Source organism: Sus scrofa, chromosome 13, assembly GCF_000003025.6.
Source record: "Sus scrofa isolate TJ Tabasco breed Duroc chromosome 13, Sscrofa11.1, whole genome shotgun sequence".
Taxonomy (NCBI): domain Eukaryota; kingdom Metazoa; phylum Chordata; class Mammalia; order Artiodactyla; family Suidae; genus Sus; species Sus scrofa.
In genome coordinates this window covers 205,386,199-205,528,180 of record NC_010455.5, presented here as the reverse complement: position 1 = coordinate 205,528,180, position 141,982 = coordinate 205,386,199, and the positions used below count along the sequence as shown (strand labels likewise).

General features: G+C 54.8%; 1 protein-coding gene and 1 long non-coding RNA gene across 2 annotated transcripts; one reads left to right on the top strand and one right to left on the bottom strand.

Annotated features, from left to right (window-relative positions):
• UMODL1 (uromodulin like 1) lies at positions 33,689–102,843 on the bottom strand. The gene is made up of 22 exons (XM_005670375.3): positions 102,652–102,843; positions 98,218–98,460; positions 92,553–92,714; positions 91,922–92,043; positions 88,796–88,982; positions 86,042–86,182; positions 72,402–72,656; positions 70,050–70,162; positions 68,867–69,086; positions 63,918–64,055; positions 62,337–62,909; positions 60,853–61,110; positions 58,355–58,467; positions 54,371–54,584; positions 51,370–51,507; positions 49,608–49,927; positions 42,070–42,215; positions 41,337–41,573; positions 40,917–41,076; positions 38,993–39,077; positions 36,552–36,749; positions 33,689–34,726 (listed from the first exon to the last, which is right to left on the bottom strand). The coding sequence occupies exons 1-21, from the start codon at positions 102,725–102,727 to the stop codon at positions 36,568–36,570; spliced, it is 4,083 nt and encodes a 1,360-aa protein (XP_005670432.2). The 5' UTR covers positions 102,728–102,843; the 3' UTR covers positions 33,689–34,726; positions 36,552–36,567.
• LOC110256493 lies at positions 97,495–104,939 on the top strand. Its single transcript, XR_002338085.1, has 2 exons — positions 97,495–98,299; positions 104,654–104,939. It is a non-coding gene; the product is annotated as an uncharacterized LOC110256493 (long non-coding RNA).

The following is a 141,982-nucleotide window of genomic DNA, read 5'->3' as shown; positions in this document are numbered from 1 at the left end:
ATGAACCCTGAGGTCCAAGTCCACAGTCAGCTCAGGGCAGAGCCACACTCTGTCCATCACCGCCACCTGCCTCCAAATAAGATGATTCATCTTATGTGATGGACAGTCTCTGATGGCACTTGGACGTTTTAATAAAATAAGCTTTTTTCTTTTTCCTCCACTCTAAGGATATCTCTTTAAAAGGAAAAAAAAAAAAGGCTTCCAAGTGTTTAATGCAAATAGAAGATCTAACCATCACATGCCACCTCCTCCAGTGTGTCGATATAAAGGATGTCAAAAATTGCAAGTGGGGGAAAAAAAACAGTGGGTGTATTTTTAGCTTTAATGCTAACACAGAGCAACCCGTGCAATCATGTGAAAATGTTTCCAAGAACATGGTAACCACTTAAAAATGGCCTGTTTTCTAAAAGGAAACCCAGGCTATTTTGCCAGAGGAAACCCATGTTTCTAAGAAGCCAAATTGGATTTTGGGTGAATGGCGTCACCTCAGGGACTGCTTTTAGGAATGATTCCTCTCTAGTCTGTACCCAGAGACTGTGCTTTTTTTTAGAATTTAACTTTTTTGACCACGTGTGCAGTGGCTTGATGTGGGATCTCAGGTCCCAGATCAGGGGTTGAGTCTGGGCCGCCATGGTGAAACACCAAATCCTAACCATTAGACCACCAGGGAACTCCCACAGACTGTGCTCTTGGGAGTCAGGCTTTTCAGCTGAAAGAAACTGGGGGAGCCTCTCGGAGGGGGTCTCTGTTCTACAGATGAAAACTGTCATGTGGCATTTCTCCTGCTTCCCTGTGAGTTCTTGGGGACACTTTGAAGCATCTCACCAGCTACATGGTCATCTTTCTCTACCTTGGAGGAATGTGTTGTCCTTGGGAGGAAAGGTACCAGTAGCCACGAGCTTTTCCAGAGATGCACTGATACCCCAGCATTGTACGGTTTTGTTCATTCAAACACTGAACCTTAAAGTAGGTGCCACTTCAAGTTTCCAGAAAGAAGCATGAAAGCAGGTCCCTCAGCTCCCTGTCTATAATTGTGTGGCTCTGGGGGCTGAGAGAGCGCGAGAGCAGACTGATGGGTGGGGGACTTCGAGCTGTGATCTGCTAAGGTGATGTGCAGAGCTGGGGGAAAGGGGGCAGCAAGGAAAAGACGCTAGAGCGTTTTGAAACAATGAGTTCATTTAAAAGCATTTACAGAGCACCAGCTCCAATGTCATTGTCATTCGAGGTGGACACTGTGGGGCTCCAGAGCTGGGGGTACTTGGTTCCCAGCCTGGAATTTTCTGCAAGCTCACTGATGGCTGAGTCCTACAAAGGCATACGGCAGACATGAATGAACACACACGTACCTTTGCGCACGCGCATCCAAACATAAACTTTTAACCAGCCTTCAAGCAAGCACCACTGCTTTGTAGAAGCCCAAAGAAAATACTTCCCATGAGATGGAGCAGCATGCTTCCAGAGAGAAATGGCAGTGTGTCTGGTGTGTTTCTGGAGTTAAATTCACAGGAGTCAGACACCCATCGTGTACCAGGAAGCAGGCACTGGGCAGAATCATCAAATAACCAAGGCTATAGGTCCCTGGCTTTGAGGATCTAGCCTAACTTAGCACTGCTTTACGAAGCCAACTCCAAATCTGCAATTGAGGTCATTTCTTATAAAAACACATCAGATTAAAATATCTAAATGGCAGCTAAGAGAAGACACGAGGAGCCAAGAAGCTCTGAGGAGCTGTGAGGGGGGCAGGGGGTGATCACCCCGTCTTTGCAGCAGGCAGATGGACCAGGATGAACGTGTGCAAACAAGAAGTGGAGGGCCTTGAGGAAAACAGAAGCTTTTTCTTTTGGCTCCACCTGCGGCTTGCGGAAGTTCCGGGTGATGGATCGAACCTGTGCCACGGCAGTCAAAACGCTGGGTCTTTAACTCTTAGGCCAGCAGGGAACTCCTAAAACATAGATTTTTTTAAGAACATTGCCAGTGATGAAATACAGTTTATATTTTAAAGCAAGACAATAAAAATTAACCATGAAACTCTGTGCATTTCCTTCGACCCCCTCCCTCCCTCGGACATGTGCAGCGGACCTCTGCATGGCACACTGACCACACCTCCTCAAAGATGGAAGTGTGTGCTCAACCAGCACAGATCAATTTTTTCCCCTCCCTTCCACACTTGCAATGTAACTTCTTAAAAGAACAGCATTCTTGCCTCCACAGGGGGTCACCGTGACCAGCTGTTGGCTTTGTAGGTGCCTGTATCCTTGGGGAACTGTACGTAAAATGTCAGTATGTCACTTTGATGTATGACCCTTTGTCTTGAAAATGTACAACCCCTGTGCCTTTGACTTCAAACCAGCAGCACGGTTCTCAGAGCTTTCTGAGAATGTTCTTCCTGGGTTATAACCCTCAGTTTGGCCTGAATAAAATTTCCCTTTTTTTCTTCTAACTTGATAGTTAATTGAATTTTCATCAACACCAGGAAGAGCAGGAATATCCACGGAGTTTCCTTCCTGGCAGGTGGATGGTTGGTGTGCCAGGGAATTCAGGAAGCCAAGGACGACAGGTGGAAAAAGATAAGCTGCCAAGATTCCAGGTCTAAAGCCCCTTCCTAGGAGGTGTCGCTAGAACCCTCTGAATTCTCAAATCCAGGTTGAACTGTGTTGCCAGAACAAGCGCATTCTCCATGAACAGATGCAACCTGACTGAAGCTGAACAGAATTAAAGCACTGCAACAAAAGCAGCAGCCAACAAAGTTTTTACATGAAACACAATGTATACTTATACATGTGTGTATCTGTACCCAGACTTGTTCCAGGAACAGACCGTGCAATCTGTGAGTCTGTTAAGGTAACTTAAGAGACAAATCAAGAGGCTGAAACACTGGCTCTAATTCATCCAGCGCCCATTCCGCCCTCCTTCAGTCTGTTAACCCGTGTCCTGGGAGAAGACCCTCCACTCGGCCCAGGTAGGGCTGATTTCTTGCAAGCAAGTGGTCCAGAGCTAAGCTATCAGAGCCTGAGCCTCTCCTACACGGTGATTGGCTTGGGCGTGCTCATGTGACTCAGCCCGGCCAATCAGAGTCCTTCCTCGGCCTCTGCCAGGGGACCTGCGGGAAAGTTGTCTGTGTTGCCCTGCTCAAGAGCCTGGGCTCTGCCAGCCTTCACCCCAGCCTGGCCTTGGCAGATGACATCGTCAGAGCCTTTCCCGGGCCCCTGTGTGCACCTGACTTCCCCCTTCTGTGAGCAGCAAACGCCCTGTTTTGCTTCTGCTCGTTTGAGATGGTTGCAGCTCAGAGAGTGTCCTGAATACGACAGCTTTGTGAGGACAGCTCTGAAGATGGCCTTTGAAGGAAAACACAGCCAACCATTGCCCGACATAGACATGGAACTGGCGGTGAATTCAGGCCATTGCGAGCGGGATGTTCTACGTTTTGGAGGCATAAATGAACCTCTCTGTTATACCTTATTGTCCCTGCCCTCTCCTTCTGCGTCTCCCTCTCTCCCTCTGGCTCTCTCTTTCCCTCTCCCCCCTCCCCCACACAGAGACGGTTATGAGATGAAATCAATTCCCCAGGTACTAGATGTCATTAATACCAGAGAGTAGTTACTGACTGAATGGTACCTCGTCACTTTGGAAGAGGTAGTGGAATTTCTAGAGTAACACCTGGCTCTCTTTCTTGGAGCAGTTTTTGAATTGGCTGAATAGTTCCGGAAAACTCGAAGCTCTGGCAGTAGACTGCCACTTTAAATGCAAAGGAGACAGTGGCACTAGCTCATGTGGTGGAGCCGCTCCGGGTCTTGGATGACAATCTGGAAAGTTCTTCGGGAACAAATGTACCATCTTGTTCCTGGTGATCCATACAGGGTGTTTCCAGAGGGAAAAGCCCCACCGCTGTCCCTGTTGGGGATCTGGACTCACTGACCCCTCTGCTGTCTCTAGGGTAGAGGTCCTGTGCCCCTGCCAGCCAAGCCTGCAGCTGTCCTTGCTGGCTGGGGCCCACACAGCCCCAGAATGGGCTTGATGGTTGGCTCCTGGCCCAGCCTCCCGACTCAGAGGGGCTGCACTACTAAGGCACCCTGGACAGGGAGTCCTGACCACTGACTCAGCCAGTCACTACCACCGCCACAGCTGGCCAGGCCACTGTCCACATGCCCAGAGGTGTGGTCACTTACCTCCCAAGCAGGGTCTTGTCTCCTTGCACACACCCCTGGCCACCAGAGAGGGACCAAGCTCGCAAAATGAGAAAGCCCTGGCTCAGGAGTCACAAGAAAGACCCCATCTCAAGACCAGCCCCACTGGGGGGAGGGGCTTGGACAGGTCACTGAGCCCCTGTGGGCCACACTGTCCCCATGAGAAAGTGACTCCATCAGTGCTTTTCAAACGGTCGCTGCCCAAGACTCAGGCAGGTGGTGGGGATGGAGGGGACGGTGCAGGGCCTCAGTCTCCTTCCCTTTTTCTGCAGCTGGGCAGTTCTCTCCCACCAGAATCACTGGACAGTAGGCTCCTCAGCTGAAAGCAGTTTGAACCCGCCCCGTGCTCCCAGCGCATGATCCTCCAAGGCCTCTCCCAGTCTGCGATGCAGTGAGTCAGGGAAACCTGTACGTGCCTGGGAGGGCAGAATCGATCCACAGGGAACCGCTGGTCAGCTGGGGGGGCACTGGCCCAGGACTGTCTTTGGGCTTGAAACACCCACTGCCTGATTCCATGGTTATGTCACCTTCCTTACCCCATCAACGAGTGCTCAGAACATGTGTGCTAAATGAAATATGAAACAGGAAGCTTGGTTTGGGGGTTTCAGTAGTTCTGGTTGTTTTTAGGAAGTTTGTTGAACCTAATTTTAATTTCACATTTGAAAAAAACTTCAAATGTGAATTTGAATTTAAAAAAAAAAATTTTTTTTTAATTTGTGAGAGTTCCTGTTGCAGCTCAGTGGTAACCAACCCAGCTAGCAGCAATGAGGACTTGGGTTCAATCCCTGGTCTTGCTCAGTGGGTTAAAGATCCAGCGTTGCCACAAGCTGTGATGTAGGTCACAGATGCGGCTCAGATCTGGCATTGCTGTGGCTGTGGCTTAGGCCAGCAGCTGTGACTCCAATTGGACCCCTAGTCTGGAAACTTTGATATGTCCCAGGTGTGGCCCTAAAAAGACCAAAAAAAAAGTGTGTGAATTAAAAATCTCTCTTGGAAATAAGTTCTTTCCTATACGGTTAAAACTACCTGGAAGGAGGAAATATCATTGTTATTATTATTATTACTTAATGTAGACTTTTTTTTTTACTTTTTTATGTAGACATTTCTTTAAAAGTACGCTGTCAACATTTTTGTCGTTCTCCCAACATTTCAAGAATTTGAAAATTAGAGGAATCTCAGCAGAGCAGGGTAAAATGCATAAGCTCTGACTGTTCTGAATTCAAAACACTCAAAGAGAAAGAGTCACCCCTCGCCCCCCATTTTCAGGACCACCTGTGAGCCAGCTTTGCCTGTTGCAGTCACTCAGCCACACAGCATCACTCAGGACCCAACTTCACGGCACAGCCCCGACAATCACACCGTGTGCGCTTTAAGCAGCCTGTGCCCCAGGTCACCTGCAGAGAACTCTTTGTATTCGGTGAAGCGGCTCTGAGCCTCAGTTTCCCCAATGAACCCAGGAGCACTCATGCCCACAGAGGCTCTGCACGTTGCAAGCACCGACCTCCAGGCCACTTTTCAGGCCAGCCAGACCACATCCCCGCAGTGACCCGCTCTCCTCTCCCAAACCCACCCACAGTCTCGCTTGTTGCCAACGCAAGCCACCTGTGAGGCCTCCAGACACAATGACACATTCAACGGCCCCTCCTGGCCGTTCCTGGAAGACAGCCAAAGTCAGAGTCCACCGTGAGTCCTGACCTGTGACCGTTGAAGGTCATGTCTCTCAGAAGTCGGCTTTGGAAATCCGTGTTTTCCTCCCTCCTCCTGAGTTTTAAGAGGGAGGTTGATGGCGAGAGTGAAGACCGACAGAGGGAGAAGGTTCTATATAGAAAGGGAGCGATGAGGCGCCAAGTGCACCTGCCCGCCTGCGGGAACACCTTTCGGCTCATGTTCAAGCGTGTATCTCACCCTGTCATCCCTTCATCCGAGTCAGTTGGGAAATCAGGGAGTGGGGAACTCTTGCTGAACTCCCACAAGCTGCAGGCACTGTGCGAAGGCTGCCAGATGAATAGATATTGTTTCGGCTCTCAAGGACTTTATTGTCTAAGGCAGGAGAAGGACAAGCAAATAATAACAGCATAAAAATGCTGCATCCAGCACAGACAGTACACGCTGGAGGCAAGAGAAAGAAGCAACGCACTTGTGTTCTTTTGACATTTGGGGTGAATGATGTTTTTATTTGAAATGTATTTTGTTGTGGTGGTTGTCGAAACTGATGTTAAAAGACCTGCCTTAAAAAACGATGACCTCTTGCCGTGGGAGCCCTAATATGTACACAAATGAAAGGTAGCAAGACCCTATTATAAAGGAAAGCACAGAGTTACAGGCGCAAGGGTCTTGCGCTCTAGGTGATGTGGTGTAACGTTATCTGAAGGCTAGACGGGAAAAGGCAGGGGTACAAGAGGGTGTAACAAAGATAACAGCACGACTGTAACCGAGCAGGACCTGGGAGGTCTCCCCAGAGGGGACCCCCCCCAACTCACATCCTCCTGCCTTTTTATCTGTAGAAAAACTTTACTCAAAGAACTGATTTCATCAGGGAAGTGAAAAAAAAGCAGAGAAAAAGAAAACGGGAATAATATTTCATTCATTCTACAAAGTCAAAGACCTTCAGTTCTTCAAAGACTTAGACAATATTCTGAGCCGTGACCTTGGAGCTGTTTGGCAGGTGCTGAAGCCCCGCCAGGTGGAAGAAGTTAACTGTGTGCTGCCCACAAGTACAGAGACCCAGAGCAGGTGGAACCAGAAGGCCGATGACGCTGACTCCCAGTGACCTCTCCACCCACCAGTCAGGAGAGTGTCCAGGAGCTGACCACGCCCTGCTCCTCAAACGCTATCAGACTTCTCACTACTCCTTCTAAGGGGGGGTGGGCACAGTCCCTGGGGCACTAGCCTGCTCTGTTTCCCTCTTTGCCTGGCCATTAAAGCTACTTTTTCTGTTTCTGCCAGCTCTGTCTCCGCGTTTCTATTTGGCATCGGTGTACAGAGGCAGCCGAGATTTCCGCAACGTGACCATGGAGTCACAAGACAGAAAGCACAACTAATAAGCTGAGGGTAGAGAGCAAATGGAATACTAAACAGCACTCAGTTTAAAATGCCTGTTACAGGCAGTTCCCATCCTGGCTCAGCGGAAACGAATCCTACGAGTATCCATGAGGATGCAGGTTCGACTCCTGGCCTCACTCAGTGGGTTAAGGATCCAGCGTTGCCGTGAGCTGTGGTGTAGGTCTGACGTTGCGGCTCAGATCTGATGTTGCTGTGGTTGTGGTGTAGGCTGGCAGCTACAGCTCTGATTCGACCCCTGTGCTGCTGGTGTAGCCCTAAAAAGGAAAAAAAAAATGTTACACAGAGTTTACCATAATTTTTAAAAAAGGCTCAATGCTCATTTGATCAAAATGGGGGGGGGACCAAAATCATAGGTTTAAACCCAACCCAACCCCAAATTATCTCCGATGTAAGGGGGACAAACATTCCAATTAGAAGGCAGCTATTGCCAAAGCAGAACCTGAATGTCTGCTGTCTATAAGAAAATCCATTTTAAATACAACGACACAGGTGGATTAAGGGGAAGGACTGGGACGGGATGTGCAGAAACGAGGCGTGAGATCAGCTGGATCAGCTGTGTTAACACGAACTAGACCTCAGGACAAGGACGCTCGCCAGACATGAAGAATAAGTTGCAGAATGGTAATGGAGTAAGAGCCTCATGAGAGCATAAATGTGCACACACCTCTTTACAGAGCTTGAAAAACACATCAAGGAAGAGCTGGTAGACTAGATAGAAAACTAGCAAAGATATCACCTTCACTCAAGAACATAGTATCAACCCGCTTGCCTAGTTTACGAATCGAGACACTCCGCCCAGCACTTGCCATAAGCATCCTTTTCAAGTACACGTGGAACATGCACCCCAAGGACCACAGGCAGACCTTGAAGCAAGTCATAATAAGCATAAAGTGGTTCAAATGATGTAATACCTGTTCTTTCACCGTAAGAAAATTAAACTAGAAATCAGTAACAGAAAATTACGTAGAAAATCTCCTAAATATTTGGAAATGAAATACATTTCTGAACAGTCCATGGGCAAAAAAAAAAAAAAAAACCAAAAAACTCACAAAAATTAGAAAGTATTTTAAATGGAATGAAAATGAAATCATACCATATCACTTTGTAGGATGCAGCTAAACTGGTGCCTAAAAGGAAATGTATAGTTTTCAATGCTTATATAAGAAAAAATAAAATAAAGCCCTCAAATAATTGATCTAAGTTTGTAAGTCAAGACAGTTGAAAGACAACAGTGAATTAAACCCAAATTAAGAAGGAAAGTAAGAATAGGTGGAAATCAATGGAACACAAATAGAAAAAGAATAGAAAATTCAGTGAATACAAAACTAAGTTCTTTGACGCGATCGATATAATTGATAATTATCTAGCGAGAAAAATTAGAGATAAAAGGAGAGAAAAGACGTAGTCACCAACATGAGGAATTATAAAGAGGACCTCACAGCAGCCATTACACACATTAAAAGGATAATAAAGGAATGTTATGCACAATTTATGCCAATACACCTGACAATTTACTTGAACAAATTCCTTTTATTATTACTATTTTAGTCTTAATTGTAAACAATTGTTATTTCCCCAATACGTTTTTTTCCTACTGTACAGCATAGTGACCCAGTCACACATATATGTATACATTCTTTCTTCTCCTATTATCACGCTCCATCATAAGTGACTAGACATAGTTCCCAGGGCTACACAGCAGGATCTCATTGCTGATCCATTCCAAAGGCTATAGTTTGCATGGTTTCACAGGTGAATTCTACCAAACCTACAAATTCCTTTTTAAAAAAAATTTATTGGAGTAGAGTCGACTTACAATGTTGTATTACTTACAGGTGTACAGCAAAGTGACTCTGCTCTATGTATACATATATCCACTCTTTTTCCCCACACAGGGTACTACAGATATATTGCGTAGATTTCCCTGTGCTATACAGTAGGTCCTTGTTAGTTATCTATTTTATAAACAGTTGTGTGTATGTGTTAATTCCATCCTTCTAGTTTATCCCTGCCCTCCCATGGTTTCCCCTTTGATAACCATAAAGTGGTTTTCCACATCAGTGAATCTATTTTTGTTTTGTAAATAAGTTTATTTGTATCATTATCTTAAGAGTGGAAATCCAAGTGATATCATAGGTATTCGTCTTTGATTTAATTCACTTGGGATGATCATCTCTAGGTCCATCCATGTTTCTGCCAATGGCATTATTTCGTTCTTTTTTATGGCAGGGTAATAGTCCATTGTATATGTGCACCACATCTTCTTTCTCCGTCCCCTATGGATGGATACTCCCATGTCTTGGCTACTGTAACTAGTGCTGCTATAAACAGTGGGGTGCATGTATCTTTTTGAAAAATGATTTTCTCCAGATAGATGCCCTGGAGGGGAATTGCTGGGTCCTATGGTCGTCTTAAATTCAAATGCTGGAAGGGAAATATTCCCACACTCTTCATACTGTTTTCGAAGGAATCTCCATATTGTTTTCCATAGTGGCTGCACCAACTCCCACTCCCACCACCAATGTAGGAGGGTTTCCTTTTCTCCACACCCTTTCCAGCTTTTAGAGCTTTTGAAGATGCCGTTCTGACTGGTGTGAAGTGATCCCTCATTGCAGTTTCGATTTGCATTTCTGTAATAATGAATGATGTTAAGCATCTTTTCATGTGCCTGTTGGCCATCTGTAGCTCTTGTTTAGCGAAATGCCTATGAACAAATTTCTTGAAAAATACAAATTATCAAAAGAATTAAATAACCTGACTATTCCCGTATCTATTAAAAAACTTGAATTTATAGTTTAAAAACTTTCCTCAAAGAAAACTCTAATCCCAGATGAACTTTACTAAACATTTTAGGAAGAAATAATAATAATTCTGTATAAAATCTCTCAAAAATTCTTAGCATTGTTTTAGAAATTGACAAGCTGATTATAAAAGGTCATACGGAAATGCAAACACCTAGAACAGTCGAACTTTTTTTTTAATGAATGAAATCAGACTTAAATTATTAATTATCAAAGTTCACCAGAAAGTCATTGTGACCAAGGCCTTGCAGTTGTATTGATGTGAAGACAAACCCATGGGGCAGAGTCCATAACATATCGTCACATACACAGTCAATTAATTTTCAACAAAGATGACAAGGAAATTCAATAGGGGAAGGGAGAGTCTTTCCAGAAAGCGATGCTGGGTCAACAGGATGTCCAGATGAGGGGGGGAAATGAACCTCGAACTTTACCTTGAGTCATGTTTATTGGGTGTGCCATTGGCTATGTCAATTATATCTCAATAAAGTGAATTTTTTAGGTCTACGCAGACGCCATATGGAAGTTCCCAGGTTAGGGGTCCCATTGGAGCTACACCTGCCAGCCTGCACCACAGCCACAGCAACACCAGATCCAAGCCACATCTGCCAACTACGTCACAGCTTGCAGCAGTGCCAGACCCTTAACCCACTGAGGGAGGCCAGGGATTGAATCTGCATCCTCATAGATACTAGTTGGGTTCTTAACCTGCTGACCCACAACAGGAACTCCCTCGAGTTAAATTTTTAAAGAGCTGTTTATTTTTAACTGATTGTGTCAGGAGGAAAAAATATCCGCTGAACTGAATCCTTAGTCTTATGGTCTAGCAAAGAAATACACAAACGCCTGCGAAAAATCCACCTAATTTTCACATGTGATAAAGGAAGATATATGAGGGTCTAAACAGCATAGGAAAAAATGTTCCACATGATTCATAATTGGTAAACCCAAATAAATCACAAGATATCACTGCGCTCCCACCAGAATGGCTAAATTTTAAAAGAATGGCCACACCCGTGGTTGGCGACGATGTGGGGCAATGAGAACTCATAGTCTGGGAGACGCAATAGTACAACCATTTCGCAAAGATGCCTGACAGTCTTCTAAAATTAAACGTACACCAGCCCATGAACCAAATTCCATGGTTAGATGGCTACACAAGAGAAGTAAAAGCACCAGAAGGGTCACCAAGAAACAGTAGCATTACCCGTACTAGCCAAATGCTGAAATCGGCTTGAGGCCCCATCATCAGACAAATGCATAAACCACTGGTGGTTTCTTCCTACACTGGAATGATATCCTTCAGAAGAAGGGTTTGCCCGCCAGCGCGGGCAGCAGTGCAACTCGCAGAAATTTATGAGAGTGAAAGAACTGTTACACGCAAGAGGTCCTACCGTGCAGCTCTGTGTCCATGAAGGTCTAGAACTTGCAAAACTATCTATAGTGGAAAAAAAGTCAGAACTGGGCTGCGTCTGTGTGGGGATAGGACCTGGGAAAGGCTATGAGGGAACTTCCTCTATTTAACAGGCGCTTGGATTAGACTTCAATGTTATATGTTTTGCTGTTTATAATTTTATCTTTAAAATCCCTATAAACGAATAATGAACTCTAATGGCATGCATGCTGAAGCATTTCAAAGATGACATGTACTGGGGAGTTCCCGTCGTGGCGCAGTGGTTAAGGAATCCGACTAGGAACCATAAGGTTGCGGGTTCGATCCCTGCCCTTGCTCAGTGGGTTAAGGATCCGGTGTTGCCGTGAGCTGTGGTGTAGGTTGCAGACGCGGCTCGGATCCCACGTTGCTGTGGCTCTGGCGTAGGCTGGCAGCTACAGCTCCGATTCAACCCCTAGCCTGGGAACCTCCATATGCCGAGGAAGCAGCCCAAGAAATGGCAAAAAGACAAAAAACAAAAACAAAAAAAAAAAAAAAACAAAAAACACCAAAGCTGACATGTACTGATATTTACAACTTTAAAATGATCTCAGAATAGCCTGGATGGATATCAGAATAGATGGATGCAGAGATGGACGGATGCTGTGATAAGCAAATACAGAAAAAAAATTGTTAATTTCAGAACCTAGGGCAGGGGTAGGTACACTTTTTCTGTAAAGGCCAGATAGTAAATATTTTAGGCTTTATGGGCCACACAGTATATGACTGGTCCACTCAACTTGTCCGTTGGTGCAAGAAATCAGCCACAAACTATGTAAATGAATCTATGAGCTTGTGTTTAAATACAACTTTACTTAGGGATGCTAAATCCGAATTTCACATAATTTTCGCATGTCACAAGATAGTTTTCCTCTTTAGGTGGCTTTTCAACCATGTAAAAACATAAAACCCTCTGGGTTTAGGAGAACCTCCTGGATAAGGCACAGCATTGGGTTCTTAATTGGTAAGTTTATCCCATTCGTATTTAACGACCTGACACGTGTCTGATCCCAGTTCTCCGGCATCTGTGCAGCTATACTTTCCCTTTTTATAACAAGTAGACAGGACGCACGCACACACCTTCCTCTTTGTGTGGATCCCGGGTAATTCTCGACTCAGCGTCACAAGCCTACTTCTCAGCACCAAAGCGGGTTTGGAGAAACTCGCTTGTGCGCCTGCGCGTGAACCTCCCCGGCCCAACGCGGCCACGGGGCTCCGGGACCTTTTCTAAGACTTGAGCAGGAGCCTCGCTCCTGTTTCTCAGGCTCCGCTGCTTTCACCACCTCTCCCACCTGTCGTGACCTGAGGCATCGTGTGCAGCCTGCTCTCACCAGAGATCTGCCTCCTTTTCTCCTGTTCTTTGTGGGTCGTCCCCCGGAAAGGGGGCTGCCGATTCGGACCACGGTTTTTATGTATTTATTTTTATTTTCGGCCGCCTCTCTGCATTTGGAGTTCCCAGGCCAGGGATTCAGTGCAAGCCACAGGTGTGACCTAAGGCACAGCGGCAGCAGCTGTCTGATCCTTAACCCACTGTGCCCAGCTGGGGATCAAACCTGGGACCTGGGCTGCGGAGAGGCTGCGGATCCTGTTGCCACAGCGAGAAGTCCGGGATCGCGATTTTTAATTGACCAGAGGTCTGGCGGCGCGTTTTGAAAATGCATTAGCTCTCATCGCCATTCGAATTTTCACTGCCTTTTTTTTTTTTTTTTTTTTTTTTTTTTTAAGCTAAGAAGTCGGTGTTTTCCTTATTTAGGGAAAAATCTAAAGCCACTTTTCCATATTGCTGCTCAGGTGATGAAAACACAGTAGTGTGTAGGTGAAATATAAGGTTGGTGAGTAAGACCCGTTCTCTATAATGAAGAAAATATGAGTAAATACAGAGTCTCAGCACGAATAAGTAAAACAAACAGCGTAGTCTCTGGGTTAAGGGTGAGATAAAGAAACCATCATAGGTTAAACAGAGTCTCACAGGGAAGCTGCTTGGCCCTCGTGACTCAGTTTTACGGCGGCAAGACGCCAGCTAAATGTAGTTAGTTTTCAGTGTGGTCCCAAGGAGCCAGAGTCCTTTGTTCCGGTTTGTCCACATGGCACACAGGGTCCATCCCAGGACATTCTCGAAAACACGTGCATCCGCCCACCTCTTCCGATAAAGTCCTCACTCCGGTGTTGTGACGAGTGGCCTCTGGTTTCACCTGCGATCCCACCCAACACTCACCGAGGTCTGGGGAGTCCCGTCACCCAGTGTTCCCCTTCCTCCCGTCATAGCTCCTTGACTTTGGAGGGATGCCCTTGACCACCGACTGCTGTGTGCAGGCTTGAAGCGCTGCCCATCAAAGAGCTCTGGCCCCTGGCCGAGGCTGGGGCTCAGGCACAGGCCGGGCCAGTGGAACTCTCAAGCCTGGGACCCTGACCAGGGTGGCGGAGGAGTGGGCGCCTGGGCTGCCTGGAAACTGCCCTTTCTGAACTTAGTTCTGACCTTTGTGCCAGGTCTGTGAGTGCCCATATCCTGACCGCCTGGCGGGTCACTGGCTCCGTCCGGGGACCCAGAGGCCGGGTACTCAGGGCTAGCCATGAGGGGCCCTCTCAGGGGAGTCTGCAGATGGGAGCCAGGTTTTCTAAACGGTAGATGGCTTAGCAGGTGGGGCAAGGCCACCAGGAGGAGAAGCAGGGCGGAGGGGCTGGCAGAGAGCACCAGCTGCTGGCTTTGGGGGCACGGGGCGCATGTATGAGACCTCGCTGAATTATTTCTCCTACCTGCAAGTGCGCCTACAATTATCTCAAAATAAAAAGCGTTTTTAAATGACAGGCGGCATGGCCCTCCTTCTCCAACTGCCCGCTCCCTGCCCTGGTGAGGCGGACGGAGCACTGCGGCAAGCCAGCTTCCACCGCTCCACCTGGCCTGCACCCCAGACCCCCCCCCCACTTTTTGCTCCCCTCCTTTGCCCTCCCCACCGCTTCATCTCGGCTCAGAGGTTGGCAATGCCCCCCCTGCGCCCCTCCCCTCCTCCCCCCTTCCCTCCCGCAAACCAGCTCCTCCCCCCACAGGCCGAAAGAAAGCCTTCCTGTAAACCAAGAGCATCTCAGCAGCTGGTTCTCCCTTTGCCTTTCCCGGCCCGACACCCCGAGACGCAATCCCCCTGCCTCACAGCCCCCTCGGCCAGCCGGGCCAGCTGAACGCCCTCCTCTGCTCCAGGCCGCTATAGGGCATGGGGCGGGCGGAATCCCAGCGGCTGCGCTGCTGCACCTGAGCTGCAGCCTCCCTGCCCCTCCCCTCCCCTCCCCCCTTCCTTCCCCTCCCTCCCCCCTCCCTCCCCCTCTTCCCCTCCCTCTTCCTCTCCTCACAGGGATCTCCTGAGTCTTTCTTTTTTCATCTGAAAAACAAGAGGGAATCACAGAGACCTTCCTTCAGGGACTGTTGGAGTGAGGATTTTATGACCGCAACTATTTTGGAAACTCAAAGGGGTCATGTTTGGACGTGTTTGTGCAAACAGAGTGGCCTTGCCAGGAGGGTGGCAGTTGAACCCACAGGTCATGGCCGCTGCGCGTGATGTGTGCCCCTATGTGTCTGTGTATGTGTTTGTGTGTCTATGTGCATGCGTGTGTGTATGTGTCTATGTGCCTGTGTGTGTGTTTGTGTCCCTGTGTGTGTCTATGTGCCTGTGTGTGTGTCTGTGTGCTAGTTTATGTCTTTGTGTGTCTATGTACCTGTATGTGCTTATGTGTCCATGTGCCTGTGTGTGTGTGTGTTTGTGTGTGTGGAGCTGCTGGGTGGAGTGAACACACAGCCAGGGAGGCTTTGCTACCTCAAGCCCGGGGCATCTCTGATGGGAGGCGATTCGAATTGTTTGCCGTCATTGACAGACCTGGCGCGTTCCCAGCCAGAGCTGCTCCGAGAACACGCCTGGGCCCCACTTATTGCCCTGAATTTCTTCAGACTATAAGAGAAGGTAGCTTCTGGGGTCCCAGGAACCCTGCCGCATCTGGAGACGTGTGAGGGCTTCTGGGAGAATCCTGCAGCCATGCAGAGCGCAGGTGCTGAGGCTGCTGGGCTGCGACGGGCAGGCCCGTCCCTCTGCCGTCTCCCCGTCCGCCTTTCCCCCAGCTCTCCTCCCCGTCGACCCTGGCTAGGTCAGCTCTCCTGGCCTAGGGAAACTGCTTCCCACGCCCTGAAAGGAGGCGGTGAGCCCTTTCTATGTTCTATGTCAGGCAGGTCACTTAGTACCTGTCTCGCCAAGGGTGTGTCCCCATGAGAGGACAGAGGGCAGCGTCAGGGAGGCCCACAGCTGGGAGGCCCTCAGGGACCCAGCAGCCCCACTCCCTGCCCTGCCCTTCCCAGGTGGGGGCTTCTACCTGGGCGGGGTGGGGGGCTGCAGGGACAGGGGCAGGGCCCCCAGAGATCGGTAAGGACAGAGGGGCCTTTGCAGCCGGTAACTTGCAGACCAAGGGTTTGAAGCTCAGAGTTGGGAAGTGTTTTGTGGTGTCTCAGAGCCTGGGTCTCCGAGACCATCCGGGTGCGGCCGTTCACCAGGGCAAACCTCCCTCCATCTGTAAAATGAGGGATCCTGAGTCACCCACGTGGGCTTGTGCATAAGAAAAGGGCCGGGCTGGGCACCTGGCACGGCAGAGTCGCCACCTGACTTGGCGTCTCTCCTGGGATCCCATCTGTCTCCCTGCCGCCTCCACCCATCACCACCCACTGGGACTACACGACATCACCAAGCAGGTGCGGCCTTGCTGCCTCCAGCTCCTCCCTCGTGGGCCAGGGCAGGGGCTGCCCCCACACCACCTCTGCATCGGTGCCGGGCCCCCCAGGACTTCTCTCCACTGACTGCCTCTCTTGGCTCCTGCTGGCCCTCCCAACACACCTGGCTTCTGGGAGCCCTGGGGAGCCCCAATCTGCCCTAAGCCCCAGGACCCCCATCCCCCGTGGATTCGCATAAAGAAGCCCTTTGTCTGGGACACATGGGAGCAGAAGGTGGGGGCTCCCTCCAGACCAAGGGGCTGGGGTGGGGGCTGTGTTCTCTCTTTCCTCCCAGTGCACCCAGAAGACCCCATCGGGGATTCCCTGGGGTTCAATGGGTTAAAGATCCAGCATTGTCTCTGCCGTGGCTCAGGTTCGATCCCTGGCTGGGGACCTTCCATCTGCCATGGGCGGCAGCAATAAAAACACCCTACTGGCTGCGAACCGGCTCCCTCCACAACTGTGTCTACATCAGGCCTTTCTTTCCCGCTTCTGCTTCCTGCTGTGTCCTGAGAGAGACACGAAGGCCTCACTGTGTCAGGAACAACGCCTGTTCTCCTGTCATGGCTCAGCGGGTTACGAACCCGACTAGTGTCCATGAAGATGAGAGTTCAATCCCTGGGCTCACTCAGTAGGCTAAGGACCCGGCGTTGCCATGAGCTGTGGTGTAGGCCGGCAGCTGTAGTTCCAATTGGCCCCCTAGCCTGGGGCTGAAGATGCGGCCCTAAAAAGAAAAAAAGGGAAAAAACAGCAGCCCCAGCTCCTCACGTGAATGTCCTGCCCAGTACGTGGGGTGGGTGTTTGTCAAACACCTACTATGTGTGCGGGGGGGGGGGGGTGCCTAGGCTCTGCAGTCAGGCCAGAGGCAGCAACAGAGAAGCGAGCTTGGCTTCAGGTGGGGATGGGGTGACGCGAGCTCAGGTGGAGAAGTGGGGGCGGTGAGCACCCCATCCGACCCAGGGCCAGGACAGCCTCCCGGGGAAGGTGGCTCCGGCCCGGCGCCTGAAGGGCCAGCAGGACCAGCGGGGCAGTGGGACAGGGCTGGACTTGGGAGGGGTCCTGCCGCACCGTGCAAACAGCACGTGACAGCAGGGAGGGTTCTGGGAAATGTGAGCACTTGATGCACAGGGGCTGGGAGGTGAGGCTGGGGGGGGGCAGGGAGGGGCTGATGTGCTGGTGAGTGACTCACAAGCCGCTCTCTGCAAAAAGCGTGAGCATATGCAATATGTCAGTTTATTCTCCATTTTGTTGCTGTAAAAGAAAATATAAGAATATATAAGAATATTAAAGAACATATAAGAATATAGTGTGAAGTTTACAAATAATAACAGAAGAGTCAGTGCCTTTGATTGTAAATTCCCCGCAGACAATGGACTCACACAGAAAGCTTTGGGTGATTTTTGCCACCCTGGAACTCTTGTCTTTGTAGCCAACCTATAGGTGCAGTTCAATCACGACTGGGCAATTCTCTGTATGCGCTATTCACAACGTAACAGTTACAGACACAAGAGACTGGCAATTCTTTGTGTGTGCCATTCGCAATGTAACAGTGACAAATGGGACACCACACGCTTTCAGGTCTGCACCACTAAGGCGTCCCCACCACTTTCCAAAGACTAAACCATCAGCCGAAAATGCATCCAGCCCCGATTTGAAGCATTTGCTGAATTCCGTGATGCAAATATTCCCCACGTGGCTGATTGCAAGCTCCCACTGTGGCCCTGACGTCGCTGAAACGCCGGGTTGGGAAGAGATGGGCGATGCGGGTGTGAGCCGGGATTTCCGAGGCTCAGATCCAATTGAGCCAAATCACCGAAAGAGCAGAGGTACGAACACGCAGTAAAATAATTAGGACGTGATGTGTTTTCAGCATTTTTACCTTTGTTTTAATAGAATTGACTTCGCTGCACGTTTGTATGTTATTAATAGCAGCTGTTTAACACGCAGCTCTGGGAGCCAGTAGAAGCCAGCCCAGCACCCCCTGCAGTCAGGGACCGGACCTGCCGGCCCCTGGAGGGACAGTGCGTGCAAGCTCGGGAGTGGAAGGTGGCCGTGGAGGATGCCCACCTGAATGTGTCACCCTGCAGCGGAAGCTCTCTCCAGGCCCTGATCCTGGAACCCGTGAACGTATTATTTCCCGTGGCAAAAGGGATTAAAGGTAGCAGATGGAATTGCTGTTTATCAGCTGGCCTTAAAATAGGGAGATTATTCTGGTTTATCCGGCGGCCGCAGAGAAATCCCCAGGATCCTTAAACGTGGCAGCGGGAGGCTGCTTCAGGGCAGCAGAGCTCTGTGACGTGAGCAAGACGTGACCCCCCATTCTGCCCTTGCTGCCGGGGGAAGGGCCACGAGCCAAGAGCTGGGGGCACCCTGGGGGCCGGAAAAGGCAAGACCCTCGGTCTCCCCAGAGCCACCAGGAGGGACCAGCTCACACTTTGATTTGAGCCCAGTGACACTTGCGCCAGAGTTTTAACACCCAGACGTGTAAGATGATGAGTGTGGGTCGTTGTAAACCACTGGGTTTGTGCGGATTTGTCACAATCTCCGGAAACTAGTGCCCGACCCTCTGAGTTTCTAGCTCCTGTACTTTGAGCGGCCCAGTGGGGTAACAGGTGGGGTCTTGGGCAGGACTTAGCTTCGGGAAGACAACTAAGGACAGCATCTTGATCTGGTTGGGTTGTCGCCAGGATTAAAGATCACGAACAAAGGGCTTAGAGCCCGTGAAGCTCTGAGCGCCGTGGGGCACAACTGGCTTTGGGGCTGCAGAAACCGGAGGGGTGGGTGCATCCGTCGTGAGCCAGCTGCCCTGGGAAGGCTGGGTTCTCTTTTCCAGAAGCAGCGGTGGTTGAAAGCGAGTCCTCCAGACAAGGCCTGCTGTGCATTTTGCTTCCCAGATGAGGCTGCAGAATCTGCCTAATTCCTGACCGCAGCACATTGCCCCGGGCCAGCAAGCCCGGTGGTGTGTTTGTTTGCCTTTGTTAAGTGACTTGGGGAAAAGCCATCTTTGGGTGACATGTCCTTCAAACAGATCAGCAGAGCAGAAAATGCCCCTTTTCTGGGCCATGGCTGGAGGGGGGTGGGGTATCCATTTCCCCCACCCCTACCCCAGCCTCCTGAGTCCACATCGTGGGTGCCCGGCTGAATGCTCACGGGGAGTGACTGCCGCAGCCCTGTGCCTGGTCTCCCCGAGAGCAGGTGGGGAGGCAGGGCAGGCGTGAGTGCTGCTAGAGGCTGGGACGTGGACAGGTAGATTGCGCTGTCTCAAAAGCACCTGCAGAGAGAACGAGAGATAGGATCAGAAACCAAGCTGGCTGCTTTGTGTTTCCGAGGCTCCCCCAAACTTTGCCCCAAGAGACCATCTAGTCCCTGCCAAGCCGGAGTCCTCCAGGTTTGAAGGGACCAGCCTCAGAGTCCGGAAAAAAACACAGAATGGACTTGCTGCCACCTTTGGGGGCCAGGCTCCCCTTTCTGCCTGAGCCTCCCAGCCTCCTCCTCCCACCCCAGTCTGGGCTCTCTGCAGCCCCTCCCCTTCCAGTCCAAGCAGCATCAAAGCAGATCTGGGGGGAGGATGTGGGACAAGAGCCTGGACCCCCACCGTGAGGAGCTGGGGCTGGGCTGCCTCTCCCATCCCAGGTGCCGGAGTGACCTCCCCAGAGGATTCTGCGCCTCCGGGAGCAGATGAGGCTCTGCTCAGACCCTGGCGACCGAGAGCTGGGTAGAGCTTCTGGACTGTCTGATGTTTGGACAGGGTCCGAGGTGTGTTCAGGGACCCCAGGCCCAGTGTCTGTGTCACCCAGAGCCAGGGGAACCCCCTTGGCCTCCCCTTTCTTCACTGTCACAAAAGAAGGGGGCGCAGAAGCTGGCTGCCAGGAGGAGGGGGACCTGTCCCCATCTCTCAGCCACAGGGAAGGCGGCTGCAGCCACGGAGCCGAACCACAGGTCGGCCTGGGGGTGGGGGCTGGTACATGTGGGGCTCCAAGGAGAGAGATGTCCAGAGGCTGCAGGACCTTGGTCAGACCTGGGCAGGTGGATGGCCAGGCAGAGGGGCCCGGCAGGTGGGACTCAGGGACATCGACTCCCACTGGCTGAGGGGACTATCTCTAGGGCACGGGCAAGAGGCCGCCCCCAGCCCACAGGGGTGCCCACCCTCTGCCCCCAGCCCTGCCTGGTGGCTGTCCCCTTCAGACCCGACGGCTGGCTCCTAATCAGTGAGATGTCCTCGGGGCAGGCCTGGGTCTTTGTTCTCTTTCTCTCCCCAAATGTCTGCCTTTGCTCTGCACATAGTAGGTGCTCAGCCCGGACTGAGCTCATCAGCGGCTCCACAACTGACTCAGCAGTGCCCTGTAGTTTCCAGTCTGAGGACCAGGGCCTCGGGCAGGACCGATCTCAGCCCTGGGCACCATCTATGCCCGCCCCACCCCACCCTGTGACCCCCCCGCCTCCGGCGGCAAGGAGGGCCCACCTCACCTTCGGAAATCTCCAGATTCCAGCAGCACTTTGCAGGGACGCACTGAAGCTTGTAGGAAACCAGGCTACAGATGAGGCCGCCTCCTGTTTACTGAGCCGGAAACCCTGCAAGTGGTAGCCAAGAACCTGCAACAGGACCACCGCCCCCCAGTGGTTCCCGTGCTTGTGAAAGTTTGGGAAGACCCTTCCCAGCCCAGGCCCTTCTCAGAGCTCTCGCATCCCAGCCCATACCAGGGAGCTGGCTGGACCCTTCCCCAGGGAGCCCGGCTCAGGTGCCCCCACCCCAGACCCACCCCCAGGACAGGCTCCCTCCCACTTACCCGCCTGTCCTGCTGCCAGTACAGCCAGGCTCTCTGCCCTGTGGTTCACGTGCATACCCTCCCCAAGCTTGTAAAAGGGCTTCACAGAAGAAGGGGCAGCCAGCTCCTCCCTCCGGCCCCAGAGACCACCGGGGGTCACTGCTGGTGAGCAGCAGGCAGGCTGGCCCTCTCTCAGTCTCTCAGCCACCCAGCAACCTTGCCACCCAACCTCTGGCTTCTCCCTCATCCACTCTTTTGAAGCCACAGAACTTTCTGGGCTGCACTGGATGGGGAGAGCAAAGCTGTGGGGTCTTGGGGTCTGGATTTTCCAGATTCCCTGAGATGGTTTTCACAAAAGATTTCTTCTAATGCTGCCAACCCCAGCTGAGCTCACGCCAGTGATGCATGCATGTCCCGACCTGAAGTCTTGGACCCGACCTAGCTGGCTGTGCCCTGGCGCCTCTGTCCTCCCAGGATCGTGGTCTCCCAGTATCCGGGGGCTGGGACCTCCCAGGCCTCTACGTCCTGTGGCTTCCCTGTCCCAGTGGATTAAGGTGCCCCCCATGGGAGTTCCCACTGTGGCTCAGCAGAAATGAATCTGACTAGCATCCATGAGGATGCAGTTTCGATCCCTGCCCTTGCTCAGTGGGTTAAGGATCTGGCATTTCCATGAGCTGTGATGTACGTATGTCACAGACATGGCTTGGATCCTGCGTTGCTGTGGCTGTGGCATAGACCGGTGGCTTCAGCTCCTATTGGACCCCTAGCCCAGGAACCTCCCTATGCCAGGAGTGCAGGGCTTAAAAAAATAAACAGGGTGCGCCCCATCCATCTCCTGACATGGGGGTAGAGGACTCAACATCGCATCTTAATGTAGATGTGGTACCCAAACGGGGTCCCCCTGCAGGCTTGTCCTTGCTCCCAGCTCACCGGCATGGAAATGCCGTGAGAGCCAGTCATAATTTTGACAGCTGTTTGTAACCGCAGCCCCAGCCTTTACGGAGATGCCTGTTGTCCATGGTGGGGGAGGCGGGTGGTAATTTTCCATTGAAAATTCTGTGGGCTAATTATATTTTCTGTCCCTCTTAGTGCCTTGGGGTTTTGTTGTTTTTCTTTCTCTCTCTCTCTCTGTTTTTTTTTTCTTGAATCACAAAATCCGCAGAGAGAAGCCTGGAGTTAGCTGGTCAGCTTTGCAACACTTGAGCTCCCTGGCAACAACTTTGTGAAAAAGAAGCCCCAACAGATCATCAGTTTGGGCCACGGGGAAGGAAGCCTGGCTGTGCGGCTGCAGGACTCCAGCCCCAGGTGGGCAAAGCTGGCGCCCAGAGAGCTGGGCGTGGCCTCCAGGGACCGGCCTGGGGCTTCAGAGGTTGAGAATAGGGACAGGCACCCCCGCAGGAAGATGAGAAACACCGTGAAGGTTTTCGAGCTGATATTCTGCCTGGACTCAAACCCTGGAATAAACGTGTCGAACGCCGGGTCTGCCTGCAGGTGTGTTGCCCTGCGCCGAAGCCCTCGGGTCCCCATGGTTACCGGCACGTTTATTTGCTGAGCTGATGGCAATTTCTGTTATGGTCAAAAGAGTGTTTATAAACACTGGGCAAGGTGTAAAATCCAATGCAGCCAAAAGCGTCGTGGGGAGCATCTTGCTTTCGGAACTCTCTTGCCGCACCCCCCCTGCCGGTCGGCACTGGTATTACATGCAGCAGGGGTCAGGGGCCTCTGAGCCCAGGCCTGATCCCCTTAGCCCAGCTCTGCCTGGGGTCCTGGGCCGATGTCCCTGCTCTGTAAGGAAATCAGAGCTGGAAGCAAGGAGGGCCAGTCTCCCGGCAGCCCCGGCATCTCCTTAGGAGGACATGGCACTCTGAGGGGGGGGGGGGCTTGGACATCTGCTCCCTCTGTCCCCCCAGTTCCTATGCAGCAGAGGCTTAACTCAGCAGAATTAAGGTGTTAAATCCTGAACCTGGAGTTCCCGTTGTGGCTCAGTGGGTTAAGAACCCAACTAGTATCCATGAGGATACAGGTTCCATCCCTGGCCTTGCTCAGTGGGTTAAGGATTCAGCATTGCTGCAAGCTGTGGGTAGGTTGCAGATGGGGCTCGGATCTGGTGTTGCTGTGGCTGTGGTGTAGGCCGGTGGCTGCAGCTCCAGTTCGACCCCTACCCTAGGAGCTTCTATATGCTGCAGATGCAGCCATAAAAAGAAAAAATAAATAACTAAAACCTTACAAAAAATACCCCTTCTTGAGTCAGGGAGTGTCCAAGCCGATAACAGTGTCTCTGTGCCCCCGGGCCTGGGGTCCTGACTGCTTTTCATGCTGAGGGTGTGATTTTTGGGGGTGGGGGTGGCCATGGGCCATGCATCAGTTTGAACTGGGGTGGAGGCTGGGGTCTGAGCAGTTCAGCTCAGCCAGGCGGTGCTCCATGCCTTTGGGACTGAGCCACAGGACAAGCTTGGACGCCAAGTCTCATGAGCATCTCTGGTTGGCAATGCCCCCCACATGCTGTCACATGCTGTTGCCAGAGAATTAGTAGCGTCCCCATGACTCCCTTGGGAGAGGACAGTGGAGTCAAGCTCATTCTGGCCTCTCCTGGACTCCTCCCGGGCACCCCCCCCCCCGCCGTGGGTTTTCATTTGCATCTTTTCACTGTAATAAACTGTAACCTCTGTGTCCCATGAGTCTTTCTAGAAGATCTTCAAACCTAAGGGTGGTTTTGGGGACCCCGGCAGATCCTTCTCCCCAAAAATGTCCCTGGTTGGCACCTCCATCAGAAAGGGATGAAGACGACGCCTGCCCTTTCTGGGAGAAAAGGACCTGCTACTTTTTTTTTTTTTTTTTCTTTTTTGGCCGCACCTGTGGCATATGGAAGTTCCCAGGCCAGGGACTAAGTCTGAGCCACTGCTAAGTCCCCCATCACAGCTGTGGCAACGTCAGATACTTAACTCACTGCACGGGGCCAGAGGGTGAACCCACACCTCTGCAGCGACCTGAGCTGCTGCATTCGGGTCTGTAACCTAGTGTACCACAGCAGGAACTATTTTATTTTATTTTATTTTATTTTATTTTATTTATTTTATTTTTTGTCTTTTTAGAGCTGCACCTGCAGCACATAGAAGTTCCCAGGCTAGGGGTCGAGTTGGAGCTGCAGCCACCAGCCTACACCATAGCCACAGCAACAACGCAGGATCCAAGCCGCATCTGGGACCTACCCCACAGCTCACCGCTGGATCCTTAATCCCCTGAGCGGGGCCAGGGACTGAACCCTCATCCTCATGGATACTAGTCAGGTTCTTAGCCCTCTGAGCCACAGTGAGAACTCTGAAAGGGCCCTAACATTCTCATAACAGAAGGATGGGCCCGTGGCAGTGAAGGGAGGAAACAGCCTCACCCTTCTTCCCTGCGTCGAGACCGGGGCCCCAGCAGATCCGGCCCAGCCCTGGTCCCCAGGGGGAAGCCCTCCTGCCCCAGGTTCTAGGACAGTCCAGAGCAGTGTGGTGTGGTCCTGAGAAGAGCCGGGGCTTTCTCCCAAGCCCTCCTATGCTGTAGCCGGCCATGGTGGCCGACCCCACGGGCACGGGAACAGGGTTGGAAGCTGGCCCGCCACCACCTGTTTCCTTCCTCTCCTGGGCTCAGTTTCTCCAGAAGAATGAGCATCAGGGTTCCTGCCTCGAAAGGTAGATGAAACGGTAGAATCCATGTGAAGTGCGTGTCAGCGCCCAGCAAGTGTTAGCCCTGGAGATGGTGCCTACGCCAGGTCAGGGACTGTCTCGGTCCTGGACCCCCACCAGCCAGCCTGGCAGCTGTCACAACCCTCCCAGGTCACGCACCCCTGGCAGCGTCTCTGCTATCTGTGTGATGGCGACAGTGACCGTTCCTGCACAGCAGGGGGCATGATGGAGAGGCCACAGCACGTCACCACTAAAAGCCAGCTGTTGTTTCCAAGTTCCCGGGCCACTAGTCACAGGACCTTGGTCAGCCTCCCTAAGGTGTCTCAGCATCCACTTCCTCGCCTAGGGAACTCGGACCAAGCCCACTGCCCACTGGGTCCTTGTGGGGACCACAGGACGGAGCACACGGAGCAGCCTGCGATCCCACACACCCCACTTAGGCTCACGCCGAATGGATGCTGTTTCCTGTGGAACAGGCTGAAGCTCTTTCCAGAAGCAGGGACAGGCCCCGGATAACAAGGGGAGAGCCCAGGACAGGTGCAAAGTCAGGAGAGGACCAGGCAGGCTCGTTCATCTGCCATCTGCAGCGGAACCACTGAGCCGGGCAGAGACCCGGGACTCACAGCCAGACCAGGAGGTGTGGTACCTCCAGACAGGAGACCTTGACACAGTCTTTTTTTTCCCTTTGAGGGCCACACCTGCAGCATATGGAAGCTCCCAGGCTAGGGGTCAAATGGGAGCTGCAGCAGCCGGCCTACACCCGCAGCCACAGCAACACCAGATCTGAGCTGCATCTGTGACCGGCACCACAGCTCACAGCAATGCCAGATCCTGAGCCCACTGAGCGAGGCCAGGGGTCGAACCCACATCCTCATGGACACCATGTCGGGTTCTTAGCTCGCTGAGCCACAGCGGGAACTCCCCTAGGAACTAACTCAGAATCCAGTCAGGGAGGATGCAGAGGGTGGAGTCTGGTCCCCGATGGAACCGCGGGAGAGCCGCAGAGGTAACCAGAGGCCAGGACAGGAGATGACCTGGGAGAGAGCTGCAGGGCACGGCCTGGAACGTGTGAGGGTCGCCCTCCCCCCAGGTCTCATCAGAGGCATGACAGAACCATCTGGAATGTCGCAATCCTCCGTCTCAAATCCAGACCCCAATCTCTCCCCCTTTGAGAGGGTAACCCTGTCCCCGCTCGGGGTGCTGAAACGGTGTCTGAAGTAGAGAAGCCCCTTTGAACTCCAGGGATGTTTAGAATCCCAGGCAGAAGAGAAAATAGATCCAACCCATTGTATTAATCCTTTCCTGTTACGTTCAGGAAGAGTCTGCGTGTTTGTTTTAAAGTCTGCGATGTCGAAGAGAAGGAAGCGTCCTGGGGCTCCCACGACAGAGCCTTCTTCTAGTTTATCCCGGAGAATAGCAGACTCTCGTTCAACATGTGGCCTCTTCTTAGGGGCTGGTGCATCCAAGTTCAAAGGTCTAGGAGAAACGGACCAACTGTGTAAACAGAACTAGAACATTCCTTAGACCCGAGACCCATCAAATTCTAGGCTTGGTTATCAACAGCCTCGCTGGAGTTTGAAAAGCACATGGGGGGAGTTCCTGTTGTGGCTCAACGGGTTATGAACCCAACGAGTATCCATGAGGTTACACGTTCAATTCCTGGCCTCGCTCAGTGGGTTAAGGATCCGGCATTTGCTGTCGCAGATGCGGTTCCGATTTGACTCCTAGCCTGGGAATTTCCATGTGCAGCAGGTGCAGCCATTAAAAATAAATAAATAAATAAATAAATAAAAGCACACAGGCCATGCAGTTGAAGCTCCTTGGAAGGAAGACCGGAGAAATTAAATTAGTAAATGCAGTTGTCAGTGCCCAAGGGAATTTAATTAAATGGATTGGTTACAAGGATTTTTGTCACTTGAATACTTCAAACTCTGAGTCCCCTTGAAAGTGATTGTTACAAGTCCCCAGAAGTATGCAAAAGAAATTTAAAAGATTCATAAGGTCAGAGTTCCCTTTGTGGCTCAGTGGTTAACAAACCCGACTAGGAACCACGAGGACGCAGGTTCGGTCCCTGGCCTCACTCACTGGGTTAAGGATCCGGCATGGCCATGAGCTGTGGTGTAGGTCGAAGATGCGGCTTGGATCTGGTGTTTCTGTGGCTGTGGTGTAGGCTGGCCGCTGTAGCTCTGATTTGACCCCTAGCCTGGGAACCTCCATATGCCACGGGTTCTTAAAAAAAAAAAAGATTCATAAGGTGAATTTAGTTAAGGAAAATAAATCGCCTTCAAAATGTAACCTCAAGACGTAATCTCTTACCTTTTCACTAGGCAGGAAGGTGTTTTCTGTGCACGGCAGCCTCCGGAGACGTCAGAGCCCCCCCGGGCTTTGGTCCGTGTGGGTGGGGGCAGGGGCGCAGGGCCGGGGCAGGGGCACCCAGGACTGAAGGCTGGAAGCCCAGGAGCGGGCCTGGCAGGGGTGGCCCTGCAGGCTCAGAGGCACTTCCACACCCAGCTCCTGGTCCCTTCGGGGCGTGGGGTGGGAAGTGGGTGAGAGGTCTGTGCCCACCTGAAAAGCATGTCACCTGGGCACCAGGCCGCCCATACAGAGTCCCTGCCCACCCCTGGCTCCTGGAGGAAATAAGGCAGCACTTCCCTAAATGAGCAGAGACGGGGGTCCTATCTCCACCCCCCCACCCCCGCACCTGCCAGATCTGTGAAAGTAAATTCCACAAGCCCTCCTGAGGAAGGGGGGTGGGTCCTGGGGAGTAGGGAGGTGACAGGTGGCCCCTGAGAAGGGCAGCTCTGGTTAGAAACTGGATTCAGACACAGCCTGGGCTGCTGGGGTGACATGGGCTGGCCCCAGTGCCGTGAAAAGGGAGAGAAGCCTGAGAGAGGCCTGCCCTTGGCCAAGGGCTGAGCGGTCCCTTCAGACCCAGGCAGGCCCTGGGGTCGGGCCAGCCAAGCCCTCCCTGCTCAGGATGCCTACAGGGGGGGCTGTCCCCATCTCCAGCCAGGCTCCACCCTGGGCAGTCCGCCTTGGCCGCCAGCCTTCCCACTGCGACTGCGTGACAGGAGTCCCCAACGAAATTCCAGCAAGGAGGGCTTCCCACGGCTGCTCAGAGTGAGACCCAGAATGTCGTGGAATGTTGCCAGGGGTTCCCACGCCACGGTCCCAGCCCCCCTAGGGTCCTGCCAGGTGGGTGAGCACCCACCCCACCCCACCCAGCCCACCTGGGGGCCAGGCCTTGTGCTCAGCCCTGGGCCCTGGGTTTCATCATCTCCACTGCTGATCTGAGTCATGGAAACGTCTCTTTCCAGAGACGGAGAGTGAGGTCAAGGTTATAGCTTGGCCAGGCCTGGGATGGAGGCCCTGTCCATCCACCATGCAGTCCAGAGCTGAGAGATGCCTTCATGAAATGCCGTGTGGCCTTGCTAGGCCAGCCTTTCCCCTGGGACGCAGGCTTAGAATCCACGCTTCGGGAAATGGGGTGAAGGCCACGGCCGAGGACAGCCCTGGGCTGACTCCCACTCTGGCACTAACTGCTGGATAGTGTCTCAGGGATGCTGTTTTCTTCCTCTGACCTGACGCTGGCCTCCCAAGAAGGCAGCACGTGTCCGGCCGCAGCCTTCACGGCTCAGGTGAGCGTCCTGCATCATCACCCACCGGCCCACTCGGAAGATGGTTCCAGGAGCCCAGCCCTAAAGGCTAAGTGGCTTCTCAGCATCTCTCTTGGCTGCCACAAGCAGATTCAGAAGAGAACTCATTCGGGCCCATCCAGGTGCCCCCAGGGCCCAGGGTGCACACCCCTCATCACCACCGGGGCTCTGCCTTCCCCCCTGGGGAGGGCCTCTCCACAGGAATGGGGCCCTTCCTGCTGGAACCATCCAGTCAGAAGCCATTGGTCACCCACGAAGAACATTCTGGAAGAATGATTTGACAAGACCGGGTTAGTCTTCCCTGGTTCCCAGAAAACATTCTGGGAGATGAAGCCCCTGGAACCCAAGGGAAAGGCAAATGTCCACACAGACTCCATCACAAGCTTCTCGAATCCTCTCCTCCTCACGGCGCTGGGCCTGGGCCGCGGGAATCAGGCACAGGTGCACTGGTTTCCTGTGGCCTCCGACTGGCTGATACTGACCAGCAAGGACACGACCCCAGGGCCCAGCTGTCCGCACAGGACGTCCTCCTGCTCAGAGTGACAGACTCGGGGTTGGGACAGGACCCAGGATGTTTCAATCAAGAGGGGATCCCAGGCCCTTGGATCAACAGTTGGGAAGATCCTGTCTTTCTTTTGCTGGACACGAATAAGCATGTTATCTGGTTACTGCTCACAGGTATTTGGGGACTAAGGGGGAACTTCCGGTTGAAGCTAGAGCTGTGGAAGAAGAGCACAGAACAGACAAAGCTGGGTCCTTGAGAGCTGCTGGAGAGAGCCTTGCCTGAACTCCACCCTGGCTTGGACTTTGCCCTTGCAAGAGATCATAAATGATCTTCACTGCCAAAGCCTGTTAGAGCCAACGCTTCTATTACTCAAAGCCCCCAACTCCCTCATTAATGCTGGTATAGTCCCCATTTCACAGGGGAAAACTGAGGTGCAGAGAGATTAGATGACAAGGCCCCGCGTGGCAGAGCAGGTGCCTTTCACCTCGACACCAGCCCGAATGCCCGCAGCCACATACTACCTTGTGATATGCAAGCTCTAGCTGTTCCCTGGGTAAAGGAACCCCCAGGCCCAGGCCTTACTGTGCAGTTCTTTCCACCAGAGTCACTTTGGGGTCTGGCATCTCAAAAAGCTGGAATCCTGAGCCCCTGATGATGGGCTGAGCTTTCCCCTCCCAACCAGGGCTCTACCCCCAGGCTGGAAGCACCCCCACTCCGTGATGCAAGCACTTTCCTCCTCCTCACACCGCGAGGTCTCCGGCTTTGCGCCAGCCTTAGGGCTGGTTGCCAGCAGGCACCACTGTGCCCCCCACCCCAGTCCTCAGCCAGGAAGCTCCCTCCCTCAGCAAGCCCCTGGCCTCCCCCTCCTCCTGTCGCCTCTCCCCCCATTCCTCCCCACCGCCCGCCTTGCAGGTGCATGGCACAGTGATGCCTTTTTCTTCCCAGAGAAGAAGGGGAAGGTGTCCCCTCCTCGGGAAGTCCCAGGCTGTGGGGACCAAGCCCACGTGGACTCTGCTTTCTCCCCACAGTCGCCCAGGCCAGCGCCTCTAATGTCTGAAGGCACCGGGTCTGTCCACCCTGAAAGACCGGGGACAGAAGGAAGAAAAATGCCCATTTTAAGTCAACATGAAACTTTTCCTCTGCTGCGGGGCCTGCTCCCCCGCTCCAGTGAGCGCTGTGCATTAGCCAGACCTCCTGGAGTGGAAATACCTGCTCAAAGCATAAAGACACCAGCCGCATAACAAAGACTGTCCTTTCTCAACCCTGTGGGGCGTCACGATGCCACCCCCCCACCTCCTATGCGCAAACATCTTTGATGGACTATGATGCCAATTTATCATTTCCCTTAAAGATAACCACTGGAGGAGTTCCCGTCGTGGCTCAGTGGTTAACGAATGCAACTAGGAACCATGAAGTTGCGGGTTCGATCCCTGGCCTTGCTCAGTGGGTTAAGGATCCGGCGTTGCCTTGAGCTGTGGTGTAGGTTGCAGACGGGGCTCGGATCCCGCGTTGCTGTGGCTCTGATGTAGGTGGGTGGCTACAGCTCTGATTAGACCCCTAGCCTGGGAACCTCCATATGCCACAGAAGCAGCCCTAGAAATGCCGAAAAGCCAAAAAAAAAAGAAAAAAAAGAAAAAAGATACCCACTGGAGGAGGCGGGCGGGCGAGCTGGGAGACCCTGAGCTGCCCACAATGGGAGTTCTCAGCTTAAAGGCTTACTTAGGACCTTGTGAATGTCACCAGCCGTAGTGCTTGTGTTCTATTTCACAAGATTGTTTTTCCGGCATTACCCAGTGTGTGACTGAGTCACAGATAAAACGAGTGAAGCTTAGGCAGCTTGAAACGATTGATCAAAAATACACTTCTGGAGTTCCCTGCTGGTGCAGTGGATTAAGGATCTGGCGTTTTCACCAGTGTGGCTTGGGTCACTGCTCTAGCGCATGTTGGATCCCTAGCCCAGGAACTTCGGTATGCCTCAGGCTTGGCCAAATAAAGGGGGGGGGTTCCCATTGTGGCTCAGAGGGTTAGGACCTGACATTGGCTCCATGAGGATGTGGGTTCAATCCTTGGCCTCTTTCAGTAGGTTAAGGATCTGGCATTGCTACAAGCCTGGGTGTGGGTCACAGATGCAGCTTGGATCCAGCGTTGCCATGGCTGTGGCGTAGGCATCAGTTCCAGCTCTGATTAACCCCTGGCCTGGGAACTTCCATATGCCACAGGAGCAGCGGTAAAAAAAAATACACACACACACACACACACACATGCTATTTTCGATAAGATCAGTGATTATAAAAGTGTAACTCTAGCTGCGGGAAGAAGCAGTAAGAGGGACCATTTCCCGGACAGTAACAGGCCAGTAGGATGGGCAGCCCAGAGGCTTCGGTTACTGTGAACCGGGCCTAGTCCAGCAACAGCAGAGCAAGTAGCCTGACAACAAAATCCTCATCTGATCTGGGAATTCCCAACACCATGGGACAAGCTGGCCACGAAATGCCTCCCAAACCTTGGTGGAAATTAAGACCAAAAGGGAAGGGATTGGAAAGAAAGAATGACGCCCACTTTCCTGTTTTACAGGAATCAAGGCAGGAGCCCCTGCAGCCGACAAGGAATTCAGGACAGAGCAGAGCTCTGCGCTCTGGGACACCTGGCAGAACCGGCCCCCAGGTAGTTAGACATTTTTTATGAGCCGAGATTCTCGCATCTTCCCAACCTGCAAGATAAACGCTCAAGGGAGTTCCCTGGTGGCTCAGCGGGTTAAAGATCTGGCGTTGTCACTGTTGTGGCACAGGTTTGACCCCATGACTTGGGTGCGGCCAAAGACAACAACAACAAAGAGAAAAGCACTCAAATCTTTAGCTAAGCTGTCTGTTCCTCTTGCCCGGCAGACTTCTACGGAGATGTGTGCTTGCCTGTCCGGACCCCGCCCCAAAACCACACCTACACTGGCCTCCCCCTTCCCCCACCGCTTCGGCACCATCCTCGGAGCTGGAGGACCGTCTCCTGGGCTGGGATCCGCAGGTTGGCTGGAATAAAAATTTTCTTTTCTCTCTCAGATCAGCTGTGGATGAAATTTTTTCCACACCACCCAGGTTGTCTGAGCCCCATCCCAGACACGTGCCCTGGGGCCCGGAAGCCCTGATTTCAGATTCCCCTCAAACTGGGCAAAGAGAACAAACCTGAGAGGCAGGGCTCTCTGGCTGCTGCAGGAAAACGGGACTCCCGCCCTGGTCTGCAGCGCCATCTCGTGGTGATGCTGGGGAAGTGCAGGCTTGGCTGGAGGGGGCGAGGGGGCGCTGGCGAGTCACCGCCCCCATCAGACCTTCAGATTTCATCAGACCCTCCACTGCCAAGACCACAGAACTTTACAACCAGGCAGGCCCGGTTTCAATTCCAGTTCCTGCACGTACTAGCCTTTTGATTTGGGGACCGTTGCGTAAGGTCTCCTTGTAGAGTGAGAATAATCGTTTGTGGAAGACCTGTGATGAGTTTTGGATTAGGTGATATCTGCAAGGTGTGAGCACAGTGTGCACACAACCCCCACCCTCACGGGGGGGCAGCCCACTCGGCTCCAGAGGGGTCTTCTGGAGGGTCTCCAAGGCCCCCAAGTCTGGCCTGGCAGTGACCCCCTGCTTTGGAGAGCAGTGGACAACCTCTACAGATGCCCAGGACCACCCTGCCTCAGTGCCTCCCTCCCTCTGCTTCAGGATGCTTGGAATTTAATTCCGGAGCCATGCCGGCAGAAAGAGTCTGGGATTCGAGGATTTAAACTACAAGCAACACGCAGACCGGGTCCACCCTTACACCGCAGCCTCTCAGAACCTCGCGTAGAAGGAACACGAGCACGTGTCCACATGTGCATTGTTCTGTCGCCTCCGTCCTCCTGGCCTCCCTGCCTTTACAGCACGTCGTGTTCAGAGGGGCTTTTCTTCAGATGGATTTTCAGTTCCTGGGGGCAGAGACTCTACCCTTTCTGTCTTCCTGCTGTCAGCATAAGAATCGAAACTCGATAGCATTTCTTGTTAAATGGATGGATACGTGGGTGAGTGGATGGAAGGGCAGGTGGATGGATGGATAGATGGATGGTTGAATGGATGGGTGGAGAGGAGAGTGGTGGTGGGTTAGACGAGTGAGTGGGTGAAGAAATGCATGGATAAATGAATGGACGGAAGGGTAGACAAGTGGGTGAATGGACGGATGGACAGATGGGTGGCTGGATGAGCGGATGGATGGAGGAGTAAATGGATGATGGGTGGGTGGACGGGTAGAGAGGGGAAGGGGTGGACAGTTAGAAGGGTGGGTGGGTGGCGCATCCGGGGTCCCTCTCAGCACTTAGCATCACCGTCTATTGACTTGAATGTCTCTTTCCCTACAAGACCTCGTGCTCTGTGAGGGCAGAACGGAGCCTGCCTCTCTCACAGTCATCAGCACCGAGCCCAGGGCCTGGGGCATGGTGTGTGCTCCGGAAACAAGGCAGAAGAGACTGGGGCAGTGAGGGGGCGGGGGGAGAAAGCCAAATTTTCCTTGTTACAGGAAACACACACGGATGAAGAGAGTAGTTACAGAGATTCCTTCCAAACTGCAGCTGAAGTTTGAAGGTGGAGCATTGAAATGCAAGTCACCTACTTTATCTGAAATCCAAAGAGCCACAGAGCCACGGAGCTCAAGCCTGGGTTTCCCGCATGCTTCCTGTCTCTTCCTCAAGAAAGGTGAGTGACAGGCACTGAGCTGACGTAGAACAGGCGGACGCAGCTGGAGAAGCGTCAGGGACAGACTCCTGGTCTCCTGGGAACGCGCAGCCCAGCGGCCGCCCGCGCCGACGCCGGGTGAGGGTGTGACATGGGCAGAACCAGACAAGCACAGTCACATCTCAATGTCATGGGTGATTTATTCTACTTGTTCAGAAGCCGATCTCCGCAGTATGACATCCTGCGATTCGACAGACTCTGAGACTCCCCAGTACCTCAAAATACATTTCCCGAATGTTCTGTATTAACGCCAGTTAATTGCATTGGACAAAGTTAATCTCATGAATTAAAAACCAAGATGGTGTTATAAGGCTAAGTTCATCCAGGAGAAACACTAAACTTGCAGGCATTAGCTATCGAAGACAATGCCATGTGCTTTAAACGAAGTAGTAGTGTCATGAAGAAAATTCTAGACTAAAACGCTTAGATTCTAGACCCATTTCGTCGTTAAGGCACTGCGTGATCTTCGGTAACGAACTCACCCACTCCTCCTGTGGTTTCCCAATGAGTAGTGGCTAAATAGTGCCTCATCCCTGGTAAAATTATGTATTTTACTACCTGTGAAACGCTTGGAAAAATATAAAATGTTATAGAGATCCACTGTTGTTCCTACTTGCAAAGGTGCTCAATGAATGGCCTAGAGTCGCCTTTTGAGCCACTGCTGCGTAAATCAAAACAGTATCCTGGTAAAGATGCAGGAGAAAAATTCTAAAGCATCTGTATGTGCTAAAAACGACATTAGTCATGTATTCACACCGACTTATCTTTAAAAGAACTTCAAGGGCACTGTCAGATATTTTTGAAAATGAGAAACATGTATTTGACAGGGTGTCGGATGGACGGATGAGGGGCTGATGGGGGCGGAGGATGAGGAACCTCAGTGGTGAGCCGGGAAGGGCCACCTGGACCAGTTAGGGTGAGTGGGGCTGAGCTGGCGGTGAAGGAGATGGGGTGATGGGAGAGCTGGGTGGAAGATCCTTGCGACTGAGGCTCCAGGCAGCCAGGCTCACTGCCCGCTTCTCACCAGCCCGCAGCCCTTGCTGATCCGGGCCTCGTGGGGGCGGGCGGAGGCTGCGTTTGCAGCATCTCTGGGGCTCATCCAGGCTCTGGACGTGGAACACAGCACGCTTGCTCGAGTGGAGACTGGAGCTTGAGTCCCGGCTACCTGCGTGGGGAAGGAGGGCTGCTGGGTCAGTCTGCTCGCAGGAAGCGTGAGGTTTATGCTGGGAACTCCAGAGTGGGTAGCAGAGGGCAACCACCAGCCCCCAGGACACGACATCTGTGCCTGCGGGAGAGGGTGAGATCGTGCCCCATGAAAGGGCAGCGACTCCAGGAGGCGCAGGGGAAGGGAAACCAGTCCCTGGGCAGCAGGCAGGTGTGACAGGGGACGGGCACCCCCTCAGGGCCTGTGCCTTTGCCCTATCCGCAGACAACCCACCCGGACAGGGCTCATCGCCAAGTGAGGCTGTGCCAAGCGCTGACCTTGGCATGTGTTTATTTGATGTTTTCCAAAGAGCAGATTTTTGCAGGACCTTGAGAACGCCCTACAGAGGTTTTTACTTAGAAGACAGAAGCCCCAGGAGGGTAAGAAAAGATAAAGGCTGGTGTTCCCTCCCGCGTTTTCACTTCGAGCAGGAGGGCACCCCGCACGGCCGTGGCACCTACACCCCAGATCGCCTCAGAAACTGCCCAGGACAAGCGTTGGCCTCCTGGTTGGACTTCACTGAAATTCCCCTGCCCTCCTATGCGGGGCGGTGACTGGCCTCTCGTGCTGGCCCCTGGTCCACCCTTCCCGTCCCTCCCGGGTGGTGAGGGCTCGAAGGCCCCGGAATCACGCGAGCTCTCAGGACCTCGGAGCAAAGGGGCTGAAACAGGGAAGGCTCTGCCTCCAGCATCGGCAGAAGCAGCTCCTTGAGCAGGTGACCTCTTCTCTGCGGACAGGGCTGTCACCCAGAAGGGACATGCCTCGTGGAGAAGTGCACTGTAACCCAGCCTCCGCCGTGAGATGCTGTGGGGGAGTCGCCTGAGATCTCTGGCCCCAGTCGCCTCTTTTTTGTTCTTTCTTTCATTTCTTTTCTTTCTTTCTTTCTTTCTTTTTTAGGCTGCACCCAGGGCAGATGAAAGTTCCTGGGCTAGGGCTCGAATTGGAGCTGCAGCTGCTGGCCTACACCACAGCCACACTGGATCTGACCACGTCTCCAGTCTACACTGCAGCTCACAGCAATGCTGCATCCTTAACCCACTGAGCAGGGCCAGGGATTGAACCCACATCCTCACCGATACTGTGTCAGGTTCTTAACCCGCTGAGCCACAGTGGGAACTCCCCGGTCCCACTTCAAGGAGGAGGCTATCTATGATGGACCGCCCTTGGTTGAGTTGTATTGAATTTCCGTGACCTCGAGAGACTGAAGAGCTGAACTTGGGGAAGGAGGCCTGGCTGGGGAAGCTGCAGGCCCAGGAGGAGACGTGGACACGGGCCGGCCACGAGGGCACGTCTGCCTGACAGTAGCCCCGACGGATGGACGGGGTTGGTAAGTGGCAAAGGTTTCATGACAGAACCTGCTGGGCTCCCAACTAGCCTAGAAGGCACCCACGGAGGCGGCCGGTGGCTTTTTTATCAGGGGAGTCGACCTGGAGTTACTGCCCTCCACCCCTTTTTGGGACCTACAGGTGGCAGAGGACACCGGGCCTCTAATCAGGAGGTTGGTTTCCCTGGCCATCCTTAGGCGCGTGCGGGCCAAAGGTTCCCTCATTAACATAACCAGACCCGCCGCCCCTCTGCCCCCCATCACTTAGGAAAGCCCGAGGGTTTTAGGAGCTTTGCACCAGGAACCAGGGACGAAGACCAAATACAGATTTCTTATTACAAACCACAGCATCACAGGCATGAGAGGCCCACACCCACCCATCTCCTGGTTCCTGAACCCTGGGGCACGCGGTGCCACCACTATGGGCGGCGAAGGCAGCAGAGGACCTGGCTCCCCACCCACCTCCGGCGCAGGTGCCTCATTCACGGAAGGCCTGGTAGCTGAAGGCGCCAGGCTGGGTCTTGAAGCTGTACCTGCCGGTCATTCTCTGGTAGCTCAGGAGCACAAGGGCAGCTGTCCCCGCCACCAAGGCAAAGACGGCCACTACGATGAGCGCCAGGTAACCGGCTCCCAGGCCTGGCTCTGTACCTGGAGGCTCTCCTGCGGGGACAGGGGACGAGATGGACATGGGTGGGGAGTCTGCCAAAGCAGCTGGACCCCAGCATCAGCCCCGGACTGAGGGCCTGGGATGGAGCCCAAGATGTTGGCCACTCTGTAAGGTCACCCCACTGTGCCCGGGTACCCAAGGTGCCAGGCAGGCATCCCAAGCCTGAGAGAGCACGGCCCCCAGGACAGCCCCGCCTGCCCACGTTCTGCAAAATCACCAACCAGCTGCATGGGGACAACCGGCCCTTCGGGTGGGGGCGGGGAGCTCAGCGCATTCCAGCACAGAGACACGCTGTATCCACTCACGCAGCACAGCACAGGGAGCCGGCCGTCCCCAGACCCAGGGGCAAGAAAAACACATGAGTGCCTGCCCCCCATAGAGCTGAAAACGGGGGTTCAAGTCAACCCTGGTACAGGCAGGTTTGTGGCTGCATCTCCACAACAGCCAAGAGGGAGACACAGCCCCCCAGTCCAGCAAAGCAGCAAGGAGCAAACAAAACACGGCCCAACCGGCAGGGGGAATAATATTTGGCCATGAAAGGTGTGAGGCTCTGACACACGTCTGCTCGGCAGGAGTGAGCCTCGAAAACATCCATCAGGCTGAGCGAAAGGTAACAGTCAGAAAGACCACACATCCCGTCCCGGGACCCCAGGACCCCGTTTCTAGGGAAACCAGAGACAGAAAGCTGACCTCGGCGGTTTCAGGGAGGAGCGGGGCTGGGGAGTCCCTCCCTTGGGCACGGAGCGGCTCTGCGGCGATGAAAATGTTTTGAAATGAGAGAAAAGCGGTGGTCGTACACCCCTGCGAAGGTGCTAAATTGTACTCGACTGTCTATGGCAAAGCAATTGACTTTATATTAGGGGAGTTTTATCTCCCTTTTACCACAGGAGCTCATCGGAAAGGTCTGGGTAGGAAAGAACCTTCCTGGGCAACGAGGGTCACTCGAGAGCCAGTGTCCCATTTGAGGGGCTGTTGCCAGAAGTGGCCATTGCTCTGGGTTCCCCCAATCATGGCTGGGACGTGTGCAGTCACCAAAGCAGTCTGACAATGGTGCAGAAGAGGCTCCCTTTTGACTGCCTGGGCGGTGGGCCAGCTGGAACCTGGGCAACCCTCTCCTCCAGAGGGAGACACACTGGGACCGGGATACTGGAGTTGATTGCTGGTGCAGCTGCAACCTCCCAAGGAACCTGAGGCCCCCAGACTCTGGCTCGCATACTTCTGAGCCACATGGTCTTAGGAATATTCCTGAGTCTTCTGAACCCTATTCATCCATCCATTCAGCTTTGCTCTACAATGTCCTGGGGAACCTGGCTCTGTCCAGCTCCTGTCCCCCTGGTCCAAGATGGCACTGGCTGTATGTCAGGCAGCAGGTCAAGTGCCAGATATTTATGAGGAGGGCACCCTTTAAAAAGTTGTCACTTAACACTCCCTTTGGCGCTTCATTAGACAGAATTCACTTATATGGCCATTCTTGGCAGCCAGGTTGGGAATTATAGTTTTTACTCCTGGCAGCCACAAGTCCCTGAAAAACTGGTGGTTTGGGGACCAAGGAAGGAGAGGAGAACAGCTATTGGGAGGCGGCTGGCAGTTTCTGTCTCATGAAACAAAGCACACAATTACCCAAAGCATTTTTTTTCAAAATAATAGGATAGATCACAAAGAAAATGTTTTCCTGGAAAATTATTGGTGAGTTTTGAAAATACATGGAATGTAATTAACTGACAGAAGTTTTTCACAAGGGAGAGCAGCAATGCTATCTTTTTTGCATCTTTAGCCAAGCCTAGAAGAAAACAGCTTCCTTGTGCGTGTACACACACACACAACACACACACACACAACACACGCACACACACACAGAATGTAACGTGACTGTAGCCTTCCTCATAACAACCCACCTGATGCCTTCACCCAGTGTCAAGAGACTTCCCTGGCTTCGTGTTACACAGGTCAAATATTGCCTTATTTACACTTGTGCCAACGTCCTGAAGCCTGGTCTTTCATCTACAATGTGGGGTAACAACAGATCCCACATCACGTCTGCATGTAAAGGAACTTATCGCCACTCTGGAAAGCCAGACTCTCCAAGAACGTTAGCTCTCTTTTCTCCTAGAATGAGTCTTCTAGTAAAATCCTACAATTTCCATCTTCCCAAGGGGTTGCTTGTCAGTGTCCATGCTGGTGAAATGGCACTGGCTGCGTCTCTGCTCTAGCTGTCTGAACCAACTCGCCAGCTCACCTTCCGACCGAATGAGGGGCCCCCAGGACATCTGGTGTGTCGCAGACATCCCACTGCTTCTCGGCGACCGAAAGTCATCACAGCTCTGTTGGTTTCAAGGAGAGACGCTCAGATTAGCTGAACAATGTTGATGAGACACGAACCCACCTTATGGATGATACTCTGATTTGTACTTTTTTTTTCCCTGAAATGTCAGGTCAGCATGGATGTGTCCATTCAGGGAAGAAGGACGACAGGGGAGGCTGGGCCACTCAGACCTCAGGGCTATGCCAGACGGGATGCGCAGTGAGACAAGGAGGCTGGACCACCTGGACCTCAGGGCTGTGCCAGGCGGGATGCACAGTGGAACGGGGTGGGGCTGGGAAGCAGGAGGCTTGAAGGAAGGGAGATGTAGCCCCCGAGCGGTCCCCAGTTACCAGCTCTGGCCCCGTGGCCCCTGGGAACATCATCTCAAGGTCACCTTTGTGTTGTCCACAGCCTGTGCAGACACCTGCTCCTTTTAACGCCTTTCAGTGACACAATGGAATCTGCTTACTGTATACCTGCTGTGGGGTGCACTGGGTCCCCCAAAAGATGCTGAAGTCCTAACCCCAGTACCTCTGTTTGTGACCTTAATTGGTCCTGGGGTCTTTGCAGATGATGAAGTTAGGGTGAGGTCACCAGAGAGGGTGCTAATTCAATACCACTGCGCCCTTATATAAAGAGGACACGTGACCGCAGGCACAGACAGGCACAGAGAGAAGGTGAGGTAAAGACACGGGGAGGAGGCTGCTGTCCACCACCCAGGGGGCTGGACCTGGAACAGACTCTCCTCACAGCCTCAGAAGGAACAGCCCAGCTGACACCTTGATCTCAGACTTCCAGGCTTCAGAACTCTGCAAGGATAAATGTTATTTCACCCGCCCAGTCTGTGGTGCTTCATGACAGCAGCCCCAGAATACCACCACAACTCCTGTCCTAAAGAAACTTGGAAAGAAATATGTGAGGTTCACATTGTAGGGAATTTGAGGACCGGCAGCTCCTTGCTGAGGCTGTTGTGGCATCAACAGCTGTATTGCTTCTACGGGGCTAATGGAAGCAGGTGCAGGCTTGGCGCCCCCTCAGTGGGCAGGTGTCAGGAGTCTGTGTTCCTTTCCTCTGTTATTCCAGAGAATCTACTGTTTGAGAAAAAGTGACAACAAGATCAGGGGTCACTGGGTTTCTTTTCCTGCGCAGTCCACCTGACGCTCGGCAGCTGACCACCCAGGAAAACCACCCGAGTTCTCTGAGGAGCACAGGACAAGTGTAGCCTCCAATAGAGAGGGGTTCATGCAGGAGCTGAACCAAAGGTCAGCCGAGCCCTCCACACACCGTCCCCAGCCACAGGCAGCCCGTGACAAACCGTCACTTCTCCTACGGGTCCACGGTGCGAAGAACGCGCCAACCCAGAAATGCAAAAAGCACATTTCAAATTCAAAGGTCTGAGGAAAAGAGAATGTAAAATTATCCATAATCCTGGCACAAATGGGAACAGGAAAGCAACCTGATTAAATATCGCAGTGGCTAAGATTCAGTCGTTGAGTCTTAGGGCTCCGTTGATGTTGCTAAAAATAATTTTAAATTTAAAATACATTTTTACACCGAAACACGCATTAAAGTGCCTTGAGTAGAAGCCTGGCAGCGCCATGACAAGGAAAGTCTGATGTGATGGCCAGTGGGACCGTGTGGCCTCAGGAAGGATTCAAGTTAGCCGTCGACGACACGGGTTCTCCACCCCAGGCTGCCCGCCACCACGTCGCTCCTTTTAAGGGCCAAGCCTGCAGGGCCCAGTGCCCCCTCCCTGAAGCTGGGCCCCAGAGCTGCCCGAGCCCTGAGCTCTTGCTCGCAGAGCAGCCCCGCTCACAACAAGCATGCGTCCAGAGGTTTCGAACAGCAAAGCACTTACTATTTTGCACGTGGTGCCGGGGGATTCCATGCAGATGCGAAGCTTGCAGTGCAAATAGACTATGGAGTTGTTGATGAAGGAGAAGATTTTCAGCTTAACCTGGGCCTTGTCGGAGTTCCCGTTCTCAATCACATTCGTGTGTGTGTTGGGGACGGGGCAGCTGGGAGGAGAGCACGGACTCATCAACTCTAACAGTCCTCCTGTCCTCATTTCAAGGTGAGTTTCTCTACAGCACACCCGAGTGAGCACGGAGCATCCCCACAAGGCTCCGAGAAGGCAAGGAAGGCTCGATCGCCTGCCCCCTTGAGGAGGGTCTCCTACGGGCACTACCTAAACCCAGGTCCACAACCACGCATGTCTAGAAACTCAGGGCAGGCTACAGAGCGAGGGGCAGGTATTCAGTTCCCCCCCAACCCCTACCTGTTGTTAATGAAGCCAAACATGATGGGGTCCTTGGCGTTACTGGACGGTGTAGCCCAGCATTCGGTCAGGACCACTTTGAGGTTGCTTTTCTGCTTATAGAGCCCTACTTCGATCTTGACATCATCACTGGCAGACACGCTATAATTTTGAGGAATAGGAGAGTCTCCGATAAATAACTGCATTTCAGTGACAAATCTTCCGGCTCCGTGGAGGTCCTCGATGATGGTGTAAACACTGCAAGAGGGAGAATTTGCAGAGGGTCTGCTTCCGTGACCCTCCTCTTCCCATTCCTCCCCGAAGTGCAGCGCCCAAGAAGGATGGAAACAAAAGAAGTCCGTCCAAATGCGAACCAGGAGAGGACGGCTCTTTCTTCCGAGCTGGCTGGAGCTGGGACCAGCCCCCCTCAACCGCGGTTGGTGGAGACTCAAAGCCAGGCGGGGGCGGGGATGAGCTTCACCGGGGAGGGGGGCTCCGTGTGCCCTGATGGGGGCGCCCTAGGCGACCGGCTGGGAGAGCAGATCTGCCTTTCTCTGGTTGGTCCTCGCTGGAACTGGGGACAAAAGTTGGGGAGCTAGCTGGCCACTGAGAACCAGGTCCTGGCCAGGGCCCTTCTGAATGCTCAGTCTCTCGGAAGGGTCTTCAAGGGACTGACACCCTAGCGAAACCCCCGGGCGAGGGCGCTGGGAGGAGCATGCGCCCCGGAGGGTCGGGGAGAGGCGCCCGCACTCACCCCCACTCCGGGGTGTAGCCTGAGGACGTCAGGAGGTGGTTCTGGAAGGCGCAGCGGATGGGGCTCAGGATCTTCGGGTGGTGGAGGACGCCCTCCGGGGACAGGTCGTTCCTCAGCGTGGTCCTCACCACCGTGGTGGTCACGTTCTGGACACGAGCGGGAAGTGAGGTCCCTGCGGGTCCCAGCCCCGCCCCCAAAGACGACCCCCAGTGTAAACTGCCGAGGAGAACCTAACGGCATGACACCTGGCTTAACCTGTTTCCTGTGCTCATTTTACTTCTGCCTTAAGAGAGAGCCAGACAGGGGAGTTCCTGTGGCGGCTCAGAGGCTGCAAATCCAACTAGTGTCCATCAGGATGCAGGTTCAATCCCTGGCCTTCCTCAGAGGATTAAGGATCCAGCATTGCCATGAGCTGTGGTGTAGATTGCAAACGCAGCTCGGATCCCACGTGGCTGTGGCTGTGGCTGTGGTGGAGGCCGGCAGCTGCAGCTCCAATTCAGTCCCTACCCTGGGAACTTCCATATGCCACAGGCGTGGCCCTAAAAAAGCAAAAATTAAAAGAGAACCAGAGACAAACTAGATCAGATGATACCCCCAAATAGATCTGATTTCTCCCCAAATCATCCCCAAGTACACTTCTGAAAAGGAGAGTACAAAGCCCTCGCCACAGAAATTGAGACTTGGGAATGTATATTGGTGCAGCCACGATGGGAGAACAGTATGGAGGCTCCTCAAAGAACTGACACAGCAGTTCTCTTGTGGTGCTGTGGGTTAAGGATCTGGCATTGTCACTGCAGCAGCTCAGGTCATTGCTGTGGCATGGGTTTGATCCCTGGCCCAGGAACTTCTTTTTTTTTTGGTCTTTTTTTGTCATTTCTTGGGCCACTCCTGCAGCATATGGAGGTTCCCAGGCTAGGGGTCCAATCGGAGCTGTAGCCACTGGCCTACGCCAGAGCCACAGCACCGTGGGATCTGAGCCATGTCTGCAACCTACACCACAGCTCACAGCAACGCCAGATCTTTAACCCACTGAGCAAGGCCAGGGATTGAACCCACAACCTCATGGTTCCTAGTTGGATTCGTTAACCACTGTGCCACGACGGGAACTCCCCAGGAACTTCTGTATGCCGCAGATGCAGCCAGAAAAACAAAAACAAAAACAAAAAAAACTAAATATGGAATTACCATATGATGCAACAATTCCAATCCTGGGCTATATCAGAGAAAAATCATAATTTGACAAGATAATACACCCCCATAGTCATATCAGCACTATTTACAATAGCCAAGACATGGAAACAGCCTAAATGTCCATTGACAGAAGACTAGATAAAGACGTGGTACATGCATACACAGTAGAATATTACTCAGCCATAAAAAAGAGATGATGCCATTTGCAGCAACATAGATGGATATACAGATTATCACACTAAGTGAAGTGAGTCAGAGAAAGACAAATACCATATGCTATCACTTACATGTGGACTCTTAAAATAATGATATAAATGAACTTATTTACAAAACATAAATGGATTCACCAACATGGGAAACAAACTTAGGGTTACCACAAAGGGGATAGCAGGGGTGGCGAGAGGTAAATGAGAAGTTTGGGATTAACAGATACATACAACTATGTATAAAATAGATAAACGACAAGGACCTATTGTGTAGCACAGGGAACTATATTCAGTGTCTTGTAATAACCTATAACGGAAAAGAATCTGGAACAGATGTAAAGCTGAATCACTTTGCTGGCCACCTGAAACCAAGTCAATGTTGCACATCAACTCTATTTCAATTTTTTTTTAAAGAAAAAAAGAAATCAAGGGTTAAAATACACTGGTTAAAGTCTGTGACTCAGCAACCTGCATTCTTTCTACTCCTGGGGAGAATGAGAACGAATCAAGGATCTAGAAGGCCACCGAAAGAAAATGAGTGTGACCCGGAGGAGGACCCAGGGACGTGAGATGACAACACAGCTCACGCCACGGACGCGAGTCCCCAGGGAACAGTGTGGTGCCTGTTAGTGTTAATGAGGCAAAGCCCCTAAACAAAAGTGCAGAGCAAATCCATTTCACGCTAGAGAAGCGATCTCAGGGTCAGCTGGCATTAAGGACTGGTTGCTCAGAATGCGGATGTTTAGCGGAAAAGAAGATTTTCAGGCAGTCGTGTTATGAGGATGGGCTTTCCAACATCAAAGCGAGTTCTGAAATTTCTCCAAAGCCAAAAGCAGAGATGAAGATGCCGTGATGGGCAATTTCATCAATGCATTGAGTGGAGAGCATTGTAAGAGGAAATAAAAATTCCTCTGAAAATTGCCATCATTAGCCTGAAGCCAGCCTTTGCTTTGACAAGATGCCCGAAGCTGTAGCACTGGACTTGCCAGTGGCTTAAGTCTGATTGTCATGGTGGCAGATTCTCCAAGATCAACATCCCTTATGACGCCTCCAAAAATACCAAAGGACAGAACACCGGGCCAACGAAGGACAGCCTGGATGACCTGGCTGCAGGGCTTCTGTGTGTCACAACAGGTAGTAGGCATTGCCCTGCTTCCTTTAGAGTCACCAGCCTTAACCGTTTAGCACTAGAGAAGGGAGAGTTTGTGTGAAATAGATAAACCAGAGCCATCAAGTGAAGAGGAAACAAGGGGCCTGGTTGAAAATCATGCCAATGAAGAAGCGTGGATTAGAGTCAGAACACACAGCCAAGTAGAAGTTACTGGATTTCATGGAGGACGGAACAGCAGAGTATGAGTACATAAAAAAAGGTCTAATTCTGATACGGTGGCCAATAAAGCATTTGCTGAGAATAGAAATTCTGAGACTAACAACACTAATGGGACCCTGAATCTGACAAGTGGGGAATCCAGAGGTCAAACATGAATGGGTCTGAGAACAAAACATCATCAGCAGGGCAAAGCTTAGAGGAGCAGGAAGGGAAGTGTCTGCTCTCTGATGATCCAAAAGTCACTGAGGAGAAGGACATTTTGAGTCTCTTTCTTTCTATAGCTACTGCATCTGCCCCTTATTTGCTGTTTTAGAAAAAGTTATAGAATGAGGTATTTTCCTTGCACGCATATTAAAAAGACCTAGACAAACTGGAAAAAGTTGTTTACATCAAAGAGTCTAGCTCTTGAACATCCTACTCAATGGTGGAAAGCTGAAAGCATTTCCTCTAAGATCAACAACAAGACAAGGACACCCACAGTCACCACTTTCATTCAAAATAATATTAGAAGTCTTTGCCATAGCAACTAGATAAGAAAAAGAAATAAGAGGAATCTGAATTGGAAATGAAGTAAAACTGTCACTATTTGCAGATGACATGATACGATACATAGAAAATCCTAAAGATGCCACCAAGAAAACTCATTGATAAATTCGGTAAAGTTGCAGGAACAAAATTAACCTACAGAAACCTGTTGTGTTTCTGTACACCAACAACAAACTATCAGAAGGAGAAATTAAGAAAACATTCTCATTTACAGTCACATCAAAAAATTAAAATACCTAGGAGTAGGAGTTCCCATCATGGCTCAGTGGTAATGAACCCAACTAGTATCCATGGGGACTTGGGTTCAATCCCTGGCCTTGCTCAGTGGGTTGGGGATCTGGCATTGCTGTAAGCTGTGGAACAACACAGATGGGCCTAAGGATTATCATACTAAGCGAAGTAAGTCAGACAAAGACAAATATCATATGATATCATTTATATGCAGAATCTAAAATATGACACAAATGAACTTATTTACAAACTAGAAAGAGACTCATAGGCACAGAAAACAAACTCATGGCTACCAGAGGAGAAAGCGGAGGAGGGATAAATTAGGAGTTGGGGATTAACGGGTACACTGCTATATTTAAAACAGATAACCAACAAGAACCTACTGTGCAGCAGAGGGAATGCTCTTCAATTTATTATAACCTAAAGGGAAGCACTGAAAGCCTTCTGCATTTACACCTGTCGTCTGTGTTTGCATCTTAAAATAAAATGCTGTGTTCTTGTCTCCATATTTTGCAGGATTTATCTGCATGATATTTATAGGTCCTGTAGTTTTTCAACTAAAAAACACATTTAGTTTTAGAACAGCCATGAAGCCACATCTTGGATGGGCCATATCAGAGGCACCAAGCCTAGAACATATGTCTTCACGATGGTGAACTTTTTGTGCCTTGAGTCACTTTGAGATCTGCCTCAGAAAACCTGGGCATTCCCCTTCTACCATTACAAGAATTTGACATGTATTTATTTTTTATTTTATTTTTTTGCCTTTTGTCTTTTTATGGCCCCACCTGCAGCACATGGAAGTTCCCAGGCTAGGGGCTGAATCAGAGCTGCAGGCGCTGGCCTCCACCACAGCCACAGCAGCGTGGGATCCAAGCCACATCTGTGACCTACACCACAGCTCATGGCAACGCCGGATCCTTAACCCTCTGGTGGGGCCACGGATCACACCTGCATCCTCATGGATACTAGCCGGGTTCATGAACCTTATGTGTGAAGATGAGCCTGTACCCCAGTGAATCTTCAGGCCTGGTATGAAACTCAGGTTGATGTATGGAGAACATCAGACTGAGAGCTGAGCCCTCAAATCTAATTTAAAAAAACAAAAAACAAAAAACAGAAGGTCAAGAAAATTTTAAAAAGGGGGCGGGGGAGGCAGAACCTGCGAACCATGCATAATCTGTTCTACTTGTATAAGTAAGTTTTGGGGGGAATCTTAGTTTTCGACAAATGTCAAGACATGTAAGAGCTCCTGTGGTCCCCAGGGCCTGGATGACTCATAAGAGATGAATTTCCTTTGATCTGAACTTGCCCTGAATCCTACTGAATTTAATTAATAAACCAGGTGCTTGGCTCGCTCAGCAAAACAAGCGCGTGGGAGAGCAATGTCTGTAGCCGCGCCTCTGGTCCTGTAGGAGGCGCTGTCACCGTGGGACAGCCTGGCGGGCCCATCGCCAGGGGCAGGAGCTGTCGTATTTGGAGCATCTTTCACTTGGGTTCTACAAGCCCCTCCTGACATGGACCAGAGAACCATCCCCACCCCCACCCCCAGCCTGTGCTCAGAAATGAAGTTGCCCAGAAGCTCACACCTGCTCGCTGCCCCCCACGGCGCCCCCACCCCCATGCACCCGCCTCCAGGTGGGAGTCTCGGGAATCTTTAAGGAAGAGGAGCAAAACCCAGTGGCTGTTTTCCAGTTGTGCTGACTGGAGAAGCTGACGAAGGCTGTGGTCACCAGAAATGTCCCACTCGGTCCCCAACCCAGGGGCTCTGTCTGTGGGTCTGAGGATGGGGGGCACGTAGAGCTGCCTGTGCACCCTGTCCCCCCACCCATCCCCACCTCCCCTCCCCGGGTCCCTGCCTACTCGGGCCCAAGGTCATGCCTGGGCCTCCTGCTCAGCCTACGCCCCATCCTCTCCCTTTCAGCTGAGGTGTCACCTCCCTGTGCCCTTGACTTGGGGCGATCAGCAAGCTTAGCCCAAGTCTCATGCCCCACGAGGGATCACCCAGGGTCCAACCTGAGCCTCTGAGGGTGTGGGTCCCCCCGCCCACTCTGTGCCATCAAGGCCCCTGGAGAGGCGGAGTCACAGAGGCCACAGGGCTGGTCCTCGGAGGCAGGGCGACCTTGATCTTGACCCCCCCCCCGCCCCAGTAAACCCTGCTGAGCCTCCAGGTCCCGCTGGTTAAACATGGAAAGTAACACCCAGTCTGGGGGTGACGAGGGTGCTAAGCACACAGCCAGCAGGTCCTTGTCCTCGGGGCCGAGTACCCCCCAGCCCCGTTCTAGAACAAGACCTCAGGCCCTCAGCCTTCCCTGCTCAGCAGCACCACTTCCCCCAGGGCCAGGGCTGCCCGCTGCGGAGATTCCCCCCCCCAGCCCACCTGCAGCAGAAGCCCCTTCCCGGCCCTGCCCCTCCCACTGGGCCGCTCTGTCCCGCTGGCCAGAACCACTCAGCCACCCTCCACCCTGTAACGCAGCCCCATTTCTTGCCTCCCAAATCCAGCCACCAGCACACGTCCCCTGGCCACCCTCGTGGTCTCCCCGATACGCCCCTTGGCATATTTCAGCCTCCTCTTGCGGCTGCTTCCAGAAGGCCCCTCCCACCCAGGGCCCAGGAAGCCAGGCCGCTGGGCTCAGTGCTGGCCTGGCCCCACCCTGTGCTGCTGGGTGATGGCACCTCCTGTCCCAGGACCGCATGTTTCTGCAGGGACAAGCCCCCCCACCTGCCCTCAGTGCTGCTTCTGCTCCCCCAGTGCTGGGTGCTGGCTGAGCCCAAGAAAGGTGCTGCCCACCTGCCCGGCAGGGCCCTGAAAAGAGGCTTGGTGCTTGGTGGCCGAGTGTGGGGAGAGGGAGGGCAGGGGATGCAGGGCATGGCCTGAAGATGCAGGATCTGGAGCTGTCAGCCAGCATGTGGGGGACACTGCAAACCAGAGGTGCTGATGTGGGCCCGGGAGCCCCAGCCCAGAGCTGGGACAGCAAGGCGGATGCACAGGAGCCCTGCTCAGCACTGAGGTGGGACTGCCTCCCAGCCAAGACTCCACCCACTGGGCTGCAGGAAAGACCCTCCAGCTAAGAGATTTTTGATACGGCCCCGCCTCTCGGGCCAGCCAGGTCTGACGCCACCTCTGTTCCCCAGCAACGCACGTGCACACACAACCTCTCATACACACTCCACAAGCACACACACCTGCACGCACGCTCATACACTCACCTACACGCATGCACACAGACACGTGCTGATACACACGCATGCACACACACACACACGCAGGGACACACGCTCACACAGGCTCTGGCTTTCCTGCCCTTCCTCCTCCCCACTGGCCTCCATTCTGCCCGCGCATCAGACTCACTGGAAGGATTCTCCATTTTTTTTCTGGCCACACCCCCGTATCTGGGAGTTCCTGGGCCAGGGACTGAATCCCAGCCGCAGCTGTGACCTATGCTGAAGCTGCAACATGCTGGACCCTTTAACTCATGGAGCTGGGCTGGGAATCAAAGCCACGCCTCTGCAGCAACCTGAGCCACTGCAGGTGGATTCTTTTTTTTTTTTTCTTTTTTCAGGGCCGCACTTGCTGCATATGGAGGTTCCCAGGCTAGGGGCTGCACTGGAGCTGCAGCTGCCAGCCTACACCACAGCCACAGCAACGCCAGATCCGAGCCACATCTGGGACCCAGGGAGCAGGGCCAAGGATCGAACCCGTGTCCTCATGGATACTAGCTGGGTTTGTTTGTTACTGCTAAGCCACAACAGGAACTCCTGCAGTTGGACACTTAACCCACTGCGCCATGGCGGGAGCTCCTGGGAGAATCCTCTAAACCCTGCCTTTGCACCAGCACCCCTGCACCAGGGTGCCGCCCGGTGCCCCGAGAACTCGGCCCTGTTCTACCCCTTTGCTGGGTCCCTCACTGGGTCAGGCATCTCAGGGTAGAGCCTTCCGTGTCCCCCAGGCCAGACCAGCCCCTGCCCCATGGAGATCCAGACTCCGGGTGCCCCCTCCCCGCACCCCAGGGAGGGTCTGAGCCAGGCCTCACGCTCTGCACGACGGTTCCGCACTCGCTCCACGCAGCCACCAGGATCACGTGTGTGCTGTTGCTGTCGCTGACGTTGCAGGACGGGTGCCCCAGGTACAGGGCCGACTCGGGGATGGACTCCTGCTGCAGGAAGCGCTTCTGGATGGCGACGGCCACCTTGTCGGTCTCACAGAGCACCCTGACGGCTCTGCTCAGGTTCAGCCGCGGGGGCGGGCCCGGGGGTGCTGGGCGGGCGCCCTGTGCAGCGGGAGCCCAGGTTCCCACTGGGGTGGGGGGCCGCTCTGGGGTGGGGGACCGGGTTGTGTTGCCAGGAGAGTCGCCTGCAAGGCACAAGGAGACAAAAGCACAGGGTGGCCTGTGTTCAGGGGCTGCTGCGGGAGCCTGGCGGGAGGGCAGGGGCGGGCAGGGGGCGGGCAGCAGAGGGAAGGTTTCTGTGCCTGGCAGCAGCACCAGCCTGGGGTTGTGCATCCCGCCGGCCCGGGGAACTGGCCTTGGCTCACCGTGGCCCCCATGGGTGGGAGACCTGAGGGCCTTCTGTCCCCCAGCCCTCAGGACGATGCTGGCCGTGTGCCCCAAATCCACGGACTTAGGATCAGCCATCTACCCAGGCCCCAAGTCTTGTTTCTGAAATGGGGTAATGAAGTTTACGAGAAGCTTCCTTGTGTCCCTAGCTCCTGCTCCAGCCTCCTGCTGCCCTCAAAGCACCCTACCTCTTTTCTCTTTTTTCTTTTGTCTTTTTAGGGCCACACCCGCGGCATATGGAGCTTCCCAGGCTAGGGGTCTAATTCGGAGCTGTACCTGCCAGTCTACACCACAGCCGCATCAACAGGAGATCGAGCTGCATCCGTGACCCACACCGCAGCTTGCAGCAATGCTTGATCCTTAACCCACTGAGCGAGGCCAGGGATCAAACCCACGTCCTCATGGATACTAGTCAGGTTCTTAACCTGCTGAGCCAGAACGGGAACTCCAACACACTCAATTTCAATCTCTAAAGGAGCAGGGGGCTCTGAAAAAGCATCCCCTATTCTCTGAGGACAGACCCAGGACACATGGGATCCAAACTTCGTCTGCGACCTACGCCACGGCTCCCGGCAACACCAGCTCCTTAATCCATGGAAAGAGGCCAGGGGATTGAACCCACATCGTCACAGATACTAGTCGGGTTTGTAACCCACTGAGCCACAAAGGGAACTCCTGAGGCATCCTTTAAGCCCAGTTTGAGGCATCCTGAGGCATCGTTTAGGTCCATGCCTCTTCCAGGAAGCCCTCCCTGACCACTCTGACTGGGCTGGGCTCCTCTGGGCCTCTTGCTTCTACCTCAGGTAGAGTAATTCCACAGTCCTTGTGTCCGTCTCCTCCACCTGACCACAGATCCCTAGACGGCAGGGGTCACCTCGGGGTCAGCTCTAGTACACAAAGGCCCCAGGTGACGGGGAAAGTGCTGCGTGGACAGCAGGGCCACAGAGAAGTGTTCCCAGTGTGAGGTCATCATCCAGCGTCCAAGAGGACACACCCGAGGGCGCGTAGCTCCTCATCACGGGGGTCAGAGGACGCGCTTGTGGACGAGGCAGCACCCCGAAGGCTGGGGCACCAGCAGCAACAGGTGCACGCGGGCTTGCACGCGCGCACGCACACACGGAAACTTGTCCAGGTCATAAAAGTACGCTGCTCCCATTCACAAGATGGGCTTTTCAGGGGACTGTCCTTAAATAACAGACTACTTGACGGTGTTCCAGACAATGGATCCCGAGAATATTACCTTCACAGGGTCTTCCAGAATATTCTACGGGAGGGTCCGCGGCACCTCCCTCGCAGCGGCAGGTGAATGACCCCAGGATGTTGTGGCAGGTGGAGCCCGGGGCACAGTCGTGCTCCTCCCTTTCGCACTCGTCGTAATCTGCGCAGAATTTACAAGACAAAGCAGGAGGGTCACAGCCGGCTGTGCCCACCGTTTACAGGCAGCCTGGGGGGGAAGGAGCATCTGGCGGGGGGCAAAGCTAAAATGATCAAATGACAGCAAAGATGGCCCACTCTGGAGGGTTCAGGAGCCTGGGCAACACCCCCTTTTTGTGCGGGAGCTGGGAGTGCCAGGAAGGCGGTAGGGGCTGTTCTAGAAGGAGGATTCCTGGTCCCAGGGCTGGCGCGGGGGAGGGGAGTGGGCCGAGCAGCACCCCACAGCTCCGTGGAGACTGGGGCAGGGGCCCACCTAGACCCTGGTCTCAGGCAGAGGGACCCTGGCCCCCACTTGCCCCACTCCTGCACATTCACAGTAAGGCAGGTCCGTGCAGAAAATGGATAAAAGGCGGAACAGCTTAGAAAACCATCAACCCCCACCCCCACCCCTCCCATCCTGAGGCCACCTCGCGGGTGCAGGTGTCTGCACATCCCGGTGTCTCCAGTCCTTTGAAAGGCAGACAGGACGCAGCTAAGACCAAGTTTTGAACACAAATGTGAGCCCTGCTTTCATTCCCTGTCTTGAGTCAAGAACCTTGTCTGGCTCAGCACATCTCATATTTCATAATTGCCTAACAGACCATGGCACTGATAGGGCGTGACTGACCTAATCTCTTCCCTATTCCCAGATGACAGCTTATTCCCAACTTCTGCTTTTAAAGTAACACTGAGGGAATTCCTATTGTGCCTCAGGGGTAAGGCACCTGACTAGTATCCATGAGGATGAGGGTTCGACCCCTGGCCCCGCTCAGTGGGTTAAGGATCTGGTGTTGCCGTGAGCGGCGGTGTAGGCTGCAGACACGGCTTGGATCCCGCGCTGCTGTGGCTGGGGCGGAGGCCAGCCACTGCAGCTCTGACTCGACCCTTAGCCTGAGAACCTCCATATGCCGCAGGTGCAGCCCTAAAAAGACAATGAACAAACAAGCAGACAAACAGTGAGATGAATGTCTCTGGATACAAACTATGGTCAAACTGAGGTCTGTTTCCTGAGGGTGAAGTCTTGGAAGTGCTACTAGTCCAAAGTCACAGTGGATGAACTTTTTTTTTCTTTTTTAGTGGACGAACATTTTTAAAGCTCTTGACAAATAGTGTCGAATCGGTTGCCAGGCAGTGAGGGGAAATTTTACTCCCCAGCTCGGTGTGCAAGGGCTGCCTGAGGACGTGTGTTTCTTTCATGCATCGACTCTTTGGGTCTTTGGCGCACCCGTCTATTGGGTTCTCAGGAATTTGTGATCCATGAATGACTCGGCTCTATATTTAGGCACCACGCTTCATCAGGGTGTTGAACTTATTTTTGGGTTTGCGGCTCGCTTTATAATGACGACTTTATTTTGTTTGATGTGAGAGATTTAACTTTTTTTTTTCCTTTTTACAGCAGTACCCACAGCATATGGAAGTTCCTGGTCAAATCTGAACCACATTTGTGACCTATGCTGCAGCTTGTGGCAATACTGGATCCTTAACCCACTGGGCGAGGCCAGTGATTGAACCCACAACCTCGCAGAGACGACATCATGTTCCTAACCCACTGAGTCACATCGGGAACTCTGAGAGATTTAACTTTTTACGGAGTCTGATATTCCAGCCTTTTTCTCCGCAGGCTTAACCCTTCCCATTCCAAAAATCAGAAAAATATTCATTTACGTCGTCTTTGATTTTATGCAAACATGTAACTCTAAGACTTCTATCATTTACTCTTGGGTATGATGTGTTGGGGTGAACTCTGTCCCCTCAAAATCCATGCATTGAAGCCACGACCTGCAGTGTGACCGCATTTGGAGGTGGGCCCTTGGGGGATAGTTGGGGGTAAGTGAGGTCCTAAGGGAGGGACCCCATCTGACAGGACAGATGGCCCTGTAAGAGCAACCCCAGAGCCTCCCTCTCTCCACACACACACACACACACACACACACACACACACACACACACACAGAGGAAAAGCCACGTTGAGACACAGCAGCAAGAGGACTGTCCACATGTCAGGAGCGTCCCCACCAAAACCAGCCAACACTCTGACCCGGGATTTCCAGCCTCTGCAGGGCGAGGAAATAGGCATCCAGTGTTGAAGCCACTCTGTCCCCGCAACTGCGGTACGACAGCTCGAGCTCACACGATGTGAGAAGAGCCCACATGGCCTTTCTCCCTGCTTTTCTCCTCAATTATTTCAACTAGATCTCCTTGGAAACTGTGCAGAGGAGGATGCGTCTGCCCTCAGCCCCTTCAACCTTGACAGAGGCGGGAGGGATGGGACAGAGCCCACGGGAAGGGAGCAGCACCCCTGGGAATGTTTGCAGGCTCGCCCAAAGATATCATCAACCCTTAAGCCATTTTTCAAAACAAACAAACAAACAAACAAACAAAAAAACAAAAAAAAAAAACCGCAAGGGAGTTCCCATTGTGGCTCAGTGGGTTAAAAACCCGACTACTATCCGTGAGAATGGGGGTTTGATCCACGGCCCTGCTCAGGGGGTTACGGATCTGGCATTGCCGTGAGCTGGTGTCTAGGTTGCAGGTGTGGCTCAGATCTCGTGTGGCTGTGGCTGTGGCTGTGGTGCAGGCCAGCAGCTGCAGCTCCGATTCAATCCCCAGCCTGGGACCCTTCATGTGCCACAGGTGCAGCGCTAAAAAGGAAAGAAAAAACAAAAAAACCACGGCAGCACTAAGAGAGACGCAGGTCCTGTCCGTGTCACATTTTCATATCACGCAGGGAAGCCTTTAAGAGGAGACACGTTTTTCAGAAACAAAGCCGGGGCGAGGATTTCACCCCCTGCGGGGAGGGGGGCTCCATCGAGCCCAGCTCTGCGTACCCCATAGGAAGGTGTCCCCTGCGACCACCTCCAGCGGAGAGGCGTCCTGAAAGGCGGCGAGGAACGCGGCGGCCACCTCCCGGATGTCCAGGTCTGCGATGACCAGCACGTTGAACTCCACCAGGACGCTGCCGTTGCTGATGCGGGTCACCTCCACCTGCACCCCACCTGTGTCCAGGTGCTGGCGCATGGAGGCCGGCAAGGAGTTCCGCACCTTTAGAGAAATGCGGCTGGTGAGGAGAGCTGCCCGCGGAGGGGAAATGGGGGACTCACCTCAAGGGGGCTTCTCCGGGGGTTCCGGCCAGCAGCAGGGCTGGCCTTGGCCAAGAGGTCAAGGCCACAGGTCCCTGCTATCTGATGAGGCCCCAGGCCCAGCACAAATCCCAGTGGCTTGAGACACTGAGTCAACAACCAGGGTCAGCAAGGGGCCAGGCGCCAATGCCCCCTTGTAACACAGGCATGGGCACGCAGCGGCATCTAGAATCTGCTGCTCTTTCTGAACTATAGTTTTGCCCAGCTAGATGCCCAGGAGAGGGACTGCTGGATCATATGGTAGTTCTGTATTTCGTTTTCAGAGGAACCTCCGTACTGTTTTCCATAGAGGTTGTACCCATTTATATTCCCACCAACGGTGCAGGAGGGTTCCCTTTTCTCCACACCCTCTCCAGCATTTGTTATTTGTAGACTTATTAATGGCTATTCTGACCAGTGTGAGGTGGTACAAAACTATAATTCAGAAAGATTCATGCACCTGTATGCTCATAGCAGCATTATTCACAGTAGCTGGAATACTACTCACATGGAAACAACCTAAATGTCCATCAATGTATGAATGGATTAAGAAGACGTGGTCTATATACACAATGGAATACTATTCAGCCGCCAAAAAGAACAAAATAATGCCATTTGCAGTAAAGTGGAAACGACTAGAGATTCTCATACTAAGTGAAGGAAGTCAGAAAGAGAAAGACCAAGCCCATATGATATCACTTACATGTGGAATCTAAACTGTGGCACAGATAAACTTATCTACAAAACAGAAACAGACTCAGACATAGAGAACAGACTTGTGGTTGCCAAGGGGGGAGAGGAGAGGGAGCAGGATGGACGGGGAGTTTGGGGTTAGTGGATGCAAACTATTCCATGTAGAATGGATGAGCCAGGAGGTCCTGCTGTACAGCACAGGGAACTCCATCCAGTCTCTTGGGACAGAACTTGATGAAAGAGAATGTGAGAAAAAGAATATGACCCATGATTTGGGGTCACTCTGCTGTGCAGCAGAAATCGACACAACACTGTAAATCAACTATAGTTTAATAATAATAATAATAAAATCTGCTACTCTCAGCTCAGAGCCGTGGAAGGCGGGCTGTGCCAGTGGCCGTAGGGAGGGCAACACCTCCCCGGCTTCGTCTTTTCTAGAGCAGGCCTTATGAGCCTCATACCGCAAAAGGCTTTCCCTCCCTTCCTTCCTCCGGCCTTTCGGAAAACTGCTTCCCTGTGAGCACCCTTGTGGGACAGGCAGCTCCCGCCCCTAAAAGCCTGGTTTATTAGTCTGTCAGTGTGGACGGGGCCCGACATCACACACTGCACTATTTCATTGTAGCCCATTATGCTCAAGTTGCCCAGAAAGGTGCCCAATCTTAAGGGCCTGAGGTGGTCCATGGAAGGTGGATCTGCTACAGAGGAGCCCACCCCCGCCGTTGGCCCTCCCAGAGAAAACCTTGTCTGCATCTGAACTGCATGACGTTTGGCAGCTCAGGACACAGGCTCATACATGCTCAGCCTTGGGACAGCCAGTGTGAGCAAGCCTGTGGTTACCCGTCAGAGGCCGCAGGTGCCCAGGAGACCCCAGAGCTGCCTGCAGTCACACGGCCACCATCACTGTCACCAGAGGGTTGGGCTTCTCTCTGTCTCTGGGTGTCTCTCTCTCTCTGGCATTTTTGGAGAGGGATCCACCAGAGGCTTGAAGGAGCATCACGTCTGGCTGTATCTCAAGCCAGACTCAAAGCAAAGTTCCAGGCCCCTCGCTAGGAAGTGACAAAGAAAAGGGTGACACGTGAACCCGCAACCTCTCCAAATGTGTCCCAGTGCCCTACACTGGTGCTAAACCGCACGGTTCTTTGCTATCCGGAAGTCCTAGACAGACAAAAACTGTTCCCCACGCCCGCCAACAGACAAAAGATGAAATGTTTTAGAAAGGAAAGATGAGTGAAGGAACTTGGAGTGGCAGAGAAGCTGCCTCCTGTGATTGCTAGCACTACGTGATGTCACAGCGATGTCACTTAATGTGACATGCAACTACCATTTAACCTAAAGAAGACAGTGATACCCACATGAGTCAAACTATTCAAACTAACGACCTTGAATCCATGCACTGGACTAGGAGCTAGGGGCCTCACGATAAATAAGGCAGGGTCCCAGGTTCTGAGGAGCTGCAATGGGACAGTTCCAGGAGCAGCCATGGAACCGTCCCATCATTTTATCCAGCAGCAGTGCTGATGAGGTTGAGCAGAATCCCCAGCATTGCTGAGGCGCTATCTGTTACTCCACCAATAGATGGCGCTGCCAAGCTCTCTCTGGTCTGTCAGAAACTCCCCGAACAGGAAACAATAAAGTGCATGAGAAGGACCCTAGATTATGACAAACGCATTCTCTGCTCATCAAAGAGCAAACTAGCCACCAGCAAGAGGAATATTGAGATTGCTACCCTAACTAAATTGCAGCAATATACCATCCCAAAGAATGCCAGTAGGATGGCAGAGGGCACTGCAAGAAAGAGTAAGAAAGGAGTTCCTGCTGTGGCTCAGCAGAAACGACTCTGACTAGCATCCATGAGGACTCAGGTTCAATCACCGGCCTCATTCAGTGGGTTAGGGATCCAGCGTTGCCGGTGCAGCCCTAAAAGAAGACCAAAAAAAAAAAGAGTAGGAAAAAGAATTTCTTTTTTTTTTTTTTTTTTTTTGGTCTTTTTGCTATTTCTTAGGCCACTCCTGCAGCATATAGAGGTTCCCAGGCTAGGGGTCTAATCGGAGCTGTAGCCGCCAGCCTACACCAGAGCCACAGCAAAGCAGGATCCGAGCTGCATCTGTGACCTACACCGCAGCCCATGGCAATGCCAGATCGTCAACCCACTGAGCAAGGGCAGGGATCAAACCCGCAACCTCATGGTTCCTAGTCGGATTCGTTAACCACTGCACCACGACGGGAACTCCAGGAAAAAGAATTCCTTTAGGGCAAGGATCAGAGCCCTATTCACACTAGCCAAAAAGTGGAAGCCACCTAAATGTCCATCCACGGGTGATGGATAAACAGAATGTGATCTGTCCATACAAGGGAATATTACCTAGCCATGAAAAGGGATGAAGGTCTGATACTGGCACCAGGATGAACCTTGAAGATACTACACGCAGTGAAGCAGCCCAAAGGTCACATGTTGTCTGATTCCTTTTCTAGAAAATATCCCGAACAGGCAAATCTACAGAGTCAGAAAGCTTCCAGGGGCAGAGACAAGGAGAGACCCATGACTGGGTTTCTCTTTGCAACGATGAGGACATGCTGGAATTAGATGATGGTGATGGTCACACGATTGTGTAAATACGGTCTACACCACCGACTCTTGCCCTTTAAAGTATGAGTTCTACGGTATGTGATGGAGACCCCAATTCTAAATCTTTTTTTTTTTTCCATTTTAAGGCAGGGGCGGGGGGACTGCCATCTGCTCCGTGGGGTCCCAGATGAATGATGAGGTTTCACCGACCAGGAAACATGCGAAGCAAGCATGCAGCAGAGGAAAGGGTGTGTCTCCCCGCTGCTGGCGTGTCCTTTAGTGGCAGAACACACACGCACCACACTACAGCTTCCCTTGGAAAGGAGAGCCCCGTGGCACCTTCAGGTCTGGAGGCAGGTTGACTGCAACTGGGATGCTACCACCTCCCTCCTCTTCATCCCAGGAGAAAATAAGGACCAATTTCACCCACTTACCGTCCTAAGGAACAGCTCTAGGAAGGCCCGGTACTCCTTGCTGCTTGCGTTGCGGAAGGATTCTAAATACCTGACGTTCACTATTCTGACTTTTCCACTGAGCTTCTGGGCAGCTGCAGGGTGCAGAATAAACACGTTTGGGACGGGATCAGGTAAGACATCATCATCTCTTTTCTTTTCTTTTCTTTTTTTATCTTTTTGCCTTTTCTGGGGCCGCACCCGCAGCGTATGGAGGTTCCCAGGCTAGGGGTCTAATCAGAGCTGCAGCCGCCGGCCTACGCCAGAGCCACAGCAACGCAGGATCCGAGCTGCATCTGTGACCTACACCACAGCTCACGGAACACTGGGTCCTTAACCCACTGAGTGAGGCCAGGGATCGAACCTGCAACCTCATGGTTCCTAGTCGGATTCGTTAACCACTGAGCCACGACGGGAACTCCCATCATCTCTATCTTAACGGCGTATTTTCATGTCACCCAGGAAGAGCACCAAGCTGAGGCTGACCTGCCCTCTGTAAAGAAGGACCAGCACCCGGTATGCGGATACAGCCCACCAGCTCCAGAGCACGTTGGGGCAAAGCCTGGCACTGAGGGAGACCCTTCCAGAAACTGCAGAACCAGCTCAGCCCCTACAACTCTTTCCTGCCTCCCTGGGCCACCACCTGTGCACAGGTGTCCCAGCAGATGGCCAGCAAGCTGGGACAAGTTTCAGAGTGAAAGGAGGTACTGCTGGGCCATGAGGGGGTGTGTGCCAGCTGTGTACACAGACCCGGGGGGACGCATAAAGAATCCCCGCGCCCAGGGGTCCCAGACAGCCAGCCCTTCCTGCCCCGCCCCCTCAGCCCTGCCTCTGTGCGGACCAGGCCGTCCCTGCTCCCTCGCACCGTCTGTTCCATCTGAATCACCTCCCTCTGAGTAGGGCTTCCAGCAGTGCGTGGTCCGGCAGCATGGCCCAGCCGCATGCTGGGTCCCCCAGGGCAGCCGTCTCAGTTCTCGTTCAGAGCTTCGCCAGGTGCTACGTGCGGGGCGTTCCGTGAGGGGGGACCAGGTTCCCCTGTCCGGGGCTGAGAGTCCCTCCCCAGGAGCCCAGGCATATGACAGACCACACAGCTGTCCCACTACGCACTCCTGGATGAACCCCGAGCCCCACGTCCTCAGGATCGTGGCTGTCCCTGGACCTGGGGGTCACCCTCCAGATGCATGACACCTGAGCGTGTGACCTGACCTGAAGGCCATCGGGAGCAGGATGGGCACACGGGTGAGAGCAAATGTGGGCCCGTCTCCGGCAAGGGTCACATGCCCGTGGGCAGCTCCTCTCGCCAGGCTCAGGCGAGACCTTCAGAGCCCAGATTTACACCAAAAGCCTGGCACCAGCTCTCCTCAGGGGCTGCCCTGCCTGGCTGTCTGGCCAGCGGTGACTGTCCCTTCTCCGGCTTGCCATGAACTTGCATGGGGCGTCATCACCCATCACCTCCTCTCTAATTTCCCAGTCCGCAGCCAATCCACACTGGAAAGTGCGTCAACGAAAGTCCTGAGCTTTCTGACTGTACCCCAATAGGTGGTCTTAGGCATCTCCCAGGGGTGTGCACCCCCTCTCAGAGACCAACGCTACCCACTCTTGGAGGGCTGCCCTAGCTTTGGGGAGCCACCTGCAACATCGGCTTGCCCGTGGCTGTTCAGGTAAGTTAGTTATTCAAGAAGAGATGTGGTGACAAATGCTAATGAGGAAAAGAGAGGAATTCTATCTGAACATGTAACTCTCAACAAGGATTGGCCCTGCCTCATCAGAGTCTGCGTCTGACCTGCTCGATTCTATTCCCTTGCTTTTGCTCCGCAGCCCCAGGCTCTGGGGGCCCCTCATCCTTCCTGAAAGCCAAGTCCAGGTCCCCTGGGAGGGAGAACGCTCAGAGGGAATGAATAGACCAGCACCTGTTTCCCTGTCTCGTACCCCTGAGGACACAGGTGAGCAAGCGACGGCCGCCTCTGCAGAGTCCGGAGCGCTTTGCAATGCAGCCTCTTTGCCCCACCTGCCCAACACCTGTCCCTGAAATAAGCCCCCTCCTGTGTGGCCATCACACGGCAGCTGCGTATGAGGTGAGATAGACGTTCCAACACTAAGGAACAGAAATCTAGTGTCCACAAGAGAGTGTGGCTGTTTAACCCGTAACCCACCGTAAATCGTTTTCACACTTTTCCTCCTTTAAGAACTGGTGCTGTGGGAGTTCCTGTTGTGACTCAGCAGGTTAAGACCCCAACGAGTATCCAGGAGGCCACAGGTTCGATCCTTGGCCTTGCTCAGGGGGTTAGGGATCCGGTGTGGCCATAAGCCGTGGTGTAGCTTACAGATGTGGCTCGGATCCTGCGGTGCTGTGGCTGTGGTGGAGGCCGGCGGCTGCAGCTCCGATTCAACCCCTAACCTGGGAATCTCCATATGCTGCAGGTGCAGCCCTAAAAAAAAGAGAGAGAACCAATGGCAATAGCATTTCTGAAGCCCGTTACCTGTCCTCACTTTCAGGTGGGCTCGGGCCGTTTCTTTCCCACATGCTTGGGCCACAATCTCCACCCGGTGCAAGGTGCCAGGCTCCAGGCCCGACAGCACCAGGCTTGCGTCCCGAGTCTCCAGGTTCACGGTGGGGCCCTGAGCAGAAGTCAGGGTGAGCTGGAATGTGGGGTGTGGGGTGAGATCCGCCGTCCACGCCACGCGAAAGCCTGTGCTGGTCACGTTGGAGACGGTGACCCTTCTGATGGGGACAGGAGCTGGGAAGGGAATACAAATGCCTCTGTTAAAATCAGTCCAGGAGCCCCCACGGTGGAGCAATGGGATCGCAGCAGCTTTGTGGCGCCAGGATGCAGATTCAATCCCAGGCCCAGCACAGCGGGTTAAAGGACCTGCTGCCGCCTGCAGCTGTGCTGTGGGCTGCAGCTGTGGCTAAGATCTGATCTCCAGCCCGGGAACTCTACATGCCAAGGGACAGCCAATAAATAAAATGGAATGGAATGGAATGGAATGGAATAGAATAGAATAGAAAAAATAAAATAAAAAATAAAATAAAATAAAATAAATCCAACACTCTGAGGAGACGAAAGAAGCTTTGCCTCTCCACGCAGGGACACGAGAGTCAAGTTCCCTGGCTGCCGGCTGCACACGCGGGTGAAGCATCCCCGGACGGCCCCCGCGCCCTGGGGTCCAGGGACGGACCTCCTGCCCCTCAGGTTTGCTCTGTGTCCACCCTGAGGTCCTGGTGAGACCTCCTGAAACAAAGTTTTCCGGAGCTGGTTCTGGGTAAACTTCACCCGAGGGCTCAGCGGGATGGCCATTGCTGGCTCTAGACGGTTCCCACAGGGGCCCAGGGCGCCTGCCGTCGGGGTTTAGACGGGCTTCAGAGTTTAGTCTCAGATCCCGCTCTGTTCAGCAGGGGAGATGCATCGATGGCGCTGCCTTTACCGTCTGGCCCATTGGGATGCAATCCAGGGCCGGGCTAGCTGGGTGAGCTCACCCGGGTGCCAGCACAGCCAGGCCCGTTTCCTCCACAAAGCGGCCACCTGTCTCCTGGGGTATCACCAGGGGTCTTGACAAGGCCCCCTGCAATAATGGGTGATGGGGGACAGCCAGGGGTCAGCACCTCTGGGGGTGCAGAACTGTTGGGGACCCAAGAATGCCGGGGGATGTGCCCCCGTACCCCCTGCGCTTAATTCAACACGTGCCGGACTTGCTGCTCCAGCTGTTGGCCATGGGGAGGCTTAGGAAGGGGGAGGAGGGGCTGGAGGACAAGTGGGGAGAGCGAGTTCTCTTCCTAACGAGACAGGGAGCCGGCGGCCAAGGGGCAGGGCTGCGCTGCACCAGGCTTGTCCGCTGTGCAGAGAGCGCCCGCCTCGGTGCTGCCCGATGGCCTGGACTGCACCACTGTGTGCCTTTGCCCACGGGAACTCGCACCGCATGTGGCTCCACACAGCCCCCCGGGGGCACCATTCCTGCCACTCACCGCAGGCGGAGGTCTTCAGAGGCTCAGGGGTGGGAGCCAAGGGCAGGTCCTGAGACGTGGCTCCAGGGTCCAAGGTCTGTGGCCACGTTGGGTCCAGAGGTGCTGGCAGTGTGTCCCTCGTGGGGAGGCTGGCTTGCCACTCGATGTGGCCTGTGGGACCCTCGGTAGGCATGGGCCAGAAGAGAGGCTCCATGGTGGAGTCCAGAGGCAGCATCCCAGGAGGGCCCGGCAGGCTGTCTGTGGCCCCAGGAGCCCTGGGGGAGAAGGCGGTGCCCGCCACCCCACTGGCCATCCCCTGGCCAGCCCCCAGACCTGGGGCCACACTGGGCACTTCCTCCTCCACGTCTTGCCCCGTGCTGTCACTGCCGTGGCCAGCCATGCTGCTGACCCCTCTCCTGGGTGGGGGCCCTGGGGTCCAGGCCTGGCCTGCTGCAGGGGTGCCCCATGGGTGTCCAGGGCTGGGGGACAGGGCAACAGTCTCCAAGCCAACAGCTGCTGTTTCCGTGCCAGGAGCTGGGGCTATAACCCCTGTCACTGGAGACAGCACACCTCCCGGGGGACTCACTGCATCACCTGCCGAGACACATCCTCTCTCAGGCGGGGAGTCTGCTCCAGACACAGCTGAGTAAGAGCCCCCCCAGATGCCACCTACATGAGCTGCCAGCTGACCCCAAGTACTTGGGGACCCACCCAGAGGGTGATTAAGAATGTCTAACGGCGACAAACAGGTGGTCCCTCAAGAGCGCTCTCGGAAGGCCACAGGGCCTCTCCTTGGGGTCAGTGAGGACGCCGAGACCCCGAGGGCAGGGGTCCAGCTGGGTGGCTGCAGAACCAGGACAGAAACCCGGGTCTTGGTTCTTGCAGGCCTCAGACAGAACTGCCGGGTTTGGGGGAACTTGGGGCAATTTCCCCCGAATGTGTGCTCAGCATGGGGCTTTGTGCTTTTGTTACACATGCAACAAAAAGCGGGGGAGGGGAGAAGTGGTGTGGACTCCAGACTTAGCAAGCAGGACAGTAGACACGGTCGCTAAGGACCAGAGGCACCGTCCCCAGGGAACAGGTCTCTGCCGCCTCAGCAGGGATGGCAGACGGGCAGCCGAGCGCCTATGCTGCCCACCCTGCGTCCAGAGCAGACACTGCGAGTCCATCACAGCATTGTAAGGCTGTACACGGCCTCGTCCTGCTTCTCAGCCCAGCACTCCAGGCAGCCCCAACCAGTTGGTCAGAATCTACCCTCCAGAAATGTGGGGCCGAGATGTGCCAGCTCCAGGCCTTCTCCAAGGTCACCTAGGCTCCTACACCCAGGGAGGGACCCCCTCTTCCGGGGTTTCATCTAAGACCCTTTCATTCATAAAATTAATTTAAAATCATACTTTAAAACTGCATTAGTATAAAGACTGGATTCAGAATTGATATTTACTGTTATGATATAAATTTCTTTCTTTTGGTCGGAAAAACAATTAAATTGTTCTCGGGGACCTCCAAGAGCACGACGGGGCAGGGGGTGCCAGGCCCTGTGCCCACCCTGCTTGACAGAGAAGTGGGCCCTGCTCCACCCCAGGTCCCCGGGAGGGGGCGCACCATCGCAGGCCCGGCCGGGTCTGGAGGGGTTGGCGTCCCTGGCCGTCCAGCACCGGCAGGTGTACGAGCCCTCGAGGTTGATGCACTGGGCGGCCGGTGAGCAGTCGTGCTCCAAGCTGTCCGCACACTCATCCCAGTCTGTGGGGCGACAAAGACACAGGGCACTGGCACATGAGGAAGCAGCCAGACGCTGCTCAGAGGACAGAGCAGCGACAGGGCCAGGTTCTTCCTGATCGTCTTTGCAGCAAACGTCCAAAGGGACCGGGCAGCACCTGCGGGAAGTGGGGAGGGGGCCTGCACAGAGCCCTCCCGGAAGCTTCTACCTGACCCGCAGCGACAAGCTCAGGGCCTGCCTGCGCCCGCCTCCAGCCGGGGGGGCTGGTCTGGGGACGGAGATTAGGGAACGCTGGTCCCTTAGGAGGTATTAGCACCCCTGGGTGTGACTATACTCCCCTGTTGTTATTCTTTGTCCCTAGCTTGCTTTCACTTCTCTCCCCTAACTTTTAGCGTCTCAAAAAAGAAGCTGAAAAATAACCGAGCCGGGAGCTGTCCAGCTAAACATGAACTTTCCGGGCCATGGATGGGCACGGGCCTTGAACACCCCCTCCCCCGGTGCAGGAAATGACTGTAAGAGACCCAAAGACCCCGTGCTACTGGGAAGCCCTGATGCCTCAGACGCGGGCAAGCAAAGCTGCTCGACGACCTCCCCAGCCCTGCACCTTCCCGAAGAGCCCCCGTCCTTCCTCTCATCACACAATGCAGCCCTGCAGCTGCTGATCGGCGGGCAGCCAGGACCAGCTTTCAGCCAAACTGGGGCAAAACTCATGAGAACATCATCCCTCCACCTTCTCCTGCTCTCTCCACCTGCCTTCTGGACCCCCTGGTCACCGCACTCCGACCCCTGTCTCTGCCCGAGGACAGAATCGGATGGTCTGGTGCATTTTGATATACGAAGATCAATAGCACGCTGTATGCAATGAGCAGGATAAAGCCTTAAGGGATCAAAACTCGAGCTGGGTTTCGGGCTGGGAGGAGTCGGGCCCGGGGGCCAGTCTTCCCACAGCCCTGGAAACCCATCCTTCAGCCTGGGTCTGGCTCTGTGGGTCACTGCCTGTCCTACCCCCACCCCGGGGAGCAGGCGGCTCTTCGAATTGTCGCTTTGAGCTGCAGGGGAAGCTGGAGCACCTCGAAGGTCTGAGGGTCCCTGGGGGGGGGGTGGCCACGAGCCCCTCCATGTGTGTTGCCTGAGAGCCACAGGCGGAGTTCCCGAGCCAGGGGAGCCCGATTTGCTGGGCTCCGGGTCAAGATAGGGGACAAGTCTCGTTCTGTGCAGAGAAAACTCTGCAGCCAAGCGCTCAGAGGCCCGTTTTGTGGTTTTCAGTTGTGCTTCATGTGACTGTCACGAAGCAGCTCCCCCGGGACCAGCAGGCTCATCAGCTGATGTAACAGTTACACCCCAGCCCAGCTCTCAGATCCTCCTGGAGCACAGCCGACCCCCAGCCTGCAGGCAGCTCGAGGATGCTGGGGGCTGGAGGCCGGGGCTGGAGCCAGGCCAGCCGGGCACCAGGGCCAGGAGGAAAACGGAGGCCCCAGAAGAGACCTGGGCTCAAAGCACAGAGTACTTACAGGCTATCTTGTGGCGGGGGGGGAGGTCCCTTTGCCTTTGCTCCCCAGAGCACACCCAGGAGCAAGCCCGACTAAGATGCAGACAACTCGGATCCTGGATCAAAGCCCGAGGCCTACCGTCCTCCAGGTCAGAGGCAGGAGGCAGGTCTGAGAGGCCAGGTGGCTTTGTGCCTCCTGGGCCACCAGACAAGGACGTGGGTGGGAGCCCCGTGCCGCACCCGCACTCTGCTCCTGCCAGCCCTGAAGCCGGGACGAGGATACGAACCACCTCCCAGAGGGTGGGCAGCAGAGGCAGCACTGTGACTCCCGGGACAGGGAACCCCCAGGAACGAGTCGGGAGACTCGACTCCCACTGTCTTTGAGACCTGGTGGCTTTCGGAAGCGAGACCTGGCCAGAGCCAGTCCCGGGCCGGCGTCAGGGTCTCACTCGAGGAGGAAGGAGGGCACGGAGAGCTGGCTTCCTACTGCAGCACACACAGAAGCCGGGCCCGAGGCAGCGCCCCCCGAGTCCGGAGAAAGCGAGCCCCCCAGCATCCAGGTGGAGGTGACGGTCCCGGCCAGCCTCCTCTGCTCACGCCCCTTCTTCCCCCACCTGCAGGGGCAACAAGAAGGGCCACTGCATCTGCAAAGCTGTTGGGAGCGTGTGGCCGACTGGAAGCTTCAGGTTAGGCCTGTCCTGGGCCCGCAGGACAAGGCGGCCCCCACCCCCCTACTGTGGTGACCCCAGGCGCCCCCCTCACACAGGACATGCCCCTGGCAGAGCCTGGTTTGGTTGACTCGGCACCGAGGGGCCGGGTAGGTGCACGCGGAGGCCTGGGGTCTGCCCTTCGGCAGGTGAGAAGGACGGGGCTTCCTGGGCAGGGGGGCACAGAGGGAAAGGGGGAAGGAGGGGAGGACTGGCCAGGACCCCGGGGACCTTCGGGGCCTGAGAACGCACGCGAGGAATGAAAGCACATCCTGGAGAAGAGGAGCCGGGAAACGTGGGAGGTGCCGTCAGAGGTCCGGGCCTGTGCCAGCTCTTGGCTCACCCCAAGGTGGCCTTTGTCCTCCCCTCCCATCTCCCGGAGGAACACGGGAGGCCCGTCCCGGGCATCACAGTGAGTGTGTCAGAGCCGGGGTCCCCGCCCGCCCCGTGGAGCACCCACTGGACAGGGTGAGCAGGGGCACGCCCCCCAGGGGAGGACCAGGACCTGTGGCCCCAGTGAGCGGGGGATGGGCGAGGGGAGAAGATGAGGTCATGACCACGGGACGGCCCTGCTGCTGAGACGAGCTCCCAGATCACCCAGGGGACAAGTCTCGTTCTCTCTTGGCTGCGCCAGCAGCGCTGTTTCTATGGGAGCCTCAGGGGAGGGGAGCTCTCTGTGCTGCAGTCTGTTGCTAGTTTGCAGACTGGCAAGGAATGCATGCTTCCAGTTCCCGGGCTGCGGGAGTTGGGGGGTGGCGTTGGTGGGGCGTCAGGGGCAGGGGGAGAACGGCCCTCCCACATGCAGGCTCCAGCCTCCCCAGGTGGGACTGTCCCTCGGGCTCTGGGGTCAGAAGCCAGCAGGTCGGGGGACTCTGCAGGCAGAGCAGCCTCCTCCTCTGCTAAGCGGCCCCAGGAGGCCTTCCCACAGCGACCCCCAGCTCCGGTGTGTGAGGCCCAGAGCTGAGCGTTTGTGAGGGACGCTGCAGGACGAGAGCCTGCTCAGGGCTCCCGACGCTTCTGGAACTTCGGGAGAGGGGCTTAGAAATGACTGGCTGAGAACGGGGGCTGTTAGCAAAGGAAGTTGCCTCTTCTCCCTCTGTTTGACTTTGCTGAGGCCAACGTCACACCAACGGCCACGCGCCTTCAAGCTGGCTTAAAACAGGGCGCATTCCCTCGAGTTCTAGAGGCGAAGTCCAAAACCAGGGCGTGGGAGGGCTGGGCGCCCTCTGTGGCACTCAGGAAGGGAGGGTCCTTCCTGCCTCTGCTGGCGGCCCCTTGGGGTCCCTGGCCCGTCTGCCTCCAGCATCACGTGGTCTCCTCCATGGATGCGTCCTTTCTCCTCTAAGGACGCTGTCATTGGCCTCAGGTCCCACCCTGATCCAGGAGGATTCCAGGTCCCTAGTGTCACCTGCAGGGACTCTTCTTCCAAATACGATCACATCTTATCTTTGGGGGCCACTATCCAGCACACCGTATCACCTGACAAACATCAACAGCCTGCGCCCGGTGCCCGGGCACATGGCCGGGAAGCATCACACATGGTAGGGCTCAGCTGGACCCAAGGGGGCTCAGATCTGTCCCGGGGGGCGCCCACTGAGGGTCTGCTCAGCACTTAGCCCCCTGAGCCCCAGCAGGCGGGACCTCCAGCTGAGAGGGCGCTTCCATCTCAGTCCCCGAGGTGGTAAGCGACAGGAGACCCCAGGCCAAGCAGGCAGGTCCTCCCCAGGTGTGACTTCAGGTGTGACACTGCCGTGGCCGTCCCTGCATTCTGGGGTTGCTGGTGCTGGACTGAGCTCAAAGGAGATGGCAGAGCTCACTTGGAGACCCGTGCCCCTGGGGGGGCAGGGGGACGCCCGCTCCACAGACCGAGCCCAGGCAGGCGCCTTGTCACAGAGACTGCGGTGCCCTCGCCACGCAGGAAGCTTCGTCCCTGCATCCGACGGCAGAGCCCCCTGACATGATGGCGCGAGGTCTCTGTCTCTCTCTGGGCATCTCTGTTTTTCTGTCTTCCTCTCTCTGTCCCCGTCTCTCCCTCATCTCCCCCAGTCTCCCCTGCAGCCTCTGCATCTCTCTCTGTCTCTTCATGTCGGTGTCTCCACCTCATCTCTGACTCTGTCCCCCGTTTCCCCATCCCCCATCTCTCTCTCTCTCACCCCCTCGCTCCCCGCCCCCGCCTGTCCCTGTCACTCCCAGCTCTTCCCCTGACCTGTGACTTCCTGCCTCAAAGTAACACCGACTAAAATGACGCAGCGCTAAGGAAGCTGACCCCGCGTGAGGGAGTCACACACCGCCAGGTGGTGCTTGGACACAGTGAGCCCCCGTCCCCTTACCCCTCATGCTCCCTCCAGCTCGGGCCCACCCTGGATGGGCTCTGGGTCCGAGGCAGCCAAGAGGCACTTTCCTAGGGAATAAGTGTCCCCAAGCTCCGGGGGTCGCTTCTCCCGTGGGGAACCAGATGTGGGTACGGGTGGGCTCGCTGTTTGGGGGTGTCGGCCCTGGACCCCCTCTCCCGAGGAACACAGGATAAGGACTCCAAGTTCACGAACTTTATCCATCTTTTGGAATAGAGGATGCTGACCAGAAACCCCGCAGCCCGGACTCTGGAGGGTGTGGTGCCGGGTGTGGGACGAGGACCCACCTTGCACGAGCGTCCCCTGTTGGTCAACCTGGAACACGGTGCTGGCCCACAGAGGCGGAAGCATGGGGGCCAGTGTGGCCACACCCAGCGGGAACTCGGGGTCCCACACGGTCAGCCTGAGGCTCACCACCACGCTCCCCGCCTGGAGAGACACGATCTGCATCCTCAGCCTCCCTCCTCGGTGCAGGTCGGAAACTGCCGGCGGGAAGGAGCGGGCAACCTGGCCCAGGGGAGAGAAGGGGCGCTCAGAGGGAGTCGGCCTCCTGTCCACATCTTCCAACCTGTTAAGCGGGGCCCTGGTGCCACAAATGGAGGGGGCACAGAACCCATGCGTCGTGCTCATAACAGGGGGAGGGGCCCAGCCACCAAGCTCTTGGGGCAGCAGAGTCGCCCCCCAGCTCAGGGCACCCTGGGACAGCGGACTGGGCCTGAGGGGTCTTTGTGGGGACCCAGAGACCCTGACGGCCAGCTGTCCGCCGTGCCGCCCCAGACGCACGGGCCACCCCGGGTGCCCTGGAACCTGGTGTGAAGGTAACGTGTGTGCGAGGAGAGTGGCTAGCTCGCGGCACTGACTGACGCATTGACGGACTGGCCAAGAGAGACCGTGGGGCGCTATCCCATGGCGCTGTCCCCTCTCACTGGGCCTGACCCCCCAGGAAACACAGGCATGGCCAGGTGTTCAGGGCCACCGGTGCCTGAGCAAAGGAGACACCAGCCTGGCCCCGCCTCCCTCCACCCCACCTGCACACACGGGCCAAATACTGCTTAAAAGGGCAGAGAATTCTCGCGGGCGCTCCTGTCGTGGCTCAGCGGTAACACACCCGACTAGGACCCACGAAGACTCGGGTTCCGTCTGGCCTTGCCAGTGGGTTAAGGATCTGGCATTGCAGTGGCTGTGGGGCAGGCCGGCAGCTGCAGCTCCAATTCACCCCCTAGCCTGGGACCTTCCATATGCTGCAGGTGTGGCCATTAAAAAAAAAAAAGATTTAGACAGTTTGGCCCCAAATCTAGATTAAGTGTCCCGTAAGAGGGGCCTCTTGAGGCATCTCCATAGGTCTGGGCTTGCCCCTCCCCAGCCGTGGTGACGGGCGCTTGTCCCACCGCCACATAGGCTGCTCAGGGGCAGGCCGCTGGCTCGGGCTCCTGGCTCGGACCCTCGGAAAACTCCCCTCCAGGGCTTTACCTCGTGCAGCAGCTGCCGGGAGAAGTTCTGGAACTCGGGGCTCCCGCGGTCCAGCAGCCTCTCGGTCACGTTGCGGTCCAGGATTCTCATCGTGACTCGGAACGACCGCGCGTCTGGGGCAGACGGTGACGCGTGAGGGCCGGAACCCGGCGACGCGAGTCACGCGCTTCTCTGTCAACATTCTCCAACGTCCCTACCCTTCGGAGGGACGTCATTAGAAAACGGTCTGAAGCCTGAGTCTGAGGTCTGGACGCCAAGTCGGGAGAGGTCAGCGTCAGACATGCACCCTCTGCGCTGGAGGCGAGGAAACTCAATAATCACACGCTTTCAAGGCCGAGTGGGGGACAAGGGTCACAGCAGGGCAACTGGGGCTCGGCCAGGGCACACAGGGTACGCAGCCCCCCCGCAATGCCTCACACGGCGTGGGTGCTACTTTCCTCGGCTGCTGCCTTCCAGCCAGGCCCCCCAACACCGGGTGAGTGATTGGTCCCAATTTGCCGTGGACTTTCCAGTTTTCCCGGCAAAGGTCCCATCTTTCAGGAGCCTGCTCCGTTGCAGGCAAAATAAAAGGTTTCTCACCCTCAAGGGAAGCGTCCTTTCCTTTGGACACAAAGCAAAGCTGGAAAAGCCTGCCACGGGATGTGGGAGCCTGTCTTTTTGGTGACGGAGAATGAAACTCACACCCACAACTACATTTTAACAAGGAAGAGAGAAAGAGAGAGAAGGAAGGGAGGGAGAGAGGAAGAAAGAAAAGAAAGAAAGAAAGAGAGAAAGAGGGAGGGAGGAGGGAAGGAAGAGAGAAACTAACTCATATCCACGCTGCCCCTGCAGTCATGATCTAACTTCTTCATCCTTTTTTTTTTTTTTTTCGTCTTTTTGCCTTTTCTAGGGCCGCTCCCACTAGGGAGTTGAATTGGAGCTGTTGCTATCGGCCTACACCAGAGCCACAGCAACTCGGGATCCAAGCCACATCTGCAACCTACACCACAGCTCACGGCAACGCCGGATCCTTCACCCACTGAGCAAGGCCAGGGATCGAACCCGCAACCTCATGGTTCCTAGTCGGGTTCGTTAACCACTGCGCCACGACAGGAAGTTCTCATGATCTAACTTCTAATGACCTAAAAGCTGCTCACACTTGGCCCCCACCCTGACTCTCCACCAACCAGCCAGCCTTGGGCCAAGGCAGAGCTCATGCCCACGCCACTTAAGGCCCAGAAATGTCACCAGCGTTGCACGGTGTACACAGGTGGACCCATCTCGACCGGAGCTTTCGTGCAGTGATTTCTGTTTTCTGCTTGCTCTGAATCCCCAGGCTAGGGCGCCCACCTGCTCTGGCCTCCAGACCAGACTTTCTCGGAGTTCCACTGTCCCCACCGCACGCTTCTGCATCCAGAGGCCAGCCTAGGCAGGAACTCCCAACCCCTCCCCCGGGCTGTACTGCACTGGGGCCTATACCACCCCAGGGACCGCCGTGTCCAGGCAGAGGCAGGACCAGGTTTGGCCGCTTGGCAGAGTCACGTGAGCCAGGCCAGCTGCCTTCAGGGCACTGGAATTCCCAATTCATGCTGGTTGTGTTTGGGGAAAAATGTTTGTTCAGGCTGCAATGCGGCAGGGCACTGTGTCAGCTTTGCGAGTGCACAGCATGGGAAACGAGGTGTGTGTCATGAGGATTTTACAGGATGCCCGGCTTTCGGGTCGCGGGAAGTCATACAGACTCAGCCGTGTGGAATTAAGAATGGCCAAAGAAGAGTTCCCATTGTGGCTCAGTGGGTTAAGAATCCGACTGGTATCCATGAGGATGCAGGTTCGATCCCCAGCCTTTCTCTGTGAGTTAAGGATTCAGCATGGTGGCTGTGGCATGGGCCAGCAGCCGCAGCTTAGATTTGATGCCTAGCCTGGCAACTTCCATATGCTGCACGGCTGACCCCCCAAAAAAAAAAAAAAAAAAAAAAAAAGGAAAAGAATAAAGAAAAAAAGAATGGCCAAAGGTCGCTCGAGGCATGTGGCGCTCTGCCCTGTCCTGCCTAACTACACTCTGGGCCTCGCTCTAGCTGATGGCTTTATGGGTCCCTCAAGCCACAGAAAGATGGGATCCTCAGACTTCTCATCACACCGGGGGTCAGAGGAACCCCCAGGCAGGATGAGGGGAGGGGAGCCAGGGGGGCCCTGCAGACCACAGGCACTGCTCCAGGGCTCGGAATGCCCCCGCTGCTGCCTAGAAGCCTGAGGCCACGTTCACGACCACCCTGCCCTGCTCATCGGAAGCACAACGATTTGAGTCACTGGGGCCGACAGAACTGGGCTAGAAAGACAAACTCACTAATGTGGGCTTCAGACGCGTGGCCTTACCGGTCCTGACGGTGAGCGTGTTGGTGACATTGGCCCCGCACGCCTGGTAGCCAGTCTGCACTCTGTAGAGCACGCCGGCCTCCAGCCCGGCCACCTCCAGGCTCGTCCCCCGGGTGCTGGCCGTCCTGAACAGCTCCTCGCCCCTGTACACCCGCACCTGGAAAGGGCGGTTCTGGGTGGAATTCAAACTCCAAGACACGTGAAAGCTGCTGCTGGTGACGTTGGCAATCATGTGGTCAGGGACAGGCGGGCAGTCTACGGAGGACACAGGAAATGTCAGAGACATAACGGAAGCCAGAGTCAACAGGTATGCCGACGTCAAGCTGAGACGCTTCTGCCCAGGAAACCATCCCCAAAATGAAAAGGCAACCTACAGACCGCGAGAAAACACGTGCAGATCAGAGATCTATCTGATAAGGGGTTAATATCCAAAATATGCATGAAAACCATACAACTCATTAGCAAAATAATAATCCAATTTAAAATGGGCAGAGGATCTGAACAGCTATTGTTCCAAAGAAGACCCAGAGAGGGAGTTCCTGTCGTGGCACAGTTGTTACGAATCCAATGAGGAACCATGAGGTTGCAGGTTCAATCCCTGGCCTCGATCAGTGGGTTAAGGATCCGGCGTTGCCGTGAGCTGTGGTGTAGGTCACAGACACGGCTCAGATCCCATGTTGCTGTGGCTCTGGCGTAGGCCAGCGGCTACAGCTCCGATTCGACCCCTAGCCTGGGAACCTCCATATGCTGCGGGAGCGGCCCAAGAAATGGCAAAAAGACAAAAAAAAAAAAAAAAAAAAAAGACCAGAGATGGCCAAGGAGCACATGAAAAGATGCTCAACATCACCAATCATCCGGGAAATGCAGATGAAAACCACAGTGGGTACCACTTGACAGGTGTCAGCGTGCTGTTATCAAAAAGACAAGCCATCACGCATGTTGGGGGGTATGGGGAAGAGACGCCTCAGGCACCGTTGGTGGGAATGGAAATTGGTGCAGCCACCCTGGAGAGCACTGTGGAGTGTCCTCAAGAAGTGAAAAATAAAACCACCCTATGATCCAGCAGCTCCACTCCTGAGGATGCCTCTGAAGGAAACAAATGCACGATTTTCAAAGAGCGACCTGCACCCCCATGTTCAAGGCAGCACCAGGTACAACCACCAAGCCATGGAGGCAGCCGGGTCGTTTTTGCGACTATGGTCATCGTGGTGTGTGATGGGCCGAACCGTGTTCCCCTAAAGTTCACGGGTTGGGTTCTAACCCCCAATACCTCAAAAGTGACCTATGCGGAGGTCGAGTCTTTCAAGAAGTTTTAAAATGAGGGCATTGCGATGGACTCCAATCCAACGTGACTGGTGTCCTTATACGAAGAGGACACTAGGACACAGACACACAGAGGGCCTAGGTGAGGACACGGGGAGAAGATGGCACCAGCCCGCCACCAACACCCGAGCCCCGCCAACACCCCAGCCTCCCGACAGTAAGAAAGCGAATGCCTGCTGTTGAAGCCGCCCAGTTGGTGGCGGGTACTATGGCAGCCTGAGCAGGTTAACACACGGTGTCGTGTTTCTGTGCTACATGTACACATACGGTCTCAACACAAATTCAAAGGGCCCTCTCTTCAGATTCACAAGGACTTAATCATTTGCCCCAGGACATCGGCTCAGCTAATTCACCACCAGAACAATGGCCCGTGGGAAGCAGGAGTCAGGAGTCAGGCTGAGGCCCCCTGTGTTTTCACATCAAGCTCCACGCTCTATCAGTGGGTTAAGGATCTGCTGTGGTCACTGCTGTGGCTCAGGTTCGCTCCCTGGCCTGGGAACTTCTGCATGTTGTAGGGGGGCTCAAAAAAAAAAAATCCATGCTTTAGGGAGCAACACTCTAACACAACAACCAATACACATCTCCATGCTCAAGTGGAATTCAGTATCTTCGGTGGGAGAAAAATTCTGGCCTTGGAGTTCCCGTCGTGGCGCGGTGGTTAACGAATCTGACTAGGAACCATGAGGTGGCGGGTTCGATCCCTCAGTGGGTTAACCACGTTGTGCTGAGCTGCGGTGTAGGTCGCAGATGCGGCTCAGATCCCACGTTGCTGTGGCTCTGGCATAGGCCAGCGGCTACAGCTCTGATTAGACCCCTAGCCTGGGAACCTCCATATGCTGCAGCTGTGGCCCTAGAAAGGACAAAAAAAAAAAAATTCTGGCCTTATAGCAGTCACCTGGGCAATATGAATTATACCAAAATTATACCTAGGGTAACCCTCAGCCTAGGCGCCAAAATTTTTACAGCAAAATTTGAGTTCTATAGAAATAAACTATGAAGAGATGTAAAAAAAAAAAAAACTTTTTGCAAAACCATAGGGAAGAAACAATTACAATCTGTGTCAAGTTTTGAAAAACCTTCACATAAGGATTCATAGGCTGTATGCTTTCTAATATTATGAAAAAATTGTCTTTCCAACAAATATGTGGGCTTCCTTTCAGTAAAAATTAAAACTGGTACCATTCAAGGCATTTCCCTTTTTGCCTTGGCTGCCAAGAAGCTCGGGATCCAGCTTAGTGCCCCACCCTCGTCTTGCAGCTCAGTCCTGCCACATCCTCCCCGAGCTGCCCCATCAGGAGTCCCCCAGAGCCCCGCAAAGCAGGGGCTGGATGCTCCAGAGGGAGGGAAGCACCCCCACTCCCCCCCCACCCCCCACATCTAAATCCTTAGTTTCCTGAAAACGCTCCTTGCCTGGGGAGGTCGAGTGTGCTTTAAAGAGGACGCATCTGTCCTTTCACTGAATGGTCCAGGGTTTTTCTGCACTTTCATCTTACGAATGATTTTCTTTCTTTACGACACTGTCCTTTCTTTCAGCTGAGGACTGGCCAGCAGCTCGGGCCCCAGAACCACGGGTCTCACCCCCACCTCCCCCTCCCTAGGACCCTGACATCAAGAAGACCCCCAGTGACAACCACGGGGCTTTTCTGTCTGTTCCCCGGGAACAGGGCTCTCTGAAAAAGGAAGGAAGGGCTAAAACTCTCCTAAAATTTTGCTCAAAGCACTGAATGTTCTGATGCACGTGGCCAAACGACACAGTCCCAGGCATTTTTTTCAGTCCCACGGGTCACGGCACAACAGCCAGCAAATAGGACCGTGGGGCCGAGCACGAGGCTTGGAGGGCCTGGGCAGCAGCATCCGGCCCCCTTTGGGGCTGTGACACTGCCTCCTGGTTGCCAGTCGGCATCAGACTAGATGTGGGACACAGAAAACCAGTCTCTGCCACAAGCTTGTGTACAGCCCTTTCCGAGAACGTTCTAGAGAGAGGGTGCCTCCAAGCTGAGGGGGGTTACCAGAGGAAAGGTCCTCTCGGCGTTGGGAGGAACCCCGGGGACTGGCGGGTATTCGGCTGGCTGGAGACACAATCACTCTTTTTTTTTTTTTGTCTTTTTAGGGTCATACCCATGGCAAGTGGAGGTTCCCAGCTAGGAGTGGAATCAGAGCTGCAGCTGCCGGCCTACGCCATCGTCACAGCAACGCCAGATCCAAGCCACGTCTGGGACCTACACCACAGCTCATGGCAATACTGGGTCCTTAACCCACTGAGCGAGGCCAGGGATCAAACCCAAATCCTGCTGATTGTTAGCAGGTTTGTAACCCACTGAGCCACAGCGGGAATCCCTCACATTCATTCTTTGACTTAAGATGCCAGGAGTTCCTGTTGTGACTCAGCGGGTTATAAAACTGACGAGTATCCAGGAAGATTCAGGGTTGATCTCTGGCCTCCCTTGCTCAGGGGGTTAAGGATCGGGCGTTGCCGGGAGCTGCGGCGCTGGTGGCAGACGTGGCTCAGATCCCAAACTGCTGTGACTGTGGGGTAGGCCGATTCGACCCCTAGCCTAGGAACTTCCACATGCTGCAGGTGGGGCCCTAAAAAATCATTAATTAATTAATATGCTGGGGGTCCCTGGATCACTGGGCTGAGGAGCTGCCAGGTGGGCATTGCTATGGCTGAAGAAGTCTTAGGGGCATCTGCCAAAGCTGTTTAATTAATCACAGAGCTCAGGGCCTCTCATCCAAAGAAATAAATCTCTTTGAGGAAAGTCTCACCGGGCGAGTGTGCGTTTAGCCCTTTACCCAATGTGTTACCTTGAGACAGAAACAGACCCACAGAGAGAGAACAGACCGCGTTGCCAAGGAGGAGGGGGAGGGACTGGGAGTCTGGGGTCGGTAGATGCAAACTACTACCTTTTGAGTGGCTAAGCCATGAGGCCCTGCTGGACGGCACAGGGAACCGGGCGAGACCGTGATGGAAGATAATACAAGACGGCGAATGCATATACATGCATGACCTGGTCACTTCGCTGCACAGCAGAAATTGGCACCACACTGTAAACCAACTGCACTCTTTTTATGGCCACATCCGCAGCATATGGGAGTTCCCAGGCCAGGGACTGAGTTCGAGCCCCAGCCGCAGCGACGCTGGATCCTTTAACCCACTGCTCTGGGCCAGGCATCAAATCCTCGCCTCTGCAGGACCTGAGCTGCTGCAGTTGGATTCTTAACCCAATGTGCCACAGCAGGAACTCCCAACTATACTTTAATTAAATGCATACATATATATAAGGTATAAATATATATACAGATATATAGCACCTTGAGGCATCTGCAAGTGTCTGGATTCAGTAACGATTGACCAACTACAAGGGCAAGTTCCTACGGTTTGACATGTCCTGCGCATCTTCCAGGTACCCAGCACTGCCCCAGCCAGGGATGGAAACAAGGGTAGATTAAGGCCCACAGCAGTTCCAGACACCTACACAGGAGGTCCAAGCCGGCTGGGGGGGGGGGCGTCATGGCAACAGTGGGGATACAGGGCCGTGGGGGCGCTCATGGGGCTGGGGGCACTCCCTCCCGTGAACTCCATCAGGCTGCTACCCAAGCTACCACCGGCTCACTCAGAGCTCCCACTGGCTGAGCGCATATTACTCCTGTTACTCCCAACAATACTTGGGAGGTAATAATACTTGGGAGATAATAGGTTCTCCTATGATCCCATTTTACAGAGGATGAACCTGAGGCCTAGGAAGGTCAAGCAGAGAGCCAAAGGCAAAGCTGTCCAGTAAGTAAACGCAAAATTCCCGTGCTGGACTCCTAACCTATCCCCCCCCTTCCCCCCCCACCCCGGGAATAGACTGGATAATGACCTCCAAAGGGAGCAGCTTTGGGGAAAAGGGCCTTCGGGGCGGATAAAGTTCAGGATCCTGATGACCGCGGATGATCCAGGTTGGCCCTCGAGGCCATCACAAGACAGAGTCGGGAAAGGGGACACACAGAGGAAGCCACGTGCAAAGGGCGTGGGGGGAAACTGAGGACGTTGGCCTTGAAGACAGGCGTGATGTGGCCACCAGCCAAGGAAGTCGAGCAGCCCCCAAAACAGGGGGACAGCAAAACGGGGGGCTCCCCTAGAGCATCCAGAGGGAGCCCTGCCACTCGTTGTCTTGGACGCAGCAATACTGATGGACGCTTCTGCCGTCCAGAACTGTGGGAGAAGAACCTTCTGTTGTTTCAACCACCAGGTCTGTGGGCCTCTGTCACAGCCACCCCAGGAAATGAGTCGACCTCTGGACTCTTCTTTAAGTAGTTTTCCAGGCCGCAGTTGGCTGGATGGCAGGACTTGCCGGAAAGTTCTGTGTTGCTGCAAAACTGGCCACCGTCAGACTTACGAAGGCTGATTCCTCTTCTGGAGGACAGACGTTGAGCTCCTTTAAACCGGAAACCATGCTGACCCTGTCTTTCCTGTGACCTGGATTTCAGGTCATCAGGCAGAACACTGTCTGTCCTGGCCTTAGGCTTGGCCACGTGCTTCCATCTTAAAAGGCGGCCCCCGAAAATAAACCCAGCTCTTGCCTGGGTCTGATCCCAGGGCACCGCTGCCCCGTGGCCCTTGCAGGCCACGACTGTGCACCTGAACTCAGGAGTGGAGCAGGAGGGATTCTCTGTGTCCACAGGGCTGGGCCCTTGTTTCTCGCAGGCAGCCCTGACCTGGGCCTGACGGGGCAGGAAAAGGACTGCTGAGGACTCGGCCTCCACCCTGATCTCACACGTCAGGCTCTGCCCCTCGAACCCCTGGGTCTGTCTGCTGAACCTTGTCAAGGTACCACACTGAGGATTCGAGCCAAGATCCTGGGTGTTCGGTTGTTTAAACTCTGGTTGTAGGTCAGGTTTGTGAACTTGAGCAGCCATTCTTGGCAGCCCGGCGGCCTCTCCAGGATCAGCCTCATCTTCACCAAGGAACCAACTCACAAGAGGGTCTTTAGGGAGCTGAAGAGCCGTCAGGCTCCAGCTGGGAAGGGGACCGTGTTGGAGGGAGCTAGGACACGCTTCCACTCCGTCCTCAAAGCAGAATGCGTTCCTGGGACATTAAGCGGGAACCGGGCAAGATTTCTTATGGTTTGTGTTTTGTGCAAGAATCCAGCTGCCCTGCGAGTCATTAATTGGGTGACGAATTTCACAAGAAAAGCATCTGAGATTTGTGCTGTCTTTTCCACGGGTTTGTACCCCTGACTTATTCCAGCAGATTGCTCATTTTTTATATTAGCTTCTAAATTTAAAACATGTGCTGTTTTCCCTTAGCAATATGCAATTGGAATTCACTGGAGAGTTCTCATCTGGAGACGCCGGCTTTGTCTTCTCTGCCCTGTTGGAGGGAACCGGGGCTGTGCTTTCCCTGCTTGTGTTGTTTACCTTGAGGGGCAGTGGGGCAGTGTGGCTGCTGTCTCCTCCCAGAGTCTGACGTTTGTTCAGATGCCCGTGCTGAGTATTTTCAGTAACTGTTTCCGACCTTCTAGTCTCAGTGGGGGGACAGGAGGCTCCCCGCCGAGGCCACAGTCCAGAGCACGTAAAATAACCCGCAAAGCTCTGCAGGCACGTTTGAGCACGAGCCTGGTTCTAGGCAGACAAAGCCCTGAGGCACAGGAGAGGAGCGCTTTGTTGCCAGAGGTGGGGCTGGGAGGTGCTTCTTTCTGGAATCCCAAACTTTTGGCATAGCCCCCACTCACGCACCCCTCTTCCCTTCAAGGGAAAGGGACGTGCGGATTAAATGGTGAATTCAAAGTCAGTTGTGACCGGGCTCTGCATGACCACGTCGCAATGTACCAAAAGTTCTGGTTTTTAGAATGGATGCTGGAGGCCACCTGAAAGCCATGAGGGAAGTACCTGAGAGCGTGACAGCATCTCTGTAACACGCCACTCTTTCTCAACCAGGGAAAATTGTAATTATGAAAAGACCAGGTCACTTCTTGGAAAATGTTACATGGTAAACAGCAAGTGGAGAGAGCAGAATGCAAAACTGCACATGTGGCAGGATTTAAATAAGGTTAAAAAAAAAAAAAAACCTGGGAGGGAAAGGAACAGGAAAAAAAAATAAAAATAATTTGCAGCGGTTCTGAGGCTTGCGGGGGGCGGAGGGGGGGGGACATATCCTCCCCCTGGGGTTAGAATGGTGGTAAAGTAAATACATCAGATTCTTGAATGAGAAGAGAAAGTCCTAGCAGCCAAGCGGAAGCAGGTGTATCTGCCTCTGGGCTGAACTGTTTGAAAGGAGGTACCGAGTCCGTCCAAAGCCTACTCTGCAGCCTCCTCTCGGGCCAGCCCCGCCTGTGCTGCGGGCTCAGATGTCCTGGGGAGGCTAGTGTCCACTTACCGGATGCCCCTCGCCCACCAGGCCACCACTCCGGGCCTTTGCCCCAAGTCACCAAGCCTGGGATCAGCTGCTGCATGGACGGAAAATCCCACCAGGAGCAGCCCTCCCCTAGAGAAGAGCGGTGGCACCTCAGGCCCCGCCCCCTTCACTCTCTGCTCCTCCAGCCCCAATGTCTGGGGCTTACCCTCAAGGTCACCCCCTGTCTCAGATGACCGACGGGGACTTGGCCATCACAGCGCCCTGCCCAACCCGGTCTCCGCAGAGCCCGTAACCCTTCAGCCTCCTTCCCAACTCCATGGAAATTTCCTCGATGGCTCACTGGCTAAGATGAGTCATATGCCCCCCCACCTGCAAGGGAGGTGGGAAAATGAGGTTTTTTCAGTGAGCACGTTTCCACCCAAAAGCCCATCTGGACGGTGAAGGAAGGAGAGAGTGGACTGGGCGTCTGCCGGGCCCCCTCTAGTCGATTTGCCCAGCAGCAGGGCACACCTGAACACAGATGTGGGGGCTCCCAGCAGCGGCTGGGTGCCCCAGAGCTCCTGCTTTGGGCACTGTCCCGCTCAAGTCCACATGCTCATCACCTGCCCAGCGGCCGCAAGAGGAGGGATGACAGGTATCATGGGAGAACAGGACACAGCAGCCCATGGAACATAAAGAGCCTTGTCAAAAAAGAAGCCAGAGGCGTTCCCGTCATGGCGCAGCAGAAAAGAATCCGATTAGTATCCATGAAGATGTGGGGTCAAACCCGGGCCTCGCTCAGTGGATTGCAGTGAGCTGTGGTGTGAGTCACAGATATAGCTCGGATCCTGAGTTGCTGTGACTGCGGTTTAGCCGGTAGCTTTAGCTCCAATTCGATCCCTAGCCTGGGAACTCCCATATGCCCTGGGTGTGGCCCTAAAAAGACCCAAAAAAAAAAAAAAAAAAAGGAAGTGAGATCTGGGTCTGACTCTGTGATGCCTCTATCTTAGGGCTCCTTAACCTGTATGGGGCCAGAGACAGGCCTTGTATAACCAAGCAGGGGACGTGGTTATGGGGAGCCCTGGGTACAAACCAGCAGATCCCAGCCCGTGGGCAACGGCTGGGCCAAGGGAGCCTGACCCAGCACTTACAAGAGGAAATGGAAGTGGAGGGGAGACTTCTGGATTCGAAAATAACTTAAGAGATACCATTACTAACTGGTGGATCCGACTTAAGCTACAACTCAAACAGTTAAAAAATTATGAAAATGGTCCCATAAGAAAATGGGCAGAAGATCTAAACAGACAATTCTCCAAAGAAGACATACGGATGGCCAAAAAACACCTGAAAAGATGTTCAACATCACTCATCATTAGAGACATGCAAATCAAACCCACTGTGAGGTCCCACCTGACACCAGCCAGAGTGGCCATCCTCAAAGAGTCTACAGACAATAAGGGCTGGAGAGGGTGTGGAGAAAAAGGAACCCTAATACGCTGTTGGTGGGAATGTAAATAGGTGCAACCACTGTGGAAAGCAGTCTGGAGAGTCCTCAGAAAACTAATCATAGAACTACCACTGGATCCAGCAACCCCACTCCTGGGCATCTACCCAGAGAAAACCATGACACACAAAGACACATGTACTCCGATGGTCACTGCAGCACTATTTACAAGAGCCAAGGCATGGAAACAACCAAAATGTCCATGGAAAAAGGAGTGGATCAAGAAGATGTGGTACAGGTACATGATGGAATATGACTCAGCCATTAAAAGGAATGAAATAACAGCATTTTTAGCAACATGGATGGACCCAGGAATTATCACGCCGAATGAAGTCAGTCACACAGTGAGACACCAACATCAAACACTATCACTTACATGTGGAATCTAAAAAAAAGGACACAAAGAACTTCTTTGCAGAACAGATACTGACCCACAGACGCAGAAAAACTTATGGCTTCCTTTGGAGACAGATTGGGGGGTGGGGGGAATGCGCTGGGGGTTTGGGATGGAAATGCTATAAAATTTGGTTGTGATGATTGTTGTACAACTATAAATGTAATAAAATCCACGGAGTAATAAAAAAAAGAAGAAAAAAATATGAAAATGGGAGTTCCCGTTGTGGCTCAGTGATAATGAACCCCACTAGTATCCACGAGGATGTGGGTTCCATCCCTGGCCTCACTCAGTGCGTTAAGAATGTGGCATTGCCATGAGCTGTGGTGCAGGCTGCAGATGCGGCTTGGATCCTGTGTTGCTGTGGCTGTGGTGTGGGCCGGCAGCTGCAGCTCCAATTTGACCCCCTAGCGTGGGAACTTCCATATGCTGTAGGTGCGGCCCTAAAAAAAAAAAAAAAAAAAAAAAAAAAAAAAATTATGAAAAAGTTGAGACCATTAGAAACTTCAACACACTGGATATTTGATGATATTAAGGAATTACTGTTTCGGTTTTTAAATAGGGACAGATGAAGTGATATGAGGAAGTGGCTTCAAAATAACGGGGGAGGGGGAGGGGAGGGCTGATGGGGACGGGATCGGAGCCAGGCGGGGTCTGGGAGCATCTCGGGCTTATTTGTTATACTCCTCTCCCTGTGTGTCCATTTGTCTGCAGTGTTCTAGAGTAAAAATGACACGTCCCGTGGCCCTGCCACGTCTGCACCACAGGAGGCCTGCCTGGTTCTGTCCCTGGTAGCTGGTCCCATCCTCTCAGGTCCGTCGCCACCGGCCTCCTGGCTCCTGGTTTCCATGGACACGCACCGCTGGGCCCTGACCTGACTCTGTATAGCTTCCCGTGGCTGCTGTGACGAAGTACCACATTGAGTGGCTTAAAGCAAGAAAAATGGGCTCTCCGGCCCTGGAGGTCAGGAGTCTATAACCAGGTGGGGGCAGGCCTGCGTTCCCTCCGTTTCCTTCCTGCTGCAGCCTCCAGAGGCTCCCCCGCCCCAGGGTGGCGGTCCCCTCTCCACCTGCCAGGCCAGCAGCACCGCTCTTCTCCCGTCCCTGTGGACCCTGGCAATGACACTGGGGCCCAGATGGTCCAGGACCATCGGCCCTCTTGATGTCCTCAGCCTAATCCCACCCGCAGAGTCCCCTTGGCGCTCGAGGCGCCACTCACGTGGTGAGCGGGGACATGGACTCCACACCCCTCCTTGTCCCTTGTCAGCCTCATGGCTCCCTCCCACATTCCTGAAGGTCACCCTGTCTGTGGAGTGGCCCTGGCCACTGCACCTGAGATGGCATGTCCAGGCCCCGGCCCACCTGTCACTCTCCTACGTCGTTTTTCTTCACGGCAGAACTGTCACTCCATATTCTGTGCCTGTCCATGTCTTTGTCATCTTCCCCACTGCCCTCTGCATTCCAAGGGACTGAGAGCTCGTGGACACTGGAGAATCACCATGAAAACAATTCCTGGTGCATAGCTGGTGCTCATGAAAAGGTGTCCCATATTTAAATAAAACTATAAATTTCTCATTGCCTCCAAAAATGAAAATAAATATAAATAAGATAAAATGTGTCCATTAGTGAACGGACGCCTGCCTGACCCTCACCACCCGTCCATGCTAGTGGAACCTTCCACCCGCTGACCCCCACTCACCATCCCAGCTGCCGGCCAGGCACCAGCACCTGCAGCCTCGCCCCCTGCAGGCAGCCCTGCACGCTGCGGGCATCATGCCCCCCTGGGCCGCATGCCGGCCACTGGAGCAGCTGCAGGAGACCGTGATCCCCAGCCAGGGGGAAGAAGAGAAAAGAGATGCCAGGGCGGCTGCCCAGAGGAGAGGGGGCTTGAACTGGGTCCCGGGGCTGCAAGAATTAGCAGCGTCTCTCCCACAGCCCACAGGTGTGCTTTGGCATGCCCGTCTTTGAGAAGGACCCTCCTGGAAGCCCACCTGTTCTCCAGATTCTGCTCGGTCTCTCTGAGCCCCTTCTCAGTAAATGCCTGTGAAGCATCACCTCTTCTTGGCTCCTGGATGCTGACTTTCCTGTGTTCTTCCCGCCTCACTCCATCTCTGCACGCACCTCCTCCCGTACTGACATCTAAGTCCCGGGGTTCCTTCCCTTCTCCCGACCTTGCCCGTAGTCCAGATGCCACCTGCACACCCAAGGTTACTGCAGCCCAGCCCCACCTCTGAGCTCCAGCACCAAAGAGCCACTCAGGCAGCACCTGCTGTGTCTCCATTTCACCCCCTCTCAGGGTAAACTGCTACTGTCAGAAGCGCTAATAATAAGCTTCGTCTTCCGCAGCTCCTGCAGAATCGGCCATCTCTCCATTGCTGGACCAGGACATGCCACCTTACTGTCCTCTTCCTCTCCTACATCTCCTTGGTCACCAAGTTCCACAGCTTCAGTCGCCGAAACGTCCCTTGACCCCGTCTCCCCCCACTGCCTTCTCCCGCCTACACTGCAGCTCTCCGCACGTTTCAAAATACAGTTAGTTGCCACTAGGAGCCCCTCGCATGCACCAGCAACTGGGACACACCTGGCATCCATCAGCGACCCAGCCGGCACAGAGCCGGGACTTCCTTCTCAGTGTGTCCACCAGCACTCAGCACATTTTTCACCATCTAGGTTGACCGCACAATTCCAGGGGCAGACTCCGGGTTACTCCTGGCGCCTGGTATAAGCAGCAGTCATGCCCTTTTCACTCTCAAGAGGGTCCCCCTTAGACAACAGAGTGCACAGGCATCCTATTTACACACCAGCATGGCAGGCACCTGGCACGTTCTCTACTGAGTTTCCAGAGAGCAAAGCTTATGATCTATTCATATGTGTTTTGATGACCAGCACCTGCCACAGTGAATGGCACATAAACATCTGTAAGAACGGCCCCCAGGAGTTCCTGGAGTGGCTCAGTGGTTAACAAACCCAACTAGAAACCATGAGGTTGCGGGTTCGGTCCCTGGCCTCGCTCAGTGGATTAAGGATCTAGCGTTGCCGTGAGCTGTGGTGTAGGTCACAGACGCGGCTCAGATCTGGCATTGCTGTGGCTGTGGTGTAGGCTGGCGGCTACAGCTCCAATTCGACCCCTAGTCTGGGAACATCCATATGCCTGGGTGCAGCCCTAAAAAGACAAAAGACAAAAAAAAAAAAATAGCCCCCCCCATAGCACAGGAAATGATACCAATATTTTGTAATAACTTATAAGGGAAAAGAATCTGAACAAGAATATATATAAACGTATGTATATATATGTAACTGAACATACATATTTTATATGTATATATATAACTGAACCACTGTGCTATATACCAGACGCTAACACAGCGTCGTAAATCAACTATACTTCAATTAAAAAAGAATAGGAGGCTCCCTGACGGCTCAGTGGGTTAAGGATCTGGCGTTGCCGTGAGCTGTGGTGTAGGTTGCAGATGCGGCTCGGATCCCATGTTGCTGTGGCTGTGGTGTAGGTTCCAACTAGACCCCTAGCCTGGGGAACCTCCATATGCCCAGGTGCAGCCCTAAAAAAGACAAAAAGCCAAAAAAAAAAAAAAAGAATACCCTCCCATAGCACAGGGAACAATACCATTTTTTTGTAATAACTTATAAGGAAAAAGCTGAACAAGATTACAAATATATATATATAACTGAATATATATTATATATATATATAACTGAACCACTGTGCTGTATACCAGAAGCTAACACAGCGTCGTAAGTCAACTATACTTCAATTTAAAAAAGAATAGGAGGTTCCCTGATGGCTCAGTGGATTAGGGGTCTGGCACTGACACTGCTGTGGCTCAGGTCACTGCTATAGGTCACTGCTGAAGTGCAGATTCAGTCCCTGAACCAGGAACATTCACATGCCATATGGGCATCCCCCCCCCAAAAAAAAGAATAGCCCGTCATGAGATCAGAAATTCTCAAAAGAACCAAATGACTCCTCTGCCCAGGGGACCGCCATCCCCTCTGTGCAAGAGAGGGTCCCGGTGGTCTGAGGACCGCCTGGCCTGGGAGATGCCGAGGCCTTCCGTCCCCACCTGGAGAGCCGTCACCCACCTTCACACGTGCCGTCCAGCTTCTGGGGACACAGGGTCGGCGTCTCGGGGTGACGGGCACAGTGGTAGGAGCCCTCTGTGTTTACACACGGCTCCCCTCCGGAGCAGGTGTTGAGTTCGTCGTGGGAACATTCATTCACGTCTGTTGAAAAGGAGGAGCAGTGGGGACGCTCATCAGGGACATCCATTGTCCTCATTACCCTTCAAACTTTTTCACAGGAGCAGAGGAAGAGGGTCAGGCTGAGGTCCCAAGGGCCTCTGCACGCCCTGCTCTACAGGCCCCATCAGCCCCCAGCCCCAGTCACTGGGGCAGCTGGTCCAAGGCTCAAGGCACTGCTCTGGGTGCTTGGGCGGCTGCTGTGGGCTCAGCAAATCACTTCGGGGCTGTGCTGAATCTGAAATGATGGGGTCTAGGGAGTTCCCGTTGTGGCTCAGCAGAAACAAATCCGACTAGTATCCATGAGGATGCAGGTTGATCCCTGGCCTCATTCAGTGGGTCAGGGATCCGGCGTTGCCGTGAGCAGTGGTGTAGGTCACAGACACTGCTTGGGTCTGGCGTTGCTGTGGCTGTGCTGTAGGCTGATAGCTGTAGCTCTGATTCGACCCCTAGCCTGGAAACTTCCATATGCCACAAGTGCAGCCCTAAAAAGCAAAAAAGAAAAAAGAAATGATGGGGGCTAGACCTCCTCCCCAAGCATCAATCCTGTGGACGGCAGTGCGTGGACAGAAATGGGGGCAGAGCGGCCCCTGACGGGCAGGAGGGGCCTGGTCCTTCCACGGCCCCCTTACTCGCCTATGCGGTGGGAGCACCAGCTCAGGACTGCCGGACAGGCTTCTCCATGACCAGGACAGAGCGAGACAGGCGGAGGTCACATCTCCACCTCATCAAGGCCAGACGGAAAAAGGTCATCACGGCCCCCACGAAGCACCCACCCCTCTCTCGGCCGCAACGAGAGGCTGTGGGTTCTGCACCAATCACAGCTCTTCGTGCTGCCGCCCCTCCCCTGGAGGAGATTTACTGAGATGTCCAATCAGAGACGCGCGTCCGCTTCCGCAGCATCCAATCCAGAGCAAGCCCCACCCCCTCAGCCCTCCCTCACCTGCGCCACCCGGTCAAAGCCACAGACCATCACGGAGTCTCCCTGTGTCCCGCTGAGGTGCTCCCAGTCCCCGCCCTGAGCCTTCCCTCTCCTTGCTCCAGATTCCCGTGGTCAGAACAGACAAGACAGGCACTTTGCTTATTGGCGCGGCTCAGTCTGGTTTTCAGGAACATTTGTGGCATTGGAAGGGAATTAATTGCCATCATTAGAACGTTCCCTGGGTCCCAGACCCTGGCATGGTGACGTGTGACCTTTAGTGTCACAGAAGGAGCTTCCTCAGCTAGAGCAGCCCAGGAATGCAGCAAACTGCCGATGCCTCCTGTTGTGGCAAAGAAAGTTCCAGCCGAGCCCAGCCTCTGCTCACGCACTGTCCACGGCAAAGCCAAGCCACTGAAACAGGCCATGTGGCCCACAGCCACACTATTTCCTGTCTGGCCTTTTTTAGAAAGTTTACCGACCCCTGATATAGATTCTCCTTCAAAAAGAAAAAAAAAAGAATGAAATAACACCATTTGCAGCAACATGGATGGACCTCGAGATTCTCATACTAAGTGAAGTAAGTCAAAGACAAATGTCATATGTTATCACTTATACGTGGAATCTTTTTTTTAAAAAATGATAGAAATGAGCTTATTTACAAAATAGAAACAGACTCACTGACTTCAAAAACAAACTTATGGTTACCAGGGCAGAGGGCGGGGTAGGGATGGCCTGGGGGTTTGCGGATGGCACAGGCACTCTGTGGTCTATGGGACGGAGGGTCCACAGGGACCTGCTGTCCCGCACAGGGAGCTCCACCCCATATTCTCTGGTCATCTGTGTGGGAAAAGAATCTGAAACAGAGTGGATGCGTGTGCATGTGTAACTGAATAGGAGTTCCCATGGTGGCCCAGAGGTAACGAACCCGACTAGTATCCATGAGGACACAGGTTCAATCCCTGGCCCCGTTCAGTGGGTTAAGGATCCGGCATTGCCGTGAGCTGTATGTCGGTCACAGATGCGGCTCGGATCCCTCGTTGCTCTGGCTGGGGTATAGGCCAGAAGCTGTAGCTCTGATTCGACCCCCCAGCCTGGGAATTTCCATATGCCACAGATGCGGCCCTAAAAAGACAAAACAAAACAAAAAAAGTATAACCGAATCACTTAGCTGTACAGCAGAAATTATCATAAATTATCATAATGTTGTAACTCAACCGTACTTCAAAAAAACTTTTAAAAATGAAAAGAAAAAAAAGACCAGGTAATTTCTTCCAGAAACACATCTGTGGGCTTTGCCAAACTCAGCTTTGTGCAAATTCTGCCGACAGAGCCTTCTGGATGCAAGGATGCTCTTGGTGAGGCTGGGGAAGAGGCAGGAGGGGAATTTGGGAGCTGGGGAGACAGGTCGTGCCTGCGCTGCTCCGGGATGTGTCCTCTGGCCCCACCCGGAGGGAAGGAGAAGCTGGGCCTGAGGGGCTGCGGAGGCGACAGAGCGGGGAAGGAAAAACGACACCGGAGCAGAACCAGCTCCCGACATTCTGGCTTCAGAACCTGGAGTTCAGACTTCGGGCCAGGATGAGCTAAAGATGGGTCGGGCCATCCCTCGCCTGCTGGGTGATTCCTCACTCCTGCGGTCCCCGCCCCGAACCCCCAGGGGACACCGACCGAAGCCCCACCTTGCACCCGGACGCCAATCACTTCATAGACGCGCTTCACCATGCTGTCCAGCGCCGTGGAGACACGGGCCACCGGCACCGGCTGTGGCAGGCCCAGCAGCAGCCGGGACACTGTGGTCGAGGTGTCCCCACCGGCTGAATGCAGGTGGTGGACGGTGGCGTTCAGTGGCTGCAGGGCACCGGTGACCTGAGAAACCAGAGTCAGGCTGTCACATGGTGGAAGAGTGCTTCCAGGGGACAGACTGGGAGACAGAGGCCCAAAGATGTTAAAATTAATTGTAACACACACACACACACGCTCCATTCTCGTGTGCAGAAAAAAAAAAAAAAGGCAAAACCTCTACAATAGTTTTCTTTTGGTCATCATTCCAATAAAAGTCCTGCAAAGCAGATTATAAATTCTTTGGGTTGAATTGTGGCTCCCCCCTAAAGCTCTCCATGCTGGGGTCCTAAGCCCCCAGAATCTCGGAATGTGGCCCCTTAGGGGACAGGGCTGTTGCAATGTACGTGGTGAAGGTGAGGTCGTTAGGGCGGCCTCCGTCCAGGGTACGTTGTGTCCTTATGCCAAGAACTTTGGACACAGACGGACACTGGCAGAGGATCTAAGGACACGGGGAGAGGCCAGGGAGCCACCTGGAGCCGACCTCCACCTGCAAGCTCTGAACTTGCCCTACGGCAGCCCCAGGGAGAAACCCCGGGCAGTGGCACCCCTGGGCCCCGCCCTCGCGGCTGATGACAGAGAGTCAGGCCTGGAATTAGGGAACTAGACATCAAGCCACAGCCTCACGTTGTGCACGTCAGCTATTTTCTGAAGTTGAATGATCCCTTTTCTCATTTCATATGAATTCTTTTTGCTCTACTCTAGTATTTCAAAGTCTCAAGCTACAGTTTGCCTTGCGACACCGGGCCAAGGAGCGTGGACCACCCAGGCAGAGGAGCATCCGGAAGCAGGCTTTGCCAGGACACCCCCCTCCACCCCCGTCTCCATCGGGACCTGAAAGGGGCTGGGGGAGCACTGGGCCCCGGACCCTCCTCAGCAGACCTGAAACCGTTCCCAGGGAGGCAGACCAGGAAGCCAGCACTGGCCTCTTGCAAATCCCTTAGTCAGGCGCCCAACACCTGCTGCGGTCAGAAGCCCGTGTGGACAGGCCCCTCCTGTGAGGCGGAGCACAACCCACACACCAGAGGAAACAGCGGGGACATGGGACAATGACGTGCAGCAACCAACAACCACAGCAGCTCAGAAGCGACACGTATGAGCATCGTTTAAAGATCTTCACGTGCTGTCTACACCTCACAGCCACTGTTTCAGGGAGAACTATTTCTGTTCAATGGAGGAGACATCGAAGGCACAGAGAGGTTAGGTAACTTGTCCAAGGTCACACAGCTGATGAGTGACAGCGTTGGGATTTGAATCCAGTAGTCTGGCTCCAGAGCCATTCTTTACTGGGCAATTAGGCATCTCCAACCCTCCAATGAGCTAAGAAAAAAAAAAGATCACTTCCAGCTGGGGCACTGAAGGCTCCTGGGTCCAGGCAGTGTTTGGAAGTACCTCTCAAGCCCTTTTACTGGGCGGCCCAGAACGAGGTGAGGAGTGCGCCGTCTGTTCTGGGCCCACCCCCACTGACTCTGGGTCTGACATTGTGACACCTGGGACACATCTATGGGACCTGACAGTCAGCCAGGCCCAGCCACACAATGTGTGGGGCCTAGCACAGAAGGAAAACATGGCAGCCCCTTGTTCAAAAATCAAGCATTTCAAGAGGCAAGAGCAGAGTATTATGGGAGATGCAGGGCCCTTCCAAGTGGGGGTGAGTGTGTGGGGTCACCTCCCCGTGAAGCTGTCCTGGGGTCAGACCACCACCCCGGGAAGGCATCGTAGGGTGGTGACAAGCAGTGTCTGCCCCCTGCTGGGTTCCCCGGACAGAGGGACACAGCACGTGAAGTTGTCCTGATTGGCAGGTGCTGCCGAGGCGTCAGAGAGCACCCACGGGGAGTTCCCGCCGTGGCGCAGTGGTTAACGAATCCGACTAGGAACCATGAGGTTGCGGGTTCGGTCCCTGCCCTTGCTCAGTGGGTTCACGATCCGGTGTTGCCGTGAGCTGTGGTGTAGGTTGCAGACGCGGCTCGGATCCCACGTTGCTGTGGCTCTGGCGTAGGCCAGTGGCTACAGCTCCGATTCAACCCCTAGCCTGGGAACCTCCATATGCCGTGGGAGCGGCCCAAGAAATAGCAACAACAACAACAACAACAAAAGTCAAAAGACAAAAGACAAAAAAAAAAAAAAAAAAAAAGAAAGCACCCATGGCCTTGCCCCTCGGGGGACCTGTGGCGTCCAGGACAGTTTTGGTTGTCACAGCTGGGCATGTTTCTGTGTCCTGTGCATAGAGGCCAGGCATGCTGTGAATCCTACTGGGACAGGCAGCCCCAAGACAAAGAGCCACCAGCCCCAAGGGCAAGGGGGAGGAACCAGGTCTTCAGGCTCCTTCCAGGCACTTCTAGAACCTCTGCAGAATTCCCGAGGTGGGGGCTGGAGCTCCGGGGCAAGGGGTGCATGAGGACACAGCTCTGGGCAGGGTGTCTGTGTCTGGGGAACTTTTGTTTAAGTCACAGGCCCTGTAAGGGGGAGGGGCTCCGTGCTCGACGGGGTGAGCCTGAACGCCCTGACCTCAAATCGCGCCCAAGAGTGTGTTTTATTGCATGAAAATCCTAGCTCTTAGAGCTTTGGGTCTTTTTCGTTGTTGTTTTGGCTTTGCAGGGCCACACCTGCAGCATATGGAAGTTCCCAGGCCAGGGGTGCAATCAGAGTTGCAGCCGCCGGCCTATGCCATGGCCACAGCAACACCAGATCCAAGCCGTATCTATGACCTACACCACAGCTCCTGGCAACCTGGATTCTTAACCCACTGAGCAAGGCCATGGATCAAACCTGCATCCTCATGGATACTAGCTGGGGTCTGAAACCACTGAGCCTTGATGGGAACTCCCTTAAAGCCATTTTTAAGTAAGAATTCACATTTGGTTCAGAGTCAGGCTTTGGGGGTCACACATGGAACCCCTCCCCGACCGCCAGCTCCCAGCTGCACACCACCGGGCGCCCTGCAGGTGCCCCCCGCCCCCACCTACCATGGAGTGCAGGAGCCTCATGTGATCCAGGAGTCTGGGGTCCACCTGCAGGAGCTCCTGGAAGTCCATCTTCACCAGGACCGTCAGGTTGTACCAGAAACTAGCCAGCTTCCTTTCTGGAGCTGCAGGAGGGCGTGGGTGAGCCTCAGGCCCGGGACAGGGCGGGGTCCCCGGGGGCCACACTACACAAATGTATGACGTGTTATGATATCTAGTCCCTATTACAGATTTATATATATTTCCTTCACCCTGAACCTTGACCAGCCACTTCTGGGAGCAGGTACTAAGGGCCAGGCCATCGACCTGCTGAATGCGGGTTCTTGAGAAGGATTTGGGTCCCCATGGGGCAGCCTTACACCTGCCTCCTCTGACACAGTTCAGTTCCCAGCGAGCTCCAGCGGGGGCTCCGAGGACCTCCCCCGGGTTCCCCTCCCCCAGACTTGGGAAATTGGGGTCCTTCCCTGCTCTCCCAGAACACCTTCCCTGCCCCGGGGCCCAGAGAGCGGGCCCCGCCCATGAGGGTCGTTGCTGGATTTTGATGAGTGAAGTGTCCCCTCCTCCCAGAGCAGGGCCTGGCCCCGCCCCGCTCAGCTTCCCGAGGAGGCCTGCTCTGCTCAGGTCTTAGCCCTACCTCCAGGCGTGGGAGCCGTGCAGACGAGGGCCCCTGACACGGGGCAGCACTTCCGGAGTCCAGGGCAGTCCACATCCAGGGTGCATGGCGAGGTGGACACTTCTGGCCCCACCACAGGGCAGATTCCAGGTCTGGATGCAAACTCCGAAGACCGATTCCGGGCTGGGGGGGCAAGTGACCAGTCATCAGGACGGTGTTGGCAGCAGAGTCTTTTTTTTTTTTTTTTTTGCTTTTTAGGGCCGCGCCTTTGGCCTATGGAAGTTCCCAGGCTAGGGGTCAAATCAAACCTGCAGCTGCTGGCCTACATCACAGCCTCAGCAACGCGGGACCCAAGCTGCATCTGAGAATTATACCATAGCTCACAGCAAGGCCAGATCCTTAATCCACTAAGTGAGGCCAGGGATCGAACCCACATCTTCATGGATGCTAGTCAGGTTCTTAACCCACTGAGCCACAACGGGAACTCCCAGCAGCAGAGTCCTTGATGGGCTGCGTGATGCTGCACCTGGGTGGCTCCTGCCCCTGGGTCGTCTGGGGTTCCGAGGTGCATGGCCCAGCCCTCTTGAGAGCCGTGTCCAGGCCTGGGCAGCACCGTCCCACGTCCTGCAGAGCATCCATCAAGGGCCATCTGCTCTGACTCTAACTAGCCTGACCGTCTCTCCTGGGAGGAGGGAAGCTTCAGCTGGGGGCCCGGGGGCCCCTTTGCTCTAGGCCTCCGGAGCCCAGGTACAGGGACCTCCACCAGCTTCCAGAGGCCCCCTTGCTGCTTGTGTGCTAACCCCTCACTCACTCATTCAATATTTATTGGGCACCTACTGTGTGCCAGACATGGTACCAGGGCCCAGGACCCAGCAGTGAGCCAGAGGGCGAGTCCCTGCCTTCAGGACACTTAGACTCAGGCAGACAGAGGCCAGTATACAAATAGAAGTACTGAAAGCTTCGGATGAAAGCTTCAAGGAAGAAGCTAGGGCCCGGTGGGGGGCCGCCTGGGGGGGCCAGGGCTCTGGCGGGCAGCCATCAGAGAGCAGGCTTGATGCCTGGCAGGCAGGCAGGCAGGCAGGAGAGTGTGCAAGGAGGCCAGAGGGCCCCTGGGACAGAACGATGACACTAGGAAGTAAAGGAAAATCCAGACAGAGTGTGGATTACAATTAACACTGTGCCAGCGCCAGCCTTTCCCAGGACCAATGTGCTTGGTAACCGACGAGCTCACGTTAGGGACCCCGGGAGAGGGGGACTCCACTGTCTCCAAATACTTAATCAAAAACTATTCTAAGAGTTCCCTGGTGGCTCAGTGGGTTAAGGACCCAGTACTGTCACTGCTGCTGCTCAGGTCGCTGCTGTGGTGAGGGTTCAATCCCTGGCCAGGAACTTCCACAGGCCATGGGCACAGCCAAAAAAAAAAACCTAGTCTAAACTAAGAGGTTTACAGGCCACCAAGAAAAGCTGGCTTCCAAAAATGCTCACTTGATCACAGCAGAGGGCTTTTGAGTCATAGCTCGTCTTAATTTGGAGGCAGCTGGAAACCCCCTGGCCCTACCCCCCCACCCCGCCCCCAGGACTGGCCGGCTTAGAGAGCCCAGGAGAACACTCCACAGCTCCGATTTGGTAGAAAGTCAAAAATCTGCTTCTCCTTCTCTGACTTGATGCGAACAACGAGCCAGGACCGCCCAGCGCCTGGCCACCCCGGGTCCTTCTCAGTTCAATGAGCCAAGGGGGAGATTTCCGTCTGAGCCGCAGCCCTAAAGACTCCCCAGGGCTGGGGAATAATCGGGTAGTAAGCCTTCCTCAGCAGCCGCCGGTCCCACAGGGCCCTGGCCACCAGCCTGGGGGAGACGGGAAGTCTGAGGTCGGCTCCTGGTCCCGTGGGAACCTGGGCCCCGCTGACGATGAGCCCGCGGAGAAGGCAGGCAGGGCAGGAACCGGGCGACGGTGCAGATGGTGAGGGTCCACTGAGGCCCCAGCTCTGCTCCTGGATCCATCCTGAGTTTTGCCCCCAACTTGGGTGTAGCAGCAGCATTATTTGTAACAAAGAACTGGAAACCGCTAGATGTGACAAGGTTGGGGGCTGCCTCATGCGGATCCAGCCTGATGAGGTAATGCCTTGTGGCCATTAAATCATGCTGGAGAACACTGCTTGTTGACACCCGGAATGTTCCAGATAAACCCCCGAGTGGCCAAAGGGTGCTATGACCCGTCTCGGGGAGGGTGACCGTGCTTTTGTCAAACATGCGCCCTGCGTGAAACCAGAAGGCAATTTGAACAGTCGTTATTCTTGGGGTGGGCGGGGGCCGGGAGGCTTGGGGCCGTTTCCCTTTGTCCTTTTCTTTGTTTTCAAATTTTCTACACGACCTTCGAGCTCATTTTTGTCCTTGTATTTTAAAAATATACTTAAATAAAACAACGTATGACTTACTGCATTCTAAATATTGGACTTAAAAAATTTGGAATGGGGGAGTCCCTCCGTGGCTCAGCAGTTAACGAACGCGACTAGGATCCATGGGGACGCAGGTTCGATCCCTGGCCTCACGCAGTGGGTTAAGGATCTGGCGTTGCTGTGAGCTGTGGTATAGGTCACAGATGCAGCTCGGATCCTGCATTGCTGTGGCTGTGGTGTAGGCTGGCAGCTGCAGCTCCGATTCAACCCCTAGCCTGGGAACCTCCATATACTGCAGGTGCAGCCCTAAAAAGACAAAAAAAAAAAAAAAAAAAAAAAAAAAAAAGGAAGAAAACTTGAAAAAGTCATCGCACGTGTTCTCACATGGCTCCTCCCTTTTTAGGGGATTGGTGCTGAGTGGGAGGAAGAGGAAGAAAGCGGGCTGCAGTGGCTGCTGCGGGAATGAGACCCCTGAGCTGAGAGCTTCAAGTTGCCAAGACACAAGGCAACCCAGAGGCCCTGCCACGGAGCAGAGCGCCTTCTGCCCCACTCCTCTCCAGACTCCCAGGCTGTGTCCGCACCCACCACGTCCAGGCTTGGCTTCTGCCTCCTGCTGTGCAGATCAACCAGCGGGTCTCAGCAGATCTTTTGCTGAGATTTCTCACTTCTGGTCCCAAAGACAGCCAGGCTGTCATGAGGCATCTCTGAGCCAACGTTGATCAAACGTGCCAGCTTTGATCAGAGGAGCCAGGCAGGGGTGGAGGAAGCTGAGCTGCAGGTACCCATGGTGTAAACGCTTGCAACCCAGGCACTTCCCAGCTGCCCACGTGGGGTCCTTGAGCTCAGAGACGCGGAGACAGACACTCAGCGTGGCTCTCACAAGCCGCAGGAGCGCTGCAGCCCCCACCCCCTCCCCCGGGTCACATCTCAGGCTCCGCAGCGGCTGCAGTGCCAAGCGGGACGGGCACAAGAAGGGACGGACCTTCCTGAGCAGAAGTCCGATGGGCCCCGTGCCCGATATTCCTCGTCACTGCCCCCCCCCCACAGCCCCCTTCCTCAAATGCCACAAACAGAATCGGACGGGGGTCAGGACACCCAGACCCAAGTTGGCGCGATCTTAGTTGGGTCCGCTGCCGCCCACCGTCTGTCGTGACAAGGATTCTCCCGTGGGCCTTTGTAGGACGCACCTGATGGAGGTTCCTCTCCCTCTCTCTCCTCCTGCCTTCTGGGCTCCTGTCTGCCTCTCTCCAAGCTGCTCCTGGAGTGACCCTGATCCTAGAGTGACCCTCCTAAGGCCCAGGGGGCCTGTGCGCCCCCTGCCCCACCTCAGCCCCCTCCTTGGGCCCCGGGGACCTTCAGGGTGAGTCCCTTCTCTCGCCCCCAGCACACCCCGCCTCCTATCCCCACTGTCTCCACACCAGCCACCCCCGACCGGCGCGTCCCCAGAGCAGATCGGCCCACTCTGTCTAGAATGTTCTGGGCCTCTCCCGCCTGGTAAGTTCCTATTTAAAGGCGTTAATGGTGTAAAAGTGGGGAGGAGCCCCATGAGAGGCTGGCTCGTTAAGAGGAAGAAAGACGAGCAGCAGGTGTCTCCCACGGGGAATTCACTTGTTACAGCACAGAAGAGACAGCTTGGCCTGGGAGGGGCGGGGGGGTGGCACTCAGCCTCAGGTCCTCCAGGCATGTGACCTTGCCAGCCCCTCTTCAGGTGAGAGGAGTGTGGCCTCGGCAGGCGATGGCAGACCGTGAGGGGTGGTCCCTCCTTCTGCTGGTCCCTCCAGATGCTCCCAACTGGCAAGGTCCCCCAGGCCTCCCGGACACGGGCCCCACCCCCAGGAGGAGGGGCAGAGGGTGCTCCCAGGGCTGGGCAGCGCCTTTGTCACAGGGCCCTCGGACACAGGGGACGTGAAGAGGGGGCCGGGGTCACCCCGGGAGGGACCCCTTAGACTCAGCACCTGGGCAGGATCGCCAGGGGACAGGGAACCGCAAGAGTGTACGATGGGTGCCAAGCCCCGGACCTGAGGCCAGCTGGCCCCTTCTGGTTTTGACTTGCAGTGGTGTCATTTTAACACTCCTGTGAACTGCTCAGCCCCGAGCAGTCCCGTCACCTCTGAGCCTGGCCTCTGAATGGGGTCAGGATGAAGTGTCAGCCGCCCCTGTTCCCTGTGGGCTTTCGGGGCACTCAGGCTGACCGTGTGCCCAGCCACGCAGCCTCCTGCAGGGTCGGACTGGCCCAAGACTCTGCATCCTGGGGCCCCTGGTGCTGGGGGGCGGATCCCAGTGTGTGGCATGCATGCCCCCGCCTGCTGCTGTCCTGGCCTCGGGCCCTGGGGACCGTCCTGGGGGCCCCCCTGCACCCCTGAGCTGGTACTTTCTGCTCCTTGGAAGCTGCAGCCCTCCGTCTCAGGGTGCCCAGCCGACACCCCATGGAGCCACGCCCTTCCCACTTCCACCTCCACCTCCGGGCGGGGGCAGGGGGCCCTTCTGAGTGTTCAGAAACTCATGGTAGCTCCGGTATTGACTCAAATCTAACAATCACCGCCACCCCCACACGTTCACACATGCCCACGCCCACATCCTCTCCCCTAGAAGAGGTTCCGGAAACTTCCTTCAGGTCAAGAGGCTGAGCCCTGAACTCCCACATGGCCCCGGCCACCTGGCTTCAGACCAGCCTGGCCCAGCCAAAGCCTCCCTGGGAAGTGCCCCAAGCATCCTTTGAAACTCACTGAGGAAGTAAGAGGAGGATGTGGGGGCCTCTGGGCAGGCAGGGGGCACGTGGGGGACGCTTCCCATCACTCTTACAGATCGGGGGTTCAGATGAGGATTTCCGGGCTTTTAGAATGAAGAGGCCGCCTGCCAGGGGGGAAGAGAGGGCAGCGCAGGTTCTCAGACTCGCTGCCTATTTGAATTGCTCAGGGGGCTTTAAAAAAAATCCCAGTGCCCAAGCGATGCCCCAGACCAAATCCATCCAGTCCCTGAGAGGAGACCCAGGCGTGAGCATTTATAAAGCTGCCCCCAGGACGCCAGTGCAGTCAGGTCTCAGAGCCACCCGCCCAGACAGAGCTTCTGGAAGTGGGGCCTTGGGCCCCAGCATCAGCACCACCCGGGAACCTGCGCTTCACCCCGACCCTCTGGACCTGACACCTGGGCTGGGGCCAGAGACGTGTGCCTGGACCGGCCCTCCGGACGACCCTGCTGCGCCCTGGGAACCAGAGTTCCAGAAAGATCTGGTCCGTTCAGGGTAAGGGCGAACGCGAAGATCCCGAGACGCGGCCGGACGCCCACACTCACGCCGGACGCAGTAGAGGCCCAGCTGCTCGTAGCCCTCGCAGCAGCGGGTCACGTTCCTCCGCTCGAGCACGTCCACCGCCAGGTAGCGGGTCCTGTAGACGGTCTTGGGGCAGCGCCGCCAGGGGATCCAGCCGCCGCAGGGAACGTGGGTCAGGCGGGACGTCTGCGCGGCCTCCACGCTCGGGACGGTGCGCGTCTCGCTGTAGTTGCACAGCTGGTAGCCCAGCAACGAGAGGCCGCTTTCTACCGGGGGGAAAGAGACAACCGGGCGGGGGGAGACAACGGGTTGGGGGGGAGACAATGGGGCGGGGGGGGGGACAACGGGTGGGGGGAGGAGAGCCACGGGGCGGGGGAGAAAATGGGGGGGACAACAGGGTGGTGGGGGGAGAGACAACAGGGAGAAGAGTGGGTGGTGGATGCCGGTGTCAAACCAGTTCCAGGGCTTCTCTGCAAGTCCTCGGCTTTGGGGAACCCGCCATCCCTGCCCCCAGAAGCGGAGGCAGCAGTGCAGACTCAAGGAATAAAGTGTAGGAGTTCCCTGGTGGCTCAGTGGGTTAAGGATCCGGTGCTGTCACTGCTGTGGCGTGGGTTCAGTCCCTGGCCTGGGAACTTCCACATGCCACAGGCACAGCCAAAAAAAAAAAAAGAAAAGGCATCAAGTCTGAACGGCCACCTGCACACAAGGGCAGTCCTCCTCCAGGGGGCAGGAGATGCCACACCTGCCTGACCCCCGGCTCCTGTACCCACGGCCCTGACACTGCAGGAGGGGGCCACAGAGGAACCAAGCATGTGGGCTCCTCACGTGTCCTCTGACTCTGCTGGCTGGAGAGCCCTGTGCTCGCCTCTCGGCTGCACAGCCGAGGGAAATACGCAGCAGTTCCCCCAGGGACCCCATGCTGAGGCCACCGTGTGCTGGGCACACTGGCGATGGCGCCCTAAATGGAAGACACACACACACACACACACACACACACACACTGAGCACACGTGAGACCTTCATAGGTGGTAAAGCTCAGCCCGACTGCAAGGCTGACCCTGTTCGGTCACCAGCAGGAGTGAGGGCACAGTGCCCATAGTAGGACCACATCCTCCCTGGCTGTGACCCTGTGTCTTACCAGGCCCAGTGTCTCTCACCTGGAGCCTGGTTCATGCACACAGATGCCCATGGCCTCCATCAGCGTCATCACCTGGTCCTCGAGCTCCCACGGTGCCCACCACCTTCACCAGCCCTGTGCCCTCTGCCACGGACCCACTTCCCATGGGGTGCCAGGATGTCCCGTCTGCCCAAGAGCAGGGGCTGCCATGGACGGAAAGGCGCCCCGCCTCGGATTCATGTTGAAGTCTTACACCCCAGGGCCCGGAATGCGACCGTGTTTGGAAGTAGGGATTTTTGCAGGTGAGGTTCCGCTGGAGTAGGGCGGCGCCTGGCCCAGGACAACTGGCATCCTTATCAAAGGGGAATTTGGAGGCAGAGACACGAATGAGCACAAGGAGACGTGATGTGAGACGAAGGCAGAGACCAGGGGGATGCTTCCACCAGCCAAGGAGCAGCAAGATCACCAGCAAAGTCCTAGAAGCTGGGGAGGGGCTGGGACCGGATCCGCCGCCCCCACCCCCCACCAGCCGCACGAGGAACCGGCCCTGCCAACACCTTGACCTGGGACTTCTGGTCTCCCAACTGTGGGGACATAAATCTCTACCATTAAGCACCGCCACCGCCACCCCTGCCAGTCTTTGGGACCTGGCCAAGGCAGCCCCAGGGCAGGGACACGGGGGCCCGTGCAGTGTCCCCAGACTTCACGGTCCGCAGGGGACCCACTGCAGTCATGGGCTTCAGTGAAGGAAAAGTGAATGGTTTCCAGAACTTCACATTTTCATTTCCTTGTTTTTTGACTGAGTCCATGGCACATAGAAGTTCCGGGGCTGGGAATCGAACCGGTGCCACAGCAGCAACTGGAGCCACAAACCCAGGACAATGCCCGCTCGTTAACCCGAGGTCGCCGGGGGAACTCCACTTGACACTTCAGATACTGACCCTTGGAGCGCTAAGCTTTACGACACGGTGCAGCCGGCAGGGAGGTGGCCCCTGTTATGGTGCCTACCCTTCCGGGAGAGGCTGGGTCTCTGGGCGGGAACTTGGAGGGGGCAGCAGAAACCGTCTTTATCCCCAGCACCAGGACGGCACCCCCGAAGATCCCCGCCTCTGGCCTCTCATGCGCCCACAAGCATACAGAACGCGAGACTCGGGCTGGGAACCCCCAGGAGGAAACGGGGCCCAGCCGGCTCTCAAGCCCAGGCTGGTGGGAGAGGCGGCTGCCGAATCGGGCGTTGAGTCCCATCACCGCAGAGCGAGCCCACGCCCAAGCCACGTGGCGGCCTCCCCTGGGGTGGCAGGGCCTCTGGGAGTGGACACAACCTGTGTTCACCCAGGGATGGGTCCCAGTAAGCTTTGGGAGGGGCTGGGAGGCCCCTCGCTGTGTGGGGTGGGACAGGAGAAGGCGCCTTCTGAGGTCAGAGCTCAGAGGTGACAGGAGAAAATGTCACTAGCTGAGCGAGGGGGCGGAAGAGGATCAAGCTTCCTGCGTGGAGAAGCGGGTGAGGCCAACCCACGGGTTATTTTTCATCTTAAGTGAAGACGAGGTGCCAACCGCTAAGGAAGGTTGCTTCCCAGTCTCCCGAGAGCCGCTGGGCTCCACCGGGTCCCAGCAAGGTCCCAGCTGCTGGTTAGCAAAGCCCTCCTGTGTGTGTGTGTGTGCACGAGCGTGTGGGCGCACACACACACACACACACACACCTCCTTCCAGGCAAAATGGCCCTCAGAGCTGCTTGTTTTGCTTTTCACTTTCTGCTGGACCCACGGAGTCCTCCTCGAGCCTGGCTTCTTGGCAGAGCCCAGAACAGAAACCTCGGAGCAGAGCCCTCACTCAGCAAATCCTTTGAGGAGCACAGGCGTCAGGCCGCCTGGCTTCTGGTCCCAGAGGCAGGAAATCTGAACACTCTGCTGGGTCCTGGGATGAGCAAACCTGCATTCGCACCAGCTTCCCAGATACCAGCTTAGTGACCTTGAGCCCATGTCACGCCCTCTCGGGGCCTCAGTCTCATCATTTGTAAAGTCGTAGCTACGTCTGGGGTGGCGGGAGGACTAAAGAAATCACGCCTGTAACTGCAGCATGTGGCACCTGGGGGCAAACACGTGGCTCCCTGACGGAGCACCGAGCAGCGGCCAGGACCCCACCTGTGCATGAAATGTCTCCTGAGATCTCCTCTGGCCTCCGGACACTCCTGCCTGCTCTCTCCTGAGCTGTGTGATTTGCACCTTACTCATTCCAAAGAAAATACCAAGTTTTTTTTTTTTAAGCATAATTAATTTTTTTTTAAAAAAATCACAAATTCCTTGCTTATGGATGAAAAAGTTTTAAGCTGGTTCAAAACTGAAGTTGATGGTAGAAAGGGAATGAGTCTGTGTGAATTCTCGGCTGCATACTTTCTTTTTTTCTTTTAGGACTGCCCCTGTGGCATATGGCACTTCCAGGCTACAGGGAGAATCAGAGCTGCAGCTGCCAGCCTATGCCACAGCCACAGCAACGCGGGATCCGAGCCACCTCTGTGACCTACACCACAGCTCACGGCAACATCAGACCCTTAACCCACTGAGTGAGGCCAAGGATCGAACCTACGTCCTCGTGGTTCCTACTCAGATTCCTTTCTGCTGAGCCACGATGGGAGCTCCAATACAATATGGATTCCTGGAGGGAGATGATTTAAAGGACTTGCAACCTCGGTTCTCAGAGACCTGGGGCTTCAGAAATCCAGCGTGTCTTCAGCAGCTATGTGAGCCTCTCTAAGGCCGTGAGCCTGTGCCTGGCCCTCAGCCCCCATGGACCACCTGCATCCTCGTCCACTGCAGAGGAAACGGGGCTGGCAGAGCCCAGGGCGAGTCGAGCCTTCACTTCGTGGTCCCACCTCCTTGGCAGGGACAGGAGGTCTGAGCCAGGGTCAAGGTTGGAGGTCGCCCTGGAGGAATCCTGCCCGCAGCCGGCTGGCTGTGTAGCCTCAGCCAGCCCCTGACCACGCTGGGTTTCCTGACTAATGGGCCAGGGTTCTAGAGACTTCGATGCTGAGTCCCTGGGAATTCACTACTCAGCGGGGCTGGCGGATCTGCAGCACCCACACCACGAGCTGAAATGCAGAGTTTGGGGCCCTGCCCAGACCCACTGACTCAGACTCAGCATTTGAACCCCACCGACCGACCCCCCGAGCAGGTGGTTCGAGAGCATCCCTACCACGTCTCTGTGGTTACAAGGAAGTTCAGCCAAGAAGGAAGAGACCCTGTCTCTCCAAGCAGACACATCTTTGGCTGCCTAGCCCTCGGCTCTGCTCCCAGGGGGCCCCTCGCTCCCCCAGCATCACCCACACTGAGCCCCGACCCCTCACCTGTGAAGCCGCTGGCCTGGCTCTGGCCTACGGCGCTGACCAGAGCCAGCAGGGCCAGCCCGAGGGTCCTGAGCATGGTCGGACGGTGGTGGTGGCTCTGGGCCTCTCGTGAGTGGCAGCGCAAAGGGGCCCGGGTCACCTGGGCCCAGAGAAGGGGCTCTTTTTCTCGCCTGCTCCGCCGACCGTGGCAGCGGCTTCACAGAGTACACTGTGGGAGCGGTCCCTTATGCCTGCCCGTAAACACCTGCCACCGCTGCGGCCATGTCCCCCGGGACCCCTGCGAGTCCCAGCCCATTCTCCCTCCAGGCAGATGGCATCTTTCAGGAAAGGTGAGTCGCCGAGTCCCTGCTGCATCGCTGGGGCCCATCTCATCGTTACGCAGAAAACACATTTCAGACCCGAATCTGACTCCCTCCATCAATACAAAGTATTGCCTTACCTTATCGCCGGGAACTGGCAGGAGAAAACAGCAGCAAATCAAAGTGGCCCATCAGACTCAGAAAAGCATCCTTCTCTCAACTGGACAATACGGATCAAAAGCCGTAAAAATGTTCCTCCGACCCAGAGACCTCTTCCTGAGGCTCGGCCTGAGGGCCATGGAGCTGCAGGCTGAGATGTTCATCGCTGGCCAGGATTGAAAATGGCAAAGCCTCAAAGGGAGCCTTCGTAGGAGGCGCCGGGGAGTAAGTCATTACAGAGCACCTGGACGTAACACCACGCAGACCTGTGTTCCCCACGAAGGCTTTTAGCAGCGTGGAAATAAGACCTCATCATGTGAAATCAGAGCCTCACACACACCGGTTTCTAAAAAGGTGACAAGCCCACAATTACATAAAAGTGGGCCCAACCCAGAAGAGGCCAGAGGAAGAAAAATCATTGTGAGGGCAGTCAGAAGGAGAGCTGATTTATGTCTTGTTACAGTAGCCACACGTGTTGTGTGAAATGGATTCTTTAAAATTTTGTATCAAAGACTTTCTAGTTGATGATGCTTTCTCATTCCTCTGCTAGGTTGTCTTTCTTTGCTTGAAATAATTTTTTTTTTCTTTGCTTTTTGCAGTCACATCTGAGCATATGGAAGTTGCCAGGCTAGGGGTCGAATCGAAGCTGCAGCAGCCTGCCTGTACCACAGCCACAGTAATGCAGGACCCGAGCCGCATCTGTGACCTACGCCACAGCGTGTGGCAACGCCAGATCCTTAACCCACTGAGCGAGGCCAGGGATCAAACCCACCTCCTCATGGAGACTAGTCAGGTTCTTAACCCACTGAGCCACACGGGAACTCCCATTGCTGGCTGCAATTTGTAACAGTAGATCAGGCACCATGATTAACATGAGGTGAAAATCTCATTCATTCTGCTGAGGAGACTTTCCAATAGGATAGCAAAGCCCCATCTTGACTGCCTGGTTCTGAAATATAATTCCTCTGGGTTCAAAACACGAAACAGTTCTGTCCTGAAGCGCTCTTGTAGCTTAACTTCCAGACAACGCCATGCCATGTCTTGTATTCTCTGTAGGTTAACCTCTGAGATGATTAACTGGTGCATTTGCGTGGCTAATGACTAAATGACAGATGCCAGGACAAGAAAGGGAAAAAAGGAGCTGGAAATAATTGCGCCGTTAAGGGGCTTAGCCCCCGTCTCCCGGGAGACGGTCCCTTTCATAGCAACACAGCGCTCCCTGACTGACTCATACGCGATGCTGCGCTCACCGAGGTTCACAAAAAAGTTTCAGGAGCGAGGGAATCATTGTTAAGGCTAGAATATAAGATTCCAGAAGATAAAATCCACTGAGCACAAGCAGAATACATGAGAAAACCACTCTAATTAAGGTGAAGCTGAACATTTAAAAAGATAAGGGAATCTATTATAATATGCTATTCTCTCTTAGAACTTTTGCTCCTAGAACATGGGAGCACTTTTATAAAATATGAAGGTGCCATCAAGGATAATGTCATATTTTAAGACTTGAAATTGGCCCCATGCACCATTTTTCTCGTCTTCAGAAGCGCCCTGTGGCATACGTCCCTGATGCCCCTTGCCCAGATAAAGAGACTGAGGGTCCAAGACGCCATGCAGCTGGAAGACCACATTCTTCACTGAACACGCCCTGCCTGGCCCCCCTTCATACCGGGAGGACACCCAGCCTCAGACCCCCAGAGGGGAGGACAAAGGCAAGACACGTTGCCAGCTGAGCGCTTCATGCCAGTTGGAAATTGTACATAAAATGCTGTCACACCGGGCTCTCTTTATATCAAAATTCCTATGATTAAAACAAATAAACCCCTCAAAGGCAGCCTGTTTCTCATTCTCTCCTCTCAGCCTCCTCTTGCACAGGCACAGGAACGGTAAAAATGTGTGTGCTGTTTCTATTCCACCCACAGCGAGGTATTTCCCTGCAGTAATTCAGGCATATTTTTCTGCACGGCGGCCACAGGGATTTTCCGCATTTGACTTCTCCACGTCAATGCTTTGTGGAAAAATCACCACGCGGTGCCACCAGCGGGGAGAGGGACGTCTCCCCTCCAGGATAGCATGTCCAGCTGTGTCTGGCCAGGAGTCCCCCCAGAAAAGAGCCCCCGGTGGCCCCCTCCTGGGGCAGAAGATCCAGCATCCTGCTGACACTGTGTCCAAAAACTGGGGGACGAGGGGAGGCCAGCCGGCTGCAGGGCCAGATCAAAGGACAGACACATGGGTTCACACACTCACACACACGTGTGTGCAAAAAGCCATGTTCAACTCACACTTATAGGTATATACACATGGCCACACTCACAACGCACTCCTGTGCACGCTCGCGCCTTCACGCTCATGTATGCACACTCGCTCACACACAACCACACTCTCACACTCACATGTGTCTGTAAACACACACTCACATGTGCCCACACACTCTCATGAGTGTGCAGACAGATCTGATGCTTGTGGGCACACAGTGCTGAGACGTGTGTGCCCACTCGACACGTGCCTGTGTACACAGCATCCCCAGGGACGTGAGCTGGGCGATCCACCCACCTCCTCCACCTGCAGTCGGGCAGGTGGGTTAGGTGACCTCCAAAGGACCTTCATGGGCTCCGGTTCTAAGTTCTGTGCAGGTTGCAAAACCACAGCTGTCATCGTCCCATGGGCCAAGACGTAGACCTTCCAGCACCGCCCTGGGATGTGGCTTTGTGTCCAGAGGGATGGAAGGGTGTGGCCACTGCCGGGCACCAGATGTCGTCTGGAGCAGTGACAGCAGGCATGGCCTTGCTCATCGCCTCTTTCCTGGACCCCTGCTCCACGCACAGCCCTGGCGACCTCCATCCTCGGGTGGAGGGCAGGAGGGGCCGGGCAGGCCGGGCGCTATCCTGCGCCACCTGGCCTGGGCAAGGAGGATGCACACAAAAAGGCGTGCGTGGCAGAAGCACGCATCCATGGTGTGGGGACCAAGGTGAGAACTGCTGGGCCCTGAGAGGCTCTGGACAGGGACGGGGAGAGGGGACGGGGCGGGGGGAGTGTCTGGAGACTGTGCTGCTCATTGCCAATCGGTGAGGATGGTGCTGGAGGCAAGAAGGGGCCTCCGTTGCCAAGGGGTTAATTCCAGGGAACACGAGCCATGATGGTCATGAGCAAATGTTGGGTTGGAGCCCCCTTAAGCAGTCTGGTCCAGCTTCTGACCCTGCCAGGCTGCTCTCTGCCCCCGCGGGTACCCAAAGCCATGTTTCCTGTGGCCCAGGGAGGACCACCTATTTCGGAATCCTGCGGGTGGGCTTATTGGAAAAGCAGGTGCCTTCTCAGGCTATTCAGGTGGGTCCCCAGGGGCTCGGGTCCCTCAGGAAAACACAAAAGCTTGAGGACAAGGACCAACTCTTTCTAAACCCTGAGGACCCGGCCCCGTGCAGGGCTGTGTGCAGGGCAGCCCCTCCTGTGAACGGCTCTGCTGGAAAAGTCCTCCTCAGGTACGTTCTGCTGCAGCAGAGATGCCCAAGGGTGAGTGTGCCACACCCCCTGCTTTGGGCCAAGCCGCCATCGGGCAGGGGAAGGAGCAAGGGGCAGTTAGAGTGGCATTCTCGTGGCTGCCTCAGTGGCCCTCTTAAGAGGCAGAGAACCTCCCAGGGGGCCCAGGGGTGAGGTGGCTTTCACCCCAGCCCACCTAGAGATGCAGTGACCGAGCGTCCTGGTTTGCCAGGGCCGAGGTGTGGCTCAGGAGGCGGGGCTGTCACTACGAACCCCAGGAAAGTCCCATGAAATCCAGGATGAGTTTGCCAACTCCTGGGAATGTCCTTAAGGAATACCAGCCCCCATCCCAGCCCGGGTCAGGGCTTAGCCCCTCTGGGGAAGGGCGGGACCCCTCTTTAAGGCACCTGGGGGATCTCAAGAGGTGGCTGGACCACCGCTGGTCCAGCCCAGATCCGAGGTGGTTTGCCAACGAGGAAATGGATGTGAGATGCTTTTGGACAAGGTCACCGCATGTAATGGGTCGAATGGTGCCCCCCCAAAAAAGATACATCCAAATCCTAACCCCTGGTGCTTTTAAATGACGCTTTACTTGGAGACAGAGTCTGTTTTACTGTTATTATTATTCTAGTTGATCTACAGTGTCCTGTCCATTTCTGCTGCACAGCCAAGTGACCCAGTTACGCACATGTATCCATTCTTTTTCTCACAGTAGCCTCCATCCTGTTCCATCACAAGGGATTGATGTATAGTCCCCGTGCTATACGGCAGGATCCCCTCGCTTATCCACTCCAGATGCAAGAGTTGGCATCTACGCACCCCAAACTCCCAGCCCCTCCCCACCCCCTCCTTGGCAACCGCAAGTCTGTTCTCTATGCCCAGGAGTCTGTTTCTTTTCTATAGATGGCTTCATTTGTGCCATATATTAGATTCCACTCAGAAGTGATATCCTGTGGCCTTGGACTTCCTCTTACTGACTTAGGTCACTTAGTATGAGAATCTTTAGTTCCATCCACATTGCTGTGAATGGGAAGCAGAGTCTCGGCAGGTGTGACCAAGGCAGCGCCTGGGTGATGCGCCTACAAGCGGAGGGATGCGAGGCCTAGCCGGCCGCATCAGAAACTGGAAGAGGCAAAAGGAAGCGCTCTCCACCTGGGCGTCCCCAGGACCCGACTCGGCTGCCACCCGTTTTCGGATGTCTGCCCCCCAGGGCTCTGAGAAAATAATATTCATGTGCTTCCGTGCCCCCCATCTCAGGGGCTGTGACACTCACACACCCCATGGGGCGAAGGCGGAGACTCCCCCACCCTTCATGGGACCCCCGACTGACGCTCTCCCCCCTCCCCCTGCCCTCCCCTCTCCTCCACCCAGTTGCAGCGGAGTTTGTTGGGCTGAACAGTGAGAGACGCTTAACACACGTGGGCTCTGTGGGTGCCCAGCACATTCCTCCTTCCCGGAAGCCTGGGCATCGCACGGCCAGGTCCCGGGTCTCCAAGGTTTGGGGGCTTCGTGCCATTGGCACAGCCGAAGGAAGGCCTTCAGGAGGCACCTCCAGAGATGACTGATATGCCCGGGCATTTCCCGTTGGCAGCCCAGCCCACAGCCTTTCTCTGCCTTCTGTGCCTAGGAAGGTCCCTCTCTTTGATGTGTTGGGTCTATAACGCCTCCACCCCACCAGGAAAGCCCCCCTCCCCTCCTCTGGGGGTCGGGGTGGTGCTCGGGGTTAGGCTGCATCATCTCAGTCACATCCGGGCCACTCATGAGCGGCCCCCACCGGGCACGGGCCCTGCCTGGCCCTGCGTGGCTCAGCCTGGCTTCTTGGCAAAACTTCCTTCGCATCCGTGTTCTCTGTTTCTGGTACCGCCTACAGTGACTGGTTTTCAGAGGGCTGTCTTCGCCCTGAGGTCTTTATCCCTCTGGGCACCCCTGGGCTTCCGCACTGCCTGTCATAGCCTCCATCGGGGGTACATGGCAGCATTTCTCTTTGTGTTTTACGTGGAAAAAAGAGATGTGTCCTGAAAAAAAAAAAGAAAAGAAAAACTGTGTATGTTGTTGACTGAATATTCGTCTCCTTAAACGTCTTAAAAGTCGTGGGTTAAAATTCGAACCCCAGTGTGGCTGTCCTCGGAGTAAGGACATGATTGCTTACGTTAATGAGGTCGTAAGGGTGGGGTCCTGATCCGATGGGATTGGCGCCCTTATGGAGGAGACCTCAGAGCTCACTTTCTCTTTCTCCCTCCCTTTCCCTCCCTCTGTCTCTCTTCCTGTGAGGACCCAGCAAGGAGGTAGCCATCAAGAAGCATCTTCACCGAACCCCGCCCTCCCTGCTGGACCTTGACCGTGGACTCCCAGCCTCCAGGACTCTGAGGAAGTGAACATTGGTGTTGAAGTCACCCAGTCTGTGGCTCCAGCCGACAGAGGGTCCTTCCAGAAGCTGCCGTGGTGTTGATCGCAGCAGCCCAGCACTGCGGGTCTTGCGGGTTTTCTGAGACCAGGTCAGAGATGAGCTCAGAGCCGCAGGGGTGGAAGAGGAAGCTCCCAAGATCAGCGCCGTGAGGCACCCTCCCCTGGCCGTGGGGGGGTCGTGCCTGCAGACAAGGGTCAACAGTGGGGCAGGGAGGGTGCTGCCTGGCCTCCGAGGGAGCAAGGTGGGTGGAGTCACAAGTTTCGAGCTCTGGGTGCCAGCGGGTACCAGCCGCTGTCTCCACGGGGACACAGGAAGCTGCTGGGGGTGAGGGCGGGGCTGGAGCCCAGGAGAAAGTGCCGTCATGTCACGGCTCCCGTGGGCCCCTCCAGCCCTGATGGTTTGATTCTGAAACAGCTCCAGGAGAGACAGGAAACAGGAAGTGAGAAGGGGGCGGGGAGCGGCTATAGAGATTCACGATGGAGCAGAATCAGAGGCACAAGCAGGGAGGGAGGGGGCGCTGGCCCTCAGTCAGGCTTCACTGGGACATCCGCCCTCAGCATCCACGACCCATGGGCTGTCAGCTCCCTGCCTGTCCCTTCATTCATCCCACAGACGTCCCCCTGTGCCTTCTGGGGCCCCCTGGGGACTCAGCAGTAGACAGGACCAGCCCAGACCCAGAAAGCCCTCAAGTCTGCTGTGGGTTCAATTGTGACCCCCCAAGATATGTTCAAGCCCTACCCCCGTGAACAGGAGGAACAGACCACGGTACCTGGGAAGTGAGGTCTTTGCAGGTGTGACTTAGTTACGATGGGGTCCTCGGCTTAGGGTGGACCCTAAATCCAGTACGCCCCGTGGCCTCGCAGGAGCCAGGTGGGGTCATAGATTCACAGAGGGGGGCTGTGCGACCAGGAGGAGGAGGTTGGGTGATGACAGCTGCCAGGCGAGGAACGCCCAGGACCCCTGGCCACCCCAGAGGGCTGTGCCCTGCCAACACCCCAATTTGGGGCTTCTGGCTCCTGGGCTGTGTGAAAACAAACTTCTCGTGTTTTAAGTGCCCGCGTTGGTGGTGCTTTGTCACGGCGGCCCTGGACATGTCAGCGAGCGGGATGGAGAAGACTGACCTCCAGCATGAATTCACAGGGTCCAGGCGCGCAAGCTGGGACCTGCAGGGGATGCTCTGGGGCCCAGAGCTTGGGCCCTCAGAGGAGCTGGTGGCACGGAGTCGCCCCAGGCTCAGGGAGGCAAGATGCAGCCCCAGCCCGGCTCATCATCCGTCCTTCCAGCCACAGTCCGGGACTGTGTGGCCCTGAGGGCCGCGCCTCTCTTGAAGTAGGTGTCAAAGCCCCAGGTCACCTCCGGCTCCTGCCAGCAAGGTGGTGGCCTCCACAGGGTAGGTGACAGGCCAGAGTCACTCAGGGCCGAGTCACAGGCGGTCAACGTCAGTTTCAGCAGCAGGTATGTGGGTCAGATCGGGAGGGCAGTTAAGCCTGGAAGGCCATATCTAGAGCACGGTGACAGGAGACGCCCCACCCACACCCACTCCCCCCACCAGGGCACACCCCGCGCCCCAGCTCCAGCCGCCAGCTTGCGTCTGAGGTTACAGCTGCAGAGAGGCTCCCTTCCCGAGGGGGTGGCTTCCAAGGCTGCGAACAGATTCGCAGCTCCAGGGAGCAGGATCCAGAGCCTGAGGGACCCACGGGAAGAGAAGGGGGGGGGCACGATCCCTCCCTCGGTCCCCGCTTCCTTTCTGAGCAGCCTTGGAAGGGACTCCGGCCGTGCCCTGGTCAGCAAACAGGGACAGCGTGCCTCCTCTGGGTGGCCTAGGAGCTAAGACCCTAGCACGTGGCCAGGGCTTCACAAGGCTGGCGTTCCTGCTCCCTCCTGTGAAGACTAAGTACCAGACTGACGTGGACGTGAGCTTGTGCTAGAAAGGGCTGTGCAGTGTCAGCCATGACACATCCATGTTTGGGACCCGCCGGATGCACAGAAGCCTTGTCCCTGGTGACCTGGGGACAGATAGGCAGGCGGCAAAGGCCTGGCCGGGAGGTGGACCCAGTGGGGGCTGGTGGTGCTGGGGGAGCCGTCCCTACGTGTGGTGCAGGGGTCTGCTCAGCCTGGGCCATGTAAAGTCATAGGCCAAGGTTAAGGCAAGCACGTGACCTGTGTCAGCCAGGACAGTGTGGGTCATGAGCACAAGCAGGACCCAGGGCGGGGGTCAGCTGGCCAACCTCGGGGAGATCTGCCAAGGGTGCAGGAATGGCCCTGGGCCAGGAAGTCTTAGCTTAAAAGGGCAACGCTCAGAGCCATCATGGGACAGGAGGATCCATGACCAGACCACAGGACCAGGGCACAGAGGCCGAGCTGCAGCAGGAACTGGGTCCAGGGGCTGGAGGCCAAGGTCAGGCACCATAATTGGGGCTACCGCTCAGAAAGAACACTGGGGCCGTCCGGTTGCAGTTGGACCAACCAGGAAAGAAATATTAGTCCAGGGAGTTCCCACTGTGGCTCAGAGGGTTGAGAACCTGACTAGTATCCATGAGGATGTAGGTTCGATCCCTGGCCTCGCTCAATGGATTAAAGGATCAGGCGTTAAGGATCTGGCGTTGCCGTGAGCTGTGGTGTAGGTCGCTGATGCAGTTCGGATCTGGAATTGCTATGGCGGTGGTGTAGACCAGCAGCTGCAGCTCTGATTCCGCCTCTAGCCTGGGAACCTCCAAATACTCTGAATGCCCCCCCCTCCAAAAAAAGAGAACTCTCTCTGGACACTCAGCCCTGAGGCCAGACCCTGCTCCCCTGGGGCTGGACAGGATTCACACCGAAGGCTTTGGTAATGGGTACTTAAAACTGGGAACTTCCAGATGAGTAAACTTCTTTTCTATTTTCCGAAAGTTCGAAGGTTTTCTTTTGTTAATAAGCATGTTGGAAGCGATGTTAGGAAAAACATACCCTTTCAGAAAAACCTCAAAGTATGTGAAAAGAAAGTCCCCCGGAGTCCCGGCGCTTTGCTGAGGATTTTCTGGGGAAGGGAGGGCCCGGAATGCCGAGCCCAGCACGCTCGGGGTAAATGAATGAGTGTTTACCGTGCAGTGCTCGGTGGTTTGGGGCTTGTGTAAATAAAAGGCAGACAGATGAGAAAGCCCAAATGGAAAGACGGGCCTGGAATGTCTCGCGGACTGTGGGGCCGTGGAGAACGGTTTTCCATCCCAGAAGGAAACAGACGAGGCAGCGTTTCCAGCAGGACTGCGGGCGGCGGGCTGGATGCGTTCGGAAGGAAGGATACAGGCAGTGTTTGGGGGCAACGGCCTCGCGTATCTCAACAGTGTCTGAAGAGCAAAAAAAAAAAAAAAACAGTGGGGGGAGGGACCGGAGAAGGACAAATGACAACCAAGCGTGACTGATGTCGTGAGTTGACCGCGTCCCCCTCCCCCAATCTGTGTCCACTCAGAAGCTCGGAAGGTGGCTCTTGGAAACAGGGCTTTGCAGATGCCACCAAGACAGGGGTACGGAATGAGAGCATCATGGTTCAGGGTGAGCCCTGAACCCAATGAGCCTGTCCTGCTGAGACAGGAGAGGACACACACAAGCCCAGGAACGCCACAGGAGCTGGAAGACGCAGGTGGATCCCCCCCACCACCCCCACCCCAGGAGCCTGCGGCGTGCACGAGGCCCCACAGACACCTAGGGTTCAGACTCTGGGCCTCCACGATGGGAGGCAGCAAATGTCCCCTTTTGTTTTGGTTTGGCTTGGCTTTTCGTGTTATGGCGACCCCCGTGGCATATGGAGGATCCCAAGCCAGGGGTCACCTCAGAGCTGCAACTGCCGGTCTACACCACAGCCACCGCAACACCAGATCCGAGGCACATCTTCAACCTATGCCACAGCTTGCAGCAATGCCAGATCCTTCGCCCACTGAGCGAGGCCAGGGATCGAACCCGCATCCTCACAGATAGTATGTCAGGCTCTTAACCCACTGAGCCACAGTGGAAACTCCAAATGTCTGTGGTTTTAAGCCACAAAGTTGGTGGTAATTTGCCGCCCCAGCCCCAGGACACCGTTACAAATGAAAGGGAGGAAATGACCCCTCAGGAGGTGGGTCCCACCCGCATCTGTCTCCACCTGCTCTGGTCCAGAGACATCGTGAAGGTGGTGCCTGTCTGGTTCCCCGCTCGGAGGCAAACCACAGAGAACACAATGATTTTCTCGCCGAGACGCTTGCTCACAATAGACAATAGACGGTGCCTCTGGACAGAGAGCTGTGCAAAATTTTTTACGTGGTTTGCTCCCAAGATTTCCCAAACTCGGGGGAGGGGGGAGGGAGCGGGATGGACTGGGAATCTGGGGTTAATAGATGCAAACTATTGCCTTTGGAGTGGATCAGCAGTGAGATCCTGCTGTGTAGCACTGGGAATTATGTCTCGTCCCTTACGATGGAGCATGAGAATGTGAGAAAAAGGAATGCATGCGTGTATGTGTGACTGGGCCTCCTTGCTGTGCGGTAGAAAATTGACAGAACACTGTAAACCAGCTGTGACGGAAAAAGTAAAAATCATTATAAAGGGAAAAAAATCTCCCAAACTATTTTGGGAGAACCAGCTGAGAAAGCTGTTGGGCAGGGAGTGGTGGGAGCAGAGGAGGGGGCCGGGGATTCTGAAGTCAAGCTCTGACTGCTTCCAGGCCGAGAGGTCACCCCTGGCGCATCACTGAGCACAGGCAGAAAGGCGGGGGGGCCGGGCAGGACCTGCCTTCGAGGTCTGGCCAGGCCAGGCCAAAGGGGCTTAAACCAGCCACAGGACCATGCAGGACCGCAGCGTCCACCCCACCGAGGGATGGGGCCATAGCCCGGGGCGCTGCAGAGCTGAGCGCCAGTGATGCGGTCATTTTGATTTCCCCTTTGAGCGACGTTTGTAAAATCTAAATAAAACGGCCTCTGACCATCTGATTCCTCCTCCTGGAGATCCTCCCTCTTAGAAGCATGGAAGAAAGAGGGAAGAATGGGAGCGAGAGGGGACAGGGACGAGGGAAGGCCCCAGAGACACGCGGTCGCCTCGAGGTCAGGGCCACCTGCCTGCACATCCCCTCTGCTCCTCGCGCTGCTGCCCCCACTGCCCTGGGTGAGTGAGACCCACCCCGGTCTTGGAATTGCGCGCGCGCGTGTGTGTGTGTGTGTGTGTGCGCGTGTGTGTGCACGTGCTTGGAGTGCCAGCAGAGACTCAGTGACTGTACCCTGGCGTCTATCTCTACCTGCAGGGAGGAGCCCAAATGAGACCTGCCCACCCAGGGCCCCAAACCCCAGCGGCTAAGGTGGCAGGGGTGGGGGGCTTGCAACCCCGTGTTCCCCACACGGAAAGTCCCCAGTAAGGAGACTCTGCTCTAGCTGCGTCCCAGGTTCCCGCACCCCCCCCAACCCCGCCCTACGCCAGGATGGCTCCAGGGACCCTCCCCTCTTCCCAGATCCCAGCATCCTCCTGCCTGGCTCACAAGCGCCTGCCCCTCCCCGTTCCACCGGCCTGGTGTGGGGTGAGGGCAGAGCTGTGCCCTCCTCCTGTGGCCTGCCACACATCCCTACTTCACCCCAGATGCTTGGTCCTGGCCTATCTCCCCTCTGGCTAACACCAGCTCAAATCCTGACCCTCCTGGGTCCATAGGGCCTGTGACAGATGAAGTGACATCTATGCAGGGCAAGGAGGGGATATTGGTTTTTTGTTTTGTTTTTTGCCTTTTCTAGGGGTGCACTGGCGGGCATATAGAGGTTCCCAGGCTAGGGGTCTAATTGGATCTGTAGCCACTGGCCTACACCACAGCCACAGCCACACCAGATCCGAGCCGTGTCTGCGACCTACACCCCAGCTCACGGCAGTGCTGGATCCTTAATCCACTGAGCGAGGCCAGGGATGGAACTCGCAACCTCGTGGTTCCCAGTCGGATTCGTTTCCGCTGTGCCACGACGGGAACTCTGGAAATTGATATTGATACTGATGCAATATGGACTCCCAAGGGAAGGGGTGGGTGTGGGCAGAACAGGTGTGGTGCCCCCACCCGGAAGGAAACCGTTGCCCTAGAAAAGACCCAAAAGGCAGACACAACGGCTGGTGTCCAGTGTCAACGTCTGTCGGGGAGAAGCAGCCAAAACTTAGAACAAGGGAGGAGCTCCCCCCATGCCTTGGCAGCAACAAATCCGCCTAGCATCCATAAGGATGCAGGCTCGATCCCTGGCCTCACTCAGTGGGTTAAGGATCTGGCGTTGCCGTCAGCTGTGGTGTAGGTCGCAGACACGGCTCAGGTCTGGTGCTGCTGTGGCTGTGGCTGTGGCTGTGGTGTAGGCCGGCAGCTACAGCTCCTCCTCGACCCGCGGCCCGGGAACCTCATATGCCACAGGTGTGACCCTAAAAAAAAATGGGTAGAACAAAGGATTCTGGCTGGAGGATCTCCCCCAGTGGGTTTGGGCTCCATTCAGGAAGAGGTTTGTCACAGTTAGAGCCAGGCACACAGCAGCCCAGGCCGGTCGGAGCTTCCTGGCGCTGGGGGTAGTGGAGCAGACCACAGGTCAGGAGCGGTCCCCAGGCCTGGAGCACGGCCGGCCCTGTGCTGCAGGACCGCCCGGCCCTCGCTGGGGCAGCCGCGCTCGACACGGATGCACAGGAAAGGGCCTGAGGGGACAAGTGGGTGTGTCCACCGGGGGTGGGGAGCTTTGGGGAGAGCGGACAGCACAGAAGCCTGAACTTGGGTCCCCTGAGAACAGTCAGAGGCCAAGAAGCCCTGGGGCCACACTGGCTTTCAGGGGCCGCATCCGGGGGGCATCAGGCACTCCCCTCCAACCCCCCCACGTGGGGGTGGGCGCCATGTGGGCTGAGAGGCTCCCTGACCCCGTCCCCACAGCACCGTGGCATTCAGGCCAGAGCCATGAAGGCTGCGCAGGGGTCACGGGGCCAGCTGGGGCCGGAGCCAAGGCAGGCAGTGTCTTCCACCTGCGCCCCAGGCCTCCGCCCACCAGCCACGGGGCTTCTGCCCAGACGTCACTCACGGTGGCCACAAGGGACATTCTCATTCTCTGGAGAGCTCATGAGCTGAGGGGGAGTGAGAGTCAGCTCTCCCCAAAAGCCCCGACCCTGGGGGCTCCGAGGCCACAGGACACCCAGAAACAGCAGCCAGCGGTGGCCACACGGACCAGTGGGACAGGGAGGCCGAGGAGCCGGCCCGGGGTCAGGCCTCAGCGGGGCTGCGCAGTCATCTGGGCCTCAGTCGGCTTGTATGGCAAATGGAGGGTTAACAAATCCCTGTCCACAGCGCTGGCAGCTCCTCTCCTGAGCAAGAAAAGCCGCTGACAAACTCATGCCCACGGGGATTCAGCCTCACTCCCGCTCCCACCTGGGCCCTAAGGCTTTCCTGGAAACCCTGGGAGGGTGACAAGCTGAGGTCCTGTGCCTGGCTTATGGTCACCAAAGGGGACAGGCTGGGGGGGGGGTGCGTGCTGGGGGTTTGGATGGAAATATACTAAAATTAGATTCTGATGATGGTTGTACAATTATAATAAAATTCATTTGTTTTACAAGAAAATGCAGGGCCAGCTGGGAGTCTGAGCAGCAGAAAAGATGCATTTTATTTTATTTCATTTCATTTCATTTTGCTTTTATTTTCAGGGCCATGGCCGCAGCGTGTGGAAGTTCCCGGGCCAGGGATTGGACCCGAGCCACAGTAGTGACAATGTCAAATCCTTACCCATTAGGCCACCAGGAACTCCCAGAAAGAAACAAATTTTAGATCCAACACAGTTTTAGCAAGCGGGCTGTAGATCCCCTAATCTGGATAAAATGAACAGACCTTCAAAATGGATGGAAAAAAAACAGGATGAGAGGTTGGGGTTTGGGGAAGGTTATTGACGTTGCCCTCTGGAGTGGCTAAATGTTTAAAACACAACACAGGGAGTTCCTGTTGTGGCTCAGTAGGCTAAGAACACAACATAATATCCACGAGGATGCAGGTTCAATCCCTGGCCTTGCTCAGTGGGTTAAGGATCCAGCGTTGCCGTGAGCTACCGCGTAGGTGGCGGATGGGGCTTGGATCCGGTGTTGCTGTGGCTGTGGTGTAGACCGGCAGCTGAAGCTCTCATTGGGCCCCTGACCTGGGAACTGGCATATGCTGCAGGTGCAGCCACAAAAAGAATAAAAATCAATAATAAAAAGACAACACAAATCGCTGGCAAAGATGTGGCGCAGCAAGTGCCGTTGGTAGAAGGGTGAAACAGTGTGACCCCTTAGGAACAGGTCTGGAGGTTTCTATAAAAGACTAAACACCCCTCCCCTAGACAGAGCAAATCCATCCTAGACATGTATTCCTGATACTGGAAACACCAAGACTTCCACACAGACATGTGTCCCTGAGCGTTCACAGCAGCTGAATCCACGACAGCCCCAAAATAGCGAATCCAAGGGTCCAGTATCAGGAGGAGGAACAAACACATCGCAGCCTCAGCGCACAAAGGGACCCTACTCAAGATCTGAAAGAAATGAACTTTCGATGAATCCCAGACGACACGGACGCATCACAAAAACCTTACACTGAATGGACGGAGCCAGGGACAACAGAGTGAGGACATACTGTAGGATTCCATTTACGGAAAGTTCTGGAAAGGCGAACCAAAGCTCTGGTGGAAAAAGCCAGAACCCTGGTTGCCTCTGAAGGGCGAGTGTGGAGACAGCTTGGGAAGGCCCGTCAGGGAACTTTCTGGAGTTCTGCTGGCACTTCTGCACCCGGAGGGAGGTGTCTACATGCGTCAAACCTCGAAAGGGCCTTGACGTTAGGGGCCACCAACCAACATCGCTCGGCAAAAAGAATTGTTCTTCCGTTACCGAAAAACGGGCTGCTCCTGGTGAAACCTGGTCACCTGCAGCTTTAACTGAGGTGGGAAGTGTTGGTTCCTTCACAGCTGGGGCAGGATTGGTGATCGAACGCATGATTGAAGAGCATGGCCAGACATCTGGCCTTAAAACCAAGTTCAAGAGCGGAGAACCAGGCTCTACGGCCTAAAGAACAGACTCGGGACAGGCCGGGGTTGGGACGACAGTGCTGCACAAGCTGAGACCTGAGACCAGGCCCGTGGACCCCTGCGCCCACCTGCGCCCCACCTGAGATATTAGCCCAGGTGGATGTTCTCTCTCAGATCTGTGTGCTGATGGCTGGAAAGGATTTCCGGATTCCAAGTCTTTAAATAAAGGCAATGTGTGTGCCATGGGCTCTAGTTTTAGACGTTCCTTTACTAAAGAAAGTGAAACTAACACTTTCCCGGCATGTCGTTGGGGTCATGACAACTGAACATCATATGTGGTTCTGGAGAGGACCCTGGACCCAGAAAAGTAGCCATAAAGGGCACAGGCACATGTATTTTATAAACTGCAAAAAAAGTTTGGCTCATTTGTAGGACTTCTTTCTTTTAACTTTTTATTTTTAGGGCCACTTCTGTGGCATATGGAAAAGGGGTCAAATCTGAGCCCCACCTGTGACCTACGCCACGGCTCATGGCCATGCGCGACACCTAACCCACTGAGCAAGGCCCTCGGTGGCAGTATCTCCCTGGTAAAAAGTACCCCTCTGTTCCCCAAAGGAAGTACTCTCTAGACAAGTAATTACTTGAAACCTCTAGACCTTCTCAATGGAGTAGAAAGAGGCAGAGGGAGCCTCCTTTCTTTGTCTTGGGGAAGGAACGTGTGAGGTCAATGACAGGGGACCAACCAACCAGCAGCTTTGACCTACTGGGAAAAGGTCACAGCAAAACTGTCCCAGCGACCCCTCCGGGTCCTCAGGCCTGACCTGGTCCCCCAGCCCCGGCCTGGTCCCCCAGCCCGAGCCCTTCCACCTGAGCAGACGGCCCCCGTGATGGGGACACACAGCCCCCAAGCCAAGTGAAGGTTCTGGGAGAGGCCATGCCCTGGCCAACCAAGGGGCAGCTCAGACCCAAGCACATGGACTGAGAGACCCAGCCGGATGACCGCCTGGTCCTGAGACCAGGACAGTCCGAACCCCCAAAACTGTGGTAGGTCCATGGATCCCACATCTGATAAGTCCCAGGGGTGCCCCTTGGGAGGTGTGGACTCTGAACAGGCATCGTCTGACCGCCGGCCCCACAGTTACCCACTCGGGGACAGAGGTCCAGCCTACCGAAAACCAGTCATGGGGCACCCACTCTCCTGCCAAGTGGTCTGAGCCAGCTTCCCGGGCCACTCACTTCACAGTCCTGCCCTGTGTCCACTCACTCAAGATGCATTGACAGAGAACTTGCTGGGGGCTGCCAGCCTGTCCTAGGCCCTGGAGCACGGCGGTGACAGTGACAGCTCAGACTGAAACTCCTTGGGGCTCGGAGGAAGCAGGGTGGTTTCTGCCTGGTTCTCCAGGGCCCAGCCCTGGGTCTGGCCTGAATCCATCACCAGGCTGCACGTGATGTTCCGACAGGTGACCCTGGCCGCACACTCACCAGGACCCCCGGTTCTCTTTGCAGGGGCCCCGGCCCCACTCAGCTCCCCCACACTGTCCTGCCTCTTCCTGTTCAAGGCGAACCCTGCTATTCTCCACCCTCCAGGCAAAGCTCCTCTGCCTTCTGAGTCTCTCTTCTCCCAACCTCCCGGCCTCCCATCCACGCCTTCCTGGCTGGTGGCTAAGTCCGTCCTCTCGCTTCTCGCGAAGAGGAACCGGCTGTCTGCTCACGTTCATGCCACTCCCTGGGCCAGGAGGTCATGTCTGTAGGTGACCTATCAGGACCACGGGGAGGTTTCCCAGCACCCGATGTGCTACGGGGGAAACACACGTCTCCTGGGGTCTGAGGAGGTGTCAGGCCTGGCTCCTCAAAGTGTGGTCCGCGGACCAGTGGCAGTGAGACAGAATTCTGACTCAGGGAGTCAGCGGAGGAGCGTGGGCTCCCATACAGTCTCTCGCTGTGAACATTGATTGACCTTTGTGGTTTAAGGGCTCCAGGCACCAACACCTCCACAGGCCTTGTTTTATCATAGGAAATGCGCAGTCCCCAAAGGCTTTGTTTACTGTAGGGAATGGAAATTTCTAGTCCACTCCTCAACTGATAAAAAAGGAAGGAGCGAAATGGTGACGTAATCTAAGGAAAGAAAAGGACAAAGAAACCCTAAAACTTACGGGGCATTTCCACCCCTAAAACCCCTATAGGACAAGGACTGATATAAGCAATTGAGCAGGGCCAATGGGAGAAAAGCACATCTTTCTGGACCCCACGTTGGTACCCACCCCCATCTTTAAGAGATCAAAATCCCTATAGGACGAGAGAGAGGGGGGCTCTTCTCCCCCCTGCCCCCAGCAGCCCTGGGAGCTATTTGCTTTCCTTTGATAAAGATTTTGCTTGTTTGCTGCCTGTGTGTTCGCGGAGTTCATTCTTCAACGGCTGTGAACAAGAATCCGGATTCCCATATCATCTTTCCGGGATCAGCAGCGGCATCTCAGGGAGCTTGTTAGTCCCGCTGACTCCCAGGCAGGCCCAAGACTGACGGCAGCAGAATCTGCAGTCGACCTGCCCTGCAGCTGACCGTCGTGCACCTGAGTGTTTGAGAAGCAGTGGGTTGAGAGCACAGGAAGGAAGGAAGGAAGGAAGGAAGAGAGAAAGAGAAAAAGAAAGAGAGAAAGAATGAAAGAAAGAAAGAAAGAAAAAGAGAGAAAGAGAAAGAAAGAAAGAAAGAAAGAAAGAAAGAAGAAAGAAAGAAAGAAAGGAAGGAAGGAAGGAAGGAAGGAAGGAAGGAAGGAAGGAAGGAAAGAAAGAAAGAAAGAAAGAAAGAAAGAAAGAAAGAAAGAAAGAAAGAAAGAAAGAAAGAAAGAAAAAGAAAGAAAGAAAGAAGGAAAGAAAGAAAGAAGGGGAGAAAGAAAGGGAGAGAGAGAGAAGGGGAGAGAGGGGAGAGAGAGAAAGAAAGAAAGGAAAGGGAGAGAGAAAGAGAAAGAAAAAGAAAGAAAGGAAGGAAGGAAGAGAGGGAGGGAGGGAGGAAGGAAGGAAGAGAGAAAGAAAGAAAGTGAGAGGGGAAAGTGGAAGGAGCGGGGAGGGAGGGAGGGAGGAATGTGATAAAATCTTGATCAAGGTTGTCCACCGGGAGCAGTGACCTCAGCTGCGGATCTGAATGCCGAGGTTCCGGCACAAACAACCATCGCTTCCTGCCCCTGGCAGGGGACCCGCAGACCCAGGCAGTTGGGGAAGGGGTCAGTTAGATGCCCTCAAGCAAGTTGCCAGGGCAACCTAACCCCCCCCCCAAAAAAAAAACTGTGACTGTGGAAGAAAGCAAGCACTCAGTTCCCCCCCAGGCTTGCACTCCTTCCCAGACGGGGACCCAGACCTCGTGTCCTGGCAGTCCTGCCCCTCCTGAGCTAAAAAGCACCGGCTGGAATCAGTAAGTGCAGGGAAGCGGGGGGCTGGTGCATCTGCCGTTGAGTGGCCCGCAGCTTGGCTGTAAATCTGCCCTTGGCAGCAGCCAGCCAGTGACCTCACACCTGGCTTCCGTCTGGGAATTGCGGTAATGACCTTACGAGGGAGTGAGACGGTCTTCGGCTCCAAGACAGGGCACATTGCTCAGAAAATCAAGTGCCGACGTGGTGACATCAGAATCCTAAAATAAATTCCACTCGGCCACAGGGGGGTTTCTAAGGTCTAGAATATTCCAGCTCGCCGTGGCTTTTCTTACCTTCCAACTTCTAACATGAGCAACGGGCGTCTCCCCCGTAGCTGAGACCCCGAGAGCATCTCCCCCCGCCCCGCCCCCGCCCCCAGGGCACAGCCCACCCCGCCGAGAGTCACAGGGACTCAGCACCATGAGGTCGCCGTGAGATTCCCCGACAGACGTAGAAACCCACGGCTCCTCAAGTGTTTGGACTAGAGAGGCTGAAGCCCAATTTTGGTTTCTCGGAATTCTTCCTTCTCCAGCACAGTCTCTGTTAAACCAAACATTTTTTTTTTTTTTTCCACTGAGACAGGTTTTGAATAAATACTGCCATAAGAGATTCCATCATGCTTCAGAATGAACATGGAATAGTCAGTTGCCAATTTCTAAATCCTGCCATATTGTTTTAAAAACACATTTTAAAGGCCTGACCCTGCCTCACCCCCACGTCTGCTGAAATGGCCCATCTTTCTCCTTCAAGTTTTGGGGCACAGAGAGTGGACGAGTCACAGTTGATGGTCTTTGCCCCAAAACAATGCCGAATGGAGGAAGCAGAGATCGCTCCCTGGGCCACCCAGCCCATCTCTGGGGAGAGATGGGTCTGCCTCCATCCTAGGAGAGCAAGCAGGAAGCTCCTCCCAGACCTGCTGGGCGGCCAGCTGCCATGAGGTTAGGACACGGTGGACACGGAGACCTGAGGTCCATCCTGCACCCTGGCAGATGCCAGCACTCATCGGCGGACTCCAGGGACCACGGGGCCTTGGTCATCCTGAAACAAACAGGCAGGGAAGGGGAATTAACCAAGGTGGGCCTGGGGAGGGGGAGGGGGTGAGAACAAGAACACTTGGGATCCACAGGCCTTGGAAGTCTTAAGGTGACAAAATTCATCGTATTGCCACACACACACACACACACACACATACACACACACACACACAAAGACACAGACACACACACAGACATACACACACAAAGACCCAGACACACAATGACACACACACACAAAGATACAGACACAGATAGACTGCCTGATACAGACACACAGACAGACACACAGACACAAAGATACAGACATAGACGGACAGATGGACTGATAAACACGCACACACACACACACAGACCCAAAGACAAACACACACACACAAACACACACACTCATGAGATGTCGCCAAGGAGCTAAATGCAGTTGGCAGTGACTGGCTGGTCAGCCCCTGGGCCTGGGGGCCTGAGCGGTCAAGGCTGAAGTTCTGCTTCCAGGGCACTTCCTGCGCTCCGTCCATGGCCTCTCCCCGCTGCCTCTGCCCATCCAGCTCCCCAGGGGGCCTCTGCATCCATAAGCCCTGACGCAGGCAGAACCAAGACCTCGGAGGGCTCGGGGAAGCCCAGAGACGCCCCAAGTGGACAGGAGTGGGGTCCCTGCCCGCCCCTCCTGCCCCGTGGTCAGAGACTGGAGCCAAGCAGAGCCGGGGGGCTGAGGCCAGGAAGATGGCTCAGGAGGCCCGGGAAGGCCAGCGCCAAGCAGGAGGAAGCCTGGGCTCAGACGTGGTTACACGAATCCTAGGCCTCATACCTGAGAAGCGCCCCGCACGGTCAGAAAGAGGGAAATAAAACAGCACTGGTTTATGCAACAGATTTTCAACGTGTGAGAGGAGTTTCTTCTCCCTCCCACCAAGCAGAGGCCTGCACCGAAAACATAGACAGGTACCGCCTGAGTCAGCTCGAGCCCCTAAAACAAAACCCCAGACACCGGGCAGCTTAATAACCCACAGACACTGATGCCTTACGGTTCTGGAGGCTGGCCATTCAGGATCAAGGCGCCGGCAGAAGGGGTTCACGGGTGCTACCTCCCCACCGTGTCCTCACGTGGCGAGAGGGAAAGGGAGCTCCCTGGGGTCCCTTTTAATTAAAATTTTTTTTTTGCTTTTTAGAGCCACACCCGCATCATATGGAAGTTCCCAGGCTAGGGGGTGAATCAGAGCTGCAGCTGCAGGTCGGCATCACAGCCACAGCCACGGGGGATCCAAGCTGCGTCTGCGACCGACACCACAGCTCACGGCAACGCTGAATCCTTAACCCATTGAGCGAGGCCAGGGATCAAACGCGCGTCCTCAAGGATCCTAGTGGGGTTTGTCACCCCAGAGCCACGACGGGCACTCCCTGGGGTCCCTTTTATAAGGGCTCCCATCCCATTCAAGAGGACCCCGCCCTCAAGACCCAATCACCTCCCAAGTCTTCATCTCCTAACACCAGCCCATCAGGCGTTAAGGTTTCAACGTATGAACTGGGGGGGGGGGACGACACACAAACATTCAGACGACACTTGCATCACATGGTATGCAGATTCCCTGTGATGATGGGACCCCGGGATCCAGCTGCTTCATGGATACATCCGGTGCAGGGGACTGCCGGGCCTCGGAGAAGCCTATTCCAGGGATCAAAGCCACAGCACAGAGGTGTCTGGGGGGAGCCGAGGCTTGAACCAGATGCGCAGAAGACCCCCCCTGCCCCCCGCAAGCTGAGGAAGGCTGGGTGGGGAGGGGAGTGGAACAGGATACAGAAGGTGAGCTCAAGCACCTGCCAAAAGGAGTGAGTTGTATGGGCGTGTATGCTGGAGCCTTTACTTAAATGGCAGTGGGACCCAAAGGCTACTCACGGCCCTTTTTAGCCACCTGACTCAGGTGCCCTTGGTTCTTAGGGGTCAAGAGCTTGTGGATGGAGCCCCGGGCCAGCGCACCTAACCCCCCCCACCCCACTCCCCGTGTGTGCACAAGCCTGTGCATGCACGAGCATCGCAGGAAGAGCCATTGCCACCAGCAGAGCCACGGCCAGGCCTTGAGGCGCCAAGGTCCGACGGGGCCTGCTGCTTCGTTTCCCGCTTGGTTGAGGAAGGCGACCTGGGCCAGCGTCTCTGCCTGTCCTTGGCTCTGGCTCCGCCGAGTCTCTGCTTCCTTGTGGGTAAGGCAATGAAGCTACCACCTGCCCCCAAGGCCTTCTCAGGGCGGAATGAAGCCACGGACAGGAGAGGACTTTGTGAGATGTACCGAGCTTTGGGTTACAATGGTCATTGCTGATGCCATGAGAAAAACAGCTGATGGTATTAAAGTGGATGCTGCAGCGACAACCCTTGGCCGGAGGTTAGAGCACACGCCCTGTGCAGCTCCGCCCCACCCCACCCCCGTGGCAGGCTCCTGGGGCTCACACGTTGCCCCGCAAGAGACCACGCAGCCCACAGTTCCTGGCACGTGGCAGTTACAGCCCTGGTCTTCTAACTGCTTAGACCACGCAAGTCGGGAGACTTTGGGGGGGGGCATGGTTGTCCCTAAAAAGAGGGTAAATAGATGAGCTGAAATATTACATCACCTTTTTTTTCTTCATTTTAGGCCACAACCTGGGCCAGTGGAAGTTCCTGGGCCAGGGATCCAATCCAAGCTACAGCCTCAACTGAAGCCACAGCTGTGGCCACTCTGGATCCTCACCCCAATGTGCCATAGCCACAGTGGGAACTCCTCGTGTCATTTTCTAGAGCCTGTAGTCCCTGGCCCCACCGCTGCCCCATGTACACACCTGGGGCTCGCAGGGGGACCCCTTGACTTGTCCTCAGGCAATACAGCTGGCCTCAAGGGGCTGGCAGGGACCTGCCTGCCACCTCTAGGGTGGGTGGGACAAGCCTGCACCAGTGAACAACTACGCAGGAGGCTGAAATGAACTGGGTCACATCAGCTGCTACGCCTCAACCTGCTCTTGGCTGCAATTACTGCACCACCTAGAGCAGTGGGAGGAAGGTGACCTGGGCCAGCATCTCTGCCTGTCCTTGGCTCTGGACTGTGTCACCACAAAGCATACCTTCTTGGAGTTCCCACAGGCGATTAAGAATCTGACTACAGCGGCTCAGGTTGCTGTGGAGGTGCAGGTTCAATCTCTGACCCTGGAACTTCCATATGCCGCAGGTGTGGCCATTTAAAAAAAAAAAAAAAAAGCTTCTACCTCTTTTTTTTTTTTTTTTTTTTTTTTTTTTTTGCTATTTTGGAGCTTCACCCGCATCTTATGGAAGCTCCCAGGCTAGGAATCCAGTCAGAGCTACAGCTGCCGGCCTACACCACCAGCTACAGCAACACCAGATCTGAGCCACATCTGTGACCTACACCACAGCTCATGGCAATGCTGGGTCCTTAACCCACTGAGTGAGGCCAGGGATCACACCCGCATCCTCATGGATCCTACTCAGATTCGTTAACTGCTGAGCCAGGAAGGGAACTCCCCTACCTTCTTTTTTTTTTTTAATTGAATTTTTTTGGCTCCACCTGTGGCATGCAGAAGTTCCTGGGCCAGGGATCAAGCCCAAGCCACAACAGTGACAATGCCAGATCCTTAACCACTAGGCCACCAAGAAACTTCATATCTACCTTTTTGATTCACTGCTGTGGTTGAATAAAAAACTCTGAGGCCTATCGTGTGGATTCCCAGCCGCAGTTCAAGAGTACAGGATGCTTGCAGGCACCTGTGGGTTTTTTCGTTTGTTTGTTTTGTTTTGCTTTGCTTTTTAGGGCCACACCCACGGCATATGGAAGTTCCCAGGCTAGGGGTCGAATTGGGGCTGTAGCTGAGGGCCTACACCACAGCTCAAGGCAACACGGGATCCTTAACCCAGTGACTGAGGTCAGGGATCGAACCTGCATCCTCATGGATGCTAGTCAGATTCAATAGCTACTGCGCCACGTCGGGAAGTCCACCCGCGTCTTAATGTCCCAGATCTCACCCTGCAGAAGAGACCTGGGTGGCACCGAAGGGGAACGTGTTCACGGCCGGAAAGTCAGAGCGGACTTCTGGTGCAGGTGCAGCCGGCGGACCCGGTGGCCGCTCCACGCCATGATCAAAGCCACCGGGAAGGTCACCTTGCCCAAATACGTCCCTCCCGGGACAAACCTCCCTCCCTCTCCTGCTAATCAGAGGAGGATGGCCGTTGGCAGCTCTGCACTGATTTTGTAGGGCAAATGAATTTAGAAGCGAGTTTCTAAATGTCAGAAAAACCTGGCTCCAGCTGTTTTGTTATGGTCCACAGATGGAGGTGCATCAATGGGACTCGTTACGATGGAATGACACGTGTCCCAGGGCACGACGCCTGGAACAAGATTTTCTCATTCTAAAACAGAACGTGCCCTCAGGAGTCTTTCAGTTACAGGGATGTAACACCCCCTTATCCATTTCCCACTAAATGAGCATAATTACCAGTAAGCTTTCATCCACGCCTGAGTTTCACCTCCCTTATCACAAACACTCAGATGAGCGTCTACATGCAAACTGCTGGTTTGGGTGGTGGTCCCGGGAGGCTCGGGGGTGGGGGGCGGGGGCTTGAATGAGAGCGCGGGTGCCCCTGGGGCTGTGCGGAGAGACGGGGCAGAACACACACAGAATTGCCCCAGGGAGGAAGGAGGGAGCTGGGGCATTTCTGCAGCTGCCAGCCCGCGGCGTGGGGGTCACTCCCAGACCACAGCCCGTCCCGTGGGCAGGGTGGACTCACACTTGAGATGTGAGAACTTCTTTGTCCCCAGCAGACAGATGCTGCTCCTGCAGAACAGAAGGGGGTTCTGGGCGAGGGGAGCCTGCGACCCAGCTGGGGCGCCCACGGCTTCCAGCCCAAGGAATGATGCTGGGTTCTGCCTTCTGCAAATGGTGGAGCTTTCCTTTGCGTGTGGATTTAAAGAATCTGGGTGCTTCCTCGAGAAGGCCATCCCTCCAAGGCCCCCCTCCCAGCCCCCCCCCCAGGTATGTGCCTGGGACAAGTGTGCCTGTGTCCAAAGTGGAGCCACCTTCTCCGGTCCCACAGCTTGCCTCTTCTCTGCACCTGCACCCTCCCTAGAGGCCATCGGTTGTTCCTGCTGGAGATGGAGCCACCGTGCCCCTGCCCGTGCCCTCATCCCATGCTCCATCGCCTGTGGTCCAGGCAAGTCCAGCCTCCTGAATCCTCCTCTCACCCAGCCCTGCCATCACTCTGCCCCAAAGGACTACCTTCCCTCCGCTCTGGACGTGAGCAACCACCTCCAACGCCCACTGCCCCCGGTCTACGCTGCACAGGCCACGCCAGGCACCAGATGCTCTGTCCTCCCACCTGGCATCCAGGGGCTCTGTAGGAAGTCCCCAGGTGAATAAACGAATGAGGGAACGAATGCGGTTCCTTCAAACCTATGTGGGAACCACTGCCTTACACACACACACACACGCTCCCCTTTGCTGCCATGCAACTTTCAACTCTTAGCCTAAATGTCACTTGCTCACCGATGCTTTGTCTAAATTTTCTCACGTGCCCCTTATCACAACAGAATTCAAGACGTGCGGAATTTCGTACTTGGCAATCGTCTTCTCCTAGAGACTGTAAACTCCCTGGAGGCCACACTCCCCAGCCCCTAAGGCCAGCAGGTGGTCAACCTGGTGGGTGATAACTGGCACAAGAGTGAGCCGAACAGGCCCTGAGGGACAGATGCTGCTGGCCCTCCACGGGGGAGAGGAGGGTGGCCTGCAGCCAGCACTCATCAAACTTGAGGTGTTCAAATGAGCTGAGATCTCAGAGCCCGTCACGTGGAAATAAGAACTTAGTCGGTCGGCTTTGAGGCAAAGAGGGACCGGGGGTGGAGGGAGCTTCCAGCAGCTGGACTCAGGAAGCCTGGCTCCTGCTCCATCATCCACGGGCCGGGATGCGCAGCTTTGCCAAGACAGCTTAGGACGGAGACGGCGACACCGAGCCTTTGCTAAAGAAATAGCCTCGTGATCCTGGGGATGAGCCCACTGCAGCGGACTGAAGCGAGCAGAGAGAGGGACCCGGGAGGGACCTGCCCAGAGGCCAGGAACTCGGGTAATGACATCTGAGGGCCAGGCGGCCCCCAGGGGGTGGAGCCATGGTTCCCCAGGAAAGCGTGGGAGAACCAAGGGGTGCAGGGTCAAGGTCAGGACAGGTCAGGACAAGTTCGAGGGTCCCATTAAAGGAGATGGTCCAGCCGCCCCCGCCCACGCTGCCCTGGGGTCAAGTTCGGGTCGCTCAGCCCAAGCTCCGGTCTGGCCAGAGTTGGGCAAGACGGATCCCTCTGCAAGAACTGGGAAACCCCTGGATAAGGTTTAACAAGAGAGTCAGAGAAACAGACCTGGGCCTCTTCCTACGGCGGAAGGCCAGTGGCCACCGTAACCAGTCGCTTTTAGGCTTTCTAACAACTGCCTCTTGGGCTCCCCCTTGCCTGTTTCCCTGCCTGGGCCAGGAGAAAAACTTGTGTATCAGCTTCGTGTGGCTGCTGGAACAACCACTACAAACAGCCCTGAAAACGGGAGTTCCCCTTGTGGCTCACCAGGTTAAGAACCCATGAGGACACAGGTTAGACCCCTGGCCCCGCTCAGTGGGTTAAGGATCCAGCATTGCCACAAGCAGCAACATAGGTTGCAGACGTGGCTCAGACCCACTGTTGCTGTGGCTGTGGTGTAGGCTGGTGGCTGCAGCTCCCATTCAACCCCTAGCCTGGGAATTTCTGTGCCGCCCTAAAAAGAAAAAACAAAACACAAAACAAACAGTGCTGAAAACAGCACAAATGTAAGACCTGCCAGTTCTGGAGGTCAGAAGTTTCAAATCAGGGTATTGGTGGGGCTGCATTCCTTCCAGAAGCGCAAGGAGAAATTCATTTCCTGGCCTTCTCCAGACTCTCTGGGCCACCTGCAGCCTCGGCTCAAGGCCCCGCCCTCCATCTCTGCAGCATCAACACAGCATCTTCTCTCCTCTCTGGTCTCTGCTTCCGTCACATCCTCTCTGACCCCCTGCCTCCCTCTGTCCCTTATTAAGGCCCTCGTGATCAGACTTAGGGCCCACATGGATAATCCAGGATCACCTTCTCCTCTGCAGATTCTTTTTTTTTTTCTTTCTTTCTTTTTTAGGGCTGCACCTGCCGCACCTGGAAGTTTCCAGGCTAGGGGTCGAATCGGAGCTGCAGCTGCCAGCCTATGCCACAGCCACAGCAACGCCAGATCCGAGCTGCGTCTGTGACCGACCCCACAGCTCACCGTGCAACGCCGGATCCTGAACCTACCGAGCGGGGCCAGGGATGGAACCCACATCCTCAAGGATACTAGTCATGTTTGTAACCTGCAGAGTCACACCGGGAACTCCTCCTCTGCAGATTCGTAATCACAGCTGCAAAGTCCCCTTTGCGATGTAAGGAAATAAATTCACAGGTTCTCAGGATGGAGATACGGGCCTCTTTAGGGGGCTGGTACTCTGTCTACCGCAGCCTTTAGTAAGGAAAGTGGTTTGTGCTGTTGTCCTCAAGAGAGCAGAAGAGAGAAAGCCACGGACTGCTTGCATCCAGCCCCAAAGTGGGGGGCTGAGTGGAGGTGTGGCAGGCGGCCCCAAGAGGGCAGAGCCCCCAGGCGGGGAAGCCAGGGCAGAGGGCACGAAGGGGCCGGTGGGCGAGAAACGGCCCCAGGGGGTAGCCAGCCAGCAGCCTTAGACCCACACCGAGAACGGCAGCGATGGATGAAGCCTCATGGCAGCTGGACAGGAACGTTGCTGACATGCTGGACGGCGTTCCTACCACCCTGGATGCAGACTCGCTGCATCTGTTTGCACCCCTGTTACGCATGTTCCGGTTGTGCCACCCCAAGGACCCGGCCCCGCTCTGCTCACAGACCTTTGATCGGCTCCCCATGCCTCAAGCCTCGTGTTCCAGAACTTCCACTGGGAAGAGCCCTTGCGGTCGGCGTGCTGCCGGGCTCTCTCCACTCAGAATGGCAGCAGGTGAATTGATCCGGGAGCACCGGTGTGTTCTAAAGCAGGGGGGCTTAAAAATAAAAATCATTGTAAAAACATAAACTGTAACATGATCCTGCTGTGTAGCCCTGGGAATTACATCTCGTCACTTGGGATGGAGCATGATGATGTGAGAAAAAGAATGTGTACCTGTATGTGTGACTGGGTCACTTCGCGGTTGCAGTAGGAAACTGACAGGACACTGGGACACTGTAAACCAGCTATAGTGGAAAAAATAAAAATCACTATAAAAAAATGAAATGAAGTGGGGGTGGGCTGGACTAGAACGTGGCAGCACAGGGATGGTTTCTGTTCTGACTGTGACGGCTGTTCTCTCACCCGTCAAAGCACAGGACTGTACACCAAAAAGGGCTGCTGTCACTACATGAAAAATTTTAAATAGGAGTTCCCGTCATGGCACAGCAGAAACAAATCCAACTAGGAACCATGAGGTCGAGGGTTCGATCCCTGGCCTCGATCCGTGGGTTAAGGATCTGGCGTTGCCGTGAGCTGTGGTGTAGGTCACAGATGCGGCTCGGATCTGACGTTGCTGTGACTGTGGTGTAGGCCGGCAGCTGCAGCTCCATTAGACCCCTAGCCTGGGAACCTCCATATGCCTCGGGAGCGGCGCTAAAAAGGACAAAAGCCAAAAAAATAGAAAAATTTAAAATGTTTTTAAAATAATGCAGATCACAAAAAAAAAAAAAAAAAAGGAATCGCGTCTTAAAATGATTTAAAAATCTTCCCTGTGTAAAAATAATTCTAGGGGTTCCCATTGTGGCCCAGTAGATTAAGAACCCGACTAGGATCCGTGAGGATGCAGGTTCCATCCTTGGCCTCACTCAGTGGATTAATGATCTGTCGTTGCCACAAGCTGTGGCACAGGTTGCAGATGTGGCTCGGACCTGGCATTGCTGTGGGTGTGGCAAAGCCCTCAGCGACAGTTCCAATTCTACCCCTAGCCTAGGAACTTCCATGTGCCACAGGTGCAGCTATAAAAAAACAAAAAAATAAAAATAAAAATAAGAAGTAAAAATAATTCTCAATAAAATTCCTAAGCAAAAACATACACATAAAATAAAATAAATAAATAAAACAAAATAGGAGTTCCCACTGCGGTGCAATGTGTTAAGGATCCTACTGCAGCGACTCAGGTCACTGCAGAGGTTTGGGTTCAATCCCTGGTCCAGGGTAGTGGGTTAAGGATCTGGCATTGCCGCAGTTGTGGTACAGTTCGCAGCTGTGGCTCGGATTCGATCCCTAGTCTGGGAACTTCTATATGCCTTGAGTGCCACCAAAAAAAATTAGTTAAAATAAACTAAAAATAAAATAAAATAGAACAGGGTGGGGAGGGAGGGCCGTGGTGGCAGGTTCAAGAAGCAAGACGGCTCCAAAGTCAGACTTTGTGACCCCTGGACAGTCCATCCTGTTGGTCCACTTTTGTTTTTCTTTTTATTGTAACAGATTTATTAGGGTACAATTCATATGCCGCACAAGGCAATCATTTCGAGTGTAAAGGTCACCCACTAACAGGATATTCAGAGCTGTACACTGAGCACCACAATCATATTTAGAGCAATTTCATCACCCCGGGAAGACACCCTTAGCTGTGGCCTCCCTGATCCTGGGCCTCCCTCACCCCCCAGCCCTAGGCAGCCACTCCTCTCTTTTCTGTCCCTGTAGAAGTGCCTCTCCTGGACAATTCATGTGCAAAGGATGATAAGAAGGTGACCTGTGTCTGGTGTCCCTTCCCTAACAGAAGGCTTCTGGTTCCATGTGTGTCTCCGGGGCTGGTTCTTCACTCCCCCCAGCTGAGCGCGATGCCACCGTATGGAGAGTGCATGCCTTGCACCTGCTGATGGGCAGGCCGGTGGTTCCCACCTCTTGGCTCTTGTGCTGCAGCCCCCGTTTCTCAAGCCCTCCTGTCTCACAAGACAAGGGTGCTTGTCTGGAGCAGAGAAGGCAGCTTTGCCCCACTAGCGGGTGCAGGGGTCCCCCTCCTCTGCCCCCCAGGCAGGAGCTGCAGGGAGCCCCCAAGGCTTTCATCTTGGACTGTATGGCCAGCACTGCCCAGCTTAGCATATGGCCTGAGGATGTGGGGCCACTTCCGGTCACTGATGGCCTGAGTCTCACTCGGATCAAACCCTGCATGAGGGTTTGCAGGTCCCCTCTTCCTGGAGGGCCTCACCATGAACCCTGAAGCCCGTGGGTGGGGTGAGTCCTTCCAGTCCCAGCCCGGGGGCTGGAAGAGAGGCTGTCACTTGGGCCTCTGAGGCGATATAACCACCCACCAAAGCCACCATTGTTAAGCTCCAGTGGCACTGTGTCATGGAATTTGGCCATTCCCAAGTGCCAACCACTCTAAACTCAAGAACAAGTTTTTATGGGAGTTCCCATTGTGGCTCAACCATCACAAACCCGACTAGTATCCATGAGGATGTGGGTTCGATCCCTGGCCTCGCTCAGTGGGTTAAGGATCCCGTGTTGCTGTGGCTGTGGCGTAGGCCAGTACTTACAGCTCCGATTCGACCCCTAGCTTGGGAACTTCCATATGCCATGGGTGGGACCCTAAAAGCACAAAATAAAACACAGTAAGGACCTTGATCAAAATATCACAAGGGAGGTATGTTGCTGCCCCATCCAACCCCGATCATTATAAACTTCTTGGAGCGAAGCCTTACCCTGCAGAGCAGTGGCAACGGCTCACTCGTGCTTTCTTCACCATAGATCACATCCCACGGCAACCCCCGCCTTGCTTCTCCCTGGGAAATTGGTGGGAAGCTTAACTCAAACGATGCCACACCCACCGGGAATGAAACGCTGGTAGGTGCAAGGGGACGAGCCAGTGACTGCACGTAAATTACAGCCTCAGACCCACACGCGCGCACACGAACACACCGTGTGCTGTCAACCTGTCTGGTCTCCTGGGGCACAAAGAAAGGGAGGGACAGTGGCAGTGGGTCCTGAGGACCATTCAGTGAACTGACCGGGAGGGTATTTCAGCCCCGAAGAGGGAACCGCGCCAGGGGGACACCAAGGTCAAAGTAGCCAGAGGTTTGGAACTGGGGGAAGAGAGGTTCTGGTGACGAAAGAACACCCTGGAAGGAAAGAGTGGAAAACCCGAGGTGACCGAAAGGAGCTGGCAGCTTCCCCCGGACGAGGACACAGACGGGGAAAGGCCCTGAAAGTCCGGGAAGAAAGAAATGACGGTGGAGAAAAAAGGCGGAGCGGGAGAAAGGCGGAGAAACGGAGAGAAAAGACGGAGAATCCTTAGAAGAAAAAGCGTCTTGGCTGCATGGGGCCGGGAGAGTCTGCAAACACCTGGAGACGGGGAAGGAGGGGGCGGCCTGGGAGTTTCATTCTTGGTGGCATCTGCTTTGCGCCCAGAAGCGAGGCCGGCTGGTGACAGAAGCGGCGTCTGTGCCGCCTCCCAGGTGTTCTCGCACCCGGTCTTCACGGTAAGCCTGGTGGGGGGACAGGGGATGCTGTCATCCCTGGGCTGACGAGAAGGGCTTGCCCCAGTCTTTGTCCAGTTTTTGTCCCAGTTTTTGACCCTAGCTTGAACCAGGTCTCCCGGCTGCAGACCCATGTCCACAGACTGGGCCCCCGGGGGGAAGGGCTCGAGGGGCAGCGGCCCCACCACCCACCTGCCCCCACCTGCACCCTGAACCACCATCCGGCAGGGGCTGCAGCCTCCTGTCGGTGAAGAGTGGTCTAGGGGGGGACCTGGGCATCAGGCTTTTGGAAAACTTCCCCCGGGGTGGGGGTGGGGTGGGTGAATTGCTGCCAAGATACGGCTGAAGACTGCTGCGGGGTGGGGGGCACTTCCATGAGGCAAAGGAAGTTCTCTCCTCATTCCAGAGTCACCGGCACCAATTGTGAAAATGGTTAAAGTCTGCAAACTGACATCTGGTCCATCATGGGACTCTGTTTTTGTTTGTTTGTTTGGTTGGGTTTTTTTTTGTCTTTTTTTGTCTTTTTAGGGCCACACCTTCAGCGTATGGAAGTTCCCAGGCTGGTGGTCAAATTGGAGCTACAGCTGCCAGCCTACGTGACACTGGATCCAAGCCACATCTGCAACCTACACCACAGCTCACGGCAATGCCGGATCCTTAACTCGCTGAGCAAGGCCAGGGATGGAACCCACATCTTCATGAATACTAGTTGGATTCATTTCCACTGAGCCACAGCGGGAACTCCAGGACTCTGTTTTAAAATGCGCTTTGGGAGTTCCCGTCGTGGCGCAGTGGTTAACGAATCCGACTAGGAACCATGAGGTTGTGGGTTCGGTCCCTGCCCTTGCTCAGTGGGTTAATGATCTGGCATTGCCGTGAGCTGTGGTGTAGGTTGCAGACGCGGCTCGGATCCAGCGTTGCTGTGGCTCTGGCGTAGGCCAGTGGCTACAGCTCCGATTCAACCCCTAGCCTGGGAACCTCCATATGCTGCAGGAGCGGCCCAAGAAATAGCAATAACAACAACAACAAAAGACAAAAGACAAAAAAATAAAAAATAAAATAAAAAATAAAATAAAATGCGCTTTGAACCCAAGGCCCAGTAGGGTGGGTCAGCACCCAGAAGCAAGGACGAGGCTGGGCGAGGCCCGTCCCACCCCAGCCACCCTCCTGGAGGGGCAGGTTCACAGTGAACACTGCCAAGAAGACACGGCAGCACCTGCCTGTCAGGTCAGGCCGGTCCTGGGAGCACCCAAGAGCCGGCGAGCTCTTGGCCCGGCTCAGCGCTGGGACGTGCTGCATGAATTTCCTGTGGGCTGGATGGGACAGCCTGAGATGGAGCCACCCCCTGTCTCCCGCCCTGGGTGCTGAGCCTCACTTGGACAGGGACCCCCCTCCAAAGAAAGCCTGAGGCCAAGGACCACCTGCAAGGACCACTTCCAAGGCCCACATCTTTCTAATCCTGGCCCCTGGGGCCTGGTGAGACCAGAGCAGCCTCTGGGTTAACTCAGCCTCCAGGTGCTCACAGCACTGTAAGGATTCAAACCCCTCAGAGGGGAAGGAGGGCCTCTTTGAATGTGAAAGACCAGCTGCACCTGCTCAGCTTGCTCTTTTGAAACGGGTGGTCCAGTTGGACCACAGATGCCTCCCATCAATCAGTTGGTCTCATGGCTCTGGCCTTGTCCTTATTGCGGCCTAGTTGCCACTCTGTACAAAGCTGGCTGGAGTCCCGTTTTTGCCTGTGGCGAGGCCCCCGCACGGCGGCCACAGGGAACGTGCCCTCTGTGCTGAACTTCTGGGGGGTCCCTTCCACACCCATCACCACCGCCCAGGCTGGCACCTACCTGAGGGCCCCGGAGGGCAGGCCACTCTGGGCTGAACCTGACCTGGTCCTCGCCCCTCCCCCATCCCCCTTATTTTTCCAATCCGGAACCTTCCAACGGAATTCCAAAGGCACTCATTTTTTTACAGAGCAAACACATGGCAGTGCTGACATGGATTAGGATCCAGTGGAAGCCAAGAAAAGAAAACTAAGAAAGGGAAAAAGCTACTCACAGCTTCGCCAGCAGCAGCTTGGCTGTCTGGGTTCCAGAGGGCTGCCTCTTCGGGGCCAGAGTGGCTGATGCAGGAGTTTCTCAGGGCTTCTGCTTCCATCGTGGACCGAGAGAAAGTAAAGCAGTAAATGTGGAACCAGAAGGACACCCCATTATTTATTTTGGGCTACACCTGCAGCATATGGAGGTTGCCGGGCTAGGGGTCGAATTGGAGCTACAGCTGCCGGCCTCCACCCATAGCCCCAGCAACGCAGCACCCGAGCCACATCTGCAACCTACACCACAGCTCACAGCAACGCCGGATCCTTAACTCACTGAGTGAGGCCAGGGATGGAACCCACATCCTCATGGATACTAGTTGGTTTCGTTACGGCTGAGCCATGAAGGGAACTCCCACCAGCCCCACTTAAAGTTTCTCCGGAGCCACAGAGCAGCAGAAAAGAAGGCAAAATTCCTAGTCACCAAATGCACACCCATGGACTTTTTAAATTTCTTTGTACCAAGGAGCCATCGTTTGATCTCGTGTTCTAGTGGCTCATCTCGGTCCTCGGAAAATGTTAGGATTCAGATCCTTAGGACCGAGGACAGGAATTGAAGGGAAAGATGACATTCCAGAGTAGGAGACCCTGGTCGTAGGGAAATCTGAGATGATTCGCATATTTTAGCATCTGTTTCCACCCTTCTGCTGATTTGAATAAGCGCCATCACAGCCCTAGTTTGACCTCAGAGGGTCAAACACTCCCTTTATCTGAGATGAAGGAGGAGCTAGTGATGTAAGAACGAGGAAGAGATGTCTTTTTCGCTCCCTGCTTCCCTTGGATGATAAAACTGTAGCCCAGCTAATCCTCGGGGCAGAGCCTCCCGCCTGCCCGCTTGCATCTCTCACAAGCATCCTGTCTTAATGAATCTATGTCTGCCTATCGCTTTGTCACTCGCTGAATTCCTTCTGCGCTGAGACGTAAAGAACCTGAGCCTCAGTAAGTCCAGACACCAAGTGAGTGCTTCTAATTTAAAAACAGTGGGTTCAAGTCCCAATCCGGCTGCTGGCTGGCTTCAAGTCCAGTGTGACCATTTGCAAAACACGGACTCCTCCCCAGCCACGAGTCAGCTGTAGCGGCCGGAGCGAAATACCGCAAGTTGGGTGGCTTGAAAATGACGAGTTGATTCTCTCCCGGTGCTGGAGGCGGGAAGTCCCAGATCAGGGCACCGGGGGGGTGGCTTCCTCAGGCCTCCCTCCTTGGCTTGTGTCATCTTCTCCCCGTGACCTCACGAGGTCATCCGTCTGTAAGCGCCTCTGCTTACAGGGACACCAGTCGGATCGGGTTAGGACTCGCCCTCCTGACCTCCTTCCCACGTGGTCACGTCTTTGAAGACCCTTATCTGCAAGAGGGCCACGTGCTGAGGTCCTGGAGGGTGGGATTCTCAACTATGAATGTTCTGGGGACACAACTCAGTTTCTGACGCCCCTTCACACACGACGCTCTCGCCGTTCTCTTGTCAAGACACTGCTTTATGGAGCTCCCGTCATGGTGCAGTGGTTAACGAATCTGACTGTGAACCATGAGGTTGTGGGTTCGGTCCCTGCCCTTGCTCCGTGGGTTAAGGATCCGGCGTTGCCGTGAGCTGTGGTGTAGGTTGCAGACGCAGCTCGGATCCCGCGTTGCTGTGACTCTGGTGTAGGCCGGTGGCTACAGCTCCAATTGGACCTCTAGCCTGGGAACCTCCATATGCCATGGGAGCGGCCCAAGAAATGGCAAAAAGACAAAAAAAAAAAAAAGAAAAAGAAAGAAAGACACTGCTTCATTAGACACTTTATTAGACACTGCTTTATTATCGAGGCAACAACACCTCACCACTTCCTCCCACTCCCCTGCATTTCACACAGCAGAGGTGCGTGAGTGTCTGTTTCACATGGAAACAGATATTCGTGGAAGCTGTAATGAACGGAGCTTCTGAGCCTCAAAAGCTGACTGTTCCACAATCAGGTTTTGCTGTTTCTGGAAAAACAAGTGGACTAATTTCAGGCCATCTGTTCTTAGGTAAGTTCAGGAGCTCCCATTTTGGACCATTTGTCCTGAAATAAGTTTACCACCAGTCTTGAGTTTCTCGAGGCCTCTTAAGATTCTCAGGTGAGGAGTTCCCATTGCGGCTGGGATAAGAACCCAACATAGCGTCCGAGGGGATGCAGGTTCAATCCCTGGCCCAGGAACTTCCATGTGCCATGGACGTGGCCATAAAAAGGAAAAAAAAAAAAAAAAGATTCTCAGCTCAGGAGTTTCCCAGTGGCCCATGGGGTTAAGGATCTAGCAGTTTTCACTGCTCTGGCTCTGGTTACTGCTGTGGCTCAAACTAGATCCCTGGCCTAGGAACTTCCACATGCCATGGGTGCAGCCTCCCCCAAAAATATCTTAGCTCAGCCCCAGCCCTGGACCTGCTGCAGTTTGGCAAATCCTGATTGCTTTTTTTTTTTTTTTTTTTTTTTTTTTTTGGCTTTTGCGTTTTAGGGCTGCACCTGCGGCATGTGGAGGTTCCCAGCCTAGGAGTCCAATCAGAGCTACAGCTGCCAGCCTACACCACAGCTCATGGCAATGCCAGATTCCCAACCCAATGAGCGAGGCCAGGGATCAAACCCGCAACCCCATGGTTCCTAGTCAGATTCATTTCCCTGTGCAATGACAGGAACTCCCCTTTTTTTTATGGCCAAATCCCAGGAAGTTCCCAGGCTAGGGGTCGAATCAGAGCTGCAGCTGTGGCCTACGCCACAGCCACAATAACACTGGATCCTTAACCCACTGAGCGAGGCCAAGGATTGAACCCACATTCTCATGGATACTAGTCAGGTTCGTTTCCACTGTGCCACGACAGGGACTTCCTTGATTGCTTTTTTAATATGCAAATCCAGCCTCTAGGTAGACTCCAAGTTTACAGGACACAGCTCATCTGTGCAGGCACTGGAGCCCTGCAGTCGGTCAAAGTCAGGCTGTGGTCACGCCACGGTTCCATGCCCTGCACGTGTTGGGAAGGAAATTGCAGGCGAAGAGAGAACGTCCCACACCCCACGACTCTGGGGCCAGGGGGCACCACCGCCAGGGTCTGGGAAAGGAAATGCCAGATGCAGGACCGGGTCAGCTCCCTCCCTGACACTCGGCACCAAGGCCACCCACAAGGTCCCCTTCCAACGAGAGGCCCCCCTTTGACCTCATATTGGTGTTTCACGGCTGGATAGATGAGGGCCTCTCCCAGCCGCCTGGAGAGAGACTCCTGGGAGCTTTTCCTCCCCTCGGAGAAGGAGCTCGGAGTCAAGGCTGAGTTCTGGGCAGGGCACCGCCCCCGGGCTGGGCTGCTTGGCTCCCCGTCTAAAAGGTCAGCAAGAACTCGAGACCTCTAGGCTCCCGTCCACCTCGAACGTATGATGGCTGTTCTTGGGAACCAAGAGGAAGTGACTTGCCAACCAGTTGGGTAGTCAGGTCGGGCGCCTCCGTGCCCTTCTAATCCAGGCATCCAAACCCATGGTGTTCCCTGGGCCCTGCCCCATCCTGGCCACAGAAAAAGCCAAAATGCTTTCTGGTCTAGGTTCAGCCAGACCTGCTCACTTTCCACCTCCCTCAGCCAGCTGCCGGCTGCTCTTCATTAAGTGAGTGTCAGCCATAACGGAGGTCCCCTGTATCCATGGATACGGAACCCACAGGTGCCGAGGGCCAGCTGTTAGGGACTTGAGCATCCTCAGATTTGGGTACCAGAGAGAGGTCCTGGAACCAATCCCCTGCCCATACCCAGGGATGCCTCTATCAGAAGCCAGCACCTTTCTTTTCTTAAAATAGATATTGATATATGTGTTTCTTTCAGCCATGCTTGAGGCACGCAGAGGTTCCTGGTCAAGGATCGAATCCGTGCCATAGTAATGACAACGCTGGATCCTTAACCACTATGCCACCAGGGAACCTCTGATATTCATTTATATAGGCTCTCTTTTAAAAAAATGTTCCTTGGACGTCCCATCATGGTTCAGTGGAAACAAATCTGGCTAGTATCCATGCGGACACAGGTTTGATCCCCAGCCTCACTCAGTGGGTTAAGGATCCAGAGTTGTTGCCATGAGCTGTGGTGTAGGTCCAAACGAGGCTTGGATCCAGCATTGCTGTGGCTGTGGTGTAGACCGGCGGCTACAGCGCCGATTCGACCCCTAGCCTGGGAACCTCCATATGTTGAGGGTGCAGCCCTAACAAAAAGACAAAAAAAAAAAAAAAATCTTCCTTTATCTCAGTTTGAAAGAGACTGAGTAATACATGTGTCCTGCACTTTGCAGTTGATTAAAGAACAACTTGACTCGATAAATGGAAATTTTAAGGCGCTTACAGGGCCTGGAAAGAAATGCAGAAGCCAGTCTGAGCATAAAAATACCATCTGGGTTTCGGTGACAATGAGTAACACTGTGGGCTCTTCTGAGCACAGACAATTCTTACACGAAAAAGAGTTTTTTTAAGCCTGCACAGTTAAAATGGTAAAAGACGTTCCATGGAGAAAAGGAAAAAAAAGGCAAATGCCACCCGCACAGTCCAGCATCACTGGTACACGGGGCGTTCGTCACGTCGGGAAGCAGGTGGAGGGTAGGGAATGCCCTCGGGGACATCTTCCGCCTGGAAGGTGTGCGATGGTGTCGCCTGTGTGTGCAGACTGTATACCTGATACACCCAGTAACTGAAGAGGAGAAGGTGGGGGCGGGGACGGCGGGAGGTCCATGAGCCAGGACTATGGGCACTTTGGAAAAGACTTGGGCTTGTTTTTTTGGTTTTTGTTGTTGGTTTTGTTTTTTTTTTTTTTCATTTTACAGCTGCACCCGAGGCATATGGAGGTTCCCAGGCTAGGGGTGGAACCAGAGCTGCAGCTGCCAGCCTACACCCCAGCCACAGCAATGCTGGATCTGAGCCGCGTCTGCAACCCACACCACAGCTCACGGCAATGCAGGATCCTTAACCCACGGAGCAAGGCCAGGGATCAAACCCGCAACCTCATGGATCCTAGTCGGATTCGTTTCTGCTGCACCACCCCAGGAACTCCAGCATTTGGACCCTTAATTGAAACCTGCGCCCATCAACGGGGGCCCTGGCCTCTGTGCCCCACATCCTCGTCTTCCCAGGGGACACTGCTCTGTCTTAAATCAGGACTGGCTGTCACTGTCCCACTGGGCATCTCAGCCGGCCTGTCAGCCCGCGTCCTCAGGCGTCCACCTCCCCGGTCCTGGGATGGCTGCCTGCCCCAGTCCACACCTCGGCCAGCCCTGGTGGAACAACTCGGTCTCTCTTCAAAGCTAGAAGGCGCCCCCATGGCTTCTAGGAGAGACTGCCCGTCCCTACGCTTGAGGAGCAGAGGTGAGCCTTGAAGGAGGGACATGGCGGGCTCTGAGGTCCCTGCTGCGCCGAAGCCAGGAGGAAGCTGCAAACGCTTCTGCCATGTGTTTACAATGACAGCTCACCTCAACCGGGCCTTTAGATGTGCCAACACCAGCCTAAGTGCTTTCTCGTGTATCGTTTCATTTAAAAACCATCACCCACGGGAGTTCCCATTGTGGATCAGTGGTAATGAGCCCAACTAGTATCCATGAGGATGTGGGTTCGATCCCTGGCCTCGCTCCGGAAAGATCCAGCATTGCTGTGGCTGTGGTGCAGGCTGGCAGCTGCAGCTCCGATTCGACCCTATCCTGGAACTTCCATATGCCGTGGGTGTGGCCCTAAAAAGAACCCCCCCCAAAAAATCACCCACCAGTTAGGCTATTTCCCATCAAACCACAGAACTTCTGACCTTCATTTGACCTGTCTGTGGCATATTTGGGGGTGAAGGCCTGCTCCCCTTCAACAGCAAGATTTCAGACCTCAGGAGCAGGTGAACTTGAGTTTTCACACTTTTTTTTTTTTTGCTTTTTAGGGTCTCACTCACAGCACATGGAGGTTCCCAGGCTAGGCGTAAAATCGGAGCTGCAGCTGCTGGCCTACACCACAGCCACAGCAACGCCCGATCCGAGCCGCCTCTGCGACCTACACCACAGCTCACGGCAA

Coding starts and splice junctions, on each gene's coding strand:
- UMODL1 (XM_005670375.3), bottom strand. CDS start 102,727: ATGCTCAGGACCCTCGGGCTGGCCCTGCTGGCTCTGGTCAGCGCCGTA. Junction 92,044..92,552: donor CACGGCTCCCACGCCTGGAG/GTAGGGCTAAGA, acceptor GCCCTCCTGCAG/CTCCAGAAAGGAAGCTGGCT. Junction 72,657..86,041: donor GCTGGACGGCACGTGTGAAG/GTGGGTGACGGC, acceptor TGTCCTCCGTAG/ACTGCCCGCCTGTCCCTGAC.